Source organism: Ascaphus truei, chromosome 2 (assembly GCF_040206685.1).
Source record: "Ascaphus truei isolate aAscTru1 chromosome 2, aAscTru1.hap1, whole genome shotgun sequence".
Classification (NCBI taxonomy): domain Eukaryota; kingdom Metazoa; phylum Chordata; class Amphibia; order Anura; family Ascaphidae; genus Ascaphus; species Ascaphus truei.
This window is the reverse complement of record NC_134484.1, coordinates 473323044-473467222: the sequence shown is the minus strand read 5'-3', so window position 1 is coordinate 473467222 and position 144179 is coordinate 473323044. Positions and strand designations below refer to the sequence as shown.

At 47.3% G+C, this 144179-nt stretch overlaps 1 protein-coding gene across 6 annotated transcripts; it reads left to right on the top strand.

The window, feature by feature from the left end:
- The first annotated feature begins 51292 nt into the window (after positions 1-51292).
- On the top strand, positions 51293-137540 carry LOC142488333 (uncharacterized). 6 transcript variants are annotated; one of them, XM_075588712.1, is made up of 7 exons: positions 51293-51697; positions 59197-59307; positions 59494-59623; positions 67560-67662; positions 67943-68056; positions 102318-102431; positions 131894-137540. In XM_075588712.1, exons 4-7 carry the CDS (start codon positions 67644-67646, stop codon positions 134251-134253), a joined length of 2607 nt encoding a protein of 868 aa, XP_075444827.1. In that variant the 5' UTR covers positions 51293-51697; positions 59197-59307; positions 59494-59623; positions 67560-67643; the 3' UTR covers positions 134254-137540. The 6 variants fall into 6 exon arrangements, with proteins under 6 accessions (XP_075444827.1, XP_075444828.1, XP_075444829.1 ...); XM_075588713.1 differs by lacking the exon at positions 59197-59307; XM_075588714.1 differs by lacking the exon at positions 59494-59623.
- Positions 137541-144179: the final 6639 nt, after the last annotated feature.

Below are 144179 nucleotides of genomic sequence, written 5' to 3'. Positions count from 1 at the left end.
AGTAGGGAAACTACTTGAAGGTTTAATACGTGTGACAAACGGCTTACTCTGGGGCTCCGTCGTTTGTCCGGGACTGTTTAGAACACGGTCTTTTAGGGTAGGTTAAATGATGAGGCGTCACGTACTGTTCCTTTAAACAGGCTATGCCTGGTTTATTCAGTCCCAGGCACTGAGACTGCCACAGTGCATACAACAGAAAACAGATCAAAACAAAAGCTGCTCACCTGAGCGATAACTTAACTTAGATATCCCTGACTCAGGGTTGGAAGTGGCTTTTCCACTCCCCACAACAAAACAAGGTACTTTTGCAGTCTTATACAAATGAACAGAAAGATTGAACCTGTTTGGGGAAGAGGGTTCTCCCCTCTGTAGTTCAGCAGCCTTCCAGCCTCCTGGCTCTTGTGGAGAGACCAGAGCAAACAGGAAAACAGTCTTACATACCTGATTCCTAATTAGCATGACAGGTGACAGAAATCAGGCAGCAGACAAACTCTGGTCTGGATCTCTCATCCCTCAGTTCCAGCGCTTGCCAAACTGTGGGATGGAGTGCATGTATTATAAGGCTGCACTCCCAGGCCAAACAGGATAGAAACTGTTTAGTATCCTGGGAGCCCTATATACGGAATTTATTACCATCCCCTGGTTTCTGTCACATATCCTCCCCCCCAGCTCAGACCTCGAGGGATGAGCGACCATGGATATTAGGGAGTGCATCCTTGACAACCCGTCAGCATTGCCATGTTTGTGCCCTGACCTGTGTTCCACAGAAAATTTAAAGGGTTGTAGGCTTAGGAACCACCTGGTCACTCTAGCATTCTTTTCCCTGTTTTGACACATCCAGGTAAGGGGTGCATGATCTGTGACCAACCGGAATTTTCTCCCCAACAGGTAGTATTTGAGCGTCTCTACAGCCCACTTTATTGCGAGACACTCTTTCTCTACTATGGAGTAATTTTTCTCCTGGGGATTTAGTTTCCTACTTAAATAAAGGATGGGGTGCTCCTCACCTTGAGACTCCTGGGAGAGTACCGCCCCCAGCCCTACCTCAGATGCGTCGGTTTGGACTACGAACTCTTTGGAGAAGTCAGGTGTGACCAACACTGGTTGGGCACAGAGAGCTTCTTTCAGGCTTCTAAAGGCTTGTTCGGTTTCGGGGGACCACTTTACCATTAGCGGTCCTCTTGCTTTTGTGAGGTCAGTTAGTGGGGTTGCCTTAGTTGCAAAATTGGGAATAAACCTTCTATAGTACCCAATTAACCCCAAAAAGGTCCTTACTTGTTTTTTTGTAACTGGCCTTGGCCAATTTTGTATCGCCTCCACTTTGAGTGTTTGGGGTTTGAGTAAACCTCTGCCAATAGAATATCCCAGATACTTGGCCTCCTCCAGACCAATAGTGCATTTAGCGGGGTTAGCAGTTAGTCCAGCAGACTGGACTGCGTCAAGCACAGCTTGGACCTTTGGAAGGTGGGATTGCCAATCCTCACTATGGATTACCACATCATCCAGGTAGGCGGCAGCATACCGAGCATGTGGTTTTAAAATTTTATCCATCATTCTTTGGAATGTGGCGGGAGCTCCATGTAAGCCAAAAGGCAACACCTTATACTGAAAGAGGCCGTCTGGGGTTGAGAAGGCTGTCTTTTCTTTTGCCCTTTCTGTGAGGGGAACCTGCCAGTACCCTTTTGTTAGGTCTAGGGTTGTGAGATATCGGGCTTTGCCCAGTCTCTCTACAAGTTCATCTACCCTGGGCATAGGATAAGTATCAAATTTTGACACCGCGTTTAGTTTCCGGTAGTCATTACAAAACCTTGTTGTACCATCTGGCTTTGGGACTAAGACTATAGGGCTGTTCTACCCACTTTGGGATTCCTCAATTACACCTAGTTTTAGCATTTTTTTAACCTCTAAACTTATAGCCTTTCTTTTGGCCTCCGGGATTCGGTACGGTTTAAGGTTAACTCGGACCCCCGGTTCAGAGACTAGGTCATGTTCAATTACGCTAGTTCTACCTGGCTGAGAAGATTTCTTTGTTTCTTCTCACTAAATTCTGAACCTCTCGTTTCTGATGAACAGACAGGGTTTCAGCTATGCTAACCTCTGGGTCAGTTTCTTGATTCTCTGACGGACCTGGGGGTACTAGGGTTAACAAGACTTCTCTATCTTTCCAGGGCTTGAGTAGGTTTATATGGTAAATTTTCTCAGGTTTCCTCCTACCTGGCTGTCTTACCTTATAATTTACTTCTCCCACTCTTTCCAAGACCTCATATGGCCCATGCCATTTAGCAAGGAATTTACTCTCCACGGTGGGAACCAGAACTAGTACCCTATCACCTGGAAAAAAAATTCTGACCGTAGCACCCTTATTATACGTATTCCTCTGTGCTTCTTGAGCTTTCTCCATGTGTTCCCTCACTATGGGTAGGACTGCAGCAATGCGGTCCTGCATCTGGGCAACATGCTCTATTACACTTCTGTAAGGGGTAACCTCATGTTCCCATGTCTCTTTGGCTATATCCAATAAGCCCCTTGGGTGTCGGCCATACAATAGTTCAAACGGGGAGAAGCCTGTGGATGATTGGGGAACTTCCCTAATGGCAAATAACAGGCACGGTAACAAACAATCCCAGTTTTTCCCATCTTTATCAACCGCCCGCCGTAACATGCTCTTTAAGGTTTTATTGAACCTTTCCACTAAACCATCTGTTTGTGGATGATAGACTGAGGTTCTGAGATGCTTGATTTTTAGGAGTTTACATAGCTCTTTTGTTACTTGGGACATAAACGGTGTTCCCTGGTCAGATAGAATCTCTTTAGGAATTCCGACCCGGGAAAACAGAACTACTAACTCTTTTGCTATGTTTTTAGCAGAGGTGCTACGTAGGGGAACTGCCTCCGGATATCGGGTGGCATAATCCAATATTACCAATATATGCTGATGTCCCCTAGCAGACTTTATTAAGGGTCCTACTAGATCCATAGCAATCCGGTCAAATGGTACCTCTATTATGGGAAGGGGTACCAATGGGCTGCGGTACGCCTTGAACGGGGCGGTGATCTGACATTCTGGGCATGAGGAACAATAATTCGTAATTTCTGCCAGAACCCCAGGCCAATAGAAGCTTCGGAGAACCTTTTCTTTTGTCTTTTCCACCCCTAGGTGTCCCCCCAATGGATGACTATGTGCGAGGTGTAATACTACGTTACGGAATGTCCGTGGTACCAACAATTGTTTAGTTGTAACTGATTTCCTTTTATCAACCCGATATACTAGGTCGTTCTCTACCTCGAAGTAGGGGTAATCAAGTGACCTATCTGGTTGGCCAGGAGTACTATTCTGGTCCCGTATATTTCCCCTTGCTACCGCTAATGTGGGGTCCTCCCACTGGGCCTTCTTAAAACTCCCAGGACTGACCTCTAGGTCAGCGAGGGTCTTATCCGGTTCTGGGGTGGTAAGTGTCTGATCAACATCTTGATTTGGGGTATTCCCTACCAAAGTAGTGATGGGGAAGGGAATTTTACAGCACTCCTCCTTTTCCCCCTTCTTATTTGGGCCCTCGTCAACCTCCATTTCTGAAAAAGGGAAAGGATTTGTTTCTTCTAATACTTCGTTATGGTCCGCTATTGAACTCTGGGCGCTATTCTGAGCGGGGGACCACATTTTTAGAAAATGGGGAAAGTCGGTCCCTATTAACACATCATGTGCCAGTTTGGGTACAATACCCACCTTGAAATCTAAAGAACAAAACTCTGTTTCAAAAAAAACATCAACAATGGAATATTCATGATTATCCCCATGTATACAACAAATTGCCACTCTTTGTGAACTGTTTCCCTGTTTCTTCTTAATGGGCAAGAGGTATTCGGACACTAGTGTGACCATGCTCCCAGAGTCAAGAAGTGCCCGAACCCTCCTACCATTAACCTTTACAAATGCCCACAAATGGTTATTCAAGGGGTCCTCTGGGCTAGGGCCCATACATTGGGACAACAGCGCATAAGGTTCCACGCTGTTGCATTGCATGGGCTCATCATTTAGTGGGCAGATTTTTGCTGTGTGGCCCCTCTCATGACAATTTACACATTTAGGTACATAGTCTGTGTCCCACTTAGAGCCTTTTCCCGGCTCCCCATGTTGGCTATTGCCCTTAGTGTGCGAACCACTGTTGCTGGTGCTGCGTGAAGGTGGTCGCCGCTCTTCAGCGCCCCTTAACCCCGGTACCCTTTTACCGTCTCTGGAAGAGTCCTGGAACCTTGGGTAGTGGGGTTGCTCCACGACTGTGGGTTGCGGGTTCTCTTCTGCTGCATTGTACCTTTCTACGAGGGCCACAAGCTCATCCGCATTGTGGGGGTCACTCCGACTGACCCAACGGCGTAAGGCAGAGGGAAGTTTTCTCAAGAACTGGTCCATGACCAACCGTTCCACGATGTGGCTGGCTGAGTTGATCTCGGGTTGTAGCCACTTCCGGGCGAGGTGGATGAGGTCATACATCTGGCTTCGGGTGGCTTTATCCATCGTGAAGGACCATGCGTGAAACCTTTGGGCGCGAACAGCCGTGGTTACGCCGAGGCGGGCGAGGATCTCGAACTTCAATTTTGCATAGACGTTAGCTTCGGCTGGCTCTAGATCAAAGTAAGCCTTCTGGGGTTCGCCGCTTAGAAAGGGTGCGATTAGACCAGCCCACTCAGCTTCTGGCCATCCCTCTCTCCGTGCCGTGCGTTCAAACGTGAGAAGATAGGCTTCCACATCATCCGAGGGTCCCATCTTCTGAAGGTAGTGGCTTGCCCTGGTCATTTTCGGGACTGGGGCTGCCTCTGCCAGTGGAAGGTTACTGATAGTCCCCCTTAGGATCTCGAGTTCCTGCTGTAAGCCCTGGGCGAACCGTTGTTGCTCCTCTCTCAGCAAGCGGTTTGTCTCTTGCTGGTTTGCATTCGCCTGTTGCTGGTTTGCATTAGTCTCTTGCTGGTTTATTGACAGCCGTTGCTGGTTTGCATTAGTCTCTTGCTGGGCTATTAACAGCTGTTGCTGGGTTTCATTCGCCTGTTGCAGGGCTACATTAATCTTTTGCTGGGCTTCATTCGCGTCTTTCTGGACAGCGACATTGCGTTCCAGCGCACTCACCACGTCTTCCATCTTGTTTGGAGAGAGAGAAAAAAAAACTTTTTTTTTTTTTTTTCCTTTAAAGTTCTTTAACCCCCAGACCTTTTAGTGTTCTGCCCGCATTCTCCACCATATGTGACAAACGGCTTACTCTGGGGCTCCGTCGTTTGTCCGGGACTGTTTAGAACACAGTCTTTTAGGGTAGGTTAAATGATGAGGCGTCACGTACTGTTCCTTTAAACAGGCTATGCCTGGTTTATTCAGTCCCAGGCACTGAGACTGCCACAGTGCATACAACAGAAAACAGATCAAAACAAAAGCTGCTCACCTGAGCGATAACTTAACTTAGATATCCCTGACTCAGGGTTGGAAGTGGCTTTTCCACTCCCCACAACAAAACAAGGTACTTTTGCAGTCTTATACAAATGAACAGAAAGATTGAACCTGTTTGGGGAAGAGGGTTCTCCCCTCTGTAGTTCAGCAGCCTTCCAGCCTCCTGGCTCTTGTGGAGAGACCAGAGCAAACAGGAAAACAGTCTTACATACCTGATTCCTAATTAGCATGACAGGTGACAGAAATCAGGCAGCAGACAAACTCTGGTCTGGATCTCTCATCCCTCAGTTCCAGCGCTTGCCAAACTGTGGGATGGAGTGCATGTATTATAAGGCTGCACTCCCAGGCCAAACAGGATAGAAACTGTTTAGTATCCTGGGAGCCCTATATACGGAATTTATTACCATCCCCTGGTTTCTGTCACATACGGGATAATATTCAGGAATACCTAATGGAAAACAAAATTATTAGTAATAGTCAGCATTGATTTATGAAGGATAGATCTTGCCAAACTAACCTTATTTGTTTCTTTGAGGAGGTATGTATGAATTTAGACCAGGGTAATGCAGTTGATGTGGTCTACTTAGATTTTGCAAAGGCTTTTGATACGGTTTCACACAAGAGGTTGGTGTACAAAATAAAGAAAATTGGACTCAGTAATAATATATGTGTAGCCAGGTCTCCCCAGCGCTACCGCACCCCCCTCACCTGACTGCCGATCGCGGGGGCCGCCGCGTCCAATGGCGGCTCCGTTCGGCAGTGGCAGGGGAGAGGGCGGTCAGGTCCCGGCTCGGGGGTTGCCGGGGACGCGTGCGGCCGGTTGCCAAGCCCGCACGCGCATCTCAGGGCTCCCGGCGCTCCCGGAGCCGGGCGGATAGGGCGCCACCATGTTGCGCCAGGTCGCGCATGTGCAGTGAGTCCCCGGCGGTCCAGTTAGCTCGCGCATGCGCAGGGAGGCTGCGAGAGGCAGGGAAGAGTCGCGCGAGCGTGAGGATAGTCAGGAGAAGGGTGAGGCAGCCCCAGATAGCTTGCGCAGGCGCAGGGACAGCTCAGGAAGGGTTGCGGCGGCCATTAGGAGTTAGTGTAGGCAGAGGGGAGGAGCGCACGCGGCCCCAATGTTATAGTAAGGGCCTCGGGACTACAATTCCCATGAGGCTTAGGGCCAGGCACACCAGGTGGGACAGTGTGGCCAATGAGGGTCAAGAGTCTGAGGGGAATTGTATACATTTCGCGGGCAGAGAGCTGCGTGAGTCAGTTGGAGCAGCGGAGCTGAAGGGGAAGGAAGGATGCAGGGAGTGAGTGCAGCTCCTGCATCCAGATAGGTACCCACACCTCCAGGTAGGCCCCAACTCCCCACCAGGTTAGTGGGTAATTTATAAGGGACGGCCCTAGATAGGGAGGTCACCCTTAGTGTGTGTAAGGTGCAGGTTTGGCAGTGCCACAGCGGGTAGTGCTGTGCGCACTGGCAAATAGGCACAGTGTGAGCAGTGGGTTTTTACTGCGGGTTCCAGGGTGCTGTGTACGGCTGTGTTGTGTGTTGACGTTGCATGTGCTGGGCGCAGTGTGTGCAGCGTGTGTGAATGTCTGCAGGCGGACGGTGAGAACTGTGTGTCTGCTCCAGGCTGTTAGGAGTAGCGAGTAGCTAGTATAGGGAGGATTAGGGACTTGGGTAGCTAGGGGAGTGGGGCAGGTTATTAACCCCGCAGGCCCTAGGAGTTTTCCCCAAGTCACCTCAGGTTGCGGTACATCAGGGACAGGCCCTAGGTTAGGGTTCCTGTCACGCTACTGCCCGTTAGAGAGATAGGGATTCAGCGGCGGTTGCTGTTCCCGGAAAGCGGTTGGACCCATGTTGGGGTCCACAGAGACTGTGTTACTGTCTGCAGGAGTTCGGTTGGAGGAGTCTTCATCGACAGACCCTTTGAGAAGATCGTTGCCGACCCGAGTACTGGAGTGCTCGGAAGGTATCAATATATAAGTGCACCAACAGGCCTATTAATTTAGTGACTGCGCAGTCACCCATTGACTATCTCCGTAGGAGTACGGGACATTGGGTGTGGGGGTTTCACTGGACACTGGGTGGGATTACCTAGTGGTGGGGAAACGTCCTGCGAGACGTCACGGGTAGTGTCTCCTCGTGAGAGGGACACAGGTTATGAGGTTATGTAAATGATTATGATATTCTCTATGTTCGTAGTAAAGCCCTTAGTTATTATAATCACTGTGTGTGTGGTTTCTGATTGGGTTCCTGTGTAGGGTCATTCTACATTTCCATAGAATCCTACATAGGTGGAGGCGCTGAACCAAGAAACGTTCCAGAGGATTCACCCCAGGCTCTCACTAGCGGAGGCTCAGATCTCCTGTGAGTCTGCAGGTATACGCACCACACCGGTAACACCGCATGTTCTACTCACCCACACTATATATGCGATTGGGTGGGGTGGAATACCCGCTACATTTGGAGGCACTGCTGAGATACACCTGGGGTGCCCTGTCCATTTTTTCTAAATTGTCCCGTTCCTATTTTTGTCGCTATGTTTGTGAAGTCCAGAGACGAGGTCCTTGCCTGGGCTTTGCGGCAGTATATGGAACCTGGCCAGGTAGTGGCGGTAGGAGGCATTCCCGCTCTTATACCCGCGGTTAAAGTCCGGGAGTATATGTGTAAAATTCCTGGGTGGCCGTGGGCATGTGTCTTAGAGGAAGAACAAGATCCCACGTCCACATGGAAAACCATACTTTTTGTTGTAACTCACACTGAGGATATATGCCTGGCAGAGGCACCGTCCGCGCTGTTCATGCCCGGGGACCCCTCAGAAGGGTACCCCCTAGTCTATGCCGACCCAGCAAAATGGCGTCTTCCGCCAAATCAGGAGAGCGCACGTGCTGCTGACTGCAAGCCTGCACAGAAAGATGTCGCAACATTCTGTCTGGGTTTGGCGCGAAAGTCAGAGCCCCTCCCCTGTGATGTGAGTGACTCAGTGCAGAGCGAAAACCAATCCCTTGTAAAAGGTGCCCTTCCTTTAGATTCCACCAGGGGGAGCAAGCACGGTTATCTTCAACCATACGTGGACGCTGTGATAGACACTCTGATCTCTGAGGATGAGATGATGTCTGAGGATGAGATAGACTGTCAGGGGATACACCCTAATGCGTATGTGCCCTGGCGAGCGCCAGGAATAGATCTCCTTATGCTACTGTGCTTCTGCTTGCAATAAGCCTATGACGAGGGAGCCGTCATGTCCCAAGTGCCACTAGACTTCAGGATCACCGAGGTAGATGGGGAGCCGTGTACACAATGCTTTAGCCCCACCTGTGACTGTTCTAGGGGAGCACTGGCGTGGGAACCTCAATGTGATTGTTGCGGTGCAATTTTCTTGATGCCTATTGTACCCCAGCCTACAGAGCCAGCTAAGGAGCCAAGTGAACCCTTGGCGGAGAAGAGCGCGACTGCAGTGGAGGTACCGGAGCACGCCAGCTTCGTAACCACAACCACTGGCTGCATTTCAGAAGAATCTGGTGACTACCTTGCGGAGGATACTGTCATGATATCTTCCGGGGAAAAGGTGGAAGTCCCATCGGTGGCGATGCGCCTACCGGCGAACCACCCCAGCAGTGATGCAGAGGATACAGAGTCTGCTGTGGGTCCGTGTACCCTGGAAAAGGTGTATCCCGATGTTGCGGACCCTGCTGTGGGCCCGTGTGCCCTACGATGGTCAGTCAGACCTACTACAGAGGTACCATCGGTCCTAGAATGGGGACCAGTACCTAACGCCGACAAGGGTGAGTCGACTGCCCCAGGGGTGTCGGGGGTGAGCCTCCAGGTGACCGCGGAGCACGATGGCTCCTTAAGTCTGGTCGCCCGGGTGAAGGGCTCCCCTCTGCATCGCGTCCTGGTGGAGGTGTCCTCATTAGAAGGTAACTGTCCAGAGAAGAGAGTGGACCAGTGTCTACCGCCGATCCTTCCGGAAGAAGGGAAGCCCATCGTCAGCCTGCCGAGTGGTAAGGAACCCCCTTGTTCCCCACAGACTCCGATGGAGGTGGCCGAGAAGAAGGCTAAAGCTACGGTTCCTGAGCGGAGTGTGAGCCCGTGTGCTCCGACACAAGTGGTCCCAGGACTGGGATCCAACGCTCCCGAAGTTCGAATCAGTGAGTGGACTGACCCAGAAGAGTTGGGGACAGGTCCCGATACCACCAAGGTGGGAACTGACAGCGTCCCCGAGGACCTGTTGGCCACCGTGAGTCACCGCAGGGGTAAGGTGTCTACTTTTTCCCCCCTGCCAGGTGAAACCGAGACATTGTCCAGTGCTCGCTTCTCAGTGGAAGCCTCGCAAACTTATGGGGACAAAGACTGTGTGGAGAGAGATTCAGGGAAAGCTGCCTCCATCAAGCCCAAAAAGGAGCGCCCCATTCCCCAGGTAGTGGACCGCGGGAAAGGTCCTGGCCTCCTGGTCTACCGCATCCCTGCCGCGGATGACCGGGTAAAGGTCTGCTTCAGAGACACTGTGCTACTCCTTCCACCAGGGGGAGGAAGTAGCGAAAGAGCCAGTAACTGTCGCTTTAGAGTGTGCTCTTCAGAAAATTTTTCTGGGGGAGGCTCACGGACGCAAAAGTGAGGTACCCCCACATGATCAATTCGGGGCATCCCATCAATGGTCTCAGCTGGTCTTGGTTACTGGGGGTGATGTATCATGTAACCTGATGTGCAAAATCGATATGTTATGTGTACGGGTTATGCCACGAAAATATTCAGTATGTGAAATTGTACCATGCTATGTCGTTCCCCAAGCGAGGGCGTTGGGTGTTTCACCAGGGGGAGAGTGTAGCCATGTCTCCCCAGCGCTACCGCACCCCCCTCACCTGACTGCCGATCGCGGGGGCCGCCGCGTCCAATGGCGGCTCCGTTCGGCAGTGGCAGGGGAGAGGGCGGTCAGGTCCCGGCTCGGGGGTTGCCGGGGACGCGTGCGGCCGGTTGCCAAGGCCGCACGCGCATTTCAGGGCTCCCGGCGCTCCCGGAGCCGGGCGGATAGGGCGCCGCCATGTTGCGCCAGGTCGCGCATGCGCAGTGAGTCCCCGGCGGTCCAGTTAGCTCGCGCATGCACAGGGAGGCTGCAAGAGGCAGGGAAGAGTCACGCGAGCGTGAGGATAGTCAGGAGAAGGGTGAGGCAGCCCCAGATAGCTTGCGCAGGTGCAGGGACAGCTCAGGAAGGGTTGCGGCGGCCATTAGGAGTTAGTGTAGGCAGAGGGGAGGAGCGCACGCGGCCCCAATGTTATAGTAAGGGCCTCGGGACTACAATTCCCATGAGGCTTAGGGCCAGGCACACCAGGTGGGACAGTGTGGCCAATGAGGGCCAAGAGTCTGAGGGGAATTGGATACATTTCGCGGGCAGAGAGCTGCGTGAGTCAGTTGGAGCAGCGGAGCTGAAGGGGAAGGAAGGATGCAGGGAGTGAATGCAGCTCCTGCATCCAGATAGGTACCCACACCTCCAGGTAGGCCCCAACTCCCCACCAGGTTAGTGGGTAATTTATAAGGGACGGCCCTAGATAGGGAGGTCACCCTTAGTGTGTGTAAGGTGCAGGTTTGGCAGTGCCACAGTGGGTAGTGCTGTGCGCACTGGCAAATAGGCACAGTGTGAGCAGTGGGTATTTACTGCGGGTTCCAGGGTGCTGTGTACGGCTGTGTTGTGTGTTGACGTTGCATGTGCTGGGTGCAGTGTGTGCAGCGTGTGTGAATGTCTGCAGGCGGACGGTGAGAACTGTGTGTCTGCTGCAGGCTGTTAGGAGTAGCGAGTAGCTAGTATAGGGAGGATTAGGGACTTGGGTAGCTAGGGGAGTGGGGCAGGTTATTAACCCCGCAGGCCCTAGGAGTTTTCCCCAAGTCACCTCAGGTTGCGGTACATCAGGGACAGGCCCTAGGTTAGGGTTCCTGTCACGCTACTGCCCGTTAGAGAGATAGGGATTCAGCGGCGGTTGCTGTTCCCGGAAAGCGGTTGGACCCATGTTGGGGTCCACAGAGACTGTGTTACTGTCTGCAGGAGTTCGGTTGGAGGAGTCCTCGTCGACAGACCCTTTGAGAAGATTGTTGCCGACCCGAGTACTGGAGTGCTCGGAAGATATCAATATATAAGTGCACCAACAGGCCTATTAATTTAGTGACTGCGCAGTCACCCATTGACTATCTCCGTAGGAGTACGGGACATTGGGTGTGGGGGTTTCACTGGACACTGGGTGGGATTACCTAGTGGTGGGGAAACGTCCTGCGAGACGTCACGGGTAGTGTCTCCTCGTGAGAGGGACACAGGTTATGAGGTTATGTAAATGATTATGATATTCTCTATGTTCGTAGTAAAGCCCTTAGTTATTATAATCACTGTGTGTGTGGTTTCTGATTGGGTTCCTGTGTAGGGTCATTCTACATTTCCATAGAATCCTACATAGGTGGAGGCGCTGAACCAAGAAACGTTCCAGAGGATTCACCCCAGGCTCTCACTAGCGGAGGCTCAGATCTTCTGTGAGTCTGCAGGTATACGCACCACACCGGTAACACCGCATGTTCTACTCACCCACACTATATATGCGATTGGGTGGGGTAGAATACCCGTTACATATGCATCTGGGTTGAAAACTGGTTAAAGGACAGACAACTGAGGGTTGTCATAAATGGAACTTTTTCTGGTTGGGCTAAAGTCATGAGTGGAGTACCCCAGGGATCAGTACTGGTAACCTTGCTTTTTAACTTGTTTATTAATGACCTTGAGGTTGGGATCAAGAGCAAAGTCTCCATCTTTGCTGATGATACTAAATTGTGTAAGGTAATAGAATCAGAGCAGGATGTAATTTCTCTTCAAAAGGACTTGGAGAGACTGGAAACGTGGGCAGGTAAATGGCAGATGAGGTTTAATACAGATAAATGTAAGGTTATGCATTTGGGATGCAAGAATAAAAAGGCGACTTACAAATTAAATGGAGATATATTGGGGGAATCCTTGATGGAGAAGGATTTAGGAGTGCTTGTAGACAGCAGGCTTAGCAATAGTGCCCAATGTCATGCAGTAGCTACAAAGGCAAACAAGATTTTATCTTGCATCAAACGGGCAACAGATGGAAGGGAAGTAAACATAATTATGACATTATGCAACTAGAGAGAGCGCAGAGAATAGCCACCAAATTAATAAAGGGGATGGACATTCTAATTTATGAGGAGAGGCTAGCTAAATTAGATTTATTTACATTAGAAAAGAGGCGTCTAAGAGGGGATATGATAACTATATACAAATATATTCAGGGACAATACAAGGACCTTTCAAAAGAACTATTCATCCCACGGGCAATACAAAGGAATACAAAGAACAAAGGACTACTTCATCAGAATACTTCCCTGATGAAGTAGTTGTGACTACGAAACATGTAGGATATAATTGGTCCAAGTGTTTTATTGCTACTCTATCCTATGTGTGCAATTTGGGCACTTTAGAGACTTTTTTCCGCTTTTGCTGTGTACTTTTGAAATCGCCACTGTGACGTCACTCCGCAGCGTCCCGCAACGGAGCAACAGCGCGACATATTGGAGTTTCATTCCCAGCCAGCCAGTTCACCCCTGCTTGTGGCTGCACTAAACAGAGAGCTCTGCGAACCACCCGGGTCCTCACTGATTAATCCGGGGACCCTCCCAGTGCGTCTGCAGGCTGCAGATTGCTTCATCCGTCTGGAGCCCAGCTGACCAGAGGGGAGTTTCCCACAGAGACGGTGACCGAATGCAGAGGTGTTCCTAGGAAGGAAAAGCATCGCAGCTGCTGTCCCAGACGCCTGCCAAGGGAAACATACTCCTGACTCCTGTATGAGCGGCCGCCGAGTAGTAACTTGTGTGTTTAACACACTCAATGTTTATGTCCTAATATCTTGATGTACGCAAAATATTTATCCCCTATTTTAATATACACTTGTTACTTTCATACTTCACTATTTGCGTTGTGCGCTGTTTTTTTTGTCTCCATATCTTCAGTGTTTGGGGGGTGCCGAGCCACCCCCTGTTTAATAGCAGCAGACGCTTTCTACATCACATTACACGGTTATGTAAAAAAATAAAAAAAATTCACTGTGGTTTTTTTGTGGTTTTACCAGTTGAGTAAAAATTAGAAGGGTATATGTTAATACACATTGTATCACTGATATTAGAGGTTTATTAGTTGCGCACGATATATTTTGTTTATCAATACCTAGATATATCTGGACTCCCAAGCCCCCCTTGTTCTTGATTACATCAATATTGATCTAGCGACCTTGGGTCTTTTGCCCTGCCAAATAAAATTAAACAACCTATTTTGGATGTTTTTCAATTCAGAGCCAGGGACATGGACCGGACGTGTCTGGAAAAAATATAATAATCTAGTGAATATATTCATCTTAACCGAAATCATTCTTCCAATCCATGAGATCTGATAACCTTCCCACTTATCCAGATCATTTTTAATTTTCTCAAAAAGAGCCGGGTAGTTGTGTTGATCTAAAGAATGGTAGTTCCTTGATACATTTACTCCCAGATACTTAATGTATGAGGAACTCCATCTATAATTGGAAATCAACTTAAGCAATTTCACTTTTGGCTCTGATAGGTTTAGGACTTCAGATTTATCGTTATTTATTTTATACCCGGGTATTTTGCCAAAATCTGATAGTTCCCTTTGAAGGTTGGAAAGGGAAGTTTGGGGCCGAGCCAGAGTCAGAATGATATCGTCGGCGTATAGAGAGATTTTATCATTTGATTTTCCAATTACTATGCCCTGAATATTTGTATTGTTTTTTATTTTGGACGCTATGGGTTCAATAGTCAGTGCGAAAAGAAGGGGGGACAGGGGACAGCCTTGTCTCGTACCATTCTTAATACTAAACCTTTCAGTGTTCATGCCCCGGAGCCTGACAATGGCTGACGGGTTCTGGTAGACCACCCGGACTCCATCCAGGAATGAGTCCTTAAATCCAAATTTCCTTAAGGTGTTATCAAGAAATAGCCAATCAATTCTATCAAACGCCTTCTCTGCATCTAAACTTAACAAAATTGCTTTGGTACGTGTGAGGTGGACATGGTCAGCTATATTAATGATCTTACAGGTATTGTCTAAGGCTTGCCTGCCCGCGACAAACCCAACTTGATCAATATTTATTAATCTAGGTAATATAGGATTCAGCCTATTCGCCAGTATCTTACTATATAATTTGAGCTCGTTATTTAGGAGGGAAATTGGACGGTAGCTTCCGCATTGCGTCGTATCTTTCCCTTCTTTATGTATGATAGCTAGGTTAGCTAGGGACATTGATGATGGTATTGGGTTCCCCTCCATAAAAAAATTAAACAGGTTCAGCAAGTGGGTGGACAGTATCGGTAGAAATCTCTTATAATAGACATAGGTAAAGCCGTCAAGGCCAGGAGTTTTGGAAATCTTTAATGATTTGGGTGCTCTGTCCCTATAAGTAAAACAAAACATAAACAAAAGCCTATCCCCATTAGGGAAGCTAAGCTAGACCAGTATTTGGTAATACCACTTGGCTCCGTACCTGGGAGCTTTATTCCATTGGGAAAGCATAAGTCTGTGGATCCTGGGTGTGTCTGTCAGCTCTTCTCTGTCCTCTCTCAGTGTCTGAGAGAAACTGCTGCCCCAGAGGCATTTCCTCTTCCTCTTTTTAAAAGCAGGTGAGCTAACTCAATTAGGATCACCTGTGGACTGCTTAATCAGCTGGGTTAACTGCTCGTGTACAGGAAAGCAGGCATACTGCCACCTCCAACTAATGTATACAGTCTATGACTCTGTCACACCGGTTGCTCGTGAGCTGGCTCTGGGTCACTGGCCATCTCTGGTTCCTCTGCAGGGGCTGGATCTGGAACCGCCTCAGTATGCTCTGTGGTCATCGGGGTACTCGTCGCCCCTGGATCCTCTTCTATGACGCACCGGCCCTCCGAGGCCTCCATAGTTTAGGTAGACATTGGTTTCGCAGCAGGGCAGACCACCCATATATTGGGGTCGTCGCATCCTTTTCTGTGAATTCCGTAGGCCGCAGCAGCTTGGGCTTCAGGAAACGTACTCCGCAGCGGACACACGGCTCCCCAGGTCAGGTAGTCACCTGGAAAGTCACACTTGGGACAAAGGCATCTGAGGTATCTCTTCCCTTTCACTTCTACTACCAGAAGGCCTCCTGGCAGACGGTATTGGGTGAAATCCATATCTCCAGACATATTCAAGTCTTTTTGGACACAAGGCACAGGAGCAAGGGTAAATTCACTCCTCTCGCTCGCCAGGCTCCAAAGAACTGAGAGTGCGGCTCGCCACATCCGGCACCTCCCTTGTTCTCCAAAATCCTTAGGCATTGGTCCACTCTACTGCAGATAGCAGTGAGTTCCTCCAGATCAGCAGGGTGCTCTTGAGCAGCTAGTTCATCCTTAAGGGAGTCGGATAGACCTTGCCAAAAGGCTGCCAACAAGGCCTCATTGTTCCAGCCTGTCTCAGCTGCAATGGTACGAAACTCCAGGGCGTACCGAGCGACCGGCCGAGAATCCTGTTAAAGATGAAATAAAGAAGATGCAGCAGTCATCTTACGGCCTGGAGTGTCTAAGACACGTCTGTATTCCATAGTGAAGTGTTCGAAGTTCTGCATCAGCTCCTGTCTCCGTTACCAGTTGTGGGAGGCCCATGCCAGTGCGTCTCTGGTAAGTAGGGCGATGATGTACACCACCTCAGATCCTGCAGAGGGGAAGCGAGAAGGAGTTAGCCAAATTGAATCACACATTGGTTAAGGAAGCCCCGACACCCATGTGGGTCACCAGAGTAGCAATTTGGAATAGGAAGATGGGGTTCAGTGGAGAGATTGTTGTCCAGTAAGGGCAGGAAAGGGGTTTTGGGTCTCAAAGGACTGGCCTGTTTGTGTTGCAATGTAAGGGCCCTGAACGATTGTGCAAGGGATGCAACATGATTCTCCAGTTGGAAGCATCTGTCACCACCTGAGGAGAAGGCCTGACCCCTGGTACTGAGGTGGGAATGGGTAGAAACGCCAGCCACAGGGTACACAGGGTATTGTTAACAAACTTTATTAACAATACATGGACAACACTAAAATAAAAACAAATTAAAAACACATACGAAATAATGTACTACAGGTAGCAGTGGATCAACACAAGTATAACCAGTATATACTGGTTCCAGTATATAACCACTATCCACTATAACCAGTATCCACTGTACGGATTGACTGCTGATCATATTCACTTCACGAACTATCAAGCATCACTCACACAAGTATATACCAAATACGCTATTTAGATGGGGCTTTTCTTAGTATTCCTCCATAAATCTACACTTGTTCAAATGTGCCCCTTTATGTTTCAAGCATATACTGGTTATACTTGTGTTGATCCACTGCTAGTACATTATTTCGTATGTGTTTTTAATTTGTTTTTATTTTAGTGTTGTCCATGTATTGTTAATAAAGTTTGTTTTAGAAAAAATTGAAAAAAGACAGTCAGAAAAAGTCAAGCATACCACCTGACTGGCCGAGCCAATGGCTGTGCACGCAGCGTCACCGCGACCCGTTGCGACGCAGGACGATGACGTCACACCCGGCAGCGCGAGGCACAGTCCAGGTGAGTATAAATTATGCAGTAATGTGTATGTTTGTCACCTTGATAAAGTGCCTAGTGCACGAAACGCGTAGGTGCGTTAGTGTTGCTCCGTTGTCCCCTTGCTGCACCACCCTGCAATAAAACCTGACCTGTTGCTCAATTGAATGCTTACCTCATCATTTTTCCGGTCTCACTGGGAGTTGGAAACTGCGGCAGTGCTACACATCTCCACCCTTCTTTTTGCTGGATACCTACCTGGATGAACTGCACGCCCTGGATATCGAGGAGTCCTGCAAGCACCAAGGTAAAGGGCCATAGTGCCCCCACATATATGTATATGGTTACCGGTGCCTTTCATTACTTCTTATTGGTTACTAGGGGGGGCCGTTATGGGGTTTCTTTCTGTGGTGGTCAAGTGGACCTCACTAGACTCCTAGCCCTTACCTGACAAATTGCCATACCATTCATGGACTTTCTCATGTTATCCAGTATTATCTACACATGTCATGGAGGAATTCTGACCGATTTTGATGCATCACAAATATCTTGTTCTATTATTAGGTTGGGAGCATGTATTTGGTGATTGTTCTTCTGGTCCAAACACCTTCCAATTAACCAAATTTTGTACCGCTCCTCTTGAAATTCTTGAATCAATAATGGACTGTACCTCGTATTCTTCTTGTCCTTGTACGATCACTGGAGCAGGAATAGAAGAGGAGTCTGGAAACTGAGGATTTTGGAAGACAGGCTTCAATAGAGATACATGGAACACCGATGGCATCCTCGTGGATGAGGGAAGCTGGAGATGGTACGCAACCGGATTGATTTTCTCCGGGATAGAGTACGGGCCCAAAAATCTTGAGGCCAATTTGAGAGTAGGTGTCTTGAGCCTGATGATCTTCGAAGAAAGCCACACTCTCTCTCCTGGTTTGAACTCGGGTACCTTGCAACGATGACGATCCGTCTGGGACTTTTGTCTGCGAGTCTCCTCCCCGAGAGTCCTTTGAATTTTCCTCCAAGATTTTTGTAAAGAATTGATTCTTTTGCTTGTGTCTGGACCCCAGGAAGAAAACTTGGTGGGTAGCCATGCAGGATGAAATCCGTAGTTAATAAAGAATGGGGAGAAAATCCATGGACAAGTGACTCCAAGGGCGGTCCGGTATGGGCAGAGGTAAGAGTCCAGGTGGTTTGTTGCGAGAGCTCTTGTTGCAGGCACATGTGAAGCAAGATTTGACAAATAGTTCGGTGTCTTTTTGCATAGCGGGCCACCAAAATGTTTGTTTAATGAGATCGGTAGTTCTTCGGGTACCAAGATGCCCGGACGATTTAGATGAATGGCTCCATTCCAAAATGTTCTTGCAAAAACGTGGTGCCGCATACAAACAACCGTCCGGAACCTCTAGACCTTCCAGAATATGAGACTTGTTTGCCAAAAGGACACCCAGGACATCAAAAGAGTTGGCGGACAGGATGTATTTAGATAGGAGGATGGTCTCTGATTGGCACTCTGGTTTGTCCTCGGCTATGAATTGGCGAGTTAAGGCATCCGCTTAAAAAAAAAATGATGTAATTAAATCATGAAAAAAAAGTGACCAGCGAGCATGGCGAGCTCCAAGACGACGGGCGCTCTCAATATACAGCAAGTTCTTATGGTCTGTGAGAACGGTGATTGGGTGTTCCGTACCTTCCAGGAGGTGTCTCCATTCCTGTAGAGCAAGTTTTATAGCTAATAGCTCTCGATTACCGACGTCATAGTTCTGTTCTGCTGACGAAAATTCAAAAAAAAAAAACACAAGGGTGTAGCTTGGTTTGTGGTAACTGTCTCTGAGATAATATGGCAGCGGCCCCTACATCGGACGCATCTACTTCCAAGGTGAAGGCTAGTTTGGGATCTGGATGAATTAAGATGGGTGCGGAGATGAAGGTTCTTTTGAGAAGGTCAAAAGCCTGGACCGCTGCGGGTGGCCAGGAAGCTGCATCTGCCGCTTTCAAGGTTAAGGCTGTGATCGGGGCTACTGTGGTAGAACAGTCTCAAATAAATCTACAATAATAATTGGCGAATCCTAAGAAACGCTGGACTACTTTGGGAGAAATGGGTTGTGGCCAGTCCAGAACTGCTTTAAGCTTGGCAGGGTCCATAGCAAAACCAGAGTCCGAGATAATTTATCCTAGGAATGTCATGGAAGTCTGGTGGAACAGGCATTTCTCTAATTTGGCTTAAAGGTGATTTTCACGAAGACGAGATAAGACCAGTTTAGTGCAATTGATATGTTCAGGAAGGGACTTAGAGAAGATTAGAATTTCGTCAAAGTAGACGATGACAAAAAGTTTCAGGAGATACCGGAATATCTCATTCACAAATTTTTGGAACATGGCTGGGGCATTACACAGACCAAAGGGCATGACTAAATACTCGTAATGACCATCTCGGGTATTGAAGGCTGTCTTCCACTCGTTGCCCTGCCTTATCCATACCATCTTAGATACACCACACAGATCTAGCTTAGAAAAGATAGTGGCTCCTTGGGGACGATCAAAAGCTCAGAGAAAAGTGTAGCGGATAGGGGTTCTTTAGGGTGATTTTATTTAGCCCTCTATAGTCAATTCAAGGACCAAGAGAACCATCATTTTCTTAACAAAGAAGAAGAACCCGGCTCCGGCTGGGGACGAGGAATTCTGAATGAAGCCTTTCTTTAAATTTTCTTGGATATATTTCGACAAGGCTTTAGTTTCAGGAAGCGACAGGGGGCAAGACGGAACCAGGCAAGAGATTAATGGACAGTCGAAAGGGTGATGAGGGGGAAGAACTTCGGATCATACCTTATCGAACACATCCTTGAATAATGCACTCTTATCCTCCTTGGGAGTAATTAAACCGCAGATTTCTTGAGTAGAGATTACACAGGTCTCGGCGCAACGGGGACTCCACTGTATGGGTTCTTTATCGGTCCAGTCAAATTGCCGATTGTGTTGTTGTAACCATGGCGGTCCTAAGATTACCTCAACGGATGGTGCATGAATGACATCAAGGGAAATCTCCTGATGGCCATCCGTCGTTAGGAGGGTAATTTTGCTGGTTTCTAAGGAAATGAAGGCTGGTTGAAGCGGGCGTCCGTTGATGGCCTCCAACCCGATGGGCATAGCTTTACGGATGAGAGGAATTGCGTTTCTTAGTGCAAAACTATGGTCAATAAAGTTGCCCCCGGGAACCGGAATCAATAAAGGCAGAGGTCGTGATCTGGAAATCGGCCCCTTTGAGGGAGAAAGGGAGCATGATCCGAATAGGATGGATTTCTTGTGAAATATGGGAAGGAGAGATAGTGCCCAATGTGATTCCCCGATACCTCATTGAGCGCTGGCGTTTTCCGGTTTGAGCGTGCAGAGAAGGACTTGGTGCCCGGAGTGACCACAATAGTGACAGAGTCCATTGGTACGTCTGCGCTGCCTCTCCGAGAAGGATAACCGGTGGCTTCCCAGCTGCATGGGTTCCGGATCATCAGGAGGTGGCGGATCTGTAGGAGAAAAATGAAAAAAACGGGGACCTGGCCGGGATCGGCCGAGAGCGAGAACGCTTGGCCTTCCACTCCTGAAGACGTTGGTCCACTCTAATGCAGACAGCAATGAATTCCTCCAGATCAGCAGGGCGCTCTTGAGCAGCCAGTTCATCCTTAATGGAGTCGGATAGGCCTTGTCAAAAGGCTGCGCCGTAACCAAGGGGCGGAGCCAGACTCTGCGACGTCTACAAGGTTCCTCCGTGAGCGTGTGCGCGTTGTGTAAAGAGCAGGGTGGCGCGAGGCAGGAGGGAGTGCGCCACGGAGGACGTGCTCCCCGATTCCTTACAGCTGCACACCATTACAGTCCATTACAACTGCACTCTGTGGTTCCATGATCTGGCTACGGCTAGTAGTATTATTAGTATATAAGTGACTACTCCCAGCTCCAAGAATAGCAGTGTGGGAACTATCAGAGATTGGCAAAGAGACCCAAAATTATAACAATAGATGTATCTTGAATAGTACAATATGGCTCTACATCGGTAGCGTAGCAGGTAAAAAAATTATAGGCAGATATCATCGCGATATAAAATTGATTGAGGGAACAAAACTGGAGGGAAAAGATGGACAATGTAAGAGAACTGCTGGAGAAAATGAAGCAAGCCTTAGACTGTGCCTCTAATATCCCAGCCTTTCAAATCGTTCTCAGTCCTGACTTCTGCATCCCATAATATCCAGAGATATGTAAATGAATACCTGAGTCCCTTAGTGATACTCCAATCGGCAGATAGTGAAGGTAGGTAAAAAAATTGGTTGAACAGCAGGATCCAAAATAAATGAGCACCAAATCAACTCACCAGAGGTAGAAAAAATAAAACATATACAGATGCGGAGAGCACCAGGTTACACAATATAACTACATTTATCAATTGCAACTCAGAATTCGTTGTCTATATGCTTATATGGGTTGTAATAAGAGGTATATCGGTCTTACCACACGTATGTTCACGATACGGATAATGGAGCACATGAGACTCATCTTAAAATGAGACCATGTGCATCCTGTATCCAAACATTTTGATGTGTGTCAGAATGGTTCCTGTGGCAGGACGGCCTGTAGCCGAGGTCAGGGAACAGTCCACACGTATAGTTTCAGGATAAATGAAAATGTTCAGTGGCTTTATTTCTCCACAGCAACATAACATGCGGTTACACTGTCCCTTTAAACAAATAAATCCGGCTCCACGTTGGGAGAAAAAACTGACTAACACAGCAGACCTATCTAGCAGGCTGGCTGGCTAAACCATAACCAAACCTTAAGAGTCTTTTAAGCAGTCATAAAAACAAATGAAACAAATCTTACTTTGGCTGCAGTAAGTATTGTGCTGTATCCTTCTGTCTAGCAGCACATATATCCATGTGCTCTGGTCTGAGAGAGCCAGCTACTGCTGGTAACGTGATCCTTATCTACCTTGCTGGTTCTCAGGTGTCAGCTTACTTCCTGACTACCTAACTTCCACCTGAGTTAACCCTTATGAGTGCTGGATGAAGCACTCAGACATATGTCTCCCAGGCTTAACTGATAGGAGTTGACTTCACTCTGTCACATACCTACCCTGTTTGTGTGTGGCTAGTGTCCCACACGGCTGAAGCCCGACCCTCCACCCCTTCTCTTGACAAAAAATCAGCATTTCCATGGTCCTTTCCAGGTCTATGCTGAATATCAAAAGAGAAGGGTTGGAGGGCCATATACCACCTGGTCAACCTTGATTTTTCGTCCTTCATGGTGTTTAACCACTTCAAGGGCGCATGGTCAGTGACCAGGGTGAAGATGAAGCCAGTGACCAGGGTGAAGTGTACTCCGGCGACATAATGTCTCAAGGCCTCAATTGCCCATTTTATAGCGAGGCACTCCTTCTCAATGACAGAATACCTCACTTCCCTTGGGAACAGCTTCCGGCTGATGAACAGTATGGGGTGTTCAACACCATCAAATTGCTGGGACAGCACTGCTCCCAGTCCTACCTCTGAGGCATCTGCCTGGATGATGAAGGGCTCTTTAAAATCTGGGCTCTGAAGAGCGGTGCCCTCTGACAGGCACTTTTTAAGCATGTCAAAGGCGTCATGGCACTCTGAAGACCATTTAACTTGGGTCGGGGCACTCTTTTTTTGTCAGATCTGTTAGGGGTGCAGAAATTTCTGAAAAATTGGGGATAAACCGCCTGTAATACCCTGCTAACCCAGAAGGGCGCGGACCTGTGTCTTTGTCTGTGGGGTGGGGACTTCCTTTATGGCGGCCACCTTGCTAGCTAGTGGCCTTACTATCCCTCCCCCAACGGCATAGCCCAAGTAATTTGTAGTGGATTTACCCAGGGCACATTTTTAGGACTGCCCTTAACCTTTTTATATGCGACTGCCAGTGTCTGCTATAGATGACAATGTCATCCAAGTAGGCCACGGCATATGCCCTATGGGGTCGTAGTACTTTGTCCATTAACCTTTGGAACGTGGCTGGAGCCCCATGTAACCCAAATGGCATAGTGATGAATTGGTATTAACCGAGAGGGGTAGCGCCATCAAGGGCCACGCTACCGGACACCCACAAGGACACGGGTCAGAGCCACCGTATACCTGTGAGTACAGCTACCCCCACGCTGAATGCTGCAGGACACCGCTCGGCATCATCTGAGACAGTCGCCCATCGCTGACACAGGTAAAAGACCGCACGCCACACACACTGGCTAAAGGCCTACACACACCTACAGCATGGCAGAACTCAGAGCCTCACCAGACATCACGCAGGAGAGTGACCACTCAGACACAGAGACCGCTGCGCAACTGCAACAGGCGCAGGCAGACCCAAGGCCCAAACGGACAGTCACACTGACACAAAAGGCCCGTGAAAAATACGAGACTGACATTGAAGCGCACCGCGCTAAATTAGAGTTGGCCTGGAACACTACCACACGGGATACGCAATGTCGCTGGCAATTCTGTACAACAGCTCGAGCAGGCAATAACTCAATTAAAGATAGACCACTCATGCTACCAAGGGCTGTCAGAGGCATACGCCACTTACTTGGCCAGGGCTAACACCGGTGAAAGCCTGCAAGAAAGGGACTTACAGCACAATATTGACTTGACACGTGACAGCCGCGTGCGAACCGCCATCACAGACGCCCAAAGCGAGAGAAAAGAGCTCCTCCTAGAGACCGCATCACAGCGCTCAAACACATCCAGGCACTCATCAAGGTTAGCAAGATCAGCGCAATTTAACGCGTCCAGCGCAAGCATAAACGCTACCAAGGCGCGAGCCACCGCAGAGGCCGCACGTGCCAGGGCCGAATATAGTCGCAGAGAGGCAGCCATAAGAGCAGGAAGAGCGCGCATAGAAGAGGAGGAACAGACAGCCGCCACTAATGCCGCCGCCGCTGCCACTGCTGCCGCCACTGCTGCCGCTAATGCCGCTAATGCCGCCACTGCTGCCGCTAATGCTGCCACTGCTACCGCCGCCACGGCCGCTACTGCGCGTAGGAAAGCCGAATTTGATGCGGAACTAGAGGCACTTAATCAAGAGAAGGAAGCCGCCGCCATTGCCTAATCTGAAGTCCTAGAAGCAGCCGCGCAACAGGATGGTGGGGAGCAACCGTACAGACGGATAGCCTCAGAAGATCCAGCCCAACGCACTGAAGACTACGTAAGGAGCCTCTTCAGTGTAAATACAAGCGCACCATCTCAACACGGAGGGAGTGACTCTACAGACACCGAAGACTTGCTAGGTCCACGAGAAGAAGACGCTGCTCCGTCAATGGTACATGCTGCCTGGGATAGCCACAGCCGCAACAGTGATCCACACGCCAGCGCGCACACGGATGCACTACAACAGGCTCGCCATCCAGGTACACCCACACGGGAAAACACAGCCCCTCACACCGACCAGCAGTCATCACGCGTCCACGCCAAGGAAGAGGCGACCGCACAGACCCTCCCAGCAACTACCTCAGAATGGGACAAACACGCCGATGCCTCAGGCCTCACAGACTTAGCCAAGTACATGATCCGGCGCGACCTGGTGCAATCAGGACTCATCAGCTTCGACGACCACCCTGAGAACTACCAGACGTGGAAGTTCACGTTCAAAGACGCAATCAACAGCTTGGACTTCTCAGCAAGGGAAGAGCTCAACCTGCTATTCAAGATCCTGGGGAACGAATCCAGGGAGCACGCGAAGAGACTTCGGGTGGCAAACTCGCACCAACCCCAAGTAGGTCTTGACCTAGTGTGGAAAAGGCTAGAAGAGTCCCATGGTAGCCCCGAAGCAGTCGAGGATTCGCTCTTCAAAAGAGTCGACAGCTTCCCCAAGATCACAACTAAAGACTACTCAAAGTTACGAGAGCTCGGGGACCTGCTGCAAGAACTGGAGTTCGCAAGGAAAGACCATTCCTTAACAGGTCTCAACGTCCTAGACTCAGTTCGTGGAGTGAGACCCATCCTGGAGAAGCTACCCTTCAACCTCCAAGAAAGGTGGATTTCACAAGGTTCCAAATACAAAAGGGAGAAGCAAGTCGTCTACCCCCCATTCTCAGTTTTCTTGAGCTTCATTCGCGATGCAGCAAGGACGAGGAACGACCCCAGCTTCATCTTAGGGGCGCAGACCACATCCAGTGCCAGCCACCCGAGGAACGAAAGGTCAGCAGCGAGATACAAGGACACCAGAACACCCATCTCGGTCCACAGGACGGACGTGCCCCCTACGACCCACGCGAGTCCCGGCCAGGCGGCCGACAGGGACAAGAAACCAAGGGACCTCAACAAAGAATGCCCTATTCACAAAAGGCCGCATCCGCTTAACAAGTGTATCGGATTCAGAATGAAACCCATAGAGGAGCGAAAGAACTTACTCAGGGAATGGGGAGCTTGTTTCAAATGTTGTGCTTCCACAACTCATTTATTCAAGGACTGCAAAGAAGCTATGAAATGCACATAGTGCGATAGCGACAGGCACATAGCCACTTTACACCCGGAAGCTATGAAGCCCAAATCAAGCAAAGCCCCTAACCCTTCGACAAAGCAGGGCGGGGAGGAAGAAGTGGGAGATACACCCCCCACGACGTCGGTAGCGTCCAAATGCACAGAGGTATGTGGAGAAGGCAACGATGTTAGATCTTGCTCTAAAATATGTCTGGTAGCAGTGCACCCAGAGGGACAACTCCAAAGAGCTAAAAGGATGTATGCAATCATCGACGACCAGAGCAACCGATCGCTGGTCAGGTCAGAATTCTTCGACATGTTCAATATACAAGACAGTGCTTCTCCTTACACTCTCAGAACGTGCGCAGGGCGAATGGAGACTACAGGAGAAGAGTGAATGGCTACACCATATGCTCAATAGACGGCAAAGTAAACATGCCCCTTCCCACACTCATCGAGTGCAATCACATGGCAGAAGATAGGAGTGAGATCCCCACACCAGACGTGGCGCGACACCATCGCCATCTAAAAGCTATTGCCGATTGTATCCCACCACTAGACGAAGGCGCCCAGATCATGCTGCTACTTGGCAGGGACATCATGAGAGCACACAAGATCCGCGAACAGCGAAACGGGGACCACAACGGCCCAAGCGCTCAAAGGCTCGATCTAGGATGGGTGGTAGTGGGAGAAGTATGCATAGACACTATACGAGGACCCGACAACGTAGACGCCCTACGAACAAACTTGTTGGAGAACGGTCGCACATCCCACTTCAAACCCTGTCCGAACCACTTCCAAGTCCACGAGAAGCTCGAGACCAAAAGGAACTATGGAGACGCGCTCGTGACAGAAAAATACCCCAATGACCTAGGGAGTACAGTGTTCCAAACAACAAAGGACGACGACAAACAGGCGCCATCAATGGAAGATAAAGAATTCTTGAGGTTAATGGATAAGGAGCTCTTCAAGGACGAATTAGGCAGTTGGGTGGCCCCACTACCTTTCCGCTCGCCAAGAAGACGCCTCCCAAACAACAGAGACCACGCCATGTCTAAACTCGCTTCGCCGTAACCTACAAAGGAAACCGGAGACCAAGGAACACTTTGTGGCCTTTGTGACGATAGCTTTGTGACAGGCTATTAATATTACACAAAAATTACTGGGTTTGGGGCGTGTCCGGCACGCTGAGGAAGATGGACGTGTGAGAGCTGAGCTCCACAGGCCCTCGCGAATAACCCAACAGACAAACACCCTTTAATCCCCCCCTCGACCCTAAAAAACTTAACTCCTACCAAGATAAAACCCTCGTCATGGCAGCTAAACAAAAAGCACCACCGGGCCAAGGAGCGATCAACTTTTTCCCGCAATCGCAGCGGGGCTCGGAGCTCTCCCCGAAAAATCAAGATGGCGGCGGGCCAGCAACAGCACGAGGCCCCAAACAGCAGGCCGCGGCAAAAGAACAGCGGGAGCAAGCAAGAGCCCCAGAAACCATCCCTACAAGGGAGTTTATGCAGGAGCTGATGGCAGGTATGTTAGATAAACTTCATACCTCCATCCAGCAAGATTTAAAAGCTGCGGTATCTGAGCTAAGAACAGAAATCTCAGGCCTAGCGGAACGAACGGCGACGCTGGAAGCCAAGATGGAGGAATCCCTCCAAACTCAAACCGCAACGGACAACGAAATCTTCCGGCTGGGGAGGGAAATCTGCTTCCTGAGAGACAATTTGGAAGACCAAGAAAACCGCGAGAGAAGGCAAAATCTGAGGATCCGCGGTATCCCAGAAGCAGTTCTGCCGGAGCAACTCCAAACTTACCTTCTAGGGCTTTTTTCATCCCTGTGCCCAGAGTTAGACAGCAGGGAACTGGAAATGGACAGAGCCCACCGGGCCCTGGGACCCAGATCGGAGGACCCACACAGAGCAAGGGACACAATAGTCCGTATGCACCATTTCCTCACAAAGGAGAAGCTGATGACTGCATGCAGAAAAAAAGACACCCTCACATACCAGGACGACTTGCTGGAAGTCTACAATGACCTGGCCAAACAAACCATACTTAAAAGAATGGCACTCAAACCCCTAACCGTTCTCCTTAGAGACAACGGAATTCGCTACAAATGGGGGTTCCCATTCAAGTTGGTCATTACCAGGAATGGGAGAACCCACATTACCAGGCACCCCACTGAAATTACAAAAACGGCGAAAGCACTGGGCCTCCCCCCCCCCCACATCGTGGAACATAGACCCAGAGGACAACCGGGAGCAGGAGAATGAAGGCCCGGCAGTGAGGGCCTCTGAACGCCTGGCAGGCCGCAAACAGAGACAATAAAGATTTAATAAAAAAAAAAAAAAAAAAAAAAAAAGGAAAAATATATACCTTTCTGTTCTCCCAGTTCCAGCACCGCACCGTCACGAAATGCCTTACGGGACAGCAGGCCAACCCAAACACTGCTCAAGCGAAGACCGCACCGAAGGAGACAGAAGGGGGCGCCATACCAACCCGAACCAGCGCGGAGAGGAGACCGACCAGCGGGACCGGAGTGCAGCACAAGCATCCAAGAAGAGCCTCCCACGCATCCAAGAAGAGCCACCCACGGGACCAGCACACGGCTTAACATCCAGTCCTGCGATGAGGCTGCCTTTGGGGTTGGGAGGGGGGGGGGATTTGCGGTGGGGGCGGGGTGGGTTCCCCATTCATGGAATCCCGTTCGTTGGAGCCCCCACACGACCCGCCTGCTCGGGCCGCCGCCCCCCCCCCCCCTCATCAACCGTGAGTACAATACTGCTATAACAATGACTTATATGCATACCGGAGTGACCCCCAACTGTGCTGGCGGTATACGCACCCCCCGGGCTAACCGCTATAAGCCTCAAGGCTCAATGTAAGGACAGTGAAAGTGACAAGTGCTAATCCCTAAAAGTTAACAGTTAATAGGAGTTAATAGTAATGTTTCCCTTACCCCATTCCAACCCTGTCTCCCCACACCCCCACTCCCGCCAGTCAGCCCCCGATGAACCCCCTCCCCCCCTCCCAATTCAATTGTTCCCTTCCCCCCTCCCCTTCCCCCCTCCCCTTCCCCCCTCCCTCACTAACCTAAATAAATATGTACTTGGACCCGCGGACCCGAGAGCTCAGCCTCACCTATGAGGACACCAACCAGCTGACAAAAAGACAGCGCTACGTCAGAGAAACACACATCTGACCCACTGGGCCTTAGGAAACTGATTGTAAACTGTACAACAACATACCACACTGCAATCACACATACACACACTGCGGATTAACTAAGCAAAGCATTAACAACGCTAATATAAATGTCTCCACCGTTAGCCTCTCACCTGCATGGCAGCCCCCTCCCTTACCCCACTCACCCCCTCCGGAGATGTCCTCCCCTCCCCCCCCCAGCTACTAACCCTCCCCTTCCCCCCCCCCAGCCCCCGGAGCGATAGCCCCTAACCATAATGGCCAGGATAACACAAGTGAAACTACCTGATTCCACTGGTACACCTCAAAAGTGTCCCGCTGTTCCCACACAAAGAAATTGAATGCAATAAAGAAATGTATACATTAATGGTTAAAACCCACAACCGCAAGGCGGACGCCTATGTAATGTAATGCATATTGATGAACGCATCGTGACTGTTCTGGGAACTGTATAACTATGTGCCGAGGGACCAGATCTTAGCTGGCATAACTCCAACCCCCTCAACACATAAGACTTAACCCACAGAATGTTTATACCATATGTAACAAAGAAACATGCACTACTAAATGTGAAACTGTAAAGTGGACCCTCTTAACTATGCTAACAAATGTACTGCTGTAACCAAACAACGAACCATGTATCATACCTATGCAAACGATGTGGCAACAGAACCATAGAGGCCACCACTGACCACTTACAGACTCTAGCCCACTTCCCCCTCCCCCCCCTTCCCCTCCCCCCCCTTCCCCTCCCCCCCTCCCTCCCCCTCCCCCCCCTCCTCCCCCCCTCTCCCCCCCCCTCCCCCCTCCTCCCTCCCCCCCTCCTCCCTCCCCCCCCCTCCTCCCTCCCCCCTCCTCCCTCCCCCCCCCTCCTCCCTCCCCCCTCCTCCCTCCTCCCCCCCTCCTCCCCCCCCTCTCCCCCCCCTCCTCCCCCCCCTCTCCCCCCCCTCCTCCCTCCCCCCTCCTCCCTCCTCCCCCCCCACTCCTCCCTCCTCCCCCCCCCTCCTCCCTCCTCCCCCCCTCCCTCCTCCCCCCCCCTTCCTCCTCCCCCCTCCTCCCCCCTCCCCCCCTCCTCCCTCCCCCCTCCCCCCCTATCCCGCCGAGGATAGATCAACCACAATGGGTCCCCCCCGTACAACCCAATCCCAGATCAAGGGGAAAAGGTTCAGGGGTACTCTAAACGAATTTTCATTGGTGGACACATGGAGATCCCAACATCAGGGCCAGAGAGACTATACTTTTTACTCAGCTCCTCACCAGACTTACTCTCGAATAGACTATTTTTGACCACAAAAAACGTACTGGCGGCAACTATAGAATCAGACATTGGCTCGATCACCTGGTCGGATCACGCCCCAATCACCTTGACATTATCTCTCCCCTTTGAAAAAACAATAAACTACTCCTGGAGACTTAACGATTCGCTATTGAACCACCCAGAGATAGAGAGAGAAATAAGAACCTCACTTAAGGACTATTTCTTTTTCAACACAGGTACAGTCTCCTCTCCAGCAATCCTGTGGGAAGCCCATAAGGCAAACATCAGAGGAAAAATCATCTCCATCGCCTCCCATAGGAAAAAAGCCCGCCTAACACAAATCAAGGAACTAACCGATAGTATTAAAACGCTAGAACAAGCCCATAAGGCAGACCCTACTAAGAAATTATATAAAATGCTGACAACAGCTAGATCAAAACTTAGGCAGATTCAGCTGGAGGATGTGGAAAAAGCCCTCAAATGGACAAACCAATTATATTATGACAAGGGGAACAAGGCAGATAGACTCTTAGCAAGTAAACTAAGAGGGGTGCAAAAGCGATCCCAAATAACGGCTATCAAAAGCAAGTCTGGTGAGATACAATATAGTGATAATAAAATTGCAGAGGAATTTACTAAATACTACACGGAGTTATATAATCTCAGATCTAAGAATGACCGCTCCACGCCAATAACTATAGACAATATAACACAATATTTGAATAAATGCCAGCTCCCCACCTTAACGGAGGAGGAAAACACAGTCCTCAATGCTGAGATAACAAAAGAGGAACTGGAAATAGCGGTCAAATCACTAAAGACTACCAAGTCTCCCGGCCCTGACGGTTTCACCAATGTCTACTATAAAAGATTCCTTCCCACACTATCCAAACACCTCCTAGCAACATTTAACCATTTCATGGAGGGGAACCAGATTCCTGCATCAATGTCTCTAGCCAATCTGGCCATCATTCATAAGGAAGGCAGAGACCCGATGCAGTGTGGAAGCTATCGTCCAATCTCCCTACTAAATAGTGATCTCAAACTATACAGTAAAATCTTAGCGAACAGGTTAAATCCCATCTTACCGAGATTAATAAACATACTGCACCGACACACTTTATTCGAGCAAATACCCAGTATGTACCTGGCAGATACCTGGAATGCGCCGCTCCTCACCTCTGACAAGCCCCGTTGCGTTTGCCTTCCCAGCCTGGGTTCATGCCTGGCTGATGGGCGGCTGATCTGTTAAATGATAATGATTAGGATTTAATAGGCTGCAATGCTTCGCGTGTCTACCAGATGGCATAAATTCATGAATTGTAATGCAGTATATATATATATACTGTGCAGTATTGCAGCCAGCGGGAATAAAATGCTTCAATCCCTGCTTGGAAAATAACTCAATGCACTCGGGCAGAAAACAGTCACAAACCTCAATACACCCGGGTATACCCGAATTCGTGGGACTAGCCAAGCTCGAATAAAGTGTGTCGCCAGTGTAGACCAAGTCGGATTCGTCATGGGCAGACAAGCCTCTGATAACACTCGGAAGATAATCAATATAATTGAGCATGTCCATCTCTCAGGGACCAAAGCACTCTTGTTAAACCTAGATGCAGAGAAGGCGTTCGATAGAATAAACTGGCAATTCCTGGACCAAACTATGCGTAAATTCGGATTCAAAGACGCATACTTAGAGGGGGTCCGTAGATTATACCATAACCCATCAGCAACGGTAAAATTACCAGGCGGCAATAACCAGAGGTTCGAGATCACAAATGGTACTCGACAGGGGTGCCCCTTATCTCCTCTCCTCTTTGCATTAACCATAGAACCACTGGCATCAGCAATACGACTCAATAGTGACATCCAAGGCATAGAAATTGGACAAAGGCAGCACAAGATATCCTTATTTGCTGATGATGTCATATTAACCCTCTCCAAACCCCAAATTTCCCTACCCAACCTTCACAAAGAACTCCACGATTTTGGACAAATTTCAGGTTATAAGATAAACCAAGACAAATCGGAGGCCCTGAATCTAAGCCTGCCAGAGCCAGAGGTGAAACTCCTCCAATTAAACTTTAACTACCGTTGGAGCTCCTCCTGTATCAAATACTTGGGAGTTAAGATATCGAGGACCTACCAAACCCTATACCAACATAATTACCCGGCCCTATTCAAAAAAATTAAACAAGACCTAGACAAGTGGGGAGAATATCAAATATCATGGATCGGGAGGATGGTCTCGGTTAAAATGAACATACTCCCTAGGTTACTATACTATTTCCAGACACTCCCGGTCCACATCCCTGGCTCAGAATTAAAAAATATTCAAAAATCAATCTTCCACTTTATTTGGCAAGACAAAAAACCTAGAGTCGCCAAAACGGTTCTTCTGGCCCCAAGGGGGAGAGGAGGAATGGGAGTTCCAGACGTGTCAAGATACTACCTGGCCGCACAACTACGACAGGCAGTGGTCTGGAACACTAACCCAAAACAAAACTGTTGGCTAGGTATAGAAACATATTATGCCGGGACGCCTTCACTACCAGCTTGCCTCTGGTCCATGAGTAAGGAGGACATGCTAAGTAGCAAATTCCAATTAGGCCCGATGAGACTCACTTGGGAAACTTGGACGAAATGCAGACATAAATTTAAGCTCACATCACCACACTCCCAACTTACACCAATTCACAAAAACCCAAAATTCCCACCTGGCTGTGAGCCCAGACAACTTAACCAATTTGAAACTAAAAATATCAGAGCAATTGTCGACTTCCTGAGCCTAGGGAAGTTCCTGAGTTTTCAAAATCTACGAACCAAATATGATCTAAGAGACCTAAACGTCTTCAAATATCTACAAATTCGGCACTTTATTCAAACATTATCCCCAACGTTGGAATTTCCCCCTCTCACTGGCTTTGAAAGGCTCTGCAGGGAGCCTGACTATCAGAAAGGTCTTATAACACAAATATGTGCAGAGCTGGAGAGAGCCTCAGAAGCTCCAACACATGACTATATGCAGCATTGGGCAGCAGAATTGGGCATTGTTATAGACCGAGAGGATTGGGAAAGTATTTGGGAAACAGCCTCAGGAACTTCCATATGCACCACAATAAAAGAGAACATTTATAAAATCCTGTTCCGCTGGTATCTTACCCCAGCTAAAATTAGCCAAATCTACCCACTGGCCTCCGACCTATGCTGGAGAGGCTGCGGTCATCGGGGGGACATGGCCCACATCTGGTGGTCATGTCCAGAAATTCAAAAATACTGGGAAATAATACATAATCTTATAAAAGAGGTCACAGACCTCACAATCCCGATTGAACCACTGACCTACCTATTGGCCAGGCCCTTAGAGAAACTGGACCGACCAACAGGCAAATTAGTCTCCTTGATTCTAACGGCGGCGAGATGTGCGGTGGCGGCCGCTTGGAAGAAAGTGTCCCCCCCCTCCAGACAGACGGTTATAAACAGGATTAATGAAGTCAAAGACATGGAGAGACTGTCTGCATTCGTGAAGAGGTCCACCACCGCTTTCAACAAAACCTGGGATCCGTGGTATACACGTATGACCCAGGCCAATGGAACTACCGTCTGAAGATAGACCTAGAGGTCCTACTAGGAGATGACAACTGCCTGAACAAACCAGGACAAGGGGGTGACACACCCACCTCCCCCCCCCACTCTTCTCCTTCCCTTCTACCCTCTTTCTGTTTCAACTCCGTGCCATCCCGATCGACCCTGGAGGAACAGGGGGACGCGGAGTCTCTATCTCTTTTTCTCCTAAAAATGTTGAAAACTGTATTAGGCCATATATGATCTGTTTTTTTGCCAATTTGTTAACAATTACTACTGCCTAATAAAAACTTTTGGAGAAAAAGAAAAAAAAATTACTGGGTTTGAACTGAACGAGGCTTAAGATATAATAAAGTGATTTTATTCCTTAGGATAGGTGAACACACGAAATAATACAGTAACAAGACAAGAAGTACACTTACTTAGAGGTTGGGGAATGAGAAGTAGTATGATGTAGCATTTCTCTCAGCAATCAGGTAATCATTCAGATGATATCAGGAAACCATATCAGCAAACGAAAACAATGGATATAGGGTGGACAGCAGTTTATAAACCTTTTGTACCTCTATCCTTAACATTAAGTACCTGTGATTGGTTTTCAATTACCTCCAGCCACTCTTTAACGTGTGAACACATTTTAACACATGCCCCGCCTGCTAGCTGGCACAGGCGCAGTAGAACTCTGGGGTCTCATTTCTGTAGCCCCACATATGCAAATGGAATGCCAGTCAGTCTACCCATTTGGAGTTCTGGCAGGAAAACCTTTGTTGGAAGGTGTTAAATGGAACACTTAAAAACTGCTCTGGTTTGAGCCTTCTCCGCCCTCAAATAAACAGTGAGGGTGACAAAACCCTTTGAACAATACTTAAGTCCTAGACATTGGGTCGCCTCTAGGGCCATCTGCTATCCTGGTATGCAAAGGAATTTCCTCTGGATCTTGTCCATACCTTGGGACACAATATCAAACATAAAACATAAACGTATTAAAATATCCGGTTCTGTTGGGTCTAGCAGGTCCAAACTTCCCAGTTCTCATTGCCGGAACTGGGACACCATATGGTCCAAAAAGCGACTTGCTACAACCTATGGAACCGGAGATACACAAATGCACATAAAATCATTTTTCACTTTAATACAAAACTCTCCGCTAAACAAGAAATCTCAGCTTTTCACTAAATCCCCATTGAAAACAACGGGCAGCTCCGCCATAGACTTTCAATGGTAAATCGCCGCCATTGAAGTCAATGGGTTTTTTTTCGCCATTGAAGTCTATGGGAAAAGTCCCGAACTTTCAAGGGGTCCATACTCCGTCGGATTGGTCCAGGAGGGTCAAGGATGGTTCTGCAGTGATGCCGGAGCATTGACTACAGATACCCCAAACCTTGATCCGCTGGGCCCTCCGGAACCGGAGATATGGAATACCAAATTTCAGCTTTTTCCACTTAGTCGTTTTTCTGAGCCGTTTCTGCCGCCGCCGGCAAAGCCTATGGCGCGACCTGCTCTATCTGGTTCGACCCTTATCGGGGGTCCAGGATTCGGGGACCCGGTTGTAGTCGAGTGGGGGGAAGCCTAGGAACTAGGGGCAAAAATAATTTTATTTCTAGGTGCTCTAGAACTGTTTATTCCCACGCCAATTGTCTTTGCACTTGACTCAAGTGATTTTAACTCTTTTAAAGGACATTGTATCCGCTTTGCGGTTTGCGGTCTGGACGGCAGCCAACTTGTTCTTCGAAGGTTACCTCGAGGCATCTCCATTGAAGTCAATGGGCCCATTGACTTTCAATGGGAAACCGCCGCTCTCCCTCTCGGACGCCACCTGCTGGTCTTTACAGGAAACAGGACTAAAACAGCACAATTCTCTATTGAAATGCATTGAGCCCTAATGGCGGCCAATGGGGACCTGCAAAATGGTGCCTGAAAAGGCGGGAAAATTACACAAAGAGCTATAATCATTAAAGAACTATTAACCCTTGTGCTCCCGGATGGATTCTAGTGTGTGTGTGATGCAGACACTGATTAAACCAGACATTACAATGGAACAGGGGAACAGGGGAAAATACATTTACATGTTATAACAAGGGTTAAATCACAGTTCTGGACCTCAGCCCAGTTAACCCCTTGTCTCCCTGGTGAGGTCAGGGGATGGCCAAATGGGGTGCAACCCCTTTAATACCGGGCCACCCCCTTTCTCCCTCTACAGGCCATGCAGAAAATGTTCCACAGCGGCCATGCAGAGTCGGCGCCTCCACTGAGAGAAAGCGAAGAATGCTGGTACCTCCCGTCGTTTGGCGTCTACCACCCCCAGAAACCTGGCCAAATTCGAGTGGTATTCGACTCCAGTGCTCAGCATCAGGGAGTCTCCCTAAACGATGTTCTCCTCACCGGACCGGATCTGACGAACAGTCTTCTGGGAGTGTTGATCCGCTTCCGCAAGGAACCAATCGCCATAACAGCATACATTCAACAGATGTTCCACTGCTTCCTTGTGCGAGAAGACAACCGTAACTACTTAAGATTCCTGTGGTACCAAGATGACGACATAAAAAACGAAGTCACGGAGTACCGCATGAAAGTACATGTCTTCGGGAACAGCCCATCACCTGCGGTGGCTGCCTACGGCCTCAGAAGAATGACCCAAGACGGAGAAGCAGAGTTCGGGAAAGACGCCAGGAACTTCGTCGAAAGAGACTTCTATGTGGACGACGAATTAAAATCAGTTCCCACCGAAGAAGAAGCCATAGATCTACTGAAAAGGACACAAAAGATCTTAGCAAATGCTAACCTAAGATTGCACAAAATAGCTTCCAACAGTGCCATAGTGATGAAGGCGTTCCACGCAGATTATCAAGCAAACGATCTCAAGAATTTGGATCTGGGGACCAACACGCCTCCCATACAGCGGAGCCTGGGAATAAGCTGGAATCTTAAAACAGATACCTTTACGTTCCAGGTAGCTATCGAAGAAAAACCCTTCACACGTCGCGGAGTCCTGTCCACCGTTAACAGTCTTTACGATCCGCTAGGATTCGTGGCTCCTGTCACTATACAAGGGAAGTCTCTTCTCAGAGAAATGTCCTTCGAAAAACAGGAATGGGACACCCCACTACCCCCAGAAAAACGGAAAGAGTGGGAGACGTGGAAGCACTCCTTGAAGGCCCTTGAGCAACTTCAGATCCCACGCCCCTACTCACCTATATCTCTCACCGCCGCACACAGCAAAGAGCTTTGCGTATTCTCAGATGCCTCCACAAAAGCTATAGCAGCGGTGGCCTACCTAAAAACCACGGACGTGGGTGGCAGTTACCACATCAGGTTCATCCTTGGCAAGGCTAAGCTGGCGCCACAACCCGACCATACTATACCCAGACTCGAGCTATGTGGTGCAGTGTTAGCGGTAGAACTGGTGGAGCTCATCGAGAACGAGATGGACAGCAAACCAGATGCCGTCAGATTCTACACGGACAGCAAGGTGGTACTGGGATACATATACAACAAGAAAAGGAGATTCTACGTATACGTAGCTAACCGTGTAGAAAGAATCAGGAAGTCAACCCAACCAGAACAATGGCACCACGTGCCCACAGATCAAAATCCCGCAGATCATGCCACCAGATCAGTACCCGCATCTCAACTGCAGAACACGTCGTGGCTCACAGGACCAACGTTTCTTGCGCAGCCCGCGGAAACGCCACCAACCCCAGTTGGCGACTTTGAACTCGTGGATCCCGAGAAGGATACGGAGATAAGGCCCCCACAAGTATCCGTGTTACTCACCAATGTATTGCACAGAAACGCATTCGGATCACATCGATTCCATCGCTTCTCAAGGTGGACAGCCCTTCCGCGAGCAGTAGCCCATCTCAGGCATATAGCCTCCTCCTTCCGCCAGACACCAGATGGTAAAACTACCGGCTGCCACGTCTGGCACATCTGCAAAGAGTTGCGCACCGTGGAGGAAGTCACAAGGGCTAAGGAAACTGTTCTCAGTCATGTTCAGAGAGAAACGTATGCGGAAGAGATCAATTGCCTTTGCGGAGGGAAGAGTGTTCCCAAAAACAGCCCACTTTGGAAGTTGAATCCCTTCATCGACGATGACGGCCTCATGAGAGTCGGAGGCTGCCTCAACAAGTCCCAACTCAGCAGGGAGGAAAACAATCCTCTTATCATCCCTGGCCGGCATCACATCGCTACTGCGTTGGTGCGCTACTACCACGAACAAATCATGCTTCAGGGACGACACTTCACCGAAGGCGCTATTAGGGTGGCGGGCATTTGGGTCGTTGGCATGAAAAGGTGCGTGGCCAGTAATCTTCACAAATGTGTTTGTGACAATAGCCTGCACAGGTCTATTAATATTACACAAAAATAACTGGGTTTGAACTGAAACGAGTCTTAGATATAATAAAGTGATTTTATTCCTTAGGATAGGTGAACACACGAATAATACAGTAACAGACAAGAAGTACACTTACTTAGGGGTTGGGGAATGAGAAGTTTGATGTAGCATTTCTCTTCAGCAATCAGGTAATCATTCAGGTGATATCAGGTAACCATAACAGCAAACAAAGACAAATGAAGACAAAGGATATATGGGGAACAGCAGTTTATAAACCTTTTGTCCCTCTATCCTTAACCTTAAGTACCTGTGATTGGTTTTCAATTATCTCCAGCCAATCTTTGATGGGGGAACAAATTTTAGTACAGGCCCCCTGCTAGCTGGCACAGGCGCAGTAGAACTCTGGGGTCTCATTTCTGTAGCCCCCCATAGGCAAATGGAATGCCAGCTAGTCTACCCATCTGGATCTCTAGCAAGATAACCTTTGTTGGAAGGTGATAACTGTGACACTTGGAAACTGCTCTGCTTTGAGCCTCCTCCGCCCTTAAATCATCAGGGAGGGTGATAAGACCCTTTGAACAATACTTAAGTCCTAGACATTGGGGCGCCTCTGGGGCCATCTGCTATCCTGGTATGCAAAGGAATTCCTCTGAGTCTTTGTCCATACCTTGGGACACAGTATTAAACATAAAACATAAACGTATTAAAATATCCGGTTCTATTGGGTCTAGCAGAACCAAACTTCCCAGTTCTCATGGCCGGAACTGGGACACCATATGGTCCAAACAGCGACTTGCTACGACCTACGGAACCGGAGATACACAAATGCACATTAAATAATTTTTCATTTTAATACAAAAATCTCCGCTAAAAAAGAAATCTCAGCTTTTCACTAAATCCCCATTGAAAACAACGGGCTTCTCCGCCATAGACTTTCAATGGTAAATTGCCGCCATTGAGGTCAATGGGGTTTCTCCGCCACTGAAGTCTATGGGAAAAGTCCCGAACTTTCAAGGGGGTCCATACTCCGTCGGGTTGGTCCAGAAGGGTCAAGGATGGTTCTGCAGTGATGCCGGAGCAGTGACTGCAGACACCCCAAACCTTGATCCGCAGGGCCCTCTGGAACCGGAGATATGGAGTACCAAAATACAGCATTTCACACTTAGTTATTTTTCTGAGCCGTTCCTGCCGCCGCCGGCAAAGCCTATGGCGCGACCCGTTCTTCTCGGTTCGCCCCTTATCGGGGGTCCAGGATTTGGGGACCCGGTTGTGGTCGAGTGGGGGGAAGCCTTGGAACTAGGGGCAAAAAGAATTTTATTCCTAGGGGCCCTAGAACTGTTTATTCCCACGCCACTTGACGTTGACCTTGACTTGTTAGTGATCAAAGCTCTCCTATTGAAAATGTATCCGCTTTGCGGTTAGCGGTCTGGACGGCAGCCAACTTGTTCTTCGAAAGTTACATCGAGGAACCTCCATTGAAGTCGATGGGCCCATTGACTTTCAATTGGAAACCGTCGCTCTCCCTCTCGGACGCCACCTGCTGGTCTTAACAGGAAACAGGACTAAAACAACAAGATTCTCCATTAGAATGCATGGAGCCCTAATGGCGGCCAATGGGGACCTGCAAAATGGTGCCTGAAAAGGCGGGAAAACTTCACAAAGAGCTATAATCATTAAAGGACTATTAACCCTTGTGCTCCCGGATGGATTCTAGTGTGTGTGTGTGTGATACAGACACTGATTAAACCAGACATTACAATGGAACAGGGGAACAGGGGCATACACATGTACATGTCATTACAGGGTTTAAATCACTATTCTGGGTCTTAGCCTAGTTAACCCTTTGACTCCCGGGTGAGGTCAGGGGATGGCCAAATGGGGTGTAACCACTTTAATCCCGGGCCACCCCCTTTCTCCCTCTACACCTCCCCTTCTTAATGGGTGACCTGTGGCCCACTGGCCCTAACAGGGAGTGGGGCACTGCTGGCACCATTCATGAACTCAGTCTCAGAGGGATAGTCCTGGCGTGAAAGTCCGTCAGCATTGCTGTTTTCACTGCCCTTCTTGTGTTGAATGGTAAATTCAAATTCTTGCAAAGCCATGCTCCATCTCAGCAGTTTGGCATTTTCCCCTGATACCCTCTGGAGCCAACTCAGGGGGTTGTGGTCTGTGATGACCGTGAAAGCCCTCCCATAGACATAGGGCTGGAGCTTTTTGAGTGCCCACACAATGGCCAAGCACTCCTTCTCAATGGTGGCATATGCCACTTCCCTGGGGAGCAGTTTGCGACTTAGATACACCACAGGGTGCTCTTGGCCGTCGTCCCCCACCTGGCTCAACATAGCCCCCACACCAAAGTCTGAGGCATCAGTTTGTATAAGAAAATGCTTGGTATAGTCTGGAGCAGCCAGTATAGGGGCTCCAGCAAGCGCAGTTTTCAGGGCCTGGAAAGCAGTTTCACATGCAGGAGACCAGGCAATAAGCACAGGCAGTTGCTTCTTGGTCAGATCAGTCAGGGGTTTGGCCAGGGCGCTGTACTGTGGGACAAATTTCCTGTAGTACCCTGCGGTGCCCAAAAATGCCATGACCTGTTTCCTAGTTTTTGGAACAGGCCACTCAACTATGGCTTCTACCTTGGCTGGCTCTAGCTTGAGATGCCCTCCACCCACCCTGTGCCCTAAGTACAGGACTTCTGCCATCCCTACCATACACTTAGTGGTTTTTAAGGTAAGCCCAGCCTCCCTGATCCTATCCAGCACCGCAGCTACATGTCCTATGTGGGATTCCCAGGAATTACTAAAGACAGCAATGTCGTCTAAGTAAGCCCTGGCATAGCTCTGCATCCCTTCCAGTAACCTATTGACCAGGTGTTGAAAGGTAGCCGGGGCATTCTTCATCCCAAATGGCATCACTAAGAACTCATAGAGGCCACTTGGAGTGATGAATGCTGACTTCTCCCTAGCCTCCAGGGTCAGTGGGATTTGCCAATAGCCTTTGCTCAAATCCATGGTGGTCAGATACTTTGCCCCCGCGAGTTCATCTAGTAACTCATCCATGCGGGGCATGGGGTAAGCATCTGACACCGTCCCAGCGTTGAGCAACCGGTAGTCCACACAAAACCTGGTGGTCTTGTTTTTTTTAGGAACTAGGACTACTGGACTTGCCCACGGGCTCTGGGACGGAGTAATTACCCCTAGGGTCAGCATCTCCTCAATCTCTCTCTCCATACTGGTCTTGACCTCTGCTGACACTCTATAAGTGTGCTTATGCAGAGGCTGCAGGTCCCCTGTGTGTACTGGGTGTTTGGTGAGATGTGTGGTCCCTGGCATGTCAGTGAAGAGGGTGCTATACTGAGCTAGCATGTCCCTGGCTTCTCCCTTCTGCCTAGCACTCAACTGTGCCCCTATCTCTACCTGCTCTACAGTGTTTCCTTGCCTTGCCTCCCCTAGGAGATCAGGCAGAGCATTGCTCGCCGGATCCTCCAGCAGTGGGCTACAAATGGCCAGCACTGCTCCCTTACTCGGTGTTCTGTACTCTTTCAACATGTTGATGTGGTATGTCTTGTGCCTCTCAGGCGCTACCTACAACATTTTTGCACTCATTCACCTTTCGGATAACCGAGTACGGTCCCGACCAGGCAGCCATCAGCTTGTTCTCCCGAGTGTGTTTGAGAACAAGTACCTGCTGTCCTGGGATGAATTCTCTGCTACGGGCCTGCTGGTCATACCATTGCTTTTGCTTGGTCTGAGCAGCCCTGAGGTGGTCCTGGGCCACCCCCATGAGCATCTCTAACCAGTCTCTGAGATCTACCACATACTGGATCACTGAAGCATCAGTAGCGGTAGTCTCCCCTTCCCATCCCTCATGGAAGAGGTCCAGAGGTCCACGTACCCTGCGGCCATATAGTAGCTCAAAGGGGGAGAAGCCTGTAGATTCTTGCGGTACCTCTCGGTAGGCAAACAGCAAATGCTGCAGGTGAATCTCCCAGTCTTTCCCCTCCGCCTCTATAAAGGTCCGAAGCATCTGCTTCAGGGTCCCGTTAAACCTCTCACATAATCCGTTTGTCTGGGGATGGTAAGGGGTAGTGCGCCGGTGCTGTACACCGCAGGCATCCCAGAGACAATGTAACAGTTCACTCATGAACTGCGACCCCTGATCAGTTAGGATCTCACTAGGGAAACCTACCCTAGCAAAAACGTTCAGCAAAGATGCTGCCACTTTCTTGGCACTTATGGTGCCAAGCGCTACCGCCTCAGGGTACCGGGTGGCAAAGTCCACCACCGTGAGGATGTAGCGCTTCCCTGACCTGCTAGGAATCATGAGGGGTCCTATCAGGTCCATCGCTACCTTCTGGAAGGGTTCCCCTATTATCGGTAGGGGTCTCAGGGGTGCCTTCACACGGTCGCCCGCCTTACCTACTCGCTGGCAGGCATCACAAGAGCGGCAGAAATTACTCGCATCTCGGGATGTCCCCGGCCAGTAGTAACGCTGCAATAACCGGGCTCGCGTTCGGGTGACCCCCTGATGTCCCGCTAACGGAATAGAGTGAGCTACCCGTAACAATTGCTGTCGGTACCCCTGGGGCACTACTAGCTGTCGCTTACCGGTCAATCCCTTCTCTATCCCCGGGTTCCCTTCTTCTCTGTATAGGAGTCCCTTATGCCATAGGCAGCGTTCAGTGCCCTCCCCTGCCTGAGATTCGGACGCCCGAAGTCTCACGCCGCCCAGGGTAGGGTCTGCCTTCACTGCCTCCCTAAACTGGGCTCCTAAGTCTGGCCACCCCCCAGTCATATCATTGTCAGGGGAAGGGGACAGGGGAAGGGGAAACAGTAAGTCAGCCTGTGGTTGCAACTTATCCTGGCTTACCTCCCCGGGCTCCACTGTGCCCTCCGCTAACGTTGGTCCCAAAAGCTGGGGGGCTGGAGCGGCCGTCGCCGGCATTGCCGCGGTCTGGCTCCGGGTAACCGCCGCCACTGCAGCGGGCTGGGGCACACGGTCGTAGGTGCAGGTCATCGTCCCAGATCGTTGCCCAAAAGAATGTCTGCATCCAAACCGGGTAAAACCCCCACCTCCCGCACACCCTTGCCCACCCCCCAATCCAAAAAGATGCGGGACACCTGCAAGAAACATGGCTCTCCGTCGGCCACAGTGATCTGCATCCCAGGGCCTGGGAGCAATTCCTCTGGCCGGACCATATCAGGTCGGACCAGGGTCACTGCGGCTCCTGAATCCAGGAAGCCGACTGCTTGCCGGTCACCGACTGTGACCGGGGTAAGATGTTTGCTCCGGCCGTCCGTCTGCTGCAGGTCTGTGCTGAGATGTCCTCCGCTCCTGGCTGTAGGCACCGATGAAACCGGGACAGGTGCTGCATGGGACGTCTCGCTGGGAGTTGTTTCCATGACCGGTCCTGGTTCTTTGGTGGAAGCCACCCACACGCGGGCTACCGGGTTCGCAGCTGGGGTGCGTTGCCCTCGATAGGGTCCATTGGAACGCAGGGGTTCCGGGCAATCTGGTCTGAGGTGACCAGTGCTGTTGCAATTGTAGCACCGGCGCTCATGCCGGAGCTCTCCCACCTTTGGTGACCCGCTGCCCGCAGGCGGCTTTTGGGTCCACTGGGGGGTACTTACAGCTTTCTTGGCCAGTACCGGCGCGGTCGCCGCTTTGGCGGGTACCTTGGTGGTTATCTGGGAACGGCTGACCACATAGTGATCTGCCATCCTCGCCGCCTCGGTGTAAGTCTTGGGCTTCTTATCATACACAAAAGCCCTCACCGCCGGCGGGCACTGCTGCATGAGCTGCTCCTGAAAGATGAGGTCCAGCAGGCGTTGGTAAGTCCTGGCCTCAGAGCCCTCCACCCAGTGTAACCCGTACAAAGCCATGCGGGTCACATAAGTGACATAGGTCTCCTGAGGGTGCCTCTCCTCCAGCCGGAACTTACTCCGGTAAGCTTCAGGGGTAAAACCGTGCTGAAACAGCAAAAGTTCTTTCAGGTGGTCATAGTCATCAGCATACTCCTCTGTAAGCGCCATCAATGTCTGCTTAGCCAAGCCGGAGAGTAGCGGGTCCAAGCGTGCAACCCTATGCTCGGGGAGCACCTTGTACCGCCGGCACTGCGTCTCGAAGTTCCTTAAAAACATGTCGATCTGATCAGTGCCTTCCACGTACCTGGTGAGACTGTGCTTGTCCAGTTGGAATTCATCTTGGCTGGGTCGGACCGGGGGGCTGTAAGCGGGTCTGTTCACTGCCATTGAGATAAACTTTAGCTGCTCCTCCACTGTCCCTCGGTCTCCCCACTTGGTGATCAGTGCCAACATTTCAGAGGTGGCCGTAGCCATCGGTGCCCCTCTTGTTGCACTTGGCCCGGGAGGTGCACTTGTCCCCTCCCCGGGATCCTGCCGCTCCGGCACTGGGTTCAGTCCCTGATCTCCGGGCGGCTGTACAAGGGGAAGCTGAGCCGTACCCTGAGACGCTGCAAGCTCGGTTTCATGAGCTGTGATTGCGGCAACCATTTCCTCGACCTCCTGGTCCTCATATTCCAGTCCATAATCACGGCACTTGTCTCTTAGCTGAGTTCTAGTCCTCAGGTAGTAGATGTTCTCCGCTTCACTCATGGTTCTGGGTCGCAGCAGGTGAGGTGGTGTGACAACTTGCGTTACTTGTTGCACTAACGTGTGTTCAATATCTTTAGACCCAGGAACTCGCAATTACCATCGAGTCCCCACTAGATCACAGTACCCCGCGGAATACTGTAATCTAGGTCCAGTTCAACCCCCCCGCTGCCACCAGTTTTATTAATATGCCTGTGACGATAGCCTGCACAGGTCTATTAATATTACACAAAAATAACTGGGTTTGAACTGAAACGAGTCTTAGATATAATAAAGTAATTTTATTCCTTAGGATATCTGAACACACGAATAATACAGTAACAGACAAGAAGTACACTTACTTAGGGGTTGGGGAATGAGAAGTTTGATGTAGCATTTCTCTTCAGCAATCAGGTAATCATTCAGGTGATATCAGGTAACCATAACAGCAAACAAAGACGAATGAAGACAAAGGATATATGGGGAACAGCAGTTTATAAACCTTTTGTCCCTCTATCCTTAACCTTAAGTACCTGTGATTGGTTTTCAATTATCTCCAGCCAATCTTTGATCGGGGAATACATTTTAGTACAGGCCCCCCTGCTAGCTGGCACAGGCGCAGTAGAACTCTGGGGTCTCATTTCTGTAGCCCCCCATAGGCAAATGGAATGCCAGCTAGTCTACCCATCTGGATCTCTAGCAAGATAACCTTTGTTAGAAGGTGATAACTGGGACACTTGGAAACTGCTCTGCTTTGAGCCTCCTCCGCCCTTAAATCATCAGGGAGGGTGATAAGACCCTTTGAACAATACTTAAGTCCTAGACATTGGGGCGCCTCTGGGGCCATCTGCTATCCTGGTATGCAAAGGAATTCCTCTGAGTCTTTGTCCATACCTTGGGACACAGTATTAAACATAAAACATAAACGTATTAAAATATCCGGTTCTATTGGGTCTAGCAAAACCAAACTTCCCAGTTCTCATGGCCGGAACTGGGGCACCATATGGTCCAAACAGCGACTTGCTACGACCTACGGAACCGGAGATACACAAATGCACATTAAATCATTTTTCATTTTAATACAAAAATCTCCGCTAAAAAAGAAATCTCAGCTTTTCACTAAATCCCCATTGAAAACAACGGGCTTCTCCGCCATAGACTTTCAATGGTAAATTGCCGCCATTGAGGTCAATGGGGTTTCTCCGCCACTGAAGTCTATGGGAAAAATCCCGAACTTTCAAGGGGGTCCATACTCTGTCGGGTTGGTCCAGGAGGGTCAAGGATGGTTCTGCAGTGATGCCGGAGCAGTGACTGCAGACACCCCAAACCTTGATCTGCTGGGCCCTCCGGAACCGGAGATATGGAGTACCAAAATACAGCATTTCACACTTAGTCATTTTTCTGAGCCGTTCCTGCCGCCGCCGGCAAAGCCTATGGCGCGACCCGTTCTTCTCGGTTCGCCCCTTATCGGGGGTCCAGGATTTGGGGACCCGGTTGTGGTCGAGTGGGGGGAAGCCTAGGAACTAGGGGCAAAAAGAATTTTATTCCTAGGGGCCCTAGAACTGTTTATTCCCACGCCACTTGACGTTGACCTTGACTTGTTAGTGATCAAAGCTCTCCTATTGAAAATGTATCCGCTTTGACGGTTTGAGGTCTGGACGGCAGCCAACTTGTTCTTCGAAAGTTACACTGGCGACACACTTTATTCGAGCTCGGCTAGTCCCACGAATTCGGGTATACTCGGGTGTATTGAGGTTTGTGACTGTTTTCTGCCCGAGTGCATTGCGTTATTTTCCAGGCAGTGATTGAAGCATTTTATTCCCGCTGGCTGCAATACTGCACAGTATATATATGTAGCCCCGAGGTAAATTTGAGCTGTCTGGCCCCTCTCCGCGAGTGCCGCGTGGTAGCGGGTGCCGCCGGAGGCTGCGACGGACCCGCCGGGACTTCGCGAGGGTGGGGGCCAGAGCAGGGAGCAGATCGTGACTGTGCGGCGCAGGCCGGTTGCCGGGGACGCGATCGGGCCGTCGCTAAGGCCGCGATCGCGTTGCCACCGGCCCGGCGGCTTGAGGAGAGGGCGCCACCATTGCGCGTTAGTTCGCGCATGCGCAGTAGGGCGAAAGCGCAAGGTAGGATCCCCAGTGCAGGGAGAGATCGCGCGAGAGTAGGGAAGAGTAGAGGGAGATTGAGGCGGCCATTAGGGGTTCGCGCATGCGCAGGGCAAGTGCGCACGCGGTCCCAATGCTTAGGCAGCCCCCTGGGAACTACAATTCCCAGGAGGCATAGGGAGACAGGCATCAGGTGCCTGAGTGTGGCCAATAGGGCTGGAGGAAGCTCAGCCCGGGAATATAGATACATTTCCCGGGCTTTGCATGCGTCAGTCAGGCAGAGGAGAAGGAAGGAGTAGGAAGGGTGCAGGGAGCGAGTGGCTCCTGCACCAGATAAGGGTTCTCCTTAGGTCCCCAGGCAGGACCCAATTCCCGGTAAGGGCAGGGGGTAACTGAAGAGGGACGGCCCTAGCTATGGAGGTTACCCTTAGGTGTGGAAGGTGCAGTTTGGCAGTGCCACAGCGGATAGGGCTGTGCGCACTGGCAAATAGGCACAGCGTGTGAGCAGTGGATTTGCTGCGGGTTCCAGTGAATGGTGTGTATCGTTCTGTGTGTGTTGCTGCATGTGCTGGGCGCAGTGTGTGCAGCGTGTGTGGATGTCTGCAGGCTGACAGTGTGAGCTGTGTGTCTGCTGCAGACTGTTAGCTAGTTAATAGCTAGTTGTTAGTGAGACGGATAGGACTGGGAAGCTAGGGGAGGGGGGGGGGGCAGGTTATTGTTCCACAGGCCCTAGGAGTTTTCCCCAAGCCATCCCAGGTTGCGGTTCATCAGGGACAGGCCCTAGGTTAGGGTTACTGTCACTCTAGGAGTAGTTAGTGATAGGAAGGGATAGCGGCGGTTGCTGTTCCCATGCGGTTGGTGTTACCGAGAGACGGTTGAGTTCCCGTGGAGCGGTGGGACCCTCGTTGGGGTCCACGGCAGAAGTACCTGGAAAGGATCAGACGGACGTCTGACCCTTTGAGAAGTGTGTTGCAGTCCCGAGCATCGGAGTGCTCGGAAGGTACTTCAGTATTATAAGTGCACCAACAGGCCTATTCACATAGTGACTGCGCAGTCACCCACGACCTCCGTAGGAGTACGGGACATTGGGTGTGGGGGATCACAGGACACTGGGTGGGAACACCAGACATTGGGCTGAGGTGATGCGGATAGAGCATCAGGTTATGTTATGTTATGTTATGTGATGTGTGACATGTCGTGTTAGTAAAGTGTTAGTATTTTATCTATGAGTGTTATTGTATTTCTTACCCAGGGCTATCTTTCATATCGGGGATCCTGGGTAAGTGGAGGCGCTGCACCAGTAAATGGTAAGGGTTTCCCCAGGCTCCCAGCTAGCGGAGGCTCAGATCTCCTGGAGCCACAGGTGTTATGCAGTTACCAGTAGTCCCTTAGAGCAGGTGTGTTGCGGGGAAAGGAAGCGGTTAGACCACGAGGGGCCAATGTGAGATTGGGTGGGTCGGCCGGTTCACAAAAAGGGCTACATATATATATATATACTGCATTACAATTCATGAATTTATGCCATCTGGTAGACATGCGAAGCATTGCAGCCTATTAAATCCTAATCATTATCATTTAACAGATCAGCCGCCCGTCAGCCAGGCATGAACCATGGCTGGGAAGGCAAACGCAACGTGAACAGGGGAATACACATGTACATGTCATTACAGGGGTTAAATCAGTGTTCTGGGTCTTACCCCGGTTAACCCTTTGACTCCCGGGTGAGGTCAGGGGATGGCCAAATGGGGTGTAACCCCTTTAATCCCGGGCCACCCCCTTTCTCCCTCTACAGTGTTAGGTGCCGAATGCTGCGAGGCAAAAGCCAAGACCAAGGGATGGCAGATTTACCCATCAACAGACTTAATACAGAACCCCCCTTTACATATGTAGGACTCAATGTATTTGGGCCCTGGATGGTCATCTCACGTAGAACTAGAGGCGGACTAGCAAACAGCAAACGATGGGCGGTACTCTTCACCTGCATGAGTACGTGAGCTATATACATTGAGATTATAGAATCTATGGATGCTTCAAGCTTCATAAATGCTCTCAGAAGATTCTTTGCAGTCAGAGGACCAGTTAAACAAATACGCTCCGATTGTGGCACCAATTTCGTTGGAGCATGTAAGGAATTACAAATAAACAATAAAGATAATAGAGACAACAGTATCCAAAGATACCTGCGTGACCAAGAGTGTACGTGGACATTCAACCCTCCTCACTCCTCTCACATGGGCGAAGCATGGGAACGCATGATCGGGGTAGTCCGGCGTATCTTTGACTCTATGATGCTGAAAACCGATCTGACTCGACTCACTGTGTTAACCACATTTATGGCCGAAATATTAGCGATAATTAATGCTAGGCCTTTGATTCCAGTGTCAACAGATCCAGAATCGCCAAGTATTTTGACACTAGCAATGCTGCTAACCCAGAAAGTAGGGAACATCCCCACCCCAGTCGAAGGTTTCAACTCTAAGGATATGTACAAACGACAGTGGAGACAGGTGCAGCACTTGGCCAACACATTTTGGGATCGCTGGAGATGCGAGTATCTGGTGAAACTCCAAGAACGCCATAAATGGCAAATGGTTAAACCAGATATCCAAGTAGGAGATGTGGTTCTGTTGAAAGACAAACAGGTGACAAGAAACGAATGGCCCATGGGACTTATTATCAAAACCATCCCAAGCGAAGATGAAAGGGTCCGCAAAGTGGAAGTTTGGGTGACCCAGAATGGGATCGTTAAAACCTTTTTAAGACCTATCACAGAGACTATCCTCCTAATGCCCAAATCGGACTATAACAAGGAAGAACTGACTACCAGTTCTATGGACTCTGAGAGACATTGTGTTGCATCAAGCTAACCTAGAGCTGTGCATCCACCTACCTTACCGAGATGGCAAAGGACTTCAAGCTGGTGGTACCGGCCGGTATCCCATCGTTATGTGGACATGAAGTTTGCATTGTTATGTTATGTTATATTGCACATATGTTCCACATATACCTAGAATAGTGATATCTCCAGATACCAGATGGGGAGTGTCATGGAACAGAAATACCCATGTCTGCCTTCTCTGTTTCAGCCCCCCTTCCCTTGGCAGTTATGCCTGATAGCTGTACTTGGATGTCACTTTCCTTGCAGTTTACTCCCAGTGCAGATGGAATGGATACATTATGTAGCCCTTTTTCCTTCCAGTCTGTCACACCCCTGGTTGCTCTGGCAACATCTCCAGTCCTCCAAGTTAATGGGCTTTCCCATTTTCTCCCCTGTCCTTGCTGACAGTTAGTCCAGTCTCACTCCATTTTTAGTGTGACCCTTGCCCCTCACTTCCTTTTCCACCATCACCTCTGGATGAGTGAGTTCCCTGCTGTAACTGCTGTACTGGTAGGATTACCCCTTTCACCTGTCCTTAACTACAAGGCACCCACAGAGAGACACTATTCAAACACCAACATCTCTTCACAAGTGCCTGTCTTTTGTGCTACTTTCCCCAAATAAAGTAAAGAAAAAGAACTTATTGTGCTTTGAAAAGTGGGCCGAGTTGAAGCTATCTGGGCTAAATCATCTTACATATGACCCTGGCCTCCAGAATAGACACACACACACGCAGAGACAGAATGGGGGAGAGAGAGACACACACACAGAGAATGGGGGAAGAGAGAGACACACACATACAGAGAATGGGGGGAGAGAGAGACACACACAGAGAATGGGGGGGGGGAGAGAGAGAGACACACACACACAGAATGGGTGGAGAGAGACACACAATGGGGGGGAGAGAGACACTCACACAGTGAATGGGGGAGAGACACAGAGAATTGGGGAGAGACAGAGAATGGGGGAGACACAGAGAATGGGGGAGAGAGACAGAGAATGGGAAGGGTGGAAAGAGAATGGAGGCATGTGGGGGAAAGAGAATGGAGGCATTGGGGGAGAGAATGGAGGCATGGGGGAGAAAGAGAATGGAAGCATGGGGGAGAAAGAATGGAGGCATGGGGGGGGGAAAGAGAATGGAGGCATGGGGGGGAGAGAATGGAGGCATAGAGGGGGGGAGAGAATGGAGGCATGGGGGGTCGTAAGAGAATGGAGGCATGGGGGGGAAAGAGAATGGAGGCATGGGGGGAGAGAGAATGGAGGGATGGGGGAGAGAGAATTTGGGGTGTGTGTGAGAGAAGGGGGGACAGAGAGGGGTGGAGAGACACATAGGAGAAGGGGCGCAGTTGGTGATGTCATCATGTTTTATTTAAAATTTTTTTTTACTGTGGCCCGGTTTTTACTTTTGTAAATCTGGTCACCCTAATTAGAGAGGGTTGGAGTCCCTCAGAATGTCACAATATAATTATAGGGTTCCTTAACCAAAAAAATGTTAAACACTGATCTGTGTATCAGCTCCTGTCTGTGTAAATGCAAATTGTGTCTGCACAGAACAAGCAGGGGAGGTGTGAGCACAGGCAGAACATCACAGCAAGCAGGGGGGGGGGGGGGGGGCACATGAGGGAGGAGAGGACACAGCTGGGAGGGGAGGACACAGCTAGGAGGGGGAGGGACACAGCTAGCAGGGGAGGACACAGGAGGGAGGGAAGGACACAGCTAGCAGGGGGAGGGAACACATGAGGGAGGGAAGGACACAGCTAGCAGGGGGAGGGAACACATGAGGGAGGGAAGGACACAGCTAGCAGGGGGAGGGAACACAGGAGGGAGGAGGGGACACAGCTAGCAGGGGGAGGTGTGAGCACAGAGATCACAGCTAGCAGGGAATAACCGGTCTGTCCTCTGGTTTGGAAGTGAGATCCCGGTAAATAAGAGACTTCCCAGGTACAGACAGGGCTGTGTTATCATGCAGGAGAAATGAGCAGCTGCTGAGGGGCTGATAAAGGAGGGGCAGAGGATAAACGGGGCAGTAACCCCCATAAGGGTAGTGGGACTGTCCTCTTCTCCTACACAATAGGAAGCTTCAGACATTCATTAGCTGCTCACATCCCGGCCTCCTGAGACCTGCAGTCTGGGCAAATAGCCACTAATGTACTGGTCAGCAGGGGACTGGGACCAGTGAGGGAGGAATACAGGGAGTAATCACAGGCCGGCAGGACTCACTCACAAGCAGCAACAAGGTAATCATCAGAATATATTAATATATCTACTTAATCCCTATTTTAGGTTTTCTTTATTTGTATGTATATAATAATAATAATAATCTGTATTGTAATATAGTGCTTTTTCCCCTCATTAGCACATAGTATTATTACAGACGCAGTCCCTGTCCAGATGAGCTTACAATCTATGTTTTTGGTGCCTGAGGCACAGTGAGATAAAGTGACTTGCACAAGGTCACACGGAGCTGACACCAGGAATTGAACCAGGTTCCCCTGATTCAAACTCAGTGTTATTGTTTACATGGTGTCGGTACTGCTGCTTGTTCAGTATTCAGACCCCGGTGAGAGGCAAAATGACTGTACATAGTTACATAGTAGATCAGGTTGAAAAAATACAAATGTCCATCAAATTCAACCTGTGCTAAATTTAGACGACAGTTACTTATCCTATATTTGTATTTACAGTATTTTGATCCAGAGGAAAGCAAACACAAAACCCCAGTGACACATCATCCAATGATGTCTCATAAGATGAAAAATAAATGACTTCCTGACTAGATAATGGAAGATTTCTCCCTGGATCAACATCCTTCCCATATTTGCTTATTTGCTATATCCCTGTACACCTTTCCTTCCTAAAAATGCCCAACTTCTTTTTTTGAAGAGATCTGTTGTATCTGCCACCAGCCCCCACTCTGCACAGTATGTTAGAATTGGATAACAGGCACAGGGTTTCCCCCGGACAGCCAGTCCTGGGGCACAGTACTGCCTATTGTTAACACCAGCACCCTGAGAGTGGCAGTGGATATTCAGAGTTGAGTGCAAATAGCCGCACGGCTATTCGCACTCAGTAGAAAATAAAATGGAAAAAAATAAACATCCCAGCCAGGAATCGAACCCTGGTCCACTATGCTAATGGCCTGGAGCATAACCACTGAGCTATAAGACTTTATAATGCTTTCTAGTGAATAAAGGCATAGAAACCTACTGGAGACAGGTGCTTCATGGCCGGTGTCAACTGCTCTGACCCCCCCCATCGGGCCAGCATCAGCCCCACCCCCGCAGCACACTGGTGTGCGCGTGAGCAGTGGCGTGATCCCTGCAGCGGGGCTGGCGGCAACTGCTGTGACCAGCCACCGGGCCCCCCGCTGCACCGCCACCCCTCCCCCCGCATGACAGGGCTGTCCCGTCACCCCCTGCAGCCGCTAGACAACCCACGCAGCCGCGGGAAACCCCCGTACTGCCGCCCCCCCCCCCCACCCGCAGCATTGTTCCCCCACCCCCAGTACCGCCGCCACCACCCACAAGCACCCTCACGCCGCACCCCCCCCCCTGCTGGTAAGTCTGATTTTTGGGGGTGTTTAAAATAAATATAAAAAAAATAACCCACGGGGGTTTCCCGCGGCTGCGCGGGTTGTCTAGCGGCTGCGGGGCGTTGACGGGACAGCCCTTTCATGCGGGGGGAGGGGTGGCGGTGCAGAGGGGGGTGTGTGGCGGTACAGCGGGGGGCCCGGTGGCTGGTCACAGCAGTTGCCGCCAGCCTCGCTGCAGGCATCACGCCACTGCTCACCAGTGTGCTGCGGGGGTGGGGCTGATGCTGGCCCGATGGGGGCTGGGGGTCAGAGCAGTTGACACCGGCCATGAAGCACCTGTCTCGCAATGCAGGTCCCACGCGAAACGGGGCTGCCTCTGACGCCGGCGTGCCGGAAGCTTAACCCAGACTACTTCCGGCGCTACCACAGGTAGACAACGCGATTTTTTTTTGCAGTGATTTCTTATTTTTTTTAATTAACAGGCGCCCGGCCGCGCCTGACCCTCGGGGCCAGGGACGCCAGTACCCTTTCTCCCCCGCTGTTGGCGGCCCTGATTAAGAGCAATGGTGTACAGCACATATATCGTATCCCAGTTTATAATTGGTATACATCATTATGCATAAGGCCGCGTCCATGTTTAGTGCTTGCGGGCGGAGGCGCGCTTCCGCTCGGCACTGAGCCCCTACAGCCGCAATGAGAGCGGCTTTAGTAGGGGCTCGCCTACGCTTCTGCGCGCTTGCGGAAGGGTAGGTCTTAGGGAAATTTTAAATTTCCCCGCTTGCTGGCGCGCAGGTCCGGTCACGTGAGCGGTTCGCCGAATGAGGGCGAACCAGCTCCATGACGTCACTGGTCCGCCCGCCGACACGCCCCCGACGCACCCCCGGACGGCGCGCTGTCTAAGGCCAGGGAAAGCACCTGCTTTCCCTGAGCCTCAGTGCGCCTCCGCACGCTAGCAGGAACCCTGGCCGAGGCCTTAATTGAATTTGCCGCCTCCAAGCGCGTCACGTAAGCGGTTCACCTAATGAGGGCGAACCAGCTCAGTGCCGTTGTGGCCGCGCCCCCAGATGAGCGTGCACCTAGCCACAAATTGCACGGCCGAGCAGGGCGCAGCGCTCGTGTGCCAGCACGCCACGCTCCCTCTCAGGCTTTGAGAGTTTGAGATTGGCATTTGTGACGGAGGCGTGGCCACGCCCCCGCCGGCGGTTCAGCCAATTAGGGCGAACCAGCCGCGGGGACGTCATGGCCACGCCCCCGCAAACCTACCGCCACACCCCCTCCCGTCACAAACTTTCTCTCTCCCCTCAGACCACAGATTGCGGACTAGCGCTGTGCATGCGCCGCCCCCCCCGCCGGGCGCGTGTCACAGTGCTGACTGGGGACTCAGCCTAAAGCCGCGCTGATTACAGATGCAGGGGGTATAGAATGTCAATAGGAGAGTGTTGTGTCTTTTTTTTTTTCCATTTTATTTCCTACTGAGTGAGAATAGCCGAGCGGCTATTTGCACTCAACTTAACTGAGTGCGAATAGCTGAGCTGTTATGAACACTGTAATGTCAGTAGGTTTCTATGCCTTTATTCACTAAAAAGCATCATAAAGTCTTATAGCTCAGTGGTTATGCTCCAGGCCATTAGCATAGTGGACCAGGGTTCGATTCCTGGCTGGGATGCTTATTTTTTTCCATTTTATTTTCTACTGAGTGCGAATAGCCGTGCGGCTATTTGCACTCAACTGTGAATATCCACTGCCCCTGAGAGTGATCATTACCACCATTTTGTATCACCTTTGGATATCAAGAGTTCTTGTGTCAGTAAATAAAAAGGAACTTTCTGAGGAGGAAACATTGCAAGGGATGGTTACTCAGATCAGAGGGCAGAAACATAGGGAAGAAAGCAGAATAGAACAGAAACAGTGGGAAAAACTGCGGAGAAATGTAAATATTTGAAATAATTGCACTGAATTTGTGTTCTATTGTTTTATTTGTATTTTTTTCCCTCCCGATGTAAATATGTAATGTTTTGACAGTCTGTTTCTGTATTGTATATGTTGCATGTTTTTCAACAAATAAAATCACAGTACTGCCTATTCAGGGTGACTCTCAGGATCAATACACACGGCTTCAGTCTAGGCAAACTTAGCCAGATCCTACAGAGGAGACATTATCACCGTGTACTAATGAGTTAACCCAGGGGGGCGCAAACTTTTTTCCCTGCGCCCCCCTGCCGGCTGTCCCCTCACTCCCGCGCCCCCCCTCCCAACCCCAACTTACCCGCGCTCCGGCGTAATTTTGACGCCGTGTTGCCATGGCGACACAGGGAGGAAGCCGCCGGAGCCACGGTAAGTTAAGTTTACAGAGGCCCTGCAGCTCCCCCGGCACTTAATTTAAGTGCCTTCGGGAAGCGCGCGGGGCCTCTGTAAACCCCGCGCCCCCCGTCGGCAGTGTCGCGCCCCCCCAGGGGTCGCGCCCCACAGTTTGCGCACCGCTGAGTTAACCCATTGGAACCCTAATGGCTGGACACACATATAATACATACACAGACAATTCAACACATTGCACATAAAAATAGGCCCCACTGCAGTCCCTCTACTTGTGCTGTTTGGAGATACTTGCAATAAAGGCCTATGAAAGTCCCCTAATCCAGGGGTGCGTAAACTTTTTCCATGCAGGCTGCGCCCCCATGCTGGCTCCCCCCCCCCCCCGCTAGCGTCGCCCCTCATTACCTCCGGCGTTCTTGTGTTACATGACCCCAGGGCGCCAGTTGACGCCACGTTGCCATGGCGATGCATTGCCAGAAGCCGTCTGAGCCAAGGTAAGGGAATTTACAGAGGCCTTCGCCATTCCCCCGGCATTTCATTTAAATGTTTTCAGGAAGAGTGCGGGGCTTCTGTAAGCGCCGCCCCACAGTTTGCGCACTCCTGCCCTAATCCAGGGGTGCGCAAAATGGAGGGTGGGAGATTTTTCTGGGGGGCGCGGTTGTTGCAGAGGTCAAGCGCTAGTCCCCAAAGCATTTAAATTAAGTGCCGGGGGATCGCGTGAGGCCCCTGCAACTTAACTTACCGGGATTCGGAAGCTTGGTGGGACGCATCGCCATGGCAACGCAGCGTCAAATGACGCTGACAAAAGAGGTAAGGGGAGAGTAGACAGGGGGGCGCAGCTTCAAAAGTTTGCGCACCCCTGCTCCTAATCTATGCACTTTAGCACACACCTGGTCTTAGAGGAACTAAAACCTACAGGGATTTCTCGTAGTGACATTACCCTATTTCCTCGATTCTAAGACGCACCTTTTTTCCGATTTTCACATGTCTGAAATCGGGGGGCGTCTTAGAATCGATGTATTCAAAACATACAAAATAAAAAGCGTCCACAGTAGTAACCCCCTCTTTTCACTTGCCATGTTTCAGGAGAGGTCCCATGTCAGCGGAAGATGAAGCGGGCGGTGGCAGGAGAGGTCCCACGTCTGCAGATTGTTGAAGATGGACAGCGGGCGGGACTGCGGCAGCAGCAGGGCAGGTCCCAAGTCTGCAGGTGAATGAAGATAAGAAGACAGCAGGCGTGCGGTGGCGGCAGGAGATCATAATAGCAGGAGCAGAGCGGCATAGGGGAACGGCTGGGGATGAGCGCACTGTAACACCAGAAGTCAGACACTGGTCAAGTTCCGGCGTTGCAGTGTGCACCTCCCAAGCCGTTCCCCTATGCTGCTCTGCTCCTGCTCTGCTCTCCTGCAATTATGATCTCCTGCCGCCACCTCCACCGCCCGCCCGCTGTCTTCTTATCTTCATTCACCTGCAGACTTGGGACCTGTTCTTCCGCTGCAAACCTGCCCACTGTCCCTCTTCAACCATCTGCAGACGTGGGACCTCTCCTGCCGCCGCCGCCCGCTTCGTCCCCCGCTGACTTGGGACCTCTCCTGAAACATGGTAAGTGAAAAAATAATTTTCCTTGATTGTAATGGCCAAATCGATGGTGCGTCTTACAATCGGTAGCGTCTTAGAATCGAGGAAATACATTATTTGATTTTATTCCTCTACCAGATGTTATTTCTACAGTTATATGTTTAACATATTTGGCCGAGTAACCATCAGGTCCCGAAGCTCTAAGTCAGCGTTTCCCAAATGGTGGGTCGCGACCCGGCACCGGGCCACGGCACCAAAATTGCCGGGTCGCAGCGAGGCTGGCCGCGCGGTGTCTCCCGTCCCCCCTGCTCAATTTTAAAAAAATGCCGGCGATTTCCCCCTGCGGTCCCGCGCGCTTGCGCAGGGCCCGCTCCCTTCCTCCCCCCTGCTCCCAACGTGGGACGGAGGAGGAAGTACCAGCTCCTCTGCGGCCCGCACGTTACGTGGGACGGAGGGGGAAGTTCAAGCTCCTACTGCGGCGTGCTTCCCCCCGCAGCCAGCTTCCCCCCGCAGCCAGCTTCCCGAGCTCACCTCCCGTGGCACCCCCTCCCGAGCCCACCTCCCGTCCCCCCAAGCCCACCTCCCGTCCCGGGCAGCAGGGGATATCGGGGGCAGCAGGGGAAAGCGTCCGGCGGCAAGGTAAGTCACCCCACCCAGTCACTGCCTCCCACCCGTGTGCCACTGGTCCCCCTCCCACCCACCCAAGTGCCCCTGGTCCCCCACCCACCCACCCAAGTGCCCCTGGTCCCCACCCACCCACCCAAGTGCCCCTGGTCCCCACCCACCCAAGTGCCCCTAGTCCCCAAGTGCCCCTGGTCCCCACCCACCCAAGTGCCCCTGGTCCCCTCCCTAGAGTGCCCCTGGTCCCCTCCCACCCACCCACCCACCCAAGTGCCCCTGGTCCCCTCCCACCCACCCAAGTGCCCCTGGTCCCCTCCCACCCACCCAAGTGCCCCTGGTCCCCTAACCCAAGTGCCCCTGGTCCCCTCCCATGTGCCCCTGGTCCCTTCCCACCCACCCACCCAAGTGCCCCTGGTCCCCTCCCTCCCACCCACCCACCCAAGTGCCCCTGGTCCCCTCCCTCCCACCCACCCAAGTGCCCCTGGTCCCCTCCCTCCCACCCACCCAAGTGCCCCTGGTCCCCTCCCTCCCACCCACCCAAGTGCCCCTGGTCCCCTCCCACCCACCCAAGTACCCCTGGTCCCCTCCCTCCCACCCACCCAAGTGCCCCTGGTCCCCTCCCTCCCACCCACCCAAGTGCCCCTGGTCCCCTCCCACCCATCCAAGTGCCCCTGGTCCCCTCCCTCCCTCCAACCCACCCAAGTGCCCCTGGTCAGCCCACCCAAGTGCCCCTGGTCCCCTTCCTCCCTCCCACCCACCCAAGTGCCCCATGTCCCCTCCCTCCCTCCCACCCACCCAAGTGCCCCTGGTCCCCTCCCTCCCACCCACCCAAGTGCCCCTGGCCCCCTCCCTCCCACCCAAGTGCCCCTGGCCCCCTCTCCAGTCACTCACATCCGTCATTGCCTGTAATTCACTGTTTGTGTCTGTGTGGGTATAGGGGAGAGCGAGTGTGTGTGGGTATAGGGGAGAGCGAGCGTGTGTGTGTGTGTGTGTGTATCTGTATCAGTGTGTGTGTGTGTGTATCAGTGTGTGTGTGTGTATCTGTGTGGCTGCGTGTGTATCTGTGTGGCTGCGTGTGTGTGTCAGTGGCTGCGTGTGTGTGTCAGTGGCTGCGTGTGTATCAGAGGCTGTGTGTATGTATCAGTGTGTGTGTCAGTGGCTGCGTGTGTCAGTGGCTGCGTGTCTGTCAGTGGCTGCGTGTGTGTATCAGTGGCTGTGTGTGTGTGTATCAGTGGCTGTGTGTGTGTCTGTGCAGGCCCTATAGGCCAGTATAGGCGATAAAATTTTTAGTGGGTCACGAAGGAGAAGTTCAAAAATAACCGGGTCACGGAAAATAAGTTTGGGAAACCCTGCTCTAAGTGATTTAAGCTGTTAAATCGCTCTAGAGACTTCTTCTGCGGTGATGGGAATGTTTGGAATATTTTTGGAGTTCTCTTGAGAGCTGAGGGAGTCTCACACCTCTCAGAATCCTTCCTGCTGATAAAGGTTAATGTTTGGATTATTATATAGGTCTGGGTAGAATGCAAGATGTCTGCTATTTTTTTGGATAAATGCGGAAGAGCCCTGACTTTTTAACGCGTTTGTTCCTAGTGGGAACTTTGTCAGAGTTGCGATTAGACGTTTACATCCGTACTCGTTTTTTAAACTCCGCTTTTTTCATTCAATTGCGTTTGTGACTCCATTACTATCTAGATAGCCGGGCACCGCCTCCTCTGCATTTATATCCTCCTACATACCTTGGCTGGAACACTCTTGCTCAACGGACGGATCCACGGCTGCTCCACTTCTGACGGCATCTTCATAGTGAGTACTCGCGTAGTGCCCAGGCTCCTGGTCTCTGTGTGACACAGGTTTAGTGGGGGTTGCGGGATATCGGGGTTGGTGGTTTGTTGGGTGACTCACCTCACAGTGAGCGCTCCGATATTCTGATCCCTTCCCCCGCCACATTCACCCCAGCATCCTGTTTCCATGTCCGCATTGTTATATCAGGCTCTGGAAATCAGTCAAGCCTTCTCCACGCGGCCTGCGACAAGCAGCTGGGCTGACGGAGAGAGAGGACACTAAGAAGAACCAGCGTTCCCCTGCATCTCCACCCAGTTCTACCTGCGTCTCTGTCTGTGTAAGTGCTTTACTTCCCCCTTCCTTCCTTCCTTCCTTTCTTCCTTTTTATTTTTTATTGTATTGCACTATTTTTGCTTTTTATTTTTTCCACACATTGGTTGCTTGCAGCACCATATCTGCAGTATACTCCCCATTGATTTACCTTGCTCCTTAAACATGTGAGTGGGAGATTCACCCTCTTTTCACTTCATATCTACCTCTTTTGTCACGGTTTTTGTGTATTGTTGTGTTTATTACACACACTGGTGATCTTGCTCTTTCTTTTCCTGCTGCATTTCTGTGTTGTTTAAAAACATTTTCTCAGAGCTGCAGTTTCACTAGAGGTTTTTAATATATATATATATTTATATATATATATATATATATATATATTTCGGTCACTACATTGTATGTGTGTATATTTCACTATTTATATTAATTAGGATCTTCAATTATTTGGTCCCTTATATATTGGTAAAATAAGTAATTAGTTTGCGCTTGTCATTATTTGCTGTTACTCATTATGGACTGCTGCTCCAAAGGGCAGATCACTGACCATAACACCCTCCTACTGCCTCTGTAAGCTCTCCCTACTTACCGTTCAGATTGTAACCTCTTCGGGGCAGGGACCCCCATTCCTATTGATACTGTCATGTCCGAAGCGCTTATTATCCTTATGTGTTTTTTTATGCCACGTGTATTACTGCTGTGATGCGCTATGTACATAAATGGTGCTATAAAAATATACTTGCATACTGTGGCAGGACGCCCTCGCTCCAGGGTCACTAAGACAGGTGTTAGGCTTAACTATAGTGGTTTTATTAATCCACAAATATCGCTAAAGAATGGGTACACCGTCCCTTTAAGGCAAAAGAAACAATACAATAAAATCCTATTCCCTTTTGGGAAACTAACTAAACACTCTGGCCCTTTTTAACTGAGCCACCAGCTAAGCTGGTTACCAACCCAAAACATTTGCTGCAATACAACAGTCCAACAAAAAATATAACAGTCTTTATGCAAAAGAAAGATATAAAATTCTTATCTGGCGTAGCATGGGATTCTCTCCCTGAATCTCAGTGTAGCTCCTTCAGCAAGCCTAAAACAACGGTTCCGGGGATCAGGCTGTGTCCAGCCTGTAGCAATCTTTATCCTTAGTGGGAGTCCCAGCTGAACCCCCGCATGCCTGTTTCCTGCAGTCCAAGGGTCCAGAACAACCAGAGTCTCTATCTTACTGGGGGAAACAAGCTCATCTGCGCAGGGGCATTTCCTGCCTTTTTAAACCTTCATTTAGGAGTGCTGGCTTACTTAGTTCCAGGTGCAGTAAGCTCCCACAGAGGAATGTAACCTCCTGCACACTGGAACCTACATACTCCACCAGCTCTCTAGTCCACGAGGACAGTGACTCTGTCACAATATATACATCATATAAAGATCTCACTGTTTATTTATAAAATGTTTTACCAGGAAGTAATACATTGAGAGTTACCTCTCGTTTTCAAGTATGTCCTTCATACAGTGTTATGATGACTGATACATGGTTACCAAGACATGGGTACATTAGGTGACCAGGGTTATACATTATATATAAAGACATTATATTAGATAAACAGGGTTATACATTAAATATGAAAAGTTTGCAGTTAAAGAAAATAAGTTATAAGCGTAGGTAACAGTTAAAGACCACATTAAAATGTGAGACAGCTTTAGTTTTGAAAGAACTTAGACTGGTGTCGGCTGTGAGAGTCTCGGGTAGGTTCTTCCAGTTGTGAGGTGCATGGTAAGAGAAGGAGGATACTTTGTTGAACACTGGGACCATGAAAAGTCCCTTGGCGTCAGATCTCAAATAAGTGCTGCATGTTGCAGGGGTGAGGAGCTTGTTCAGATAGACGGGTAGCTTGCCCAAGAGGTACGGTATTTGAAGGCAAGACAGGAGAGATGAAATTTGCGCCTAGTCTCAAGTGATGGCCAATCTAGTTCTTTGAGCATTTCGCAGTTGTGTGTTTTAGTTACATTGGAGGACAAAGTGGCATATTGAATTGTAGAAGGTGTCTAGTTTGCTATGGTGAGTTTGGGGTTAATACAGAGGTCATGGTGTGGATCACAGTCTGGGTGATAGAGGTCATTACTGACGTTTATACAATCTTGGGGCAGGTTCATACAGAGGACACATGACCTCTACGTGCTGTGTGTTGTTATGGGTGTGATGGGTTCTTTATAAATATGCAGAGAAATGGTGTTTCTCCAGGGATTCCTTTATATAAGTTATATCAAGTTGCAAAGGTCGGTTCTTACTTCTCCAAAGGAGCTTTTCTTTGGCTAAATAAAATGTGCTGAAATAAATTTATAAATATATCATACTGTTCTGTGGTATTGCAAGATGTTACTGCCAGGTACAAAGAAGATGAGTGAAGGTGACTGATATGGAAGAAAATAATGAGCAGATGAGGATGGGAGTGATCAAACCCCTCTTTTTAATGTGGTGAGATGTGGGGTCAGGTGAGGGGACGTTACTGCTCTAATTACTCTGCATTACCCACTTCTCACCGTATCAAATACAGGCATACCCCAGTTTAAGGACACTCACTTTAAGTACACTCGCGAGTAAGGACATGTCGCCTGTCAGCACGTCCTGAACAGCAATACCTGCTCCCTACCTGTACCCAAGCTGTGCGCAAGCGGGGAGACTATAGAGCCTGTTACAAATGCATTATTTACCTCAGTTATGCACATATATGATGATTGCAGTACAGTACATGCATCGATAAGTGGAAAAAAAGTAGTGCTTCACTTTAAGTACATTTTCCCTTTACATACATGCTCCGGTCCCATTGCGTACGTTAATGCGGGGTATGCCTGTAAATAAGAGAGGCAGTGTCAGTATGGAGCAGAACTGCTGCACCTGAGAGAGTATAGAGGTTGTTTTTAAAGTCTCTGGACTGGAGAAAACAGCACCAGGTTTATTGAAGATAAAGGCCATGTAACAGGGGACTTACCCTGTTCAGAAAACTTGCCTCTAATCCAGCAGTGTGCTGGTTAATTGACTAGCACCTGGCTGATTGGAGGTGTTAGAAAAAGCCTGCCTCTGCGACAGGAAGGGAGACTCCTTAGAACACCTGTGAGCTGAACAAGGAGACAGACGTCTTGAGCCTGCCAGAAGAGACTGCACGCTGCCAGCAAGACACAGGGGAAAGTACTTCTAAACCTGGAGAGCAAAGAAGCCTTCCCCTACAAGAGACAGATAAGACTTTCCTTTCTAAGAATTTTTGAATATCTGCACATATCAAGATATGTGTTTGGGGCTGGGAGACATGCTAATCTAAAGTAAGTTGTGGACTGCATAGGTTTCAGTGGAAATACTCCCAAGTGGAACAGAAGCTTTGTTTGACCCATTATGTGCATACGTTTGGATGATTTTTTTGTGTTAAAGAAACAGGCACAATAAAAGCCTTATTTAATTTCACCTTAAAAAAAGTCTCCATTGCATACCTCTGCACGTGTCCTCTTAAATATGGTGTCAGAAGTTGGGACTGAGGTGGCCCTTGAAGTTAAAAGCGGTCCTGGAGATTGCCTGTGAATTTTTTTTTGTGCTTTTTGCCTACAAACAGCCAGAGCAACATAAACAAAGAATCACGTGCAGCAGAGACCAGAATTAAAGGGATACACATCCTGGCAGGAAATCTAAACTGCACTGAAGAAAGCCACAAAACCACAGATGGACTCTCTTCCCCGATTCCAAGAGGAGAGAGAGAGACTGTGCTGAAGCAGGTAAACCTTACTTGCCTATCACAATAAAGTGTGATATGGTCGTTGAAATAGGGGTTTTGCCTTCCAGCCGTAGTCAGGGTTCAAGAAGTAAGTTAGCCCTTAAAAGGGATAGGCGTTTGTTGTTTTCAAATGTTTCGCTGAAGCAGTGAATACAGATGCTGACCCACGAGCGGTACTGATTCTGCAAGTAAAGGCTTCCACACAGCATAGGACTACCAGCTATGAAGGGAATATATGCAGAAAAGTGTGAAAATTGATGCAAGACTGTGCTGAAGCAGGGGAATTTTCAGCAAACAAGTGCTGTATGTAAAATTGCCCCGCCGGGTAAAAAAGGGATTGCTGAACTGTGTAATGGGTAACCCAAAGCCAATTGCTGAGTGTTAAGTCGCCCTGCCCGGAGTGAAAGAAAGTGAAAAAAAAAAAGAGAATATTTTTTCTGCAAGTACAACATGCACCCAAAGTAGGAAGAGTGAATGCCATATTACCCAAAGATGAGACTAAAAATTACTGAACTCAAGCAGAAAACCAAATGCCGTTGCTGAAGCCAGAAAAGGGGCAGCTAGCAAGCATTGTGTTTAAAGAAATAGAACCCTGGGAATTTAAAATGGACACCCAGCTGAAGTCAAATACAGACTGCAAAAATAGGGAAGAAAATTTGTTCCTGGTGTAAAGAACCCCACCACACGGAGCAGTGTCCCTTCAGGCCTTATTCAGACGATGAGAGTGAATGCATGCACAGTAATGATTTATTGTAAAACTTACCCAAGGGAAGAAAAAGTCTACAGAGATGCCTGTGAGAGCTACGACCTCTACAAGCAATATATGCCCACCTGTAGGACTACCACCATTTGGGGTTCTAGCAAATACAGCGGCAACAGCTGCAATAGCGCCTCCTGAGGTCAGGAAGAAAAATACACCTGATAGCCCCAAAATGGAGGACAAGATGCAGCGTTCCAGTAATGAACCCTACCCCACGGAAGAGTGGCCCTTCCAGTCCGATGAGGAGGAAGACATCTCTTACGTGGAACCCAAACCGAGTCACACCCCAAGAATGGTGGGGTTGCCTGAACTCGGTAAGAACCGAAAAGACCGCTCCCTATGATGACGAATATGATAGGCAGGAGAAAGAGCGGGAGCAGCGGATCACCGAATATTTCCGTCAGCTATTACAGTTGCAAGAAAAGCATGGTGGATCCAGTGACGCTGCCAAAATTTCAAATGAAGATGGAGACTCCAGTATCCCTGAGGGGACGGTGTCATCCAAAACAAAAAGGCGAAAAAAGAAAAAGAAAAGCGGTTCTTCACTTACCGTGTAAGGAACAGACACATCTGCAGATCTTGCGGAGGAAAAGGGGGTCCGAAATGCCCTGCAGCCTAGAGAAAATGGAGAAGTCGTCCCGTGGATTGCCGATTATCCAGAGGTCCCAAGGCAGAAGTCGTGTACCCAAAAGAAGTATCTGTCCGGTGGTAATAGTGAGAAACCCTCAACCAACCATCCCAGGAAACCGGTGAGTGACGATCCCTTGACCAGCCCTGGGGATGCCCTGAAGGTTGCCAGGGGTGACTGTTATCTGCTCCGAGAACAATTGAAACTGAAGAAAGATGATTACACATAGCTACTGAAAAATAACGTGAAGCTACAGAAAGATGTGCTCACAATGTACTCTTTGGCCAGGACAGAATTGGACGATCTCAAAACTGAGCTAGATACTGCAAACGCTACTATTACCGCCATGGATGAAAAGCAGAGCCAATCTGATAAAATGATGGCTAAGCTGAAGCGGAAGTATGAGGAGGCACTGAAGGAGATTACAGTCTTTCAGCAAGAGGTTCACACTCTTCGCGTAGAGCTGAATGCCTCACAACAGGAGGTCAACAGTGGTGGACGTATCACAGAAGGAGGTTCATACACTCTGCAGAGCACTGGATGCCTCACGTCATGAGATCAACAGCTGCCGCACAGAACTGGAAGTCTCCAGAAAGGAACTTCACAGTCTCACTGAGGAGCTGGACATTTCAAAGAAAACTATCCTCCATCTTAACTTAGATTTCAAAGTCTCTCAGAAGGAGCTTCAGAACCTAAACCTGGAGATGGAAGTGTCACGCCAGGAAACAGCCCGCCTCCAAGCAGATGTGCAAAAATGGAAGGTGGACTGCAAGGGGGCCCTGAATAGTACAGAGACTGAAACAGGAGACAATTTAAGATTAAAAAAAGAAAATTCGGAGTTGACAGACCACGTCAATGGAAAGAATGAAAAGCTGCACGAGCTTGAAAAAATAAAGAAACGGTTGGAAGATGAAAAATTTGAAGCAGAGCATCGACTGCAGAACCAACCAAATACAAGTGCTGCAAGAATGTCTGATTACCCAGTGCGTCCTCGCAAAGCAGCAGGATAAACTGAAGGCTACCCTGACCATCATCAAAGCATCGCTAGAAGCTAAGCTTAGAGGCCAGGTGACTCGGTACAAGAGGGAGCGCAAAAAGGTCCAGAAACTGGGACGAGTATCTGCGGCCCAAGTGAAGAAGTTCACAGTGCTCCAAAAATAATGAATGATAGGTGGAAGCAAGCTCAGAGAAAGCACAGGGAAGAAATAAAGACCCTGAAAGGAGAATGGCAGGAAACACTCAAGAAACAGAGTGAGACTCTGCAGCCAAGTAACTTACAGATGCCTCCAATACGGGAAAAGGTATTGGCTCTGTCCAAGCATCGGTATCCCACAGTAACTAAGGCCCGTAAGTACAAGGGTACAGTGTGAGCTGGGGGCACCACTCGCCTTCAAAACAAGATTACGAAGTTTGAGCCACCTAAGAAAGCACTAGCCAAACCTGCAACCGCCCAACAGGCAACAAACAGGGGTAGGAGTGCAGAATCAAAGCCAGAGGAATCCTTAGCTGAGGAAGCTGAAAAGATAGGACATTCTCTGGAAATGGAGTTGGAATAGCAACTCAATCCCAAAGAAGCTGAACTGGCGACTACATTGAATGGGAAAAGTGCAGGAAGACAGCTTCAAGAACTGAGGGCTCAAGTGGCTGTTCTTGGGCGCTCTTGTGATACCAGGAAGTGGACATTTGGTGCTAAAGTGGAACACATGGGAAGGATGGCGAGAGAGCGATTTGCATAGGCGCTCTGCGACTACAGTCTGCCTTCAAAAAGAGGAGTGCCAGGCACAGGGGAAAGCTCAAGACCACGTGGTCAGTAGAAAGACTGTACTTGGAAAAAGTTCTCCTTGAGCGACTGAGGACTGCTGAGCCTTCAAAAAGAGGAGTGCCAGGCACAGGGGAAAGCTCAAGACCACGTGGTCAGTAGAAAGACTGTACTTGGAAAAAGTTCTCCTTGAGCGACTGAGGACTGCTGATCTCGAGCACCTTCTGGAGGAGACACTACTAAACTGGAGGAAGGGCTCCAATCCCAGCAGGACTGATGGTTCTCCTCCATCCACTCTCATTCAAGTCACAGAGATATCTAGAATGAGAGTGGAAGGATGGGCTTTGCCCGTGGCAAGCCCAAGCTTCCCACAAACAGGGGAGGTATGCAACAGGGGACTTACCCTGTTCAGAAAACTTGCCTCTAATCCAGCAGTGTACTGGTTAATTGATCAGCATCTGGCTGATTAGAGGTGTTGGAAAAAGCCTGCCTCTGAGACAGGAAGTGAGACTCCTTAGCACACCTGAGCTGAACAAGGAGACAGACATCTTGAGCCTGCCAGAAGAGACTGCAGCTGCCAGCAAGACACGGGGAAGTACTTCTAAACCTGGAGAACAAGGAAGCCTTCCCCTACAAGAGACAGATAAGACTTTCCTTTCTAAGACTTTTTGTATATCTGCACATATCAAGATAAATGTTTGGGGCTGGGAGACATGCTAATCTAAAGGGAGTTGTGGACTGCATAGGTTTCACTAGAAATACTGCCAAGTGGAAGAGAAGCTTTGTTTGACCCCTTATGTGCATACGTTTGGATGATTTTCTTGTGTTAAAGAAACAGGCGCAATAAAAGCCTTATTTAATTTCACCTTAAAAAAGTCTCCATTGCATACCTCTGCACATGTCCTCTTACAGGCCCATATGTAGTATGCTGTCTTCTGCTGTAAGAAACCTTAGGTTTGAAAGGTTGTACTAAGTTCTGTATATTTGTTCAATAAAAACAGATCATACACATGATCTTTCTTCTGTTTCTCGTTTATACAGGCACACTTGGCATCCCAAAAATATAAATCAAGGAACCTCCTACAGTATCTCCGCACTTCAAGAGCAGCACTGCCCCCTACCAACATGGATCCACGCTTGTTACGTGAGTACGGGAGATATTTTGGTGGCTTTGAAATCTGCAAGGAGGAAATATCTGATTATTTTGACGTTATGCGAGTCAAACACCTAAACTAATCCTATTTTTTTTCTTATAGAACCACCAGCAGGTAAGATATAATATGTCCAGCTATTTTAGTCATTTTGTGCCAGAAGGGCGAGTAACACATTATTTTACAAAAGGTTTTCTCTTTATATCAATATCAGACGAAGAGCCCTCCCTCCCTCTAGCGTTACAGGATGGATTTTCCTTTTCTCATTGCCAGGTTTTCCAGTGGTTGTGCTGGAGAGGTTAGAGATTAAGTCAGAGATGGAAGAGGCAGACACTGGGGAACATCTGACCCCAATAAAGAGAGAAATGGATTCATTTCCTGTTGGAGGTAAGTACCCTTACATCCTCACATGTCTTTATTCAATTTGTTTAAAAATAAACTGAAATGTCTACAACATGAACATGGATAAAATCACAAGCTACATGTTCTAAAGGAAAACATACACACATGTCTTTTCTAAGGTTATATTGAGAATAGACAGGTTTAGGCCATGCTTATAGTGCCGGCGACGAAAACAAATGCGCTGCTGCGTGTGCTTATAGTAAGTGCGACGGCGACAATGCGATGGAGCGACGGAGCCGGGGAAATTACATTTTTCATGGGCTGTCGCGTCAATCAAATCGCCAGAAACTCGAGATGCCGCCGCCCGGCGAAATATAACTTTCGCCGATGGCAACGGGTGACATCACCTGTCGTGTCGCCATCGCCATCGACGGCACTATAAGCGCGGCCCTAGGAGCGAGTACAGTGATTCTAGCAGCAGCGGAGGGACAGAGGAAAGTGTGTTTCGTTGCAATGTTTCGGAGGAAAAAACGACAGATTTTTAGCTACATTTTGAATGTGAACGAGTCAAATGTGAAATGTATTTATAAATAAATTACCAGGAAATAATACATTGAGAGTTACCTCCTTGTTTTCAAGTATGTCCTGGGCACTGAGTTATGGTGACAATACATTGTTACATTAATGGAACAGAGATGATACATTCAATTTACAGACATTTAGTGGACAGTTGGAGATCATGATTATGGGCGTATGTAACATTTACAGACAAGATTAAAATGTGCGACAGCTGAAGTCTGAAATTACTTATGCTGGAGGCGGTTTTGAGAGTCTCTGGTAGGTTGTTCCAGACGTGCGATGCACGGTAACAGAAAAAGGAGCGACTGTATTCCTTGTTGAACCGTAGGACCGGGCACAGTTTTTTGGAGTCAGATCTCAGGTGGTAAGAGCTGTGTGTGGTAGGGTTTTTAGATAGCCGGATAGCGTGTTAGTGTTAGGAACTGCGATATTATGGTCATGCCTTGAAAGTGGCTCGCAGGCTTATACGCTTTGGCCAAAGGGTTAACTAAATGACCCTTTTTTCAAGAGATATATAGGTATTTCACTGTGTATTTTTGTCACATTGGATGTTGCTCTGGACTTCTTTGTTTCTTGTTTTATACAATTAGCCACGTCCTGTAGCACTACTTTTGACACTTATATACATATACATATATTGTGGTAATTTTGAGTGGTTTCTGAGAGCTTGATGGGTATCTGTGTGTTTGGGTAGCTTGCCCAGAAAGTATTTGACGGCAAGAAAGGAAAAAATGTATTTTGCGTTTGGACTCAAGGGATAGCCAATCTAGTTCATGGAGTATTTTTAAATGATGTGTGTTATTACATTGTAGTACAAAGTGGCATACTGTGTTGTAGGGGGTGTCTAGTTTATTCAGGTGAGGTTTGGGGTGCTGTACCATCTACTATGTCCTAGGGTTGGACGATATACCGTTATATCACAATAACATAATTTCCCGGTGTTCCAATATGGGAGATTACCTGTTATCGCGATATTTTGGGATGCCGGTGCAGTGAGAGCAGCTTTGAAGCTGCCGCTGTGCTGTCTCTGCCTCTCTCTCCCGACTCCTCCCTGTCCCTCCCTGCTTCTAAATGGTGACTCAGAGGAAGCTGGAGTTTCGAGTAGCATTGGGAGAGGGAGCATGTGAGGGCAGCGGCTGGTGTGAAAGGTACTGTAGAAAGTCCTCACTTTCCTTTTGTTAACCCATCCACACCCCCTCCCTCTAGGGCACTAAACACCTTCCTCTCTCCACCCTAGGGGAACTAACCCCTTCCTCTCTTCCCACCCTAATGGACCTTGAACCCCCTTCCTCTCTTTCCCCATGGGACCCTTAACACCTTCCTCACTCCCCCCCCCCCCCCGCTCCCCATGGGCACTTAATCCCTTCCTCTCACTCTCCCCCCCACTCCCTGGGCACTTAACTCTTTACTCTCTCCCCCAGGGCACTTGACTCTTCCTCTCTTCCCCCTGGAACCCATAACCCATTCCTCTCTTCCCCATTGGGACCCATAACCATTTCTTCTCTCCCCTCTCCCCCTCCCCCCACTGGGACTTTTAACCCCCTTCCTCTCTCCCTGGAACCCTTAACCTGTCCCATTCCATACCTGCACTTCACCCGTTCTCGTCTACATTGCTTCCATCACTCTCACCCTTTATGAAAAATGTAAAACATTTATTAAACCAGATTTTTCGACAATTCTTGATTTGTCATAAAGTCTGTTACAAAATATATTAAACATGAGTGAAATGTCTTGATGGGAGCAGTGTAGGTGAGTGATGCGAGGAAGAGGATGTTAGGGAGATGGGAGCAGTGTAGGTGAGTGATAGGATGCAGAGAATGTTAGGGGATGGGAGCAGTGTAGGTGAGTAATGTGAGGAACAGGATGTTAGGGTGATGGGAGCAGTGTAAGTGAGTAATGGGTTGAGGGGGATGTGAGGGAGATGAGAGCAGTGTAGGTGAGTGATGGGATGAGGGGTATGTTAGGGAGATGGGAGTAGTGTAGGTGAGTGATGGCATGAAGGGAATGTTAGGGTGATGGGAGCAGTGTAGATGAGTGATGGGTTGAAGAGGATATTAGAGAGATAGGAGCAGTGTAGGTGAGTGATGGGAGGAAAGGGATGTTAGGGAGATGGGAGCAGTGTAGGTGAGTGATGGGAAAAGTTTAGGTGAGTGATGGGCTGAGGAGGATGTGAGGGAGATGAGCGCAGTGTAAATGAGTGATGGGATGAGGGGGATGTTAGGGAGATGGGAGCAGTGTAGGTGAGTGATTGGAGGAAGAGGATGTTAGGGTGATGAGAGCAGTGTAGGTGAGTGATGTGAGGAAGAGGATGTTAGGGTGATGGGAGCAGTGTAAGTGAGTAATGTGATGAGGGGGATGTGAGGGAGATGAGAGGAGTGTAGGTGAGTGATGGGATGAGGGGGATGTTAGGGAGATGGGAGTAGTGTAGGTGAGTGATAGGATGAAGAGAATGTTAGGGGATGGGAGCAGTGTAGGTGAGTGATGTGAGGAAGAGGATGTTAGGGTGATGGGAGCAGTGTAAGTGAGTAATGGGATGAGGGGGATGTTAGGGAGATGTGAGTGATGGGATGAAGAGGATGTTAGGGAGATGGGAGCAGTGTAGGTGAGTGATGGGTTGAAGAGGATATTAGAGAGATGGGAGCAGTGTAGATGAGTGATGGGTTGAAGAGGATATTAGGGTGATGGGAGCAGTGTAGGTGAGTGATGGGATGAGGAGGATGTTAGGGAGATGCAGCAGTGTAGGTGAGAGATGTGAGGAAGAGGATGTTAGGGTTATGGGAGCAGTGTAGATGAGTGATGGGTTGAAGAGGATATTAGGGAGATGGGAGCAGTGTAGGTGAGTGATGGGATGAGGGGGATGTGAGGGAGATGAGAGCAGTGTAGGTGAGTGATGGGATGAGGGGGATGTGAGGGAGATGAGCGCAGTGTAGATGAGTGATGGGTTGAAGAGGATATTAGAGAGATGGAAGCAGTGTAGGTGAGTGATGTGAGGAAGAGGATGTTAGGGTGATGGGAGCAGTGTAGATGAGTGATGGGTTGAAGAGGATATTAGGGAGATGGGAGCAGTGTAGGTGAGTGATGGGATGAGGAGGATGTTAGGGAGATGGAGCAGTGTAGGTGAGAGTGATGGCATGTTGGGGAGATGGGAGCAGTGTAGGTGAGAGTGATGGGATGATGGGGATGTTGGGGAGATGGGAGCAGTGTAGACAGGGCCGCAGACAGGTTTCCTGGGGCACAGGACTCTAGTTACGTCCGGACCCGGCACCCCCAATTTCACACCTCACAAGCCCCCTCTATTTTCCACCCCCTTCCCATGTATTTCTCTTCCCTCCATCTAAATCCCTCTTCCTCACGCACCCCCCTCCCGCTTCGCATGTGTTTCTCTCCACTCTGTCTCACTCTTTGGTCGTGTTCATGGTTCACTCTTAGGTAGTCTATGGAAGGTAGCGTTGTAGTTGCAGCACCTGGTGACGCTGTAGCGCGTCGACGCAGCTGCATCTTGGGGATGCAAGTGATTTTGAGATTAGAGGCTGGTGTCGCGTCACGTGAGCTGGTTCAGCCAATGAGGGCGAACCAGCTCTGTGACGCGTTCGCCACGCCTCCCATCACGTCCCTAATCTCCTGAAGCTCAGCAGTAGGGATGTTCACACATCGCACGGGAGATGACCGCACGCATGTGCGGGCGCGCGCACTCTCCATCGCGACGCCAGCACCCATAGCGCGGCCTTGCTGCCTCTTTTCCTCACTCGCCCCCTCCTTCCGTCAATTACCCCACTCTCACTCCATCCCCCCCAATAAGCAGTAAAAAGCCCCCCAATCCACAGTTAAAAAAAAAAAAACACTCCCCCAATACCCAGAAAAAATACCCCACTCCCCCAATACACATTAAAAAGCCGTCGGGCCCTGGCTCTCCCCACCTGCAGGCCTCTTCCTCTTTCACGGTCCCACGCCAGACTTTCTGACTTCAGCATGCATCTGCCTGCCCATGCATGGTGCCATGCGCCGGCGCTGGGCTAAGCTCACTTCCAGCACGCCGACGTCAGAAGGCCCGGCACGCTAATGACATCAGAGGGCTCGGTGTAGGACAGAGATAGAGGAAGAGACCTGCGGGTGGGGAGAGCTGGGGCCCGTCGGCAACTGCTTTGTCCGGCCACCGGGCCTGGGACACCAGTACCGGCTATCCCCCCCCTCTCGGTGGCCCTGAGTTTAGGTGAGTGATGTGATGAATAGGATGTTGGGGAGATGGGAGCAGTGTAGGTGAGTGATCAGATGAAGAGGATGTTGGGGAGATGGGAGCAGTGTAGGTGAGTGAGGGGATGATGGTGATGGGAGCAGCGTAGGTATGAAAAGGTGAAGTGTAGGCATGGAAATGGTTTGGTAATTATGGTTTCTTAATCTAATCTAAGGAAATTGTATTTTTTGGAACACATTTTATTTAGATTTACTAGAACATTTTCAGACTTTTTTTATTTGAACAAATTTATTGCGATATATATCATTACTATGATAAAATTTCGGAATATTGTTCTAGTGGAGAAACTTTTTTTTTTTTTTCCAACTCTGATTTTATTGGGTTGTTGAAATACATACATTATCTCACAATTAATTGTCAATGTTCTGTACACCCCTTAAATCAACATATAACGGAATAAACAAGACAAACTTCAGACCTACAGGACTAACACTTACAACACTTGGGAGGACCAATCGGGGAGGGGGGAAGGGGAGACCACCGCAGTCTGAGGCAGGATACGGACTCTTCCTCCGTGATGGTTCACCTTCTTCCTTCTTTCATAGGGTTCTCTACCTAGGGCCTATCCTAATCACAATTGTCCTTCTTTACCTGTCCAACTAACCAGTCATTGTGGCCTGTGTCCTGTCATAGGAGAATGCAGCTAGATCTATCAGTGCAGTATTGTGGTGGCATCTACCCCCGGGATGTCCGTCTGTGCCAACCATGGTGCCCAGACTTTTAGAAAGTTTGTGCCAGTGTCGTTGACCATACTCGTCAGCTGTTCCATCTGGCATACCTGCCAAATTCTGTTTCGGATTTTGGGGCTGGATGGAATCTCTGTTTGTTTTCATCATGCTGCGATCTCACATCACGTGGCTGTTGCAAAATGTGCAATCAATTTGTGTTCAAATTTCGAGATACCCTGTGATTGTGAGGTTAAGAATCCTCTGTAGCCAATGTTTTTAATGTATTCCCATAAGTGAGCCACTTTCTTACAAGACCACAGCATATGGAGAAGGTCGGTCGGCTCCCCACATTGTTTAGGGCACAATGGGGGGTAGCCTTTGACAAATTTAGATAATCTCATTGGGGTAAGATACCACCTCATTAGGACTTTATATGCATTCTCCTTTAAAGAGGTGCATATTGAGCTTTTAGCTGTTGCCAATAAAATTTTATCCCAGTCCGTCCTCTAACGTCTCTCCTAGGTCTCTCTCCCACTGTCGCATGTAACCCAGTTTTGTGTTGTTCTTTGTGTTTGGACAGAACACTTTTTTGTACATTCTAGATGTTAGTCCCCTTGTGTCCGTCACTCTGGAACAGAGCTGCTCTAAATTAGTACGTGCCAGCTGAATTGGGCATTTGTTGTAGAATGCTCTGATCTGGAGGTATCTAAAAAAATTCTGAGTTTGGCATGTTTTTTTCGGATTTATTTTTTCTCCCAACTTCCCAACCGCCTGGCCTCCAAACTGGTGGCGCAGACCCTAACCTGGGCCCCTGTCTCTTGTTACTGTGTCGCTCCTTCTTCTCTCTCCCTTCCCTATCTCTTGCGTGTCTCCGACGCTGCTGAGTGGGCAGGATTATGGCACTGTTGTGTCCTCCAAGTGCCCACACAAACCCCAGTTCTTGTTTCTATATTTCCCTGTGTGCCCACTCCTCCGGCGGGTCCTGCCCCTCTTACCTATACTTCTCTTCCTATACACCTTCCTCTGTGGCGATTCTCTTGTCCTTAATGAATTCCTGCCCCTCTTCCTTCCGCTTGCTCCCCTTCTCACCTAGAAACCTCTCTATGGTCTCCTTCCTCACCCCACTCTTCCCTTCTCCTTGCACTTTCCTCTTCATGCCTCCCCTCTTCATGTGTCATCTTCCTCCACTCCTTGTCTCTCCCTCCCTCCCTCTACTAACTTCCTCTGCCTTCTTACTGCTTCTCTTCTCCCCCTCCCCATCTCCTCTTATCTCACCTGTCTCCCCCCTTTCCTTTTATGTCACCTCCTCACTCCTTCTTTCTACATGCTTCCCCTCTTTAGCTCGACCCCCACCCTCCTCCACCAACTCCCTTTTTCCCTCTTGTGGCTCTTCTTCCTTCCCTTCCCCCCCCCCCTTTCCTCATATCACCCCCCCCCTCATTTCGTACGTTCGCTCCTCATTCCTCATCTCCCCCTCTCCACCCCCCTTCTGGGCCATTCTTGCCCTCTCTTGCTGCCCGTCCGGGCAGCCGTCCCCTTCTCCTCCATTTTCCGACTGTCCGATCGCCCCTCTGTTGCCCGTTGCTGACTGCCAGTCCGACCGCCTTTTTTATCCGTCCTCCGGAGCTTTCACGGTCTCGCAATCTTCCTCACTTTCCCCTCAAAGATGGCCGCCGGTCTCGCGAGATGTGGTGGTGACATATCTCCGGCTCTCCTCATTCCGGCCCAGGTTCCCGCCGAGGAAGGATGTCTTCGCGCCTCTTTCTCCCGCCTTCTCCTTACTTCCTGGTCTTGCGTTTTAAGCCGTGGGACCGCTGAAGACTTGTTCCGCCATCTTACTCTGGGGCCTCTCCAGCTTCACTTTTGTATCGTAATCAGGTAAGACTTTCCCTTTAGCTTCCAACAGGTCGCCGACTGAACATTTTGATCTCTTGTGTGGGACAATAACTTTTCAACTATAACTTCAACTGGAACTGGAACCTTTATTGTGTGTATGTCACGGTAGCTTATGACAGGCTGTAATTTACACCAAAACTATATATAAATATATATATACCTGGGTTTGAACTGGGACGAGACTTAGATATAACAAATTGTATTTATTCCTTAAGATAGGTGAACACAACAGATAATGTACAAATAACAGCAAAATATAGACACTTACTTAAAGATTAGGACAGAAGGCCATCAGGATACAGACTGGGCCACTTCTCCCATATTTCAGTTGACATCACAGCAATACATGCAGGACACATGCATGAAGACATTTGCATGAAGAACCATTTGCATGAAGAACCATTTGCATGAAGAACAATGGGTAAAAGGTGGTTCTGACTTATATATCATTTTAACCCCCTCTTTCCCAGATACGGCGCCGTGCCGTCTAGCAAAAGTCCCTTTGAAGCTTTTGAAGCTCATTTTGGACTTCCAGCTTGGGGTAGCCCCCCCATCAATAAACCCTTTGAAGCAGGGAGGACATTTGTCATGTTCACTCCTGCAGGAAACCTTGGTGTGTAAGTGTGAGTTACCACGTTTACAAAAACATCCTCGTCCCTGCTCATTATCATAACAGGGGGGGGGGTTGCAGTCTTTCAGAACTCAACCAAAATTTCATATTTACTGCAAATCACTTCCTAACTTGAGTTCAGTAATACATACAGGCAGGTGAGATATATTAATACATCCCGTCACACCTGACGCTCGCAGAGAGACCAAACATTACAGTGTAATCTGAAAATTAATAGAGATATTAATATCTGGCATTTCTTAGCGGTTACATATACAGTGTTTAGACCCCAAAAGATATGCTAAATCCCACGCATACAAATATGTAACTCTTAGCATGTTCAGTCAAGGACATCTCATAATATTTAATAAGGTCAACCATTCAGATATCCTGCATGGGGTAGCACCACCCTGGCCCCATCAATAAAACCTTTTGAAGCAGGCTTTTGGCTTCCATTGTAAGGGTGAATTGTTACACTTAACTATTCCTTGTGCCTGCCTCCCGCATAAACAATTAGGTAATTACCTTTTGCTCACTGGGGCCCAGACCTGAATCCTCTGGGTCCCTTTTGATATGCACTTTTGCACTTCCAGAGAGGAGGCTTGCATTACAAAGGGCAGGCAGAGGCAACATTTGGTTCTGGTATGCATTTCAAAACTGCACCAGAAAGGCACAAATATCAAAAATATATGTTCCTCTTATGACAACGTTATATTTTTTAATAGGGGTGTCCTTGGGGTTTTACGCTGAGGCGGCCCCCAAAAATCAGGGTGCTGGCGCCCTCCGTTCCCAAATTACCAGTTTTCAGGTAACTGTTTACTCAGCACTGCATATAAGATTAACCCCTTAAGTCCCAGTGGGTGAGTTATGCAGACACTGATCCAGCAACAATACATTTACACAGGAGAATAAGCATTTTCATGTTATAACAAGGGTTAAATCACATTTCTGGGCCTCAGCCCAGTTAACCCCTTGTCTCCCTGGCGAGGTTAGAGGGGGCCAATTGGGGGGGTAACCCCGTTAATCCCGGGCCAAACCCTCACGATCGTCACACCTCCCCCGCTCCAGGGGCCCTGGTACCCCAGCGGCAATGACCAGTACCTTGTCCTGCAAAGCCGGGCATTCTCCTTTGCCTCCCTCTGCCCCCCACCCAGTGCCTTGTGAACCAAGTCCATGGTGAAAGGGGCTCCTGTGCAGTCTATGCTGCACATTGCCCAGAAACTGGCATATCTCTGCACCAACAGGAGACCAGCTATCCAGCACAGACCGTCGCTTTCCTGTCAACCAAGTCTGGGACAGGGTTATGTCACTATTCTGTAGGGACCCTACCTGCCCTGGCTCTGTGCCCACCCGTAGCTGCTCCGCTATACTCCTGACTCTCCTCCCTGGCTGCCTATCTACCCACAGCCCTCCCTTTGGGAACCTTGGGGAATCTGTCAGGGGGGTCACTCCTGGCCCGTCAGAGCAAGGGACTTTCTGCCTACCTAGCCCATCCCTCGCTTCTGCCAGTTGCCTGACACCCCACTGACTTCCTATCTTCCCATGCTTCCCAGGGTCTCCCTGCCTAGCCTCCCCTAGGCCCAGCACCTCAGCCCCTGCTGATGACTCCTGCTGCTTACCTCCCTGCAGCCCACCTGCACTCCTCTCCTCCCTGGGCAATCCTAACCCAGACCCTGGAACTACCTGAGTGCACTTACCTCCCTGACCTTGTCTCCCCCTTACCAGGGATGAGCTCAGGGGCACCTCTCCAGATGCAACCGCCTTAGCGCTTGGCTGGCAGGTATCCCTGGGGTGGCACAAGCCTGCCACTGCCCCGGATACCCCCAGCCCATAGCCGGCTGCAACAGGGGGCTGCCGATCTGAGACACCCCCTGAGGCTCTGCCAGGGTAACGGGAAACTCTAGCTGCAATACTTGCTGCTTTCCCTCCCTGGCTACCACTAGCCCTCCTTCTCTCACTGAGATCTGCTGCTGGCTACCTACCTGCAGCCTCCCCTCACTCCGCTTCTCCCTAGCTAACCCTAACCTGGGTCCTAGGGACACCTGAGTGAGGCCATCTCCCTGACACTGTCTCCCCCATACCAGGGATGAGCTCAGGGGCACCTCTCCAGATGCAACCGCCTTAGCTCCTGGCTGGCAGGTATCTCTGGGGTGGCAAAAACTGGCCACTGTCCATGATACCCCCAGCCCATAGCTAGGCTGCAACAGGGGGTTGCTGATGTGAGAAACCCCCTGAAGCTCTGCCAGGGTAATGGGGGATTCTAGCTGCCATACCTGCTGCTGTACCTCCCCGGCTACCACTAGCCCTTCTTCTCCCACTGAGAACTGAGGCTGGCTACCTACCTGCAGCCTCCCCTCACTCCGCTTCTCCCTAGCTAATCCTAACCTGGATCCTAGGGACACCTGAGTGAGGCCATCTCCCTGACACTGTCTCCCCATTACCGGGGATGAGCTCAGGGTTGCTGGTGCAGCTGCACCCACCTTAGCTCCTGGCTGGCAGGTAGTCTGGGGGTGGTCTAACTTTGCCACAACCCCGGATACCTCCAACCCATAGCAAGGCTGCAACAGTGGGGCTCTTAACTAAGAGTCCCCTTGCTGCTCCGCCAGGGTAATGGGGGAGTCTAGCTGCCCTACAAGCTGCCCTTCCTTCCCCTCCCCTGGTACCCCTATCTCCTGCCACCCCCCGGTCACCCCTATAGTGAAACAACAGGGTACAGTCATAGGGAAACATAAGTCAGAGTCAGTCTGCGACTTGGTCTGGCTTACCTTGCTGGTCCCCGCAGAGACCGCCGCCTCCGTTGGTCCCAATTGCAGGGGGACTGGAGCGGCCGCCGCCGGCCCCATCTGGGCTGGGCAGCACCGGGCCGCTGCCACAACAGCGCCCGGGATGGGTACAGGTAAAACGGTGCAGGACAAGGGTCCCAGGTCTTTGTGGAGGAACACAGCTCCATGCAAACTTGGTAAAATAACCCCCTCCCGCAAACCCTGCCCCTCCCCCCAAATAAAACTTCTTCTCTGCCGCCGCCGCTGGTTCTCCGCCGGGATCAGGTGGATGGCCGCTGCTCTCCGCCGCTGTTGCTGATGCAGCCCATCCAGGTTCTCCAGGAGACGTCCCGAGGAGGGTTGTCGCCCCGGCTGGGCGGGAGCCATCAGAGGATGCCGCTAACTGGGTCATCTTTTCCGCAGCTCGTGAGCGTTGGCCCTGAGGGGCTTCTTCGCCTGACCGCGCACGGTCAGGGCACTGGGCATTATTGTGGCCCATTTGTTGGCAGTGCCGCAGCAACTACCGGTGCTTCTCCGCCACCGGTGGACTAACACCAGCAAGGGGCAACGGAGTCCAGAGTGGAGATGCTTGAGCGCCGGGCTCTGGGAGGGGATAAGCGGGTCGGATCATTGCCAGCTTCAGCTGCTCGAGCCGCTCTGCCGGGGACATCTCTCCCTGCGCAAACATCAGGGCCAGCAATTCTGTGTAAAATGGACTGGCCGCCGCAACGGCCAATACCTCTCCTGGTGCAAGACTTCCATGGTCTCCGAGACCACCCGCTCCCTCCACAAGTCTCTGCTGTCCCGGAGCTGGGTCCCTTCCCTGCTCTCCGGGCGGTGTGATGGTTACAGCAGCTGCAGCTGTGGATCTTTGCTCAGCCTGCCGGGTTTCATGCTCACCGATTGCTGTCTCTCTCTCAGCCTTGCTGGCTGCTGGTGCCCGCGCCGACTTGATGCACTCCTCCGGTCTCAGTGCCCGGCTCCAGTCAGACGGATGGCCGGCACTTTGGTTCTGGAGGCAATGCTTCTCACAAGTAGGGGAACAGTGAGGGGGTGCCATATCTTGTGTTATATGTTGTACACTGTGTGTTCAATATCTTTAGTCCCAGGAACTTGCAATTACCATCAAGTTCCCACTGGATCACAGTACCCCTGCAGAATACTGTAATCCAGGTCCAGTTCAGTCCCGCCAGCTGCCACCAGTTATTACAAGCTTGTCACGGTAGCTTGTGACAGGCTGTAATTTACACCAAAAACTATATATATAAATATATATATACCTGGGTTTGAACTGGGACGAGACTTCGATATAACAAATTGTATTTATTCCTTAAGATAGGTGAACACAACAGATAATGTACAAATAATAGCAAAATATAGACACTTACTTAAAGATTAGGACAGAAGGCCATCAGGATACAGACTGGGCCACTTCTGCCATATTTCAGTTGACATCACAGCAATACATGCAGGACACATGCATGAAGACATTTGCATGAAGAACCATTTGCATGAAGAACAATGGGTAAAAGGTGGTTCTGACTTATATATCATTTTAACCCCAAAACAAGAAAAAACACAAAAGCGCACCAAGATGAGAGATAGATATTGTATTAGCAACAAATAATAAAATTAGTAACTTACATATAAAATTTCTTTAATAATCCCCGATCTGGTGTCTATCACAGGAGTAGGGCATCAAATAGGAAATATGAAGGGTAATCTCAGTTCTAAGAGATCAGACCCGCGCGCTAGGGCTGTCTCTGTTTCCTCTCCTGTCCTCCACGTGTGGTAGCGTGGTGCAGAGTGTAGCACACATGTGCAGGAACCGGGGCCTTCAATAGGTGTCCTTAGGATGCCTGTCCGTTTTTGATAGCATAAAAACGATCGGAAAAAAGCAGGAACGGTACACTTGAGTGTGTACTGATGGTGGGTAATAAAACCGCCAGCCACAACAGTCGCGACGCGTTTCGTTTACCTAAGTAAACTTCTTCAGGCGATATCTGGGACACCTGTTTAGGGGTCCTTTATAGGTCTAGTTCTGTGCGTCATTGGTTAATACCAATGGCTGCACAGCCAATCAGGCTCATATGCTGATGGGGGCGGGCCACACAAGGAAGACCTCCCTGTTAGTGTATTTGATTCAGCAATGAACTACACCAATTAAGCACATATATAAGTGCAAATAAAAAGGCAAACAGACCCCAAAGGAGAGCCAAAGTCATGTGTCCCAGATAGTCAAGTGCAATAAAATATGCATAATAATAGCATAAAAAACAAAGTATATGTGCATACTAGATATCAACATTAATAACATTAAATGACATATAAATAACTTTTAAAATATGGGAAATAAAACAAATGGAAAGGTGGGTGGAGGGAGGGAAAGAATTGAAGAAAGGTAGAAAAAAGGTTTATAAAATGAATAAAAACCACTGTAATGATGAAATAGCTAAAAAAACCAGATAAAAAACAGATAAAAAAGTATAAGACCAATGTTTGTATCAAATTGCAGTATGCATGGTTTCACCTCAAAAAGGGGGTTAATTCCACATAGTCGTTCAAGCCCCCCGGGTACTTGGATTGGAGGGTAAAAATCCAGAATTGCTCCCTTTTTGCAATCTGGAGATCTATGTTACCAGCCCGTACATTAGTTGTTATATGTTCGATGCCCATATATTTAACCCCTATGGTGCTACACTGATGGACATCCTTAAAGTGTGTCAACAGGTGTGTTAATGGTTTATTAGATGCCAGTAGCTTGGGAATATTGGTGATATTTCTGAGGTGCTCCATCACTCTAATTTTGAGCTGGCGTTTAGTGCGGCCCACATACTGTAAACCACATCCACATTGCAGGATATAAATGATATAAGTGGTTACGCAATCGATGTAACTAGTAATTTTATATCTAATATCTGTCGCTTTAGATTTAAAGTAATCCTGAGTAAGCATTCGTGGACAGATTTTACACCTATTGCATCTGTGGTTACCTTTAATACCTAACATCTCCCTAAGATCTTTCTTTTTGTTTGAATCACTGCCTTTGAGGAGGCTAGGGGCCAAAATACTTTTTAGATTGTCGGATTTTGTGAACACAATCATTGGTCTTTCTGGTAAAGTTTTTGCCAAGATTGGATCCATCTGCAAAATGTACCAATATTTGTTCAAAAATATATTTTATCTTTCTATGAGAACTATTAAATTTTGTTACGAAATATGGTGCGTGTTTCTCATTCTTCCTTTTATTATTTTTATGATCTGTTTCACTGGAATCTGTAGTGGGCAATGTGATAAGAGAGCCATTATTCACTGGATTCTCCAATGGTTGAACTAGTGTCTTTCCTGTGGAGACACACTGTTGTTTACCATTGGGTTTACTATTCTTAGGTTGAATCAGTTTCTTCCTATTGATGTTTAATGCTCTTTTGTAGGCTCTATCTATAAGAGTCACATCATAGCCCTTTTGAAAGAAACGCTCAAAGAGTATTTGAGATTGTACCTTGAACGTTTCTATATCAGCACAGTTACGCCTAATGCGTAAAAACTGGCTGAATGGAATGTTATTAATGCATCTCCTTTCATGTCCACTTTCTGGGTGTAGAAAGGAGTTAACATTAGTGTTTTTAAAATGGGTTTTCGTATGTAACTTATCTCTAAGGAATTTTTTATGTAACTTGTTGTCAAATATGTAAATTTCTAAGTCCAAGAAGATAATCTTACTTGGACTTATTTCACTGGTAAAAGTGAGATTGAACAAATTATCATTCAACCTTGCAACGAAGTTATCAAACGAGGTTTCATCACCGTCCCAGATAACAATCACATCATCGATGTATCTGCGCCACATGATCAACTGTGGCGCATACACATCGATGCCCCATATGTTGGTCGATTCCCACCATCCCATATATACAGATTTGCGAAGGATGGTGCAAAACGTGTCCCCATTGCAGTGCCACACAATTGTAAATAAAACTCGTGTTCAAAAAGAAAATAATTGTGTTTCAATATAAATTCAATTGAACTGTGAATAAACCTACGTTGGAGAAAAGGTAGAGTGCCGTGTAGTGCCAAAAAGTGATCAATAGCATCCAAACCCCCTTCATGTGGAATAGAAGTGTAGAGTGATTGAACATCAAGAGTGGCTAGATGATAAGAAGATTTCCATGTGAAATCTGAAAGAATAGTGAGAAGTGAAGTGGTGTCTAGTAAATGGGAAGGTAATAGTGGTACTAAAGGTTGAAGAAAAGAATCTACATAAGAAGAAAGATTAACAGTGAGGGAATTAATACCTGAAATAATGGGTCGCCCAGGTGGATTCGTGAGTGATTTGTGAATCTTGGGCAAATGGTACATTATAGGGATGGTGGGAGCCGAGCAGCATAAGAATTCAAACTCTTTTTTGTTAAGTACGCCTGATGTTAAGGCGGTTTCCAAATGTACATTTAGTTCTAGTTTGAATGCAGCTGTGGGGTCTCTGGGTAATTTACAATAGGACAGTGAATCAGACAGTAGTCTGACAGCTTCGCCGCAATAATCTACTCTGTCTTGGAGTACTATACCTCCACCCTTGTCTGCTTCACGTATAATTATATTAGGGTTTAATTGTAGCGTTTTTAGCGCATGTCTTTCCTGTGCAGTTAAATTGGAGTTCTTATTCATAAGAAAACCTTTCCCTAGTCCCAGAGTTTGAAATTCCCTTTCGACCAATTTATTGAATATATCAATATAATGTCCCCTAGAATGATAAGGGTGAAAGACAGAATTAGGTTTGAATAATGAATGTTGTATAAATATACTTTCGTTGGTATTAGTAATGCCCTCATCCATAAGTGACATCAAGTCCACTAGTTGTGTCTGTTCACTTGTAGACAATTTCTGTACAATAGGATTGATGGTATCAGGGGTAGTTTGATAACCCCTTTGATCCGAAATAAAGTGTCTACTTAGAGTTAACTTGCGATTAAATTTCTGCAAATCAATGTAAAGATCAAAATTGTTAACTCTACGTGTAGGGGCAAATGAGAGGCCTTTGCCTAAGACATTCATTAATGTATGATCTATACGGGAATTAGATAAGTTAAAGATGCCCTTAGATCTCAATGTTGGGTCATCTGGGTAAGTTTGAGAGGGGAGTGTTGTTTTTCCTCCCTTTGTCCTGATTCCCCTGTGCCCTCTCCTGAATCCTGTCTTTTCCTTGTGATTTTTTGGGGGGCTCCCAATAGAGGCGGATGGTTGGAATCCCAAGTTGATATTGATTTTCTCATTTTTTCCAACCTGTTTAAAAAATCCTCATTCTCTATTCCCTCATTTGGATCCTTCAAAACTTCATATTTGTTTTGCAACGGTATGGCATGTGAGATATGTGCATGTTTCTCCCTAAAATTGGTATGTTTCTTAGGTGCATTAATATCTCTCCTATTTTGCGGAGTATGTGATTTATTGCTATACCTCCTGTTTTGTTTGGCATAAGGAGGGTTAGATTGTTGTGGTCTATATGTGTGATTCACCTGTGCGGAGTGATCTATAGTTTCATTCCTCTGGTATTTGGATGGCCGTCTAGTATGTTTCTCATGGGTGGGTCTCGCATAGAAATTAGGGTCCCTTGGTGTCCTTGGGATAGAAACATTAGTTTTTGGGTTAGTGTGTTGGGTTTGTAAGGGTCCTTTAGTCAGGTTAATGGCTGTGATATTAGATGGATTAGTGTCACGTATAACAGGGTCCCCGTCTGCAGTTATTTCCTTTACTGTATCCCAACATCGCTGAATGTTAAGTGCGTAGTCCCTCTTATCTCTAAGGAATTTTTTGTTTTTATTGATCAAAATCTGATTTTCTGATCTCCTTAGTTTGACATTCATTTCTTTAGTCAATTCGGGTAGTTTGTCAAGGCAGGGGATCTCCAAGATTTCATTCTTAGCTTGTGTTATTTTACCATCTATTTCAATGATTTCTTTCTTTCTCTCTAGAATTAACAACCGCATTAGCTCCAGTGAGCAATGGTCTTGGATCCTTTCCCATTCTTTGACAAACTCAGGACTATCCGTGTTATATGTGGAGGGTTTAAGGACTCTAAGTCCCCTTGGTATGCGACCCACCCTTATATACTCCTCTAATGTGGCCATTTCTAGCCATGACTTGGTTTCTTTTTCCAAAAGTTTATGTAATTCATTCATTAGGGAAGTTAAACATTGTGTTGCCACCTCTTCTATTGGTATATCTGAGAATATCTTACTAAACAGCTCTGGTTTGTTAAACCTGTTTTTAAGACAATCCAGAAATTGGCTGGTATTTGATTCAGCCATAATACGTCCGTATAGGGATGGTGACAAGGGTGGGGAAGACAGAGAGAGTGGAGGTTGAGGTAGGAGGGGAGAGGGAAAAAAGGAAAAAGAGGTAGGAACAATGGGAGGGGGAGGAAAGGGAATGGGTAGGAGGGGTGGGCGAAACATGTTAAAAAACTATTAAATACAGTACAATAATATAACAAGTAATGCACAAATAATACCAATTAAAACAAAAATATGTAAAAATTGGAAAAAATTAATAAAAGAGACTTAAAGTAGCTGCGTAAACTGGATGGGAAAAAGAATGTAGTGACTGGGTGACCCAACAAGTGAGTCACACAGATTACCAGTAATGAAAAGTTCAGTCCGCGCTCTGGCTCTTTAAGCTTGGATTGTTGATCCCTCTCAGTTCTCTTGCTGCTTCTGTGTTTATGAGGTGTCTCCCCCACCTCCAAATGTGGTCTCCACCGGAACCCCGATGGTGATACCAATATCAGCAAAACAAGAAAAAACACAAAAGCGCACCAAGATGAGAGATAGATATTGTATTAGCAACAAATAATAAAATTAGTAACTTACATATAAAATTTCTTTAATAATCCCCGATCTGGTGTCTATCACAGGAGTAGGGCATCAAATAGGAAATATGAAGGGTAATCTCAGTTCTAAGAGATCAGACCCGCGCGCTAGGGCTGTCTCTGTTTCCTCTCCTGTCCTCCACGTGTGGTAGCGTGGTGCAGAGTGTAGCACACATGTGCAGGAACCGGGGCCTTCAATAGGTGTCCTTAGGATGCCTGTCCGTTTTTGATAGCATAAAAACGATCGGAAAAAAGCAGGAACGGTACACTTGAGTGTGTACTGATGGTGGGTAATAAAACCGCCAGCCACAACAGTCGCGACGCGTTTCGTTTACCTAAGTAAACTTCTTCAGGCGATATCTGGGACACCTGTTTAGGGGTCCTTTATAGGTCTAGTTCTGTGCGTCATTGGTTGATACCAATGGCTGCACAGCCAATCAGGCTCATATGCTGATGGGGGCTGGCCACACAAGGAAGACCTCCCTGTTAGTGTATTTGATTCAGCAATGAACTACACCAATTAAGCACATATATAAGTGCAAATAAAAAGGCAAACAGACCCCAAAGGAGAGCCAAAGTCATGTGTCCCAGATAGTCAAGTGCAATAAAATATGCATAATAATAGCATAAAAAACAAAGTATATGTGCATACTAGATATCAACATTAATAACATTAAATGACATATAAATAACTTTTAAAATATGGGAAATAAAACAAATGGAAAGGTGGGTGGAGGGAGGGAAAGAATTGAAGAAAGGTAGAAAAAAGGTTTATAAAATGAATAAAAACCACTGTAATGATGAAATAGCTAAAAAAAACAGATAAAAAACAGATAAAAAAGTATAAGACCAATGTTTGTATCAAATTGCAGTATGCATGGTTTCACCTCAAAAAGGGGGTTAATTCCACATAGTCGTTCAAGCCCCCCGGGTACTTGGATTGGAGGGTAAAAATCCAGAATTGCTCCCTTTTTGCAATCTGGAGATCTATGTTACCAGCCCGTACATTAGTTGTTATATGTTCGATGCCCATATATTTAACCCCTATGGTGCTACACTGATGGACATCCTTAAAGTGTGTCAACAGGTGTGTTAATGGTTTATTAGATGCCAGTAGCTTGGGAATATTAGTGATATTTCTGAGGTGCTCCATCACTCTAATTTTGAGCTGACGTTTAGTACGGCCCACATACTGTAAACCACATCCACATTGCAGGATATAAATGATATAAGTGGTTACGCAATCGATGTAACTAGTAATTTCATATCTAATATCTGTCGCTTTAGATTTAAAGTAATCCTGAGTAAGCATTCGTGGACAGATTTTACACCTATTGCATCTGTGGTTACCTTTAATACCTAACATCTCCCTAAGATCTTTCTTTTTGTTTGAATCACTGCCTTTGAGGAGGCTAGGGGCCAAAATACTTTTTAGATTGTCGGATTTTGTGAACACAATCATTGGTCTTTCTGGTAAAGTTTTTGCCAAGATTGGATCCATCTGCAAAATGTACCAATATTTGTTCAAAAATATATTTTATCTTTCTATGAGAACTATTAAATTTTGTTACGAAATATGGTGCGTGTTTCTCATTCTTCCTTTTATTATTTTTATGATCTGTTTCACTGGAATCTGTAGTGGGCAATGTGATAAGAGAGCCATTATTCACTGGATTCTCCAATGGTTGAACTAGTGTCTTTCCTGTGGAGACACACTGTTGTTTACCATTGGGTTTACTATTCTTAGGTTGAATCAGTTTCTTCCTATTGATGTTTAATGCTCTTTTGTAGGCTCTATCTATAAGAGTCACATCATAGCCCTTTTGAAAGAAACGCTCAAAGAGTATTTGAGATTGTACCTTGAACGTTTCTATATCAGCACAGTTACGCCTAATGCGTAAAAACTGGCTGAATGGAATGTTATTAATGCATCTCCTTTCATGTCCACTTTCTGGGTGTAGAAAGGAGTTAACATTAGTGTTTTTAAAATGGGTTTTCGTATGTAACTTGTTGTCAAATATGTAAATTTCTAAGTCCAAGAAGATAATCTTACTTGGACTTATTTCACTGGTAAAAGTGAGATTGAACAAATTATCATTCAACCTTGCAACGAAGTTATCAAACGAGGTTTCATCACCGTCCCAGATAACAATCACATCATCGATGTATCTGCGCCACATGATCAACTGTGGCGCATACACATCGATGCCCCATATGTTGGTCGATTCCCACCATCCCATATACAGATTTGCGAAGGATGGTGCAAAACGTGTCCCCATTGCAGTGCCACACAATTGTAAATAAAACTCGTGTTCAACAAGAAAATAATTGTGTTTCAATATAAATTCAATTGAACTGTGAATAAACCTACGTTGGAGAAAAGGTAGAGTGCCGTGTAGTGCCAAAAAGTGATCAATAGCATCCAAACCCCCTTCATGTGGAATAGAAGTGTAGAGTGATTGAACATCAAGAGTGGCTAGATGATAAGAAGATTTCCATGTGAAATCTGAAAGAATAGTGAGAAGTGAAGTGGTGTCTAGTAAATGGGAAGGTAATAGTGGTACTAAAGGTTGAAGAAAAGAATCTACATAAGAAGAAAGATTAACAGTGAGGGAATTAATACCTGAAATAATGGGTCGCCCAGGTGGATTCGTGAGTGATTTGTGAATCTTGGGCAAATGGTACATTATAGGGATGGTGGGAGCCGAGCAGCATAAGAATTCAAACTCTTTTTTGTTAAGTACGCCTGATGTTAAGGCGGTTTCCAAATGTACATTTAGTTCTAGTTTGAATGCAGCTGTGGGGTCTCTGGGTAATTTACAATAGGACAGTGAATCAGACAGTAGTCTGACAGCTTCGCCGCAATAATCTACTCTGTCTTGGAGTACTATACCTCCACCCTTGTCTGCTTCACGTATAATTATATTAGGGTTTAATTGTAGCGTTTTTAGCGCATGTCTTTCCTGTGCAGTTAAATTGGAGTTCTTATTCATAAGAAAACCTTTCCCTAGTCCCAGAGTTTGAAATTCCCTTTCGACCAATTTATTGAATATATCAATATAATGTCCCCTAGAATGATAAGGGTGAAAGACAGAATTAGGTTTGAATAATGAATGTTGTATAAATATACTTTCGTTGGTATTAGTAATGCCCTCATCCATAAGTGACATCAAGTCCACTAGTTGTGTCTGTTCACTTGTAGACAATTTCTGTACAATAGGATTGATGGTATCAGGGGTAGTTTGATAACCCCTTTGATCCGAAATAAAGTGTCTACTTAGAGTTAACTTGCGATTAAATTTCTGCAAATCAATGTAAAGATCAAAATTGTTAACTCTACGTGTAGGGGCAAATGAGAGGCCTTTGCCTAAGACATTCATTAATGTATGATCTATACGGGAATTAGATAAGTTAAAGATGCCCTTAGATCTCAATGTTGGGTCATCTGGGTAAGTTTGAGAGGGGAGTGTTGTTTTTCCTCCCTTTGTCCTGAGAGGGATCAACAATCCAAGCTTAAAGAGCCAGAGCGCGGACTGAACTTTTCATCATTTTAACCCCCTCTTTCCCAGATACGGCGCCGTGCCGTCTAGCAAAAGTCCCTTTGAAGCTTTTGAAGCTCATTTTGGACTTCCAGCTTCCGGTAGCCCCCCCATCAATAAACCCTTTGAAGCAGGGAGGACATTTGTCATGTTCACTCCTGCAGGAAACCTTGGTGTGTAAGTGTGAGTTACCACGTTTACAAAAACATCCTCGTCCCTGCTCATTATCATAACAGGGGGGGAGGGGGGGTTGCAGTCTTTCAGAACTCAACCAAAATTTCATATTTACTGCAAATCACTTCCTAACTTGAGTTCAGTAATACATACAGGCAGGTGAGATATATTAATACATCCCGTCACACCTGACGCTCGCAGAGAGACCAAATATTACAGTGTAATCTGAAAATTAATAGAGATATTAATATCTGGCATTTCTTAGCGGTTACATACTGTATACAGTGTTTAGACCCCAAAAGATATGCTAAATCCCACGCATACAAATATGTAACTCTTAGCATGTTCAGTCAAGGACATCTCATAATATTTAATAAGGTCAACCATTCAGATATCCTGCATGGGGTAGCACCACCCTGGCCCCATCAATAAAATCTTTTGAAGCAGGCTTTTGGCTTCCATTGTAAGGGTGAATTGTTACACTTAACTATTCCTTGTGCCTGCCTCCCGCATAAACAATTAGGTAATTACCTTTTGCTCACTGGGGCCCAGACCTGAATCCTCTGGGTCCCTTTTGATATGCACTTTTGCACTTCCAGAGAGGAAGCTTGCATTACAAAGGGCAGGCAGAGGCAACATTTGGTTCTGGTATGCATTTCAAAACTGCACCAGAAAGGCACAAATATCAAAAATATATGTTCCTCTTATGACAACGTTATATTTTTTAATAGGGGTGTCCTTGGGGTTTTACGCTGAGGCGGCCCCCAAAAATCAGGGTGCTGGCGCCCTCCGTTCCCAAATTACCAGTTTTCAGGTAACTGTTTATTCAGCACTGCATATAAGATTAACCCCTTAAGTCCCAGTGGGTGGGTTATGCAGACACTGATCCAGCAACAATACATTTACACAGGAGAATAAGCATTTTCATGTTATAACAAGGGTTAAATCACATTTATGGGCCTCAGCCCAGTTAACCCCTTGTCTCCCTGGCGAGGTTAGAGGGGGCCAATTGGGGGGGGTAACCCCGTTAATCCCGGGCCAAACCCTCACGATCGTCACAGTGTAACACCCATTTTATTTATTTATTGTGTTTTATGTGTCCTTCTCCGGGATCTTCTTCTCTGGTGATCGCACCCTCTCCCACGCAGGATCCTGTGAGTCTTTACTTTATTGTTGGGTGCAGTTGTTCAGTCCCACCTTGTGGAGGAACTCGCCCCCCTCTTCCAACTCCCTCATGGAAACCGCTTTCTCATTCCTGACCACCAGTAGGCCGAATGGGAAGGTCCAGCGGTAACGGACCGCGTTGTCCTGTAAGATTTTTGTAATAGGCTGTAGCTTAGGGGAAAGATCCTGGAAGATCTGCATACGGGCTCCCTCAAACGCAATAGAGGGCTGATTCCTCAGCTTCATCATGACTTTTTCTCTAGTTTTGTAGTAATGTAGTCTGGTGATGGCGTCTCTGGGTTGTTCTGTCTGGTGGGAATTGGATCTGAGTGCTCTGTGGCACCGATCCATAATGAGTTCCTGCTTGGGGGTTTCAGGTAGGGTGTCTGCCAGCCATCTTGCTACAAAGTCCTCTAGCTCTGTCACTGATTCCGGTATCCCCCGTAGACTCACATTGTTCCGGCGTTCCCGGTTTTCTGCATCTTCTTGCCTTTCTTGGATTTCTGAGATTTTGGGTTTGCAGGGAAGTGGTCTTTCTCTCCGACCTTTTGACCGCTTTTACTGTTTGGTCTATTTTGGCCTCTGATTCATCCACTCTGGCCCCTAGGGCATTGACATCCCTCCATAACTCTTTATCTCCTGTAACAAGGTCTTTAAGTCGTTGTATAGCCGGGTGAAGTCGCACCGGCGTACTGGTAAGAATTCTTTGCTCCCTGCGCCTCCCTCCTCCTCCTCCTGTTCTGACTCAGAGCCATTACTTGAAGCCAGCACCATGTCAGGCTCGATTCTCGCGGCTCCGGCGCTGCTAAAAAAAAAAATATTTTCAGCAGAAAAGAAGAACCTTCAGCCCCCCAAAACTCATCCTCCTTCCAAGCCCCTCAATTCTGCCATCTCTGCCTGACCTTCATCCCTCCGTTTAGCTGGGGGGTGGCGGGTGCGCTTCGTTGATCTCTTCTTGGTCCTGCTGGAGCTCCCTGGGGATAGGTGTTCATGAGGCTGGGGCCTGCTCCGGGCTCCTCCCAGGTGCTGGAAGGCCCTGCTACCAGTGGGTGTGCAGCTCATTGGTCTGAAAGGGGAACCACCTCCTCCCCTGCTGGAATTTCCCTCCCCTCTCGACCCCTCTCCCCTCTCCCCCAGCAGCAGCAGACACAGCAAAACGTGGAGCTGCAGCTGGAACATCAATCACTCCACGGTGCCGGCCAGTCTGCAGCGCATTTGATGTCACTTCGCTGGGGCGTGCTCCTCCCCTGGCCTCTTTGGAGCCATTTCTCTTCAGCCGCCATACCTCCACAGGCCCCGAACGCACCATGATGTTGGCCGCCAGCTAGGGAGACCAGACTTTCAAAAGTAAAAACCGGGACACATCAAAAAAAGTATTTATAACACAAATTACATCACTTAAAAATAAATATTATGATATTTGTCTATAGCATCCCCATTTATGCTGTATTATTAATATCTCTGTCTCTCTCTCTCTGTCTCTCTCTGTCTCTGTCTCTGTGTGTGTGTGTGTGTGTGTGTGTGTGTGTGTGTGTGTGTGTGTGTGTGTGTGTGTGTGTGTGTGTGTGTGTGTGTCTCTCGCTCTGTGTGTGTGTCTCTCTCTCTGTGTGTGTGTCTCTCTCTCTGTGTGTGTGTGTCTCTCTCTCTGTGTGTGTGTGTCTCTCTCTCTGTGTGTGTGTGTCTCTCTCTCTGTGTGTGTGTGTCTCTCTCTCTGTGTGTGTGTGTCTCTCTCTCTGTGTGTGTGTCTCTCTCTGTCTCTCTTCTCCGCCCTATTGCACCGTTCACTCTATACAATAGTATTACCACATTCCCGGAGTGCTGGAATCCCATCTGTTCTCAACTACCCTATTTCCTCGATTATAAGACGCACCCTTGATTTAATAAAAACATTTGAGGAAAAAAAAACACTAAATTAAATGTGCAGAATAAATATTTTTACTAGCAGACATTTATCCATACAATTACATATCACTTTATTCTTCAGTATCACATTCAGAGTTAGAGTTTGAGTCTAAAGATTCTTCTGAATCACTTTGGGAGTTGTTGAGGTCAGTGTTTTCCCACAGAAGATCGTCCTCTGTACCATCAAGTGAATTTGTGATGCAGCACTTCTTAAATGAGTGCTCTACTATTGTTTTTGGTATTTTCTTCCAAGCAGCAGACACCCATTCTGCAAGTTTTGATGCAGATGCCCTCTTAATTTTACCAGAAGGTGTCAAAGGAAGGTTTCAGATACCAACCATGCTACCAGTGGTCTGCGGTTGTGCTTCCCGTGATGAGCAGAAGATCCGACGAGGGGGCGTAGCAGGTGCGTGGCCATGACGTCACGCGGCTGGTTCACCTTCAGCCGCTGTGACACAGCCAATGCTCGGCCGCTGCTCCAAATGACAAAAATCTTGTTTTTTGGCCAAGGCGGTCGCACATCATGCCGACTGGAGCCTGCCCCATAAAAGACTGTACCGTGTGTGCGGCGCGCACGCCGTGGCCACTGGGGACCTACAGTAGCCTAACGTAACTTTTCCACAAGGCAGCCATAAAACGGAAAAATATAATACGGTTGTAACCAATGGAAGGTGTATCCCCCGTACTCTTATTCTGCAGAGCTGGGGTATCACAGAGTTTTAAGTACTCTGGAAATAATCAAGTGCAGGATCAGGGTCAGGTCAGGGTTGTTTCGGTACCAAGGGTAGTTGATAAGGTCAGCCAGAAATTGTGGGTTAAAGTTTGTACATTTTTGAGCGAGTAGAACTTTAGGGCTTGACGAGTTGTTTGATTTTTCCTTACACAATAAGCTATTGCATGGCCACTTACAATGTCAGGTAGGAGATACCAGAGTACTGTATTGGATTCTGTTTGGACAAGAGGATAGTATACAATCTTTCAAGAATGGTTGCCAGATTTTAGGTTTGTCCGTGTGGGTTGGGAAATTAGTTGGATTAAATTTAGTGACTGGAATTGTGCGCAGATGTTGTTGTTTTTAGGATCAAGCCAATTGAGTTTCAAATCCCCAAGAACTAACAGCTCACTTATCCCATTCAGAGAAGACATTGGGCCAAAAAAGAGGGATATCAGTCAGGCATTGTAGTTGGGATTTAAGGGGGCGGTAGATACCAGCAATAATAATGGGCTTAGAGAAGGGGAGACACATTTTACCAACTAGCCTTTCAATAGATGGGCTTGAGGGGCAATTTACAAGTGTAAATTGTAAGTAGTCTTCAATATAAAATAACACCCCTCCTCCTTTCTTTGACCTAGCTTTCTTAAAAATGGAGTATCCCTGAATGGAAACATCGAGGGTTTTAAGAGTTTGGCATGTTTTGGTGAGAATTATGGCTTTACGCTTATGTACGAGGCACCATGCCCTTAGTTCACCCAGTTTGGGCAGCAGGCTTTGAATATTTATATGGGTGTACAGAGCCCTTTTGTCAATTGAAAGGGCCATTATCAAGGGTTTGGGACTGAGGTGAAAAGGGGGGCCTGGGTTGAGTTCAATGTGCCCTGATAAAGAGATTAACAGTATAAATATACATCAGAAATTAGTAGCACCAAATGATAAATTATAATAAATCACAAATTAATATATAAATAATACAAATAGAAAAAATAAAAAAGATAAAGCAATAACAGGGAATGAAATAGTAATACTAATCCACTCCTATATGAATGTCAAATCCAATGTGAACGCCTGAATGGGTGTGGGGCAGCTTTCAGCGGGAGAACCAATTCCACAGAAATCTAAGACAAAAAAAGAGAGAGCGCACAGCCCATAGCGTAAAAAATATTTAATAAAAATAATGAGGAGATGGAAACAAGCTCACTCACAAACAAAAAAGAATAACAGGCATGTGTGTATATGTATGTATGTATGTATGTATATATGTGTGTATATATATATTGTGACAGAAACCAGGGGATGGTAATAAATTCCGTATATAGGGCTCCCAGGATACTAGACAGTTTCTATCCTGTTTGGCCTGGGAGTGCAGCCTTATAATACATACACTCCATCCCACAGTTTGGCAAGCGCTGGAACTGAGGGATGAGAGATCCAGACCAGAGTTTGTCTGCTGCCTGATTTCTGTCACCTGTCATGCTAATTAGGAATCAGGTATGAAAGACTGATTTCCTGTTTGCTCTGGGCTCCCCACAAGAGCCAGGAGGCTGGAAGGCTGCTGAACTACAGATGGGAGAAGCCTCTTCCCCAAACAGGTTCAATCTTTCTGTTCATTTGTGTAAGACTGCAAAAGTACTGTGTTTTGATGTTGGAAGTGGAAAAGCCACTTCCAACCCTGAGTCAGGGATATCTAAGTTAAGTTATCGCTCAGGTGAGCAGCTTTTGTTTTGATCTGTTTTCTGTTGTATGCACTGTGGCAGTCTCAGTGCCTGGGACTGAATAAACCAGGCATAGCCTGTTTAAAGGAACAGTACGTGACGCCTCATCATTTAACCTACCCTAAAAGACCGTGTTCTAAACAGTCCCGGACAAACGACGGAGCCCCGGAGTAAGCCGTTTGTCACATATGGTGGAGAATGCGGGCAGAGCACTAGGGGGTCTGCGGGTTGAAGAACTTTGAAAAAAAAAAAAAAAAGTTTTTTTCATCCTCTGCAAACAAGATGGAAGACGTGGTTGGTGCGCTGGTACGCAATGTCGCTGCCCAGAAAGACGTGAATGAAACCCAGCAACAGCTGTTAATAGCCCAGCAAGAAACTAATGCAAACCAGCAGCAGACGAATGCAGCCCAGCAACAGCTGCTAATAGCCCAGCAAGAGATTAATGCCAACCAGCAACAGGCGAATGCCAACCAGCAACAGGCGAATGCAAACCAGCAACAGACGAATGAAGCCCTGCAAAACGCGAATGCAAACCAGCAAGAGACAAACCGCTTGCTGAGAGAGGAGCAACAGCGGTTCGCTCAGGGCTTACAGCAGGAACTCGAGATCCTAAGGGGGACTATCAGTAACCTTCCACTGGCAGCGGCAGCCCCAGTACCGAAAATGACCAGGGCAAGCCACTACCTTCAGAAGATGGGACCCTCGGATGATGTGGAAGCCTATCTTCTCACGTTTGAACGCACGGCACAGAGAGAGGGATGGCCAGAAGCTGAGTGGGCTGGTCTAATCGCACCCTTCCTAAGCGGCGAACCCCAGAAGGCTTACTTTGATCTAGAGCCAGCCGAAGCTAACGTCTATGCAAAATTGAAGTTCGAGATCCTCGCCCGCCTCGGCGTAACCACGGCTGTTCTCGCCCAAAGGTTTCACGCATGGTCCTTCACGATGGATAAAGCCACCCGAAGCCAGATGTATGACCTCATCCACCTCGCCCGGAAGTGGCTACAACCCGAGATCAACTCAGCCAGCCACATCGTGGAACGGTTGGTCATGGACCAGTTCTTGAGGAAACTTCCCTCTGCCTTACGCCGTTGGGTCAGTCGGAGTGACCCCCACAATGCGGATGAGCTTGTGGCCCTCGTAGAAAGGTACAATGCAGCAGAAGAGCACCCGCAACCCACAGTCGTGGAGCAACCCCACTACCCGAGGTTCCAGGACTCTTCCAGAGACGGTAAAAGGGTACCGGGGTTAAGGGGCGCTGAAGAGCGGCGACCACCTTCACGCAGCACCAGCAACAGTGGTTCGCACACTAAGGGCAATAGCCAACATGGGGAGCCGGGAAAAGGCTCTAAGTGGGACACAGACTATGTACCTAAATGTGTAAATTGTCATGAGAGGGGCCACACAGCAAAAATCTGCCCACTAAATGATGAGCCCATGCAATGCAACAGCGTGGAACCTTATTCGCTGTTGTCCCAATGTATGGGCCCTAGCCCAGAGGACCCCTTGAATAACCATCTGTGGGCATTTGTAAAGGTTAATGGTAAGAGGGTTCGGGCACTTCTTGACTCTGGGAGCATGGTCACACTAGTGTCCGAATACCTCTTGCCCATTAAGAAGAAACAGGAAAACAGTTCACAAAGAGTGGCAATTTGTTGTATACATGGGGATAATCATGAATATTCCACTGTTGATGTTTTTTTTGAAACAGAGTTTGGTTCTTTAGATTTCAAGGTGGGTATTGTACCCAAACTGGCACATGATGTGTTAATAGGGACCGACTTTCCCCATTTTCTAAAAATGTGGTCCCCCGATCAGAATAGCGCCCAGAGTTCAATAGCGGACCATAACGAAGTATTAGAAGAAACAAATCCTTTCCCTTTTTCAGAAATGGAGGTTGACGAGGGCCCAAATAAGAAGGGGGAAAAGGAGGAGTGCTGTAAAATTCCCTTCCCCATCACTACTTTGGTAGGGAATACCCCAAATCAAGATGTTGAGCAGACACTTACCACCCCAGAACCGGATAAGACCCTCGCTGACCTAGAGGTCAGTCCTGGGAGTTTTAAGAAGGCCCAGTGGGAGGACCCCACATTAGCGGTAGCAAGGGGAAATATACGGGACCTGAATAGTACTCTTGGCCAACCAGATAGGTCACTTGCTTACCCCTACTTCGAGGTAGAGAACGACCTAGTATATCGGGTTGATAAAAGGAAATCAGTTACAACTAAACAATTGTTGGTACCACGGACATTCCGTAACGTAGTATTACACCTCGCACATAGTCATCCATTGGGGGGACACCTAGGGGTGGAAAAGACAAAAGAAAAGGTTCTCCGAAGCTTCTATTGGCCTGGGGTTCTGGCAGAAATTACGAATTATTGTTCCTCATGCCCAGAATGTCAGATCACCGCCCCGTTCAAGGCGTACCGCAGCCCATTGGTACCCCTTCCCATAATAGAGGTACCATTTGACCGGATTGCTATGGATCTAGTAGGACCCCTAATAAAGTCTGCTAGGGGACATCAGCATATATTGGTAATATTAGATTATGCCACCCGATATCCGGAGGCAGTTCCCCTACGTAGCACCTCTGCTAAAAACATAGCAAAAGAGTTAGTAGTTCTGTTTTCCCGGGTCGGGATTCCTAAAGAGATTCTATCTGACCAGGGAACACCATTTATGTCCCAAGTAACGAAAGAGCTATGTAAACTCCTAAAAATCAAGCATCTCAGAACCTCAGTCTATCATCCACAAACAGATGGTTTAGTGGAAAGGTTCAATAAAACCTTAAAGAGCATGTTACGGCGGGCGGTTGATAAAGATGGGAAAAACTGGGATTGTTTGTTACCGTACCTGTTATTTGCCATTAGGGAAGTTCCCCAATCATCCACTGGCTTCTCCCCGTTTGAACTATTGTATGGCCGACACCCAAGGGGCTTACTGGATATAGCCAAAGAGACTTGGGAACACGAGGTTACCCCTTACAGAAGTGTAATAGAGCATGTTGCCCAGATGCAGGACCGCATTGCTGCAGTCCTACCCATAGTGAGGGAACACATGGAGAAAGCTCAAGAAGCACAGAGGAATACATATAATAAGGGTGCTAGGGTCAGAATTTTTTCTCCAGGTGATAGGGTACTAGTTCTGGTTCCCACCGTGGAGAGTAAATTCCTTGCTAAATGGCATGGGCCATATGAGGTCTTGGAAAGAGTGGGAGAAGTAAATTATAAGGTAAGACAGCCAGGTAGGAGGAAACCTGAGCAAATTTACCATATAAACCTACTCAAGCCCTGGAAAGATAGAGAAGTCTTGTTAACCCTAGTACCCCCAGGTCCGTCAGAGAATCAAGAAACTGACCCAGAGGTTAGCATAGCTGAAACCCTGTCTGTTCATCAGAAACGAGAGGTTCAGAATTTAGTGAAAAGAAACAAAGAAATCTTCTCTATACGGCCAGGTAGAACTAGCGTAATTGAACATGACCTAGTCTCTGAACCGGGGGTCCGAGTTAACCTTAAACCGTACCGAATCCCAGAGGCCAAAAGAAAGGCTATAAGTTTAGAGGTTAAAAAAATGCTAAAACTAGGTGTAATTGAGGAATCCCAAAGTGGGTGGAACAGCCCTATAGTCTTAGTCCCAAAGCCAGATGGTACAACAAGGTTTTGTAATGACTACCGGAAACTAAACGCGGTGTCAAAATTTGATACTTATCCTATGCCCAGGGTAGATGAACTTGTAGAGAGACTGGGCAAAGCCCGATATCTCACAACCCTAGACCTAACAAAAGGGTACTGGCAGGTTCCCCTCACAGAAAGGGCAAAAGAAAAGACAGCCTTCTCAACCCCAGACGGCCTCTTTCAGTATAAGGTGTTGCCTTTTGGCTTACATGGAGCTCCCGCCACATTCCAAAGAATGATGGATAAAATTTTAAAACCACATGCTCGGTATGCTGCCGCCTACCTGGATGATGTGGTAATCCATAGTGAAGATTGGCAATCCCACCTTCCAAAGGTCCAAGCTGTGCTTGACGCAGTCCGGTCTGCTGGACTAACTGCTAACCCCGCTAAATGCACTATTGGTCTGGAGGAGGCCAAGTATCTGGGATATTCTATTGGCAGAGGTTTACTCAAACCCCAAACACTCAAAGTGGAGGCGATACAAAATTGGCCAAGGCCAGTTACAAAAAAACAAGTAAGGACCTTTTTGGGGTTAATTGGGTACTATAGAAGATTTATTCCCAATTTTGCAACTAAGGCAACCCCACTAACTGACCTCACAAAAGCAAGAGGACCGCTAATGGTAAAGTGGTCCCCCGAAACCGAACAGGCCTTTAGAAGCCTGAAAGAAGCTCTCTGTGCCCAACCAGTGTTGGTCACACCTGACTTCTCCAAAGAGTTCGTAGTCCAAACCGACGCATCTGAGGTAGGGCTGGGGGCGGTACTCTCCCAGGAGTCTCAAGGTGAGGAGCACCCCATCCTTTATTTAAGTAGGAAACTAAATCCCCAGGAGAAAAATTACTCCATAGTAGAGAAAGAGTGTCTCGCAATAAAGTGGGCTGTAGAGACGCTCAAATACTACCTGTTGGGGAGAAAATTCCGGTTGGTCACAGATCATGCACCCCTTACCTGGATGTGTCAAAACAGGGAAAAGAATGCTAGAGTGACCAGGTGGTTCCTAAGCCTACAACCCTTTAAATTTTCTGTGGAACACAGGTCAGGGCACAAACATGGCAATGCTGACGGGTTGTCAAGGATGCACTCCCTAATATCCATGGTCGCTCATCCCTCGAGGTCTGAGCTGGGGGGGAGGATATGTGACAGAAACCAGGGGATGGTAATAAATTCCGTATATAGGGCTCCCAGGATACTAGACAGTTTCTATCCTGTTTGGCCTGGGAGTGCAGCCTTATAATACATACACTCCATCCCACAGTTTGGCAAGCGCTGGAACTGAGGGATGAGAGATCCAGACCAGAGTTTGTCTGCTGCCTGATTTCTGTCACCTGTTATGCTAATTAGGAATCAGGTATGAAAGACTGATTTCCTGTTTGCTCTGGGCTCCCCACAAGAGCCAGGAGGCTGGAAGGCTGCTGAACTACAGAGGGGAGAAGCCTCTTCCCCAAACAGGTTCAATCTTTCTGTTCATTTGTGTAAGACTGCAAAAGTACTGTGTTTTGATGTTGGAAGTGGAAAAGCCACTTCCAACCCTGAGTCAGGGATATCTAAGTTAAGTTATCGCTCAGGTGAGCAGCTTTTGTTTTGATCTGTTTTCTGTTGTATGCACTGTGGCAGTCTCAGTGCCTGGGACTGAATAAACCAGGCATAGCCTGTTTAAAGGAACAGTACGTGACGCCTCATCATTTAACCTACCCTAAAAGACCGTGTTCTAAACAGTCCCGGACAAACGACGGAGCCCCGGAGTAAGCCGTTTGTCACAATATATATATATATTGTATATCACCACCACGGGAACAGCACGGCAAGATCTCCTACAGCATCAGATGTATCAGACGCTGCCAGCTCGTTTTCCAATGCTTCAGACCTCATGGATGGTATTAAAACTGATAATTGCAGAAGTCCTAGGTAATCAGTCCCTCCAGACCAGATCGGCTATCATCCGCGCCAACTCTGGGGCTGTGTGCAGCAGGGCTGGAAGCTTGCCACTCCTTCCGACCCTTGATGATGACGTAATGTCGGCGCTACTGTCCTGACGTGTTTCGTCAGACACTCTGACTTTTTTATATGGTTGTACAGAGCCCTTTTTGTCAATTGAAAGGGCCATTATCAATGGTATGGGACTGAGGTGAAAAGGGGGGGCCTGGGTTGAATTCAATGTGCCCTGCTAAAGAGATTAACAGTATAAATACTATATACCTGTTAATAATTGTTTGCAGGCTGTAAAGTTGTGATATTTGCCATTAGACTGAGTGGTGCTGGGTGTACTGGTTTTCAGCTCGCTTCACCAACATTCAGTAGAGAAAGAAATGCTTGAGGCCACAATAAATGGCAGAATTGGGGTAAGTAGCAGGTTCATTTTCAGAATGGGTAACCAAGGACTTTTTTTTTTTAAGTTATGGTGGTGAAAAAGGCAACAAAAAACCTCCACCGTTGGCATATAGCCAATAAAGAATATAACTTGTGAGCACATTCACATGTCTTAGACAGGTCTGCAACCCTGCCTTTCAACCATTATCACCTAACATACAGTGCTCCCACTGCAGCAAGGGAGTCTGGGAAATGAAATGCAAATGAGCACACGTGTCAACTTTTGCCTGGAATATCCATTCACATGGCACCCATTTTAAGCAGATGTATTGCCGTTCACACAGCTTTTAAGCACAGCATGGGACTAGCAAAGCAAGTACAAACCACTCACAGACATGTTTCAACCTTGATGGGTATCCTCAGTGTGAGGTTGGTTTATGCTTGCTTTGAAATATTTCTAGGCTGGGTAAATTATATGTGCATTGCTTGTAGACAGGATAAATACTATCAACAGCAGATATATCTGAAGCCACATATGGAGTTCATATACTCACTTTCCCGGGTCCTCAGAGGGAGACTGCTTAAATGGAACCTGGGGTCGTACAGATGCAGCGGCCATTATTCGAACAAATCACACGGTGTATACCTCTGAATACCCATGTGATGGTGCGCGATCTCTTCCAACCGTACCGCGTTAAGATGTGAGTGCATAAAATGGCATTTTAGTGTTCTGTCTTTTAAACACCTGAAATTGACACAGTGGCACAGTACTGTACACATTACAATTCATTCATTTCATTGCATTTAATTGCCCACAATCCATGAAATTCAAACAAAGCAACCACGATAAACACGTGTGCCTGGGGTGATTGGCCGCGTTATTGCCGCGTGGAGTACAGCAGCGCACACGAAAACGGCGCCGTGATTTGTTAAAATAATGGCCGCTGCATCTGTAGGTGGTCTGTAGTGTCCTTGCCCCGTATGCAGTATAAAGTGGTCATCACTATAACACCGTGGTCCTAGCTAGCAAAAGATCTCACGCGATGTGATCTGTGAGATATGTTTCTAACTGTGACTGGGCAATTTGGAATTCCTGTATCATCTTCAGAAAGGTAGAAAGTAAAAACTTTACTTTAGAAGAGGTGCAGCTTGCTTGTGATACTGGGTCTATGATAGTCCTGCCAACAATAATGTAGAAGGGGGCAGTATGGCCAGGCTTAGGAGGACCTCTCTCTCTAACATGCTATGTTTGAATCCGCAGAGGGCCGTCCATGATTATTATTGAGGTTTCAACATTGGGAGCAACAAAAACTTCAACATGTGTTCAGCACTCGGTGATAACCTTCATCACTCAGGGTTAATAATTAAGTACAAACCGGTTACTTCTCCCCTCAGGAATCAGTATAAAGTATGTCTATGTAGTGATATCACAAGAAGAGATTCCACTTCCAGCTTTACATGATGGATTTTCCTATTCTTGTTTGCAGGTTTCCCAGTGATTGTACCAGAGAGGTTAGAGATTAAGTCAGAGAGAGAAGAGCTGAACACTGAGGATCATCTAACCACAATGAAGAGTGAAATGGTTACATTTCCGGTCGATGGTGAGTACCTCCTCATGCTTTTATGTAGATTAAGGTTATCTAGTACCAGGTAGTTTGGTCACCTTTCGGGAATATTCAGGGTTAATTACCTCTCATTGGAAGTCCTTAGATATGCTGGGTGTTCTGGAACAAGCCACATGCAGCAGAAGTAGAGGAGCAATATGTCTCTCTCTCTCAAATAAGTATAAAGGTTGGAAATGCAGAGTTATGGGTCTCTGACCATCAATGGATGGGATGTAGTGGATTTGGGAAAACTCGCAAATTTGCATGGGATTTTGTGCATTTGGGAAGACTCCACGACCCAGGCTTACTGACACTCTACTACGCTGCTCTCTCCATTCCACGACCATTGGCTTACGGACTTTACTTTTCTATGCTGGAGTTGGCACGTACGGTACCCATTCTATTTTTGTTTCCAGGACCACCTGCGCTACTTCCACACACTGGCCGTGCCCCCGTTTACTGCTAGTTGTGTGGTATTACTCCTTTCCACCTCAGTCCCGGGGTCTCGTCTGGCTTGTGGGCTGGCCGAGCGTTACATGTTGCTGGGGAGAACAGGATAGGCTTCTGGGGTACATCATGGGTCTCTATCTCTGACAGTACAGCGCCTCCATCTGCTGCAGGCTCCAGATGTATGAAGGCACTCTCCTGCAAAAGAACTACTCCACTCCCCCCAGAAAGATTGCACACTAGGCTGGAGTATATTAAACTGGAACTTCTTCATTCTCTTGCTTCCTCACAGTATAACATAGGCTTCTGCCCAATACAGCTCACACACAGGTGTTCAACCTCTGGATGGTCCCTGGACCTACACTCCAGACCAAGGGCATCTGAGGCAGTCCTTACTCTTCCCTAGTCCTCTAGTAGAATCAGGGGAATGGTTTCACACACTCTCCCCCGAGGGGAAGAGGAACAGAAGGTGCCAATGCACAGACACTGCTGTGTGTTAGCAGCTTCTCTCAAGCGGGGAGAGGCACTGCTAAATGTAGTAGTGCAGCCCCTTAAGTACAAGGGAAGAAGGTACCAGGTCTGAACCCAGGGTTGGGCAGAACACATGCCTAGTCCCACATCCTCCTCTGTCACTCAAGGGAGCTGCTTCTGTGGGGAAAACCCAGGATTGGTCTTGTCATTGCTTGCACTGTTACAAGGACGTGTCTGACAGGGAGGGCAGACTGGTAGCCAAAACCAGGCATGGGTACACTTTTTTTTTATATAGGAATTTGCGAAGTTTAGCTAAGTGTCTGTACTGAAACAAATAAATAGACGGGGTCATGTTAAAAAGGCTAAGGGGCCTATTCACTAAGCGATGGCTTTAAGAGCGCAAAGTGCTCAGCCCCTAACACATACAGTATAGTAATGGGCAAAATTACTATTATCCACATATGGATAATAATGCATTTGCCCATTTCAAATACAATAATCACAATAAATAAAATAAATACATAATGCACTCAACCTTGCCCGGCTGCCACAATGAAGGCCGTCCTCATCCTCACCCCGTCCCTGCTCTCTGGTGCTGAAAAACATACACAAGAATAAAAAGAGCCAATTTAATGTTCCCTAACCCCTTAATCACCTAAGCGGTTATTAACCGCTATAGTAATTAAGGGGTTAAACCAGCCTCCCCCACTACCCACCCGGGAGGCCTACCCACCCACCCTTGAGGACAATACCCCCTTCCCCACCCCCACTACCCACAATAAAAACAATACACAGAATAGCCCCACAATAAACATTCATATTTAAAGCTGCAGTTCAGTCAATATCCTGCATGTGTGGTTTTTTTAATAAATCATTTCTGTAGTAAGAAAAAATACATTTAGCATTTTCTGTTTTTAAAAAAACAACTTTGAAAGACCAATTTGCTTGTATTCTATTTTAACAAGCATTTGCTAAGGCACTGCCCCTTCATGTCCTGTCACAAGCCCTGGCACACCCCTTTGTCAGCCCTGCCCTCCCTCTAGCACATGTCAGTGCAGGAGTGCTCATGAATATTCATGAACTTCCACTGACGGACTGAAGCAGAATATAAACAGATCCCTTCACTAATTATGTCACCAAATTTCACCGATCAATACATGGAGAACGAATTGACCTGCAGCTATACAGTTCTTTAGGTAATTAGAGATTGCCCACATGAAATTATTGAAGTACAAAAATAAATTAAAAAAAAGACTGAACTGCAGCTTTAATAAACATTAAGACATAACCCACCCACCCACTGTACCCCCATAAAAACATTATTTATTATTTTACATACAGGATTCATACCCCAGACATACAGTAGTCCCCGGTGGTCTCGACGGGTGTTCGCAGGCCCACAGTGCACCAGAGGGGGGTGCCCACAGGGTCTGGGGGTCTCAGGGTGTCCCCGCCAGGCGCCATGGGCCTCCAGGTGCTCCCTGTGGGTCACCATGGGCCCCACATGGGGTCAACGGGTGGGCCCGTGGGTGTCTGGGGGCCCCCGGTTCTTCCCTGCAGGTGTCCCCCGTAGGTGGGTCCGCAGGTGGTACCCGTGGGCGTCCGTGAGTCCAAAGGTGGTCTCCAGAGGTCCCCGCAGATCTAAGGAACCATCCCTGTATGTAAAAAAAATAAACATGTCATATACATTTAAATAAATTAATACCCCCCCCCCACCCTACCACCAAACACATACAGTACAGTAATGGGCAAAATAACGATTATCCACATATGGATAATAAATTATTTGTCCATTATTAAACACATTAAAGGTATAAATAAATTTAAAAAAATACAGTACAGTAATGGGCAAAATAACTATTATCCATATATGGATAATAAATTATTTGTCCATTATTAAACACATTAAAGGTATAAATAAATTTAAAAAAATACAGTTCTACGTATCACAGCAATATGAATGCCGTCCGACAGCCACCAACGTCCCTGTCCTCCTCCGTTGCCAGAAAAATACATTGCAAATACATTCTAATGTCATTTAACCCCTTAATCACTGTAGCGGTTAATAACCTGCAAAAATAATTAAGTGGTTAACCCACACTGCCCGATACCCACGCACGAGGCCTAACCACCCTCCCCAGGCAAGTGCCCCCACCCTTCACCCTTTTATTTGTACATTGGCTTCATCATGTGTGTGTATGTGTGTGTGAGTGTGTGTGTGTTAGTGTGTGTGTGTATGTATATATCTCAAATAAAAAGATCACTTGTGAGCACATTCACATGTCTTAGGCAGGTCTGCAACCCTGCCTTTCACCATTATCCCCAGCATACAGTGCTTCCATTGCAGCAAGGGATTCTGGGAAATTACATGCAAATGAGCACACAATGTATCACCTTTTATCCGAAAAACCATTGTTACATGGAGCCCATATAAGCTAATGCTCGCTGTTAACACAGCTTTAAAGCACAGCATGGGAATCAGATGCAAAGCCAGAGAAACCATTCACAGACATGTTTCAACCTTAATGGCTATCATCAGTGTTGAGTTGGTTGTACTGCTGGCTTTGCATTTTCAAGGCTGTAGGGTTTACCATCACGTTTTAAGTTATGATGGGTGAAAAAAATATTGCTATGTGCAATACGTCGGAGGTTTCTTGTTGCCTTTTTCATCCACCATAGCTTAAAACGTGGTATGTATGTATGTATGTATGTATATTTAGCTCATGATTAGCCAATATACAAATAAATGGTTAAGGATTACCAAAACATAAACAAATAAAATCAGCACATCTGAATATCAAATCACATTGCATCTCAAAAAAAAAAAAAAAAAAATCAAAACAGCACATTGCATCTCAAAATATTGCAAAACAAAATAAATCTCATCACCCAAGAAAGCACAGCACCTAGCCAAATAAGTATATACCAAATGCCAATCAAACAATTGAATTGTACAGTGTGTACATGATGCATAATGCATCATGTAACACAATGCCAAATCAATGTTCAAAATAAAAGAAACAATTATAAACAAGATACAATGCAATCTGATAATGTATATTAGACAGGGGGGACTCCATTTTGATATTATAACCATTTTGTACTAACGCCGCCATCTTGTTGTTTACTGAATTTTAACCTAGTTAATATTGGCTGATTTCCTAGACTATGGTCAGATCAGAGCCCCTTAATAAAAGCAGGAAGTCTAGCCACATATGCAAGATTAACATGTGTGCTATCTCAGCAATTAAAGCAAAAATATGTGGCTAAAATCTCTTGACCTCTAAGAACTAGGGTTCTTTTTTAACTGATTATGTACGCAGGAGTATATATAACCTTATTCCTTTCTGTATACATAGGGGAATTGAAGATTCCCTGCTAGATACTCCAGCAGCAGGCGTCACTTCCTCCTATATAGTGAGTATAATACCATCTCTACCATTGTTACAAGTCCATCCAGCGCCATCTCTTTTTCCACTATGGTATTGAGTTGGGTTAGGTTCATCTCTACCTTGATCACACCGTCGATCGGCTAAATCTGGCTACTGAGGCCCCATACGGTCATGGTCTCTCCGCCGACTTCAGCGGTAGATGCTGCAGATGACGGTCGTAGAAGGATCAATAGACAATGGTCACCTGAGACTCGGTGTCCAATAGAGCCGAAGCATAATTTTTTTATATTAGTACTCAGATCAGTGCTGTGGGGCCAATTCGACTGGAGAGGTCAGCTGGGAGCTCCTTCTCAGGACTGGCAGGTGCCGCACTCCTCCGGTCGTCGGGCGACTGAACCTCTGTGTGAGTAACGAAAGTCAAGGACACTGACTCTTAGTAGTTACCTTCTGATGGCAGTTTCTCCTTATACATGCCTCTCCCCCGTACTCATAGCAGTGATGGTACATTCGAGTCCTGGACTGAAAAGAACCAGGCTTCGGTATGCTTGAGCAGGCGTTGGGAGAGCCTGTCGGGGCAATTCTGGAGTACTTTCCCGCCAACTGCCCCCTTCGCGGAGCTGGCCATGTCTGCCCATGGCTTAGGGCACGGGTGGGGAACCTTTTTTCTGCCAAGGGCCATTTGGATATTTATAACATCGTTCGCGGGCCATACAGACAGGCAGGCACACGGCAGGCATGTAGGCACACAGAACCCCACCCACCTACCTCTGGTAGTTGCTGCTGCTGCTGGGGGGATCGTGTAGGGCGGATGCTGAGGTAAGTGCGAGGGGGAACTGCTGGAGAAGCATGGGGGAAGTGCGGGGGGAGTGCGGGGAAGTACGGTGGCTGCTGAGGCTAGTACGGTGGCTGCTGGGGATCGCGTAGGGCTGCTGGCGCCTCACACCACCTCCTCCCGATCGGGCGCGCGGCGGCCATTTTAAAAAAAATTTTACGCGACCCCGGTTATAGCAGTTGCCTTAGCAGGGCCAGACCAAATGATTTCAAGGGCCTTATACAGCCCTCGGGCCTGACGTTCCCCACCCCTGGCTTAGGGCCTGGAGCCTGGGTGGGGGTATGGAACCGCAGGATAACCTCTTGATCTTACACTTGATCCATTAAGTCTTCAAAGTTAGGAGGATTCTCCGTAGAAATGGTGCAGCTGATCCTAGGAGAAATCGGGTGTGTAGGCAACGCTCCCGCAGAAAATGTTTGGTTCGGAAGTCATCTAGATCAGACACTCAAATGCCTTCTTTGAGATCAGGGTCCAATGTGCCAATTAAAGCCGTCGAAGGAACGCCGATAATTCTTCCCCTCATCTTGTTTGAGGGTGTGGAACTGGGCCAGTAAAGCAATGGCATTGTCCTTAGTGCCGTAAGCTTTAGTTAAGGCCAGGATTAGGGCTTGGGCATTGGCCTCCGCATGACACTCACGGTACAACCAAACTATAGTGGCGGCCAGAGGCCGCAGGCATGCCACGATCCACTGCCTCTTGACTGCATCAGAGCAGGACCATTCTGGCAACACTTGTACCGCATGGTCTCTCCACTCCTCAAACTCTTCTTCTCCCAACAGCGTAGGCCACACTCCAGAGAAAGCCTTTAGCTTGAGGTTGTGGTGGGCTTGTGATGACTGCGCAAGTTTGTCAGCCAGTAGCTGTGTTGACTCTCCGAACGCAGGTTCTCCCTCAGAGCCAGATCGTCTGCTTCGCCGGGACTTTATGCTAGCCTCACTCTTGCAGGGGCCTCCTGGGGAAGGGGGAAGGTCAGTTCCTACGTCCAAGTTAGGGACTGGCCCTGGGCTAGGGTCCTCCATTTTGACTATCAGTGCGAGGTAGATAATAGGACACCCACTGGGTAGGGCTTGTGACCCACCCTCCTCGCTTAAATCACAATGGGCATTAACTAGGACCATGCTCCAGGTAGAAGTGGGGTCCCACTTTTGGCTATGGGGCTGAGCTGTGGCTAACCCTGGCAAACCCCACAGAGCTAGGCACACGTATGAATGGATATTGGCCAGGACATGGCCGACGGCCACACGTGGCAGGGAGGTACCTGGAACTCCATGGCCCAATGGTGGACCTCCTGTCTTGACGGTACAAATATGGTATTACTTTTGGTTTCATTTTGGTTCCGGGCACCTGAGGTCTGAATCTGAGCAGCGCCTCCAAATGTAACACCCCTTCCCTACCCCTAAGGCAAAATGCAGGTGTTATGTGCTACAGTGCTATCTGTTGGCTTACAGGGGACTAAGCCTCCGCATATGGGGAATCTTGGGTGAATGAGTGCAGCACCTCCACTCGCGAGAATCCCAGCGTTGGCAGGATAGCTCCTTATGGGAACCGGTATACCTATGCTGTATACCCAGAAATCAAACTCACACAGGTTATGCAATACATCTTTACTGTGATCCCACAGTATAGCAACAGACACCAATGTGCAACACAGCAATGCAATACAAACACAATAACAACAGTGCAATAATAGTCCTGGGTTAGCTAACCCCAATAGTACCTAGGGTGCTTGGGCACCTGTAACCCAGTGTCCCGCAAGCAATCCCTCCCACTGGATGTTAGGGCAGCACTACCTTCTCCCCTTGCATTGGTGCACAGTACCTTCCTGGCTTAAGGTCCAGCCAGGCCATGCTTCCCAGCGAGAGCAAGAACAGCAAAAGGGTCTGTAAATGTATTCTCTACTCAAACGTTAGTAGGGATCGTCCCCTTCAACTCGGAAGATCCTCCCGGGAGGCCAAAACCCCTCTAAGGTGCTGGACAGGAAAAGTCAAACTTTCAGGAAAGAAGTAAACGAGTCAGACACGAATGCTCTTTATCAATTACTTCACTCTGTTTTTTATTAGTTACAATCAGGTTTATATAGCCGAGCGAGGGTGTATACGTGCAAAAGATTACTCCCCATATTTTGACATTACGTTATTTATCTGAAAAGTTACAATACTTTGTCCTTGACCAAAGCCATATATTCTTGCTTGAAATGCTGAGATAGCACACATGTTGGACTTGCATACGTGGCTTGGACTTCCTGCTTTTATTGAGGAACTCTTTATCTGACCATGTTCTGGGAGTTCAGCCAACATAATTGGGTTAAAAGGCAGTAAACAACAAAATGGCGACATTAGTATAAAATGGCTATATCAGACAAAATGGAGTCCCCCCTTGAAATATACATTATCAATTCCCTCCTATTGTCATAAAATTACAACCCTTGTTATGCAGTGTTGTCGTATTGAATTTGGACATTATCATATTCCACTAGCGGAATCAGGACATTCGGCGTTACAGATCTAGCATTATATGTCAAAGTAGCAGGACCGGGAATGGGGGTAGTAATGTTCAGTGAAGCATACATGTGACTAGACGATTTAGTGGAAGGCATAATCATTCTACATAATGAGGAACACAGTAATCTGCAACATGAAAAAATAGCAACTAATACTACAAACATGCAAACAATGAATATTTATCCCATAATAATTTTCTTTTCCAACTCTCCAATCCATGAACCTAACCCAAATGTCCAATCAAACTGATTAACTCTTTCTGTAATGCCTGCAACAATACTTCTAATATTGGAGATATGATTTTGGACAGAGTTGGAGTGATCGGATAGATTGAAACAACACATTCCATCAAAATCCTGACAACCATGTTCATGTTTAAGCAGAAGATAATCAATTGCTGCACAGGTTTGTAAAATGGCTTCATGTGTACCTTGCAAATCTAACATTAATTCTTCTAGAGCTTGAGAGGTGTGATTTAACCCTTTTGATACAGCACATGCTAGTTTCCGTACATGTTTTGCTGAATATGCGGCTAATGCAGGCACTCCGACAAATGACACTGCTAAACTTATCATTTAAGCTTCTGAGAATAATACCACATTTGGATTGCAATCTTCAGTAACCGGAAGGGTAGACCGTTTAATTTTAGTCTGATGTAGACCAGGCTCTAGAGAAAACATCATCATTCCTAACCTTGTGAGAGTTACATGGTCCGCCAGAAATATTTCCAGGTATATAAGAGTATGTAGTATTATCACAGGAAAACATCCATCCTACGGGAAGTTTAACAGAATATATGTGGCTTGGTGAGCCTATTGTGTGATTACAGCTCATAGTATTATTAACGTTGATGCATTTATCATCTGTTCGATTTACACAATATTTGGGTTATGTTTGTGGTTGCTGAAGGTGTCATTTGTACTTGTTTGCATTTGCCTAATCTTTCAGGATTATATGTCATTAGATAACATACATCACCCTGTGTGACATTACGGGTAATAATCTTTGTCATGTTGGGCCATAATTCACCAATACACTGGGGCATTCTTGACAGTATTCATATACAGAGAAATGTTGTCGTACATCATTATCCTCTGCCTCTGTATCATTGTTGATTTCACTGAACACCTTTAACAAAATATCCACTGGAGTGGGTACTGCTATCAGACAACTGGTGATTATGTCTGTGGTGCTAGACATGTCTGATAAACAGAAATGGGATGTATTCAATACTTCAGTAGCCAAATACTTCCAAATATTGGTTTGTGTGTCTTTTAAAAATGATACCATACGTTTAGAGCGGGCGTGATATTTTTCTAGCAGAATGGGGAAATCAGTCTTTGTCTGAAATATATTGGCATGATCATTATTTTGTTCCCAAAGAGAGAGATATTTATCTCTTTCCCCTTGACCCAAAAAATAGAGAGCTTCCTGGCGAACTATAATTAGTGGAAAGCCCACACAAACAATGGGAGCACACTACATATTACAGCTAGATATATATGTGAGCCGCTTCCCATGGCGCCGCGCGTCTATTCCTCCGTAGATTTGATTCGGGGTGCATGAATCCATGTCGATAATTCTTCAGTCAGTACTGCGGTGTGGGTTACTGCTAGAACGGTGGTTGGAAGTTCGTAGGGAGGTTCTGTAGTCCCTCCTTTGGTGGGGAGACACTTGATCACCACCTTGTCTCCAGGCTGGAAAGGGTGAGTCGGCTTATCTGAAGGGAGTGGAAGAGAAGAGGAAACATCACCATAGATACTATTCAATTTCTCTATCAAATGATAAACATAATTTTCCTGTATTTGTTCTAGGTCTCCAGCTACCTTTGGGCAATACGTACCATGAGCCCTGGGAGTTGGAAACGGCCTCCCCATTAGAATTTCGAATGGTGACAATTTTGTAGTACTATTCGGGGTCATTCTGATTTCTGCAAGGACTGCGGAAAGGACATCTGGCCATCTCGATAAGGTGCCATTTGTCACCTTACGCAGTTTATCCTTGATTGTGCGATTAGTCCTTTCTACCTGACCTGAAGATTGGGGGTGATATGGTATATGAAACTTCCAATCTATAGCGAGGGCTTTAGCAACTCCTTGAGTTACCTGAGATGTAAAATGTGTTCCTCTGTCACTATTTATTTGAAGTGGGCATCCCCATCTGGGAATAATTTCTTTACACAGTATTTTTACAACTGTCTTTGCACTTTCATTTGCAGTGGGGAATGCCTCTACCCATTTACTGAATTGATCTACCATTACAAGTAGATATTTTAACTTTCCCGCTGCTGTTGGCATTTGTGTGAAGTCAATTTGTATTTGTTCCATAGGGACAGTAGGTGGCGGCAGATGTTCACATTTTGCAGATCGTGTGACCTGCGTGTTGTTTCTGATACATGTTAGACATCTGGCTAGTTGTGTTTCAACTACCTGATCAATGTCTCTTACTAAAAACAATTCCTTAATCTGATCACCTGTTGATTTCTTTCCTTTATGCCCAATTCCATGAAAGTGAGATTAGAATAGGGCTGGCTACTTTGGGAAAACCTATCACTGTACCCGTGATCCAAACCCCATTTTCATCTTTGCTCAGACCCTTTTTCTCCCATAACTCTATATCTTTGTCCTCTGCAAGTTCCTGTAACATTTTAAGGTCATAGTCTGGGATGGGGCATGTCATTACCATATTGAGCTGTGTGTCAATAGTGGTGTCGTATGCTGGAAACATTTTTTGTGATTGTGCAGCTTCTTTAGCGTGGAAATCAGCCAACTTATTAATTCTGGCCTCATCTGTTTCTCCTCCAGCATGTCCTTTACATTTGACAATTGCTAGTTTACTGTGTAGCAACATGGCGTCCAGTAACTGCTCTACCTATGTGGCATGTGATATGCCCTTACCATTGGCACTGACAAACCCACGATTTTTCCATATCACGCCAAAATCATGTACCACTCCGTATGCATAACGAGAGTCTGTATAAATGGTTACCGTATTTTGTGATGATGCTTTACATGCTTCTGTCAATGCTACTAACTCTGCCGCTTGAGCTGAAACAAATGGTAATGCTCCAGAACAGACTACTTCATCTGGTAATCTAACTACTGCAAATCCTGTCAGATATACTCCATCTGCAGGTTTGGAGCATGAACCATCTACAAACAGTACATCTCCCTCCTTAATGGGCGTACTTTCTAAGTCGCTCCTTACTGACGTCGTGTTGTGTATATTCTCTAGACAATTGTGAACTTCATTGTCTGTTTCTGTGTTATGCAGTAGCAGAATAGTCAGTATTTGAGCAGGACCAATGTGTGGTGGGTGATTGACAGTGAGATTTGAGGTAGATGTAAGGATGGTCTCGTATCCTGTCCTATGCTGTGCAGTCATATGCTGTGTAGTGAGATTCCTGAGAACATGTAACACCTGGTGTGATGTATGCAATGTTTGTGCATGTGACAGTACAATAGATTGCACTGTTTCTACAAGAATTGCACATGCAGCTACTTGTCTTAAACATGCCGGGAACCCCTGCACAATCTCCTGCGGTTTCTTAGAATAAAATGCCACCGGTCTATACCCCGAGCCGTGTTCTTGCACCAGTTCGCCAACAATGGCAATGCCTCTCTCGCTGCAAAACAAATGGAAAGGCAGATTATAGTTTGCCAAGCCTAAGGCAGGGCTTGAGCACAGTGCAGTCTTAAGTTCGGTGAATGCAGTGGTAGCCTCTGGCGTCCATTGTAGTGTATCTGGCTGGTGCATCAATGTCAATTGTCTCAAAATGTTATCCCAATGGGATCAGTTCGGTATCCATTGACGGCAATAGGTGATCATTCCCAGAAAAGAGAGCATTGCAGATTTTGTCTTGGGTTTGGGGAGATTGGCAATTACCTTGGCCCGTTCTGGTGATAGCAGTCTCTGTCCTGGCTGTAGTATGAAGCCTAAATATTTGACAGTTTGTTGTGCCTTCTGAACCTTGTGAGGAGAGACCTTATGACCCGTAGCAGCAAGATGCTCCAGCAGACTGCGAGTGTCCAGAGTACATGCTTCTTGTGTATGGCTGCACAGTAGTAAATCATCCACATACTGCAGCAAAACAGAGCCACCGGGCGGACACAAGTCAGCAAGAGTCATACGTACTACAGTGCAATAGGCCTTTGGTGAATCGCAAAAACCCTGTGGTAATCTACACCACCGGTACTGAGCACCTTTGTAGGTGAATGCAAATAGGGCTCTTGTGTTGGGGTGCACCGGAACAGAAAAGAATGCTGCATTAAGATCGATTACTGTAAAATGTGTCGCTGTAGCTGATATTGCTGTAATAATTGCTGTTACATTTGGTACAATAGGCGCTAATGGTTGCACTAACTCATTGCGCGCAAATCTTGCGTGAAGTGCCATTGAGAACTGTTAGGTTTGGGTACGGGGTTAACTGGTGTATTGTAGGGTGAAACAGTTGGTTCTATCACGCCCTTTGCAAGCAAGTCCTTTATAATAGGTTCTATCCCTGCCTCTTTTTCTGCAGATAATGGGTATTGTTTAATAAAAACCGAACTTGCTCCTGGCTTTAATGTAGCCTCATATGGTGTGCATGATATGAGACCTGGGTCAGTGTTGGATGTCACCCATACCTGTGGGTCAATGTCTTGTGGTGGTAACGGTACATCAGAGGAATAAAGATTCCATTCTATATCCCATATTTTGTCAATAGGTAAATATTTGTCCTGTAATACAAGCTGTTGTCCCTGAGCCCATACAAAAGCCCCTTTGTCTAATGCAATATATATATATAGTTGTTGGTGTGATCCATACACCTTCGATACGAGCCGAGACAGCCGTGTGTGCTCTTGGATCATGCATTTCAGTTTCTGGATCATAAATGGTACATGAAATGGGTTTGGCCAATGTCATGTGTGTGTGTACGGCATGTCTCTGTGAGAGGCAAAATCTGACAATTTAGTTAATTGTTCCACTAATTTCCTTGGCATGGCCAGTCCTCAGACTTTTAGTCTTCCTGTATCATGCTGAAAGAGAGAGAGATCATAATCGTTTGGGGAGAGATGTGGGGAACTTAAAGTGATCCTTCCCTTGTCGTCGATACGTATATCAATTTTCATTTTGGCCATTAAATCACGTCCCAGCAAATTTACCGGACATTGTGGAATCACCCGAAAGGGGTGTTCCCATTTTTGGTCGGATCTAGAATCCAATTGTACCGATAAAACAGGTGTGGTGTAATATTTGGTTAGTGTACCCTCAATACCCATAGAGGACTCGTCTGATTCTCTCATAGGGCCTCTGTATGAATGTTTATTTAGACAAGAATGAGTTGCCCCGGGGTCTACAAGGAAGTCAGTTAATCTTCCATTGACATACAATGATAACAGTGGTATATCTAACCATCCATTAGACACAGAGGCTTGCGGGCAGACAAGGGTTTCTGTCCTCGGGCATCCCTATTGGTTATAGGGTATTTCCTGGTTGCATGCAACATTGTAGTTGGGACTGGGAGCATTTTGTCCCTGATAATTTTGGTACTGTCTCTGGCTATTCTGCCAACCATTTCCCTGGCCTTGCTGACCCTGCCTTTGGTTCTGTTGTTGCAGAAATTGTGGGTTATCACCCTTAGGGGGTGCCCAGCACTCATTCCTCCAGTGTCCTGCTTTCCCGCAATTAAAACAGACACCTGGTTTACATTGATTATTTCCTTGTTGTCCCCTTCCTCGTCACCTATTCTGTCCTCCTCTACCTCTGTAATTGTTACCTCCTATAATTTTGCTGTGATCCCTCATTAGCATACATTACAGTAGCTGGTGGGGGTGGAGGGGCACGGTCAGGGAAGGCTCCTGCTCCATCCTTAATGGCTAATTCTTTTTCTATTTCTGCCGGTGGCATCTTCTGCCATACGGTCACTGTCATATAAACAATTTGCCTATACGCCTCATCCAATCCATCGAGCAGGGATTGTACATATAAAATGTTCAACTTATCATCTGTTTCTCTAGGTAATTGCATTCCTGCCGTACTTACCCACTCGTTTTTAAATCTACGGCAAAAATCTGTAAAAGTCTCATTGTCTTTTTGTTTTATGGTCATTATTAGCCCCACATTTTTCCTTGATCTTCCTTGATCGAAAAAATACTTATGCAAATTTTCCCACAGTTTCTAAATGGAGGCAGGCTCCTTCCATACGAAACCTGAGTAATCAATCAATGTCTATATGGCCAGTCAGAAAAGTGTTGATTGGTTTTATCATAAGTATTGCCAGCCCACCCATGTTGGGGTGGTGTGGAGGGTTTCTCTGAACCTTGCATAGCAAAATATGATAATGGGGTTTGGCAGTATACAGGTGTGGGGTGTATAGGTGGAGGCGGCCATAATGGCTCTCCTAGCTTCGGATTTTTCAGTGGAGGTGCCACCTTAACCCAAATCCGACCGCATGAGGACATATACAGTATTTCATGTCCCAATCGGGATCCGGCTCATACCATAACCACTCTGGATTGCCTAAACACAATCCCTGTATCATTAACATATGGAATGGGGCAAAACTACCATCTCTGGGGAAGGAACCGGAGGATCCCATTCTTTCTGTCCATCCAGCCATATTATCAACAAAAGGATCAACATAGTAATCAGCAGTGCAACTTGACACATACTCTTTTGAGGTCTCCATGTCGGGGTTGTACTTCCGGTTAACGATAAGCATTACCGTTGGTTTTGGTTTGTCAGTAGTGTTATGACTAGCATCTTTGTCACTTTTCACTTTCTTATTTTTAAATTTCTTTGGTTCCCTTGACCCACTTTTGCTAGTAGCTGTCCCCATAATGCACAAAAGACAAGTCTTTCAACACTCTAGCATAAAATATATAAGCAAGCAAGCACAGCACAGTAAATATATATGAGCAAAGGCAGCGTACTTATGCACTCTATGGATATACCCTTTTTTTTTTTTTTTTACTTTTCCACAGTCACCTTAGAGCAGTGGTTCCCAAACTTTTTTGGTTCAAGGCGATCAGGATTTTTCTGCAGCGCCCAAAGTAAAAACAAAGTTGTATATACATACCTAACAGTTGCAGTGCGCAGTTGGTTTCTCTCTGACACACTCTCACTCTCTCAGACACACTCTCTCACTCCAACAAATCAGGGGAGCTTGTCTCGTAGTTATGGTGCAAGACGAGTGGAACAGTCTTTATCAAGGGTTGCAGTTTGTTTCTAAGTTTCTTAAATTTTTCTTTAGATCACTTGATTGTTATTATTATCACCTTGCTTTATTTACACATATGTGGTTGAATTGTATATTGTCACATTTAGGGTGTGTTAGAGCGCTATTGTTAGTTTTTTTTCACACTCTCACTCTCTCAGACACACACTCTCTCAGACACACACTCTCTCAGACACACACTCTCTCAGACACACACTCTCTCAGACACACACTCTCTCAGACACACACTCTCTCAGACACACACTCTCTCAGACACACACTCTCTCAGACACACACTCTCTCAGACACACACTCTCTCAGACACACACTCTCTCAGACACACACTCTCTCAGACACACACTCTCTCAGACACTCTCACACACAGACGCACACACGCACCCAGACACACGCGCACAGGCGCACACACGCACCCAGACACAGGCACACTCGCACCCAGGCGCGCGCACAGTCACTGATACATACAGACACACACACACAGTCACTGATACACAAACACCCACACAGTCACTGATACACACACACGGGTCACTCGTGCGCACACACACACACACACACACACACACACACACACACACACACAGTCACTGATGCACACACACACAGTCACTGATACATACAGACACACACACACAGTCACTGTTACACACACACAGTCATTGATGCACACACACACACACAGTCATTGATGCACACACACACAGTCACTGATGCACACACACACAGTCACTGATGCACACACACACAGTCACTGATGCACACACACACAGTCACTGATGCACACACACACAGTCACTGATGCACACACACACAGTCACTGATGCACACACACACAGTCACTGATGCACACACACACACAGTCACTGATGCACACACACACACAGTCACTGATGCACACACACACACAGTCACTGATGGACACACACACAGTCACTGATGCACACACACACAGTCACTGATGCACACACACACAGTCACTGATGCACACACACACAGTCACTGATGCACACACACAGTCACTGATGCACACACACAGGTCACTGATACATACAGACACACACACACACACACACACAGTCACTGATGCACACACGCACAGTCACTGATGCACACACACACAATCACTGATGCACACACACACAATCACTGATACACACACACACTGATACACACACACACACACTGATACACACACACAGTGGAGACCTGAGGCAGCGACGGATGTGACTGGGGGGGAGGGGAGGAAAGGCAAGCGATCCATGCAGGCAGCTCCCCACCTCCCCCTGCAACCACCGCCCGCCAGCCAGCTGCAGCGACCGCTTATCACCACTGCTCGCCCCCGCGCCAAGGGGACGTGGGGAAAGGGGTGCCAGGACAGGCAAATGTCCCTGGCTTGGACCCGGGGCAGAGGGGGTGGGACCCGGGGCAGAGGGGGGAGACACCGTGCAGCAGACAGAGGAGCCAGGAGCGGGAAGACAGACACAAACTCACCGTGTGCTCTGTACAAAGCGGAAGCCCCACCCATGGCATACTCTGACCTGAAGCCAATCCCCTGCGGCCCGGCCGGCTTTAAGGAGGGATGGTGGAGAGGGATAATCGGAGGGATGGTGGGGAGGGATAATTGCGGCGCCCCTCTAGGCAAGCCACGGCGCACCAGGGCGCCGCAGTGCATAGATTGGGGACCACTGCCTTAGAGTATTCCAGATATACACTTATATCTTATTCCTTTGTCCTAGTCAGGGACTATAACCCTGACTAACTATATGAGTTCACAACCCATATGTTTATGACATAATCTTTCAGTAAGGGGGTATAACTATAATAGAGTTTCTGGATAAGGAGTCACCGGGGGATAATACGGATAGGTGGTATCTTGTACTTACCCCGATGGCGCCTTATCCCTCTTCTAACACCAAATGTAAATGTATCCTCTACTCCAACGTTAGTAGGGATCGTCACCTTCAACTCGGAAGATCCTCCCGGGAGGCCAAAACCCCTCTAAGGTGCTGGACAGGAAAAAGTCGAACGTTCGGGAGAGAAGTAAACGAGTCAGACACGAATGCTCTTTGTCAATTACTTCACTCTGTTTATTATTAGTTACAATCAGGTTTATATAGCCGAGCGAGGGTGTATACGTGCAAAAGATTACTTCCCATATTTTGACATTACGTTATTTATCTGAAAAGTTACAATACATTGTCCTTGACCAAAGCCATATATTCTTACTTGAAATGCTGAGATAGCACACATGTTGGACTTGCATATGTGGCTTGGACTTCCTGCTTTTATTGAGGAACTCTTTATCTGACCATGTTCTGCGAGTTCAGCCAACATAATTGAGTTTAAAGGCAGTAAACAACAAAATGGCGACATTAGTATAAAATGGCTATATCAGACAAAATGGAGTCCCCTCTTGAAATATACATTATCAGGGTACCACATTGCAGGATCTCCAACACAAGCCCCTGACACCTTAAGGTTCTTTCTTGTGGCCTCATGGAAATGTTACTCTCTCTCTCTCTCCATTGCAATCCTCTCCCTCCTGGCCCAAACACAATATCATTATACACCCTGGATTACTCAAAATCCTTGCACTATCTACTGAATGTTGGTGGAGAACTCTGAAAACCAGCACACCAACCACCGCTTACTCTAATGGCAAACATCACAAATTTACAACTTGCAAACAACTACTCAAATTTCTATTCATACTGTTACTCTCTATAGCGGTTGATATTGAACTTAACCCAGGCCTTCCCTTTTGAACTCTGTCCCATACAACATAGACCTTTTTGGAATTTGAAGGGGGTACTCTGTCGCCCATATAAATATCCAGAGCCTGTTGCCCAAACTGGATGTACTAAGGGCATGGTGCCTTATGCATAAATCCAAAGCCATCGTTCTCACAGAAACATGGCTAACCCTAAAACCCTCGATGCAAATATTGCCATTCAGGGATACTCCATTTCTAGGAAAGATAGGTCAAAGAGAGGAGGAGGGGTGTTATTTTATATTGCAGACAACTTACAATTTATGCTGTTAAATTGCCCCCCAAGCCCACCCTCTTTTGAAATCCTAGTTGGCAAAATCTGCCTCCCCTTTTCTAATCCCGTCTTGGTTGCTTTTATCTACCGCCCCCCTAAAGCCCCTCTCCATTCCTGACTGATATTACCAGTTTCTTGGCTTAATTTCCTCTCTGAATGAGAAGAGTGAGCTGCCAGTTCTTGGGGATTTCAATTACAATTGGCTCAACCCTAAAAACAAAATCCAGATACAACTCAAGTCACTTAACCTAACACAACTCATTTCCCAACCCACATGGACAAACTGTCACGCCTGTATGCCCGCAGACCTGGCTAGACCCCAGTACTGAGGTGGGAACGATATAATACCACACACCCACAGCAGTTGGAGCAAGCCCTAGAGTGTGGTACTGCACCGACACACTTTATTCGAGCAAATGCCCAGTATGTACCTGGCAGATACCTGGAATGCACCGCTCCTCACCTCTGACAAGCCCCGTTGCGTTTGCCTTCCCAGCCTGGGTTCATGCCTGGCTGACGGGCGGCTGATCTGTTAAATGATAATGATTAGGATTTAATAGGCTGCAATGCTTAGCGTGTCTACCAGATGGCATAAATTCATGAATTGTAATGCAGTATATATATATATACTGTGCAGTATTGCAGCCAGCAGGAATAAAATACTTCAATCCCTGCCTGAAAAATACCTCAATGCACTCGGGCAGAAAACAGTCACAAACCTCAATACACCCGGGTATACCCGAATTCGTGGGACTAGCCGAGCTCGAATAAAGTGTGTCGCCAGTGTATAGCGTTGCTGGGCCTGTTGGAAGAGTGTTAGTATATACTTGAAACGCTTGGGGATGTCCGTAAGAATAGTCGTGTCCGTGTGTCAATGTTCAGGAGTCCAGAGGGTAGAATCGTCAGAGTATAAGCCAGGTCCTAGGAAGCCAGAGGTAAGCGAAGTGGTATGCGTAGCAGGGTTCAGAGGGATACCAGAGAGCAGAGTAGTCCAGGACAAGCAGAGGTCAAAGCCAGGGAAATCCAAGATAACACAGGAGCAGGAAACAACAGGAACACAGAGGGAGCACAGCATAGGTCAGGTACACACAGGGAAACAGGAACTATGCAGAGCGGGGAAGAAGTGGATTATAAAGGAGGTCATACCAATGGGAGAGGGGAGGAGTACAGAGAGAAGTGGGAGACAGGGATAGGACAGGGAGAGAAGAGGAGGAGACAGAAGGGGCAGTCAGAGGAATGGCCTGTAAGGGCTTGAGAGGCGGAGACATGGGGAACAGGATAAGAAGTGCATGTGCACGTGCCCTCTGTAAGCTGGGGATGCGCGCGCACAGGTTGCAACACAGAGACGGCCCGCATGGACGGAGGGGAGGACGCAGGAGGGGCACGGAGCCCAGAGGAGGGGCGTGTGCGCGCGCCCTCCGTGGGCTGAGGGAGCGCACGCACTAAAAGCGTCATCAGGCGCGCGGAACGCCGCGCCGTGGGCACCACGCAGGGAGGAGGCAACGGGACGGATGCCACCACTGGGGAAGGTAATGCGGGCACCGTGGGAGAGGGAATGGGGAGGATCGCAGCAGGGACTCGGGGACCGCGTGGGTATGCGAGACCTGCGGGGAACGCGCTGCGGCAAAGCGAGAGGGCTAGAAGGCAAAGGAGAGGAGTGGGAAGGAGTAGAAGGGGCAACAGGAGATGGGAGAGAATGACAAGGAGGGGAAGGAATCTCCTGAGTCGTCACACAAACCTGAAATCTCACAACCATTCCTTGCTAGACTGGATTCTCTCCTCTAGTCTTTACTTTACATCCCTAACTCCCTTTACTCGTTTTTAATACTTGGGCATGTGGTTTGACTCCCATTTAACATTTGGGATGCACATTGGCATAGGTTTTGGATTTCAGTGTATCAAACTAGGTGTACTTTACAGGAACAAATCCTCCCTAAGTCTGCTGGTCAGAAAGCGTATTACACAGCAGATGCTAATGCTAATGCCAATTATCAACTATGTGGAGTATATGGCTCGGCACTCCAAACCCACTTTAGCAAACTTGATACCCTCTACAATTCAATATGCTGTTTTGTTCTCCAATGCAACTACAACACACATCACTGCGAAATGCTCAAAGAACTAGATTGGTCATCACTTGAGTCTAGGCTCAAAGTTCATCTTTCCTGTCTTGCCTTCAAATACTTTCTGGGCAAGCTACCCGTCTATCTGAACAAGCTCCTCACCACATGCAGCACTTATCTGAGATCTGACTCCAAAAGAATGTTCATGATCCCAAGGTTCAGCAAAGTATCCGGCCGCTCCTACTTGTCTTACTGTGCACCCCAAAACTGAAACAATCTATCGGAGACTCTCACAGCCACCACAAGTCTAAGTTCTTTAAAAACTAAACTAAAGCTATCTCACATTTGATTCTGGTCTGTAACTGTTACATACGCCTATAATATATATTATGCCTAACTTTGCATGCAATGTTTTGTATATAATGTGTATCCTGTTCACTTATGTAACTGTATTTGTCATCATAACTCTATGCCCTGGACATGATTGGAAACGAGAGGTAACGCTCAATGTATTACTTCCTGGTAAAACATTTTATAAATAATTAATAAATGAAAATTTCCCTTGGAGTAAATCACATTCTTGGTGACGGAACTGCACTCACAGAAGTGACGTCACTGCTGGCAGAAGAGGTCATCAGTGTTGCCAGCTCGGCGCTCATGCAAAGGCCTCCCGCGCACGGTACGAATGCACAGGAGACGTTGCCGCCGGCTCGGCGCAGTAAGTGCGGGCGCGCACAGACACCGCACAGGCACAGATTCAGCGCACACAGAGACACAGACACACACAGAGATACACAGAAACACGAGGAAGTCACAGTTACTATACATATAGAAGTGCAAATAGGTAAAACCGGCCGGGGGGGGGGGGGGTATGTGCTGCGCACGCACGTTCTAAGTAAAACTTCTTTGTGTTTTTGTCACTGAAATTGTTTTGAATTTTAATTAAAAACATCAACGTCACAAATTCAATTTCTGTGTCAAAACAGTGACAAAACACAGTCGTTTCACTTAAAATGCGCGTGCTCAACACACACACACACACACACACACACACACACACACTATTTTAAAGCATATATTTTTTTCTTGGCTTTCTTATATGTGCTTTGGTTATCTGGTCCTGTATTATGTACTTTGTAGACATGTAGATCAGCAAAAGCAACATCTGTTTGGTACTCACTGCTGTGCTGTCTCATCCCATGAATGCGATTGTTGCACCCCACTCACACAGACTGACATCTTATTGCATACAAAAGAAGCAATATTGCGGGAAGCAGCACCTTTGTCCGATTTCCTCCTATGCAGTGTGATGTCTGTTTGCAATTTGTCACATGCTCTTTTTGCTTTGGTGAATCTGATGACAGATATAATTACACAATAAAAAACATAATAAAACACAATACAGCACAGTATATCTGTTTTAACCATTTAGTTACCAGTAGGTATTTTAATTGGGTGGGTTTATCACCACCAAGATGTTCCCTGATGAAGTAGCTACGGAATGCACTGAGTACCTTGTGTTACTCATGTAACTTTGTGACATTCCTCTCTATCGGGGCGCCATCTCAGACTGCAAAGAACAGGCTTTTGGCCGCTCACGGGACGGTTCCTAGACATTTCTGTGGCAGACTTGGCGGTGATGTTATCAGTGTATGTCCCAGAGCAAGCCGTCTGAGGTGAATGGAGAGCAATGATAATTTTCCCTAGCAGTCTGAGTGGCGTGTTGCAGCACCTTCAGTCGGTCGCTGGACTGCAGGTGTTGCTGCCTGAGGATTGTAGCATCAAACATTGCTCCGGGGATTATGGATTTATCTACCTCTGACTGCCATTGTGTCCTGACCGGGTGCCAGCACGAGTGTCTCTCCATTCTGGGAGAGCTCATCTTGATGGTGTTTATATTATAATGCATCGTTTAACTTACCTTCTTGTACGTGCATATAATACCATCTTTTCCATACCGTTAATATCATTTTTAATACTATACTGAGAGTTGTGCACTGTTCTCCTTTTTTGTATTCATACTAGATTTCTGAGGCTGAGCCACCAGCTTTGATTAGCAGCAGACTCTATTAAGGGAAGAATTCTATGTATATGTTTTACAGTATAATTGGTGTAATTCTAATAATATCTTTTCAACATGTATTATCACTTCTGTACACTTGCACAATTTCACAACCTGTATCACTTTGCAAGTGCACCCTTATTAACACTTAAAATGTTCATTCTTAATATTTCACCATTTTTATTTAGTGTGCAATACATTTGTCTACTATTTTTCCGCCCTACAGAGCATACACTCTCAATGGAATAATTGGAGACTTACAATACGAGCAAGTGCCATATACAACATTTTAAGGGAGCAAGAAAGTGCAAGGACTAGCCACTGGCCCACACTAAGCAAATGCTTCATTGAAGAGATTATGTTTCAGGCGCCATTTGAAGATGGGTGGAGATGGGAATTGGTGGAGTCTGAGGGTGAGGGTGGCACAGTAAGGGAGATGGGTTTTAGATGTGAGAGTACTGTAGAGAGGAATGGGGCATATGGCAGACAGTGTTTACTAGAGCTGGAAGGGGTATAGCAGGAGATTAGAGCTGAGATGTAAGAGGGTATGGAGGGAAAAAAAACATTGGATGGCGCTCTAACACTCCCAATAAGTGCTCAGTGCAATAACCAGAAATATATATATATATAGCTCAACCCCGTTATAGCTCGATCCGCTATAACTCACACTGCATACACTCACAGCACACACTCACAGTCCCCCCCCCCCCACCTCTGGTGTTAGCTGCTGGGGGATCGGAGTGTGGCTGGCAGGGGGGATCGGAGCGTGGCTGGCAGGGAGGGATCGGAGCGTGGCTGGCAGGGAGGGATCAGAGCGTGTCTGGCAGGGGGGAGATCGGAGCGTGACTGGCAGAGGGGGATCGGAGCGTGGCTGGCAGAGGGGGATCGGAGCGTGGCTGGCCAGGGGGGGATCGGAGCGTGGCTGGCCAGGGGGGGTCGGAGCGTGGCTGGTGGGGGGATCAGAGCGTGGCTGGCAGGGGGGGATCGGTGTGGAGCTGCTGGGGACGTGAGGCAGGCTGCTAGGGAAAGTGCGAGGGTACACGTAGGGCTGCTGGGGTACGTGTTGGGCTGGCGGCCACCTCTTCTCCCCTCCCCCCTATTGGGCGCGCGGCTCTGGTTATAGCGTGGTCGGATCAGGTGGCCCCCTAGGACCGTGCTATAATGGGTTGAGCTGTATTAGGCGACAACTGTGCCCTGCCCTGCTATTTTCACACCACTTATAATGAATTAAACACACACACACACACACACTGGGTTTTGTTTTCAGATGCACAATTGTTAAATTTAAGTTATAAGTTAATATTAAACAGCTTGACCTAATGTGTAACCAGCTAAATTATTGAAGATATTTTTTATGTTGTATAATGTAAGCATTATCCACTTCATTCCTTTTTCTAACTCTCACAATAAGCTTTGAATGATCTGTAAATCTTTTTCTGACATGTCTTATGTACTCCGTTATTGTCTCCACATTGGGAAACTATTTGAATTAAAGGCTGCCTCCCTACCACTGTATTCTCCTTCCCCTATCTCCTAAATCACTCTTGCACATTCTGGTAAAATGTAACAGCAGCGCTTCTATGTGGAACATCAAAGTGAGGTTACTTCATGATTTGCGCTCCTGTCCCAGAAGGATAGAATGTCGGTGGTGTAGAGCAGGAGAAGCTATCAGGAACAAGAGAACACACAGACAGACACACACACACACACGAACACACACCTCTCTCCCTAGACAGGGCAGACTCCCCCAGCGTCCCTGAAAAGTTTGCCAGTGGGAGCGAGTTGAAGGAGGAGAAGCTGCTGTGCGGGGTGATCAGTGGCCAGGTAGGGACGTGAGTAAAATTGGCATGAAGAGAGGAGGCTGCAGCCCTGAGCCTCACACTCTCCTAGCACTGCCTGCAGCTCTCTGACTGCTGGAGACACTGGGGGAGCAGGGAGGGAAGGAGGCAGCACAGTGCGATCCCATCTCTCCTCCCTCTGTAGACACGGAACCCCGGGCGCGGCGGCCTTTTATTTTTTTTTCTAATTGGCGCGACCCTGTTAATAGCGCGGTCGGATTGGGTGGTCCCTGAGGACCGCGCTATAACGGGGCTCAGCTTTATATATATTTATATATTAGAGAGACAGTTGGCACTCCAAATAAAAAACAATAGTTGCGATGCAATGTCCCATAGGGATAAAATAGAAAACAGTAGTCAACTCAACAAGAGTAAACAAAGGACAGCACAGCCCTGAGGAAGGTCCCTGTGAGGACCGAAACGTTGGTCTTGTTTGTGCTGCTGTCTACTTTGAATACAGGTTTTTTCATCTATCACTGAGTGCTGTTCTTTTGTTTACTCTTGCTGAGTTGACTACCATTTTCTATATATATATGTATGTATGTATATATATATATATATATAGAAGAAAAGGGAAGAGAGAGCGCATACCCATAGCGTAAAATAGTCAATTTTAATGAGGGGAAGGGAGGGAAGGGGTTAAGAAATGCGCTTACAAGAAAGCAGTAAAATCAAGCATTGTGTGAATAATCACCACCATCCGGTTTGTATCTGCAGTATCCTGGGGCAGTCCCGATCGTGCAGCAATAGGATCAGTGTCCAAACAGATGTCCAGGGCTGGTGTATTCCATATACACGTGTAGGGTCCTGGAAAGATGGCTCCTCGTGGATCAAGCCTTTGCAGCAGTCGCGCGGTCCAATCAGTTCCGGCGCGCGGTGATGACGTCAATGCCCATGCGTCTAACGTGATGACGCTCCCTGACGCGTTTCGTCACTCACGGGTGACTTTCTCAAAGGGAAGTATAGAGAAGGGGGAGGTCCAGTACGCGTCAGGGAGCGTCATCACGTTAGACGCATGGGCATTGACGTCATCACCGCGCGCCGGAACTGATTGGACCGCGCGACTGCTGCAAAGGCTTGATCCACGAGGAGCCATCTTTCCAGGACCCTACACGTGTATATGGAATACACCAGCCCTGGACATCTGTTTGGACACTGATCCTATTGCTGCACGATCGGGACTGCCCCAGGATACTGCAGATACAAACCGGATGGTGGTGATTATTCACACAATGCTTGATTTTACTGCTTTCTTGTAAGCGCATTTCTTAACCCCTTCCCTCCCTTCCCCTCATTAAAATTGACTATTTTACGCTATGGGTATGCGCTCTCTCTTCCCTTTTCTTCTATAGATGCCCTGTGGACGTGGTTCGTCCACTTTGGAGAGCAGCAGGAGACCCTTCATACCAGGATCCATATCATTATTGGACTATCTGAGGACTGGTGTTCATACTCTCTTTTTTCTTTTGGCTTTATCTTTTATTTTTTCTTAATACTATTAATAGATCATGTGTTTTTGGTTATAGGTCTATTTAATATCTGTGTAGGATAATCCAATTATTTTATTGTTTAAGTGTATAGATTAATAATAGTTTTTGCACAGTTGGTGTATAGGATATATATTTATTTGCCTAGTTAACCTTAGCATAGGCGCTGCTTTCCTTCCCCCTTTTTTTTTTATATATATATATATATATATATATATACCAATGTATTCAGTATATTAGATTAAAAAATATATAAAGTGATACATATATATAATCAAGTGAAATAAAGTGCACAATATAATAATCACATACCACCAACACGTGAAAATAATAAAATAGACAAACAGACTTCACTCAACCCTTAAAACAGACTGTTTCAAAAGTATTTCTCCAAACCCCAGGGGAGCGATGATGAAGGCCATGTAAAGAAAAACATTACATACAGTAGTGCAATAATGCTAAACACAGTGAAAGTGAAATTATAAAAGGGAGCTCCAAAATTCCTACTCACAATTGAGTAGAAGTATAGAAGCAGTAATCCAAGCAGTGGCAATGATGTCCCTGGATGGTGTGTGGTAGTACAGTAGGATCAGCAATAATTAGAAAATGAGTAATGGGCAGGGTAAGTTTATGGTGTGGTAATAAAACAAGGAATAAATGCTGCACACCACAATATAATAAAGAGATTGATACAGTTAACGGTGCTCCCTTCAATGTACGATCGGCAGCAACCACTTTTTTGCACATGACAAAGTCCTATTAGGTCGACACGTTGTGTATGCTTAAATAAATGTTCACTTTTTTTTAAATCCGTGTGCCTCATCTCCTATTTTCCTTGTGTGGCTTTGTGGTAAGTCGCAATCTCACCGCTCTACTGCCCGTGCTGTCAGTTACTTCCGCATCCGTCTTGTTCCTCTGGAGTCACTTTCGGTCACATGAATTCACCCGCTGGAGCCGTCAGGGGATGCCTCTCTCTGAGTCCTTCCGCAAGCCACGCTCTAAGCGTTTCGCTGTGCGCAAATGACGGCTTCCTCCTGAAAATTGTGGACCTTCCTTAAAATGTTCCACACTTTCACTGTGTTTAGCATTATTGCACTATGTAATGTTTTTCTTTACATGGCCTTCATCATCGCTCCCCTGGGGGTTGGAGAAATGTAAGAGGGTATAGAAGAAGGTAGAGCCTTAAAGGAGAATGTTATTAGTAATGCTGAGTTTTTTTTTTGTACTTAAATTTTTTATTCAGTTTAGACAGGAAAGGACAATACAACATTAGCTTGAGTACAGATTACAGAATGTATACATCAAATACAGTGGTTCACTGGAACCTATACAAATAGAATGCTTATAGCATGTATCTGAGGTACTTCCTTTCTTATTGGTTAGTAAGTTCAAAAACGTAAGTTTTATCCACCCATCTGTATACATGACCTGATTTCTCCTAATCAAATGAAATCAACTTGGTGTAGTGGTGGGTCTAGATCCTAAAGTATTAAGAGGGAGGAAGACATGGGCAGCAGAAAAAGAAAAGAAGAAGATGGGGGGAGGGAAAAGAGGGGGGGAGGGGAAGGGTGGTAGGCCGGCCCACGGGTCCTCCCCAGTGCTGCATCTCAAGCCCGTCCGGGCCTCATAGTTATCCATGGGTCCCAGGTCCTGTAGAAACTGTCAGTGGACTGATATAAAAATGCCGTCATTTTTTCCATTTCCATAACCTCACTAATTCTCCTTCCAACTGCACGTTTGGAGGGAGGGGCCAATTTCTTCCAGGAGGCCGCAATAGCGCATCTGGCTGCCGTGAGAATAAAATATATTAGTCTTCTCATTGGAGGGTCTATATCTGCCACCGGTTTAGCTAATAAGAAGACCAGTGGATCTATAGGGATCTGGAGTTCTGTGATCTCCTCAATGATAGATTGAATCATTTTCCAATAATTCTGGATAACCGGACATGTCCACCATATGTGGGCCATGTCTCCCTTTTGTCCACATCCCCTCCAACAGAGGTCAGACACCAGAGGGAATATCTGTTTAAGGTGCGCTGGGGTGAGGTACCAATAATACATGATTTTGTAAATGTTTTCTTTGATTGTAGTGCATATGGACGTTTTTGATGCAAACTCCCATATGTCCTCCCAATCGTCTTTGTCAATTCCAATATTGAGATCATTGGCCCATCTCATCATATAATCATGGTCTGCGGAGTCCGCTTTTGACTCTAGGCTCCCGTAGATCTTTGTTATTAGGCCTTTTTGGTAGATGCCTTTGCTACTTAGCACCTCGAACTCCAACATAGAGGGGAACTCCAACCTTGGGGATAATTTTTGAAGAAAATGCCTAATTTGGAGATACTTAAATAAATTTAGATCTGGTATCTCATATTTAGCTCGAAGCTCCTGAAAGCTCAATAGTTTACAGTTATTTAACAGGTCAGCAATTACCCTGATACCCCTTGCTTTCAATTGGTTGAATTGATTAGAATCGCAACCTGGGGGGAACTCCGGGTTGTCAAACAGTGGAGTAAGCTGTGAGACGGGGGATAGCAAGCCGAATTTATTTTTGTTTTTTGTCCAAATCTCCCACGTATGTCTCATCGCTTCGAGTTCTATTTTCTTTGACTGTGTATCTCTTCTCTCACCAGCCCACAAACCTATTGGCAAAGAAGGCGTTTTCGCATAGTACGTTTCAATAGACAACCAGCAAGTCTGGGTCGGGTCGGTGTTCCAAACCACCTTAACTGGGCTGCTTGGTTGTACTTTAGAACATTCGGAACACCCATCCCCCCCCCCCCACCCCCACTCTCCCCTCCTCGAGGTCATCATGACCGTTCTGGCCACCCTGGGTCTTTTGCCTTGCCATATAAAGTGGAAAATTTTGTTTTGCAGGTTTTTCAATTCAGGCCCTGGAATGCGGACCAGGAGGGTCTGGAAGTAGTATACTGCTGCGGCACAGTTTATTCGAGCATTTGCCCGTTCTGTGCCGCAGCAGTAGCCTGGCGCGCGCCCGAGTGTGACGGGCGCGCGCCGAAGCAGCGGAAGAGCGCCCTCCGATCGGGGCGCTCTCCCTACCGCTGCCGGGTCCGCCGGGTCCCCCGGAACCCCCTGCCGCTGTCCCGCGATCGCGGGACACCAGGGCTCCCTCGGGGAGCCCTGGACGCGCGTGCAGGGGGCGCAGGCTCCCGAAGACGCGTGACCGCGCGTCTATGACGCGCGGCACGCCGAGGGGCGGCCACTAGCAAGCCGGGAAATCTCCCGGCTTGCGGATCTGGCCGCACTGCGATAAAGTGTGTCGCCAGTGTAGGAGCCACGGGAGGACATTCATTTTTACTTCCCTATTGTTAAGTAATGCAGAGGTTTAATGGGAAACCACTGTAAGGACCTCAGGAGAAGTACAGCAGAGACAGACCAAAAAGAAAGGGATATTATTCAAACCACAGTGTATTTTTTTGTTTTTGTTTTTATGAAAGTAATAAATTAAGTATAGAGTTGGGATGAGGGAAGGCCAGAGAGGTTAAAGTTGCAATAGTGGAGATATGAGGGTATGCATGGGCATTTTAGAAAAGGGCAGATTGTGGAAACATAGCGGAGGGAATAATGGCAATATTTACAACAGCCTGAATGTGAGAAGGGAATGGAGGAGTCATATATTACACCAAGGCTGCATTTTTGGCAAATTGGCATCAATAATCATTTTTATGTGTCATTTTCTGACTGAGACAATATGGAGCAATTGGGGCTGGTTTAGGTGCCTATGTAGACTTCTCCAACCTATCTTTACATTATAGATTTGTCTGGTTGGGTGGATGTCATGTACACTTAGATAATCAGTACAGTAATAAATAATTATATAATGTGTATCAAAATGAATTTAGTATGAGAGCTGCCAGAAAGAAAATGTCAAGTCTCTAGGACCACAACCAGTCATTGGGGGACCACTGGATGTCCAGGGCCACAATTTTAAGGCCATGAGTATAGATTGAAGAGAACATATTGTTAATTTAGTAGCAATAAAGTAAATTATGCAGAATATTTTGGAATGGTAATTTGTTTTCAGTCATTTATTTACAGATTTGAAAACATTTGAGTTCTGTCTTTTTTGTTTCCTTCTGTTAGAGAACTGCCTGAATGAGGGGAAAAACTGGAGCTCTAATATGTCCAGAAGCGGGTTAACTCCTAGCAGCCTAGAAGTGCCAACAAAACATGATTCCTGCCACATGTTGGATACGTGCCAAGAACCAGTGCCCAATGATGGTGAATTTACCGGCCGTGTACAGCACATAGTACAAACTGAGTCTAAGTATGGATCAAGCAGAAGATATGAGAGAGATGGCCAGCTTTTTGTCTGTTGTGAGTGTGGTAAAAGCTTCTCATTAGATAGGGAATTTCTCACACACGTTTGTGCCCACACTAGGGAGAAACCCTTTACCTGTACAGACTGTGGAAAAAGCTTTTCACTGAAGGGGAATCTCCTTTCACATCAGAGTATTCACACAGGAGACAAACCTTTTAATTGTACAGAGTGTGGGAAACGGTTCAGAACTAAGAGGTACCTTCTCGATCACCAGAGGATTCATACAGGGGTGAAACCATTCACATGCACAGTGTGCGGAAAAAGCTTTTCACAGAAGCACAACCTCCTCACACATGAGAGGATTCACATAGGGGAGAAATCGTTCACATGTACAGAGTATGGGAAACAATTCAGTATTAAGAGCAAACTGCTTTATCACCAGAAGATTCATACAGGGAAGAAACCTTTCACATGCACAGAGTGTGGAAAAAGCTTTTCACGGAAAAGCCACTTCCTCATACATGAGAGGATTCACACAGGGGAGAAACCGTTCACATGTACAGTGTGTGGAAAAAGCTTTTCACTGAAAAGGAGGCTCCTTTCACACCAGAGTATTCACACAGCGGACAAACCTTTTAACTGTACAGAGTGTGGGAAACAGTTCAGTACTAAGAGGTACCTTCTCGATCACCAGATGATTCATACAGGGGTGAAACCATTCACATGCACAGAGTGCGGAAAAAGCTTTTCACATAAGAGCAACCTCCTCGTACATGAGAGGATTCATACAGGGGTGAAACCGTTCACATGTACAGTGTGTGGAAAAAACTTTTCACTGAAGAGTAGTCTCATTTCACACCAGAGTATTCACACAGCGAACAAACCTTTTAATTGTACAGAGTGTGGAAAAAGCTTTTCACGGAAGAGCAACCTCCTCACACATGAGAGGATTCACACAGGGGAGAAACCGTTCACATGTACAGAGTGCGGAAAAAGCTTTACATGCAAGCGCAACCTCCTCACACATGAGAGGATTCATACAGGGGAGAAATCGTTCACATGTACAGAGTATGGGAAACAATTCGGTATTAAGAATAATCTGCTTTATCACCAGAAGATTCACACAGACAAGAAATCTTTCACATGTACAGTGTGTGGAAAAAGCTTTTCATGGAAAAGCCACTTCCTTGCACATGAGAGGATTCACACAGGGAAGAAACCGTTCACATGTACAGTGTGCGCAAAAAGCTTTTCACATAAGAGCAACCTCCTTACACATGAGAGGATTCATTCAGGGAAGAAACCGTTCACATGTACAGAGTGTGGAAAAAGCTTTTCATGGAAAAGCCTCTTCCTCGCACATGAGAGGATTCACACAGGGGAGAGACCGTTCACATGTACAGAGTGTGGGAAAAGCTTTTCACTGAAGGGGAATCTCCTTTCACACCACAGTATTCACACAGCGGACAACCCTTTTAATTGTGCAGAGTGTGGGAAACAGTTCAGTAGTAAAAGGTACCTTCTGGATCACCAGAGGATTCATACAGGGGAGAAACCTTTCACATGCAGAGAGTGCGGAAAAAGCTTTTCACAGAAGAGCAATCTCCTCACACATGAGAGGATTCACACAGGGGAGAGACCGTTCACATGTACAGAGTGTGGCAAAAGCTTTTCACTGAAGGGGAATCTCCTTTCACACCAGAGTATTCACATAGGAGACAACCCTTTTTATTGTACAGAGTGTGGGAAACAGTTCAGTACTAAGAGGTGCCTTCTCGATCACCAGAGGATTCATACAGGGGAGAACCTTTTAACATGTGCTGAGTGTGGGAAACAGTTGAGTAGTAAGCGGTGCCTTCTCGATCACCAGAGTATTCATACAGGGGAGAAACTTTTAACATGTGCTGAGTGTGGGAAACCGTTCAGTACTAAGAGGTACCTTCTCAATCACCGGAGGATTCATACAGGGGAGAAACTTTTCACATGTGCTGAGTGTGGGAAACAGTTGAGTAGTAAGAGGTGCCTTCTCGATCACCAGAGGATTCATACAGGGGAGAAACTTTTCACATGTGCTGAGTGTGGGAAACCGTTCAGTACTAAGAGGTACCTGCTCGATCACCAGAGGATTCATACAGGGGAGAAACCTTTCACATGTACAGAGTGGGAAACCATTCAGTATTAAGAACAATCTCCTTTATCACCAGTAGATTCATACAGAGCAGAAACCTTTCACAGTGCGGGAAAAGCTTTTCTCATAATTGCAACTCGCTCACACATCAGATGATTCATACAGGTACTACATTTATACAGGTGATACATTTGCTTTTTCAGATTAGTGTTGGGCAACATACTGGTAGCATAGTAATGTCGTGCTAATAAAAGTGGTTGGTAACTCGATACGTACCATTATTTATTACCATGATATTTATAAATGCTGACTGTAGAGAGCTGAGTCGGGGTGTGTCTTTCAGAGAGAGGAGGGGGTGGGTCTCCAGAGAGAGTTTTGAATTAAGTTCTGGAATCTAGAGAAAGGAGTGGGGTAGCTCTAGCAGAGGAGTGAGGGCAGGTCTGGCACAGAGCGAGAATTGGGTGGGTCTTACAGAGCAAAGTGGGGGCTGGTCTTGCAGAGAAGAGGGGGCGGGTCTTACAGAGAGGAGTGGGACTGAGTCTTGAGAGAGAACATTTGGGGTAGGTCAGGCAGAGTACAAGGGGGGTGGATCAGGAAAAAATGGTGGATTGGGATGGGTCGTACAGATAGAGCAGTGTGCTGTCTGCTCGGCCAGAGAGAGGAGGATGAAGATCTGACAGCGAGGAGTAGGCCAGGTTTGGCAGAGAGAAGGGTGGTTGACAGTCTGGCAGAGAGGAGTGGTGGTGGGTGTGACAGAGAGAGCAAGAAGTAGGGGCAGATCTGACAAAGAAGTTGGGGCAGGTGTGGAAATGAGAAAGTAGTAGGGGTGGGTATGGTAAAGAGAAGTGGGGGTGGGAGAGCCTAACAGAATTCTGGGGAATACAGATACGTATATCCAATTGAACAGTGACCCCACAAATCAATTCTCTAATGAGTTACGAGAGCTACTCATAAGGTGAAAAGATATCAGGATCTTAAAGGAAAAATAATTTACATATCTATTAAAGGAGAAGCCGAAACTCACAACATTCTATTTCATACCTAAGATCCATAAAAATTTGACAAATCCTCCTGGAAGTACGACAATATCGGGTATAAACTCCCTAACCTCCAATCTGAGTAGATTGATGTTTACCTACACAAATACGTTAAGTCCCAGAAATCATACTTAAAAGATGCTACTGGTATATTAATTGCGTTGAATAATTACAAATGGGAGGAAGGAATGATACTAGCTACATGTGATGTGACATCTCTACACTTCCATAGGACATGAACATGGGTGTAGAGCCATGAAAAATGTATTATACAAAGATGTTGAAATAAGGAAATAGAATACGGGGAGCGCAAGAGAAAAGTATACAAATAAACAATGATCAGTGACAGTTTTGCACCAATGAAATCAAATGAAAAATAACTTGGGGTGGTGGGAGTGTGTAATATTTTTTAATTTTTTACTGTACTCACCCAGCCATGTGTGAGACTAACTCACAAAGTAGGTTCTTGTACACTGGAGTGTCTCCTTCCCTTAGCTATAGAGTTGTCCTGTTCATTCTCTGTGTATAGTATATACACCTCAACTATAGAGTTGTCCTGTTATTTCTCTGTGTATAGTGTATTCACCAACACCCGACGTCCTCATGATAGACCCAATAAGGATGACAGCTAGCCGCAGGGAAAGTATAAAAATACAGTTTATTAATTTAAAATAAGAGTAACAAGTTACTCACATGTAAAAACACACCTCTGGTACACGCAGTCGCTTCCAGACCCCTTTTCCTTGTGGGATTGTGGGCACAGAGCATGATAGAAATGGATTATAAATATCAATACAAGATATGAAGACTTTCTTAAACAAATTAGTTCTTTATATTTCGTTCCGTGGATGAATTAGTAATCAACCATATATGTGTTTTTTGGAGAGATTTCCACCATTGTCAGCATTAGAATGAATGCAATGTTAAAATGTATTTGTTTATACAGTTTCATTGATCTTACAAACCAGGTGAAAAGTTCTAATATTCATTCTATTTTTATATTGTCTATGCATAGTCTTGATGAATTGCATGTTTTTTTGTGATTACAAATCCTTTTGTTTTTATATCCTTATGTGGTCTGAGATGTCATGAATCATGCATATAGACATTCTTTGCTTTTGAGTCGGTTATAAGCTTAATGGGATGCATGAGGGTTAAGGTGATTGATTTATCTAAATCACAAATCCAACCAGAGCCTTTTTTTTGCATAGAAATGTTCTTGGGGTTGTTCTGACAAATCTCTCCATTTATGTCATGTGCATGAGGCTATAATTGTTTAGCTTAATGATTTGTTTTTATACCTTTTTATTTGTCAGTGACAGACTATTACAAATGAGACAGAACAGTATGCAACAAATGTATTCGCTTATGTTATTGTGATTCTGTAACTATTTGCAATTTGTTTCTTGTAAAGTGATTGTGAATGTTTTAAATTAACTGTGGGTGTTCAGGTGGACGTCAGAACTGGTGGCTGATTGGTTTAGCTTGCTCTGACAGGGCATGACCAATTCACTTCCGGGTTCGCATTACACTTAAATACTCTGAGCGGAGGGTTGCACAAATAGGGACCTAGATAAAGCGCTTACAGAGCGAAACATGTTGGCCCGTTTTTGCCTCGTTTTTATGGTCAATTAAACGTCATTTTGGAGTTATCATCTCTACTTTGCCTTTGTTCGGGTGGTGCGACGCCAACTTTCTCTTACGAAGAGGGAAACTTTTTGGATCCACCAACTTAAGACTCCGGTCCCCCTGGACTCAATGTGGATATTGATTTGGGAGTGTTCCTTTCCTAATCCATTGTCAGGGTAACAATATGGATACATCATCCAGTTCCACCAGTCCATTCCCTCATGTTTTCCTAGGCTGCTTCCAAGTGTACCAATTTCGGACTCCGTGTATGACATTGAGTTTCCCTTTCTTTTTTTAAGCATGTACACTATACTATAGGTATATTGTATCAACTCATGAAATTTCTTTAATTGGTTTTCGGTAATTTAATTAAGAATATCATGCTTAAACCAGAACGCATTTAAATATGTTTACATCTCAGTTTCAAGGTCTATTAGGCTTATTCTCTGCCTTCCAATACTTTTATATGACTACACATATTGGCTACTACTGTCCACTATGTGCACTGTAGTGTGTCACTGGTGTTGGGCACATATATATATATACACATCATTTATATCCTATTGAACTAGTGACATGTCAGTTTGCATTGTTTCATTTGATTGATTTTATCTCTATTTCCATTTTACATGTTTCTATGAAGAAATGAAGGAAAAATAAATAATGTATTCTACGTCTCCTATGGAACTGTCTATTTTTATTTTTGATTTATAACAACTAGGCAGATTTATATTAGGAAATGGGGGGGGGGGATAAAAGGGAAAGAACTCTCGCTTCAGCTCAGTTAACTAAATGATGTATTGATGACAAAGGTGCAAACGGGGATAAGGAGTGATAGTGAAGATTAGAGAAAGCACACCCTTTTGAAAGCACTCATTGTATAGTATGATATGATGATAATTTTTAAACCAATTTTAATAACATTGAAGTAAAAAAGAGGAAAAAGTCTATATGAAACTTAATACAACTAAAGTGTATTAGAGTGAATATATCACTATATTGACCAAACATATAAAACAAGAAAAGACGCATTAATGTCAAAAACTGAAACGCAAGGGATATCCAGATTATGGGTGAAAATTCCACTGATGATATTTAGAACCTAAATAGGTTACAGTAATTCATGGTTAGCCCTTGGATACAGCACTAATAGTATTTGTTAAAAAAAAAACTGTATATAGTAAAGAGGTAGCGTAAAGACTGATACTGTCAATATATAGTAGTAAATAACGTGTACTTGTTCCTTCAGAAACCTGCAGTTGTACAATAGATGGTAGAATACCTAATGTGATAGCTATTTCAAATAGGAACACAAAATGTGTTGAAATGCCTAGAGGCACGAATCAAAGTTCGTATCAATTTATAGCCTCATAAAACAAACAAAATACTGCTATAGATATACAAACAAATAGCAAGTGCAATGAGCCCACAAAATGTGTTAGTATACTGTAGCCCAGAGGCACGGATCAAGTCTGTATCAAGTTATAGCCTCCTAAATAAATATATTATGCACTGTTAGTAATAGCTCACAAAGAATCATAATACAGTATGCAGTCAGGAACAAGTGTATCGCAGACAGACAGGGTGTTTACATAAAATAACACACAGCTGGAGGTGCATGCTGGGAAGCAAGGAGCATGGAAGCTTAACCTGATAGCTCTGTGCCTCACTCCCTGTTTTTCTAAACAAAAGAATAACAAAACTGGCAATACTTGAATAAAAGCACCACATTATAACAACTAAACATCCAGGATGTCCAAGAAGATAGCTAAAACCCCTAAGAAAAAGGGGCTCCCAGAGTATTTTGGCGGAGGTAAACCGAGCAGAGCCACGGCAGCAATGGCGCCCACCTCCCGCACTGGATCAGAATCGGAGGAGGAGGGGGATACCGGTGAGGATCAGGGTCTGCTACCTGTAAGATGCTGTGATTTTGAAAGACTATACACGGACTTAAAATCCATGCAGCAGGCTGAAATCAGAGCCCTGGGAAAGGAGGTAGGGAGCCTGGGGGCCAGAACGCAGGAGCTCGAAGTAAAGGTGGATGCTAACGCTAAGGTGGGCCTGCACAATACAAAAAAAAACGGCAGACCTGCAGGCACAAATTAATGAATTAAAGGACAGACAAGAAGACGCGGAAAACCGCGACCGACGAAATAATGTCCGCTTACGAGGAGTCCCAGAAAATGTGGGGGACTGTGAGGAGTTCGTAGCGCGGTGGCTCACCCATATGTGTCCAGATTCCCCTCAAAATAAACTGGGGATGGATAGGTGCCATCGGGCGCTCCGGTCCATGCCGCAACCGACAGAACAACCGCGAGATATTATAGTGCGGCTCCATCACTACAAGACTTCGGGAAGCGGTGCTGCAGCACGCGAGGTATGCACCCCTGAGAGAATTTGAGGGCACTAAAATAGCGGTGTACCAGGACATAGCCCCAACTACATTAGCCCGGCGAAGAGAGCTTTGGCCCATAACTAAATGCCTCAGGGATAAGGCAATCCGATACCGATGGGCATTTCCTTTCGGGCTGATAGTGATCAAAAATGGACGCCCAATCAGCATGAAAGCCCCAGGAGAAGGTGAGGCGTTCCTGAAGAAATTGGGGCTGCGGCTGACCCCCACGAGCTCCGAGACAGGAGAACCGGCCCCGGGCCCATCCTGGACCACAGTCGGAAGCACAGCTGATGAAGGGGCCACTCAAGGATGAGGAAACGTATAATTACTATGTTTCACCACAGTTTGTACTTTAATAAAGTTGACAGTTTAATGTTCGAAAAGTCAGGAAATATATACCTTTGCCCTGGACTAATGTACCTCGCACACCCCCCACCCCCTACCGGAGCTGGTGTATGCCGCATACCCGGGATGTCGGGCACCTGTTAAAAAACTCTTTTGGACTTACCTCGTAGAGATGGCATGGCACCCAAGATGGCGGAGACAGCACAGGCACCATGGAACGCAGAACCAGGAAGGCGGGAAGATCGAGGTGAGCGGGAAGCCATGTAGATGATGCGTCCGCCTCGGTGAGTTGTCAAATCCAAAATGGCGTCCAGAGGAAATACGTCACCGGAAGGGGCGGGACCTGGAGCGGCCATCTTGGAGGTGGCGAGGAGCAGAGGAGACCCTGGCCGCGACGTCATCTTGATGAACCGGAAGCAACAGCGCCGGCGAGTGAGGGAACAGACATCGAGAGGCAGGGACCACCGGGAGCAGCGGAGATCCCAGACACCTGCACACAGACCAGGAAGCCGGAAAGTGACGGCGACGGAGCACCACACGGGGATCGACATGGACTGCACCGGCGGACATTAAAAGAAACTTTTGTGGACGTGATTCATTACGGAGCTGAGGGGGGCAGTGGGGAGAGAGCTCAGACAGCCGGAGAAACAGATAAGAGGGGCACGGGTAGCGCAGATAGGGTGGGTAATATAGGGGAGAGAGGGGAAAGTGAGGCGGAAAGGAAGGAGGGGGACGTGTAATAGGGCAAGATAGGATGGGTTAAGTAGATTAAGTAGGTGGTTTAGGGTAAGTGGTTAGAAGGAGAGAAGTAGTAGGTAGATGGGTTGGAGGAGGGAGCGGAGAGGGGAGGAGTAGGGAGGTGAAGTAGAGAGGAGTAGGTAGGTTATCGGGAAAGGAGGGGGATGTGAAATAGTGGAAGGTAAGAGAAGGTTAGCTTAAGAGAAGAATTTCTGGAAGTGCTGGAGAGGGATAAGAGATGGGGAAGTGATTAAATAAGAGAAAGATAGAGGTGAGAAGGCAATACACACACGGGAAGATAGAAGGGAGGGAGCGAGAACAAGAAGGAGATCAAAAGGCCCCAGGTAACCAATATATGCTTGATTCCGGTACAGTCGGTTCATCTCTGTATACGGTGGTCCCGCTCATTGAGGTCAACAGCCACTGAAAGTGGAGGGATACATAGGACCAGGCCAAGCAAAGGCCGGAAGCGCCACACCGAGACACAGAGGCGTGATTATTAGCTCCAATTAGGGGTACAAGGATAATGTATTACAAGGGGGAGAGGCAGGTTACCGTAAAGTGGAGTACGTAGGGCAAAGGAATGATCATAGGAAAGCATTGTTTGCTAGTTGTTGTTTGAAGATTTTGTAGGAGGGGGGCCGGACAGCAGGGTTTGAGCCTGCTTCTGTTCCTGCATGGGCCGACCGCCGGAGCGGGAAAAGACATCAACCCCATTGGCCGGCAAAGTCCCTTGGGAGGGGATTTCAGTGAGGGAGGGAGGAGGGCTGGGGGAATGGGAGTACCTGGCTGCCTACACTGAGTAACCAAGGGCGTTGGTCTCACAGCCAGGGTACTGGTACCAAGGCTCTGAGATCACTGTTTATATGTTTTGTTTATGTTTGTCTAGTTGTTTCCCCCCCCCCCCCTCTTGTATCTCTCCCCCCATAGTGCACCAACCTACAGGAAGAGAGAGACCTGCAGATACCCAGCAGCAGATGGAGTTTGTGGACCAACAAACGGCCCAGATGACCTTGCTAACGGAGCGCACCATTCCCCCAGACAAGATGAGTAATGAGCTAATAATGATCACACATAATGTTAAAGGGTTTAACAGCCCGGTTAAACGTAGAATCGCATTCAAAGAATATAACCGACTGAAAGCTGATATAATTTTTCTACAAGAAACCCACTTTTCCCGCTCCAATCACCCGAAATATTTAGACAAAAATTACAGAACATTTTATCTGGCCTCAACCAAGGCAAAGAAAAGAGGGGTGGCTATCTTAGCACACAATAACCTAGCGCTAAATATAAACAAACACTATGCGGACCCAGAAGGTCGGTATATCATCCTTACGGGGATGATACGAAGCCAACCTCTGACATTAGCGTCAGTTTACGCCCCATGCGAGACGAGTTCTGCATTCTTTACGCAGTTCTTTAATAAATTACACACGGTCGCGAAGGGACATATCTTTTTAGCAGGCGATCTTAACCGCACATTAGACCCTGACCTGGACAGATGTACAACACCTAACCCATCCCACAAACAGGACGTACTAAATATACATAAGGGCATGTAAGTCTGTCAGTTGATATCTGGCGGGAACAACATCCCAACGCACGAGAATATACTTTTTTTTCCCACCCACACAATCATTACAGTCGGATAGATTACCTCCTGGTATCCAATAGAGTGGTTCCAGTGGTAGGGCACACAGAGATCCATGGAATCTCGTGGTCCGATCGCGCACCGGTAGAGCTGCGGTGCACATTAGACGCCTTAGACAGACCTGGAGCAAACTGGAAGCTCAACGAGCTCCTCCTTAAATGCCCCGTAACTGCAAACGAAATTGGTGAGCGAATCAAAGAATATTTTCGGGACAACACAGGCAGTGTGACGGCTCAGTCCACGCTCTGGGAGGCCCATAAGGCTACTATGAGGGGGGTGTTGATGAACATAGCAGGTAAAAGAAAGAGAGCGAAGGAGAGAGAGAGAGAAGGTCTCACCTATGACAGGGCAGGGGCTAAACAAGAGAATGAACCTGCATCGCCACAGCATCACACGCGGTACAAGAGACAGTCCTGTTGGCGAACATTTCTCTGACTCTGGCCATAAGATGAACGATCTGAGGGTTGCCATACTCAAAGGTAATCTTAAAACACCGAAAGAGAGACGGTTGCATGAATACAAATTTATGCAACTGTTCGGGACACTTAGCAGTGGCCTAAACAGAGATCGAAATTTTATGAGTCATTATTGACACAATTGAACTCTCTTCCCATGAGCGCTAAAGGCCATGTCTGTACATACTGTGCTATATGTATGCACACACAGCTGTCTCTCACACATACTTATACTCCTTGTTTTTCCATCCCTATACACCAATAGGGACCACAAGGTATCCACACACACTTTTAGTTGTGCTACAAACTCTCACATTTCCACACCCACCCACACCATTTATATCCACTCCCACTCCACACACACCTTTTGTAAAGCACTGTATAAACTGTGGGCTCTCCATTCATTTTTATTCACACTTATACTGTACATATATACACACTCTTTCTTCACTTGCTTTCAGGAACCTTTTGACACCTCTAGCCATAAAACACATCCACACCGGTGGAAGGACCAGCACAGATAACATTCCAAGAGACACTGTTTTTAAGTATACCCTTGCTTCATTCATTGTAACATCGCCGGAAGAAGAGATCAGTGTATCTCGAAAGCTCGCACAAATAAAAGCATTTCGTTAGCCACAGAACGGTATCATCTATTTATTTTTTTATTATTGAAGCTCGGCTAACACGGTACTGATACCTCTACATATATATAGATAGATAGATAGATAGATAGATAGATAGATAGATAGATAGATAGATAGATAGATAGATTTGTATGGACATGGTACTGTAGGGGTTAAGTGGTGACAAGATGAACTCAGGAAATTAGCCAAGCACATGACACCAATGGTAATCACACTTTGGCGCCACGATTTCTGTGGGACACCCGATAAAAACAGAACATTTTCTGCAATGTGTGTGGGTGCAGTTGTCAGGAGAGATAGAGTGGAGTTGAGTTGTTGTTGTTGGTAGTAGTAGTGGTGGTAGGAGAGAGTTGTTGATTATTGAGTGAGTTGTATTGTATTTCTTTTTTGTTCACTAAATTTTTGTCTTGTTGTTGTGAAAGAAATTTGTGAGTGTGTCCTTTTTGTTTATATTTGTTTTTTGTGACTGAGTGAAATAGAGAGGATGAGTGGGAGTGGATGTGGGAGTGGGAGTGGGAGTGGGAGTGGTGCGGTGGCTGGTGGAGTGGTGGAGCGTGGGAGTGGTGCGGTGGCTGGTGGAGTGGTGGAGCGTGGGAGTGGAGGTGGTGCAGTGGCTGGTGGAGTGGTGGAGCATGGGAGTGGAGGTGGTGCGGTGGCTGGTGGAGCGTGGGTGGCTGGTGGAGCGTGGGAGTGGAGGTGGTGCGGTGGCTGGTGGGAGTGGGGGAGTGGTGGAGCGTGGGAGAGGAGTGGGACGTACAGGTACGGTTCGTCCTGCCAGGGCAGGTACGTCCCGTGATGATACTCCAGGTGGGGGAGTGCAGGTGGGTGAGGGTAGCGGGAGTAGTGGACAGGGAGAGAGGGACACTGTCCACCATATGAACAGTGATGAGGATGGAAGTGATGGGCCAGCATCAAGCCAGGCATGTACGGAGGGCATAAGAAACTCACGATTTACCCCTCGGGAAAATGACATCCTTGTTGAAGGTGTCATGTCATCGTATGATCAACAATATGGATCCTTATCATGTAAGTATTTTTTTATCAAATGTATTATAATATTCAAAGTATGTTGTATAGACC

Bases quoted from the DNA above. Each gene is read 5' to 3' on its own strand.
- LOC142488333 (XM_075588716.1), top strand. The intron at 68,057-102,317 runs GTAAGTACCCTT...TCTTGTTTGCAG, and splicing joins GGATTCATTTCCTGTTGGAG to GTTTCCCAGTGATTGTACCA. The intron at 102,432-131,893 runs GTGAGTACCTCC...TCCTTCTGTTAG, and splicing joins GGTTACATTTCCGGTCGATG to AGAACTGCCTGAATGAGGGG.